The sequence below is a fragment of the Lytechinus variegatus genome, chromosome 2 (genome assembly GCF_018143015.1).
Source record: "Lytechinus variegatus isolate NC3 chromosome 2, Lvar_3.0, whole genome shotgun sequence".
Taxonomy (NCBI): domain Eukaryota; kingdom Metazoa; phylum Echinodermata; class Echinoidea; order Temnopleuroida; family Toxopneustidae; genus Lytechinus; species Lytechinus variegatus.
The window spans coordinates 75,878,866-76,000,761 of record NC_054741.1 but is presented as its reverse complement, the minus strand read 5'-3'; the positions used below and the strand labels follow the sequence as shown (position 1 = coordinate 76,000,761).

The following is a 121,896-nucleotide window of genomic DNA, read 5'->3' as shown; positions in this document are numbered from 1 at the left end:
TTCTATTTTTTCAATAAAATTTTTGTCAGGGTGAACTTCCTCTTTATTAGGCTGCACATTCAGACCCTTAATGCGAAGTGTATGGTTTGCACAGCACACTACTTACTCCCCCCCCCCTCGCTGTCTACCCCTCTCATGCTTCCCTCCCTCGCTCTTTCATCTGCAAACTTTCTTCCTCACTCTCTTTCACCATCTCGTTCGTCTCTATATTCCATTCTCTCGAAGCCCCACCCCTCTACCCCACCATGTAAATAATTTGCCAAAAGGGTCATGTGAACAACATAGCCCATGTGTCAAAAATAATACTAAAGGGCAAATCCACCCAAACAAAAATTAGATTTGAATAAGTAAAAGCATATTTTTATGCTGAAAATTTTGTCAAAATCGGGCGTGAAATAATAAAGTTCTGATATTAACGAAATTCGCTCATTTTTCACAAAAATGTTACACACGGCGATATGCAAATGAGAATAGATATTACTAATTCTTTTGTATTTTGTTGTTTAATTATACAAAATATTATTTTTGCAGACTTGACAATATAACAACTCTTCATCAAAATCACAAAATTTGTAACACTACATGGCAATTCAACACTTCCAGGGAGGAATCAACTTCAGCTCACATTAATTTACAGAGAATTGAATTTTTCATATTCATATAGTAAAACACAAAGGAAATGGTGAGTGAGTGATGACGTCATTAATTCTCTATTTACATATCGGCGAGGATGTGCAGACAAATGTTTTGTAAAATTAGGTGACTTTCAATTTATTTGAATCTGGTTTTGATAAAAATTTCAGCTTTGTGTTTGTTGGATTTTTCTACATTTATTCAAATCAATATTTTATTGGGGTGCACAACTCACTTTTCCTTTAAAAGTTGCAAGTGAAATTTTGAATTCATTCAAATGATTTTTGAAATGGATTTTGGCATAGCAATGACAAGATATTACATTTCATCCCTTTTAATCCCCCTTCTGTTTCCTTTTCTTAGGGGGTAATTATTACCCCTATTTAAATGCCTTGTCTTTTCTACCTCTTTCTGCCACTTTTAATCCTCCCCTTCCCCTTGATTTTTATTTCATTTAAATTTTTTTTTTTTAAATACCAACTTACCAAAAAATACTACAATTAAAACCTGCATTCCTTATTGATGTCAAGTTTTACAAGCCAAATGAAAGCTCTTCAGTATCATAACGGCTCGTTTTCTCTCTCCAACCTTCTCCCCCCCCCTCAACCCAAAAGCAGTCACCATCTTAAATATGTCACTCTAAATTCATAGCCATAAGTTAAGTGTCAGTTTGTTATGGCTGGGCAACAAGATAGCATGAACTGTTCATCATTGCCAACAAAATTTACTTTCTCCCCAATTAACATGAACATAGGCGATCAGAAGTGTCACAACTAAACTGTTATCATTCACTTCTTGATTTTCATCTCCTCTCTCTTAGAATGTCTCTCAGAAGCACTTTCTATGATGGTGTTAAATCATTATTTGGTAAGCAAAATGATTAACTGTCATCATTTACAAAAGATAGATCACTTTAATTATACGAAAATATATAAAATCATATACTACATCTTCATTATAATACTCCTAAATGGTTCATGAAAACTATTTGTCTTTTTTTAGAGCATGTACACAATATTTTCTGATACATTGAGTGCACAGATGAAGTCATTTTCAATTTTAAGAAAAAATAACATTCATGGACTTTGTCACATGATATACATGTATGATGGAGCCGCTAGCATATATCACAAAGTTAATCTTTAAAATCCATAAATCTGACATTTTTTTCACATAACTCTTAGTGAAAGCGCTTCAAAAACATTTGTTAACGTACAAGTGATTTTAACATGAGACTCCTTATATCATCAAACACTCAAGGTTACAGAAGTGTAGTGACTGTTGATAATTTATATAAATGTGAATTTAACAAATGAGAATGTCTAGCATCCTTTTTTTCGTATAGTATTTCTTTTTGTTCATTACAAAAAGGCACATTTAACACTAACATGTTTCTTACCAATTTATTGATTGCACATCAGAACTTACAATTACATCACGTACTAGTAATTTTCAGCTAATTTCATGCTTGAAAAGTGGTTTTAATATAAGATCTCAAAAGATAAAGAAAATACATTTTTAGAAATCAGTTTCTGTTTTGATAAAATGTCAGTAATTATTTCTTAAATAAAGACAACTACTAAAAAAAATCAATATTCAATACATTTCCTAGCGATAGAGATAGCTGCAATGATTTAACAGTTGACAAACAATTTAAGCACATGTTATCTCTAACTATCTTCATATTCAAGATACAAATTCCATTAAAATTGTATTGTATAAGACAACTATGTCTGTTTTTTGCAGTCCTAGCAGTGTAGCTTAAACACAAGAAATATAAAAGATGTCAAATTTTTCAAGATTATATGGAGTTAAATAAAGTAAAGATGAGTTAAAAAATAAAACCAAACTGACTCTGAAACATTAATATTAAAACCTTACCCATTTTAATTTTGCATTATTCTCACTGGTATAATTGACAATAATTGGAGGATGGGGGTAGAGGAGTGTTCTCTTAGGCAGAGTTCTGCCATCAAATGTGAAAATGGAACTTTATGAATCTTCCTGGGTACATGGAGAGACATGTAAATGCAACAAAGAAATTCCAATGCAGGAAGTAATTTTGTACCATAGATTAGTTATAATCAATTTACATGGAATATTATCGATTTGAATATTATCAGTTGTGTACCACAAATAAAGTGATAAAGCTGTTTATTTTTGTGATATAATTTCATACATCATGTATGAACAACAAAACTGTTATTATGCAGGACCTAATCCGATGTAAAAATGAAATATTTAAAAGGCTTATAGATGTCTAATGGTCAAATATCACAGATTTGAAATATACTATAAACATTACAATACATTTCCATGCATTACTGACAATTTACATATTTAGAGAGTCAAAAGGGGCCTAAGCTTTCGATCCTAGCAGAATCTTCTTTGGAGGCAAAATGACATATTTAATACATAATGCAAGTAAATACATTGATTGGTAAATCGCTCTGATAGAAAAAGAATGATAGACTACATTAATAAATTAATAATCAAATATGTAAATTTAAATCACAAAAAATAAGCAAATCAATACGTAAATGCATAGAAAAATAAAATAATAGAATGAAACAAATTAATGAATTATTGACTCTTTGATTTGATAAAAAATAAGTTTGGCTAAGAATGATGTTATTTGAGGGTCATGATGCGTACATGCTGTCTCATCCATGTCAGCCCTTGGTCTTTGAAACGCTGGTTCAAGTGATCGTTGTCTGCTAAAAGCTCGATGGAAAATTTCTCTCCTTGAATAATGAGATGGGAGCAAAAGATGCCAAGTACAGGGTCAGAAAAATATTCAAAAATAAAAAATAAAAAACACAACATTAACAAGCAAATACATAACTCACTATAAAAATGATTTCAGGCATACTCAGAACATCAGAGGGCTAATAATTAAAGCACATAAAGTACACAGTTACACTAAATGGGAGGTTTCATAGCTCCTAGCAGCTTCAATACTGTATTTCTTTTGCTTAGGCAATAGGTCATTGTTGGCTAACAACTTCTCTCCTGAAAAGATTAGGGGAAGGGATAACTTTTGAATATCAATAGGTGAAAAGATATAGATGCAATCAAATGTGCAAATAGATAACACAAAAAGGTTATTACTTAATTATAAGGAGATACATTAAACTCATTAAACACATAGAACTTATCAAAATCTTAAAAATATTGATTGAACACATTATAGAACTTGTCAAAATCTTAAAAATATTGATGAACAAACTTACAAAGGATAAAACAGGAAGATATCTCATTTCCAAACTGTCACCAAATCGATTACAATTTCATTCTTTTACTTCATGGCTTTTAATAGTGCTTGAATATATGGAGGTACCTACTTACAACTACCTCTTTATTAATTGAAAATCTCTTTTTTTTTTACTCTTTCTTTATATTCATTTATTGATAATTAGACACAACCAGGGACAGATAAAGGATTTTTGAATGGGGGGCAAATTTTCTCCTGAGGAAAAATTTTAGAAAAAAAGTGTTTTTACCAAAAATTAAGGGTATTTCATTCAAAGCAAAAAAAAAAAAGTCTTCACTTTCAAAAGGGGGAAGTGGGGAACAGGCCGGCTGTGCCCTGAGCCAATGTTATTTTGTTAGCACATTGTACTGGTAATTGGTCTCAGCCATGTCATGTGACGGACAGAGCTTGGTATAACACAAGAAAGTAAGTGACGAGAATAGTACGATCACTACAATAGCAAAAAAAAAGAAAAGATAATATAAAGAGGTTTTCAAGATTAACAAAGGGACATATTTACAGGTTTATCAACAGTTCAAACAAAAATACAAATGCCGTTAGGCCCTATATATTTTACAATACCTTCCAATTTTTTTTTATACATACTATACACTTACAACAGAGTTAGTACAAGAAATCGTGGATGAAAAAAAGGCACAAATTAAGTTAAAGGTGAGTGCACTGCACAAGTTGACTGAAATGAAATTAGAAAAATGAGAGAAGCATTTACTAGATTCAAACATTCATCAAAGCCAAATTATAAATTTGAAAGATCTAATATTATGTCACATGCGAGTACTATCCCAATATGTCATGCAATATAAAATAAAATGAATTACTATTTTCAAATAAGCAACACAATTGAAAACTTAAATTATTCTTACCATATAACTTTTGTATAACTTCATCAGGCACTGTATTGGGAGTACCTGAAAGAACAATAAAAATCAATTACCATACACATACCCCAAAACAGGTCTCACAATGATATCTATCATTCACCAGGTAGAATTAATGTTACAAATACCAGCAATATGAGCTTGAAAATGCTAGAAAAAATGATGGTACAGAATTAAATGTGAGATTTTGAGGTTTGCACGGCAGTAAGACTGAATGGAGAGTTCTGAGTTACACCATGTAGGTTAGTCCTGAAAAGGACTGTTGGTTATCTTTCTGATAGTAACTCTGAAAAGAACTTCCATTCTTGATATTTTGAGCACATATATTCCTGAAGAGCAAAGCTTATGTGCTTGAAACATCGGGAATAAAAGTTCTTTTAAGAGCTACAATCAGAAGATAACCAAGAGTCCTTCTCAGGACTAACCTACATGGTGTTACCGCAAAACTCTCAATTAACTTTATATATCATAATATTTGAATTAACTTTTGATCAAAAGAGACACCTGCATTGTACTGCTAATCATCATTTTAAATTTGAACTATATAAAACAAAAATACATAACAAGTGGAGCGCCTCTGGCAGTCTTGCCTGCATTACGCAATTCAATATAGCAGCAGAGCGGACTTTGAAAACGACTATACAATAATCATTCACAAAAGACACCTATCATATGATGAAAAAATTCTATATTCACTGACCCTAAATGACATTTGACCTTGATCATATGACCAAAGACTTGTGCAAGACGATCAGTGATAGATCTATAAACTTTCAAAATTATGGTGGCAATTCAACAAATACCCCCAACACGGCCAAAGTTCATTGACCTTGGTCATGTGACCTGAAACTCACGCAGTATGTTCACTGATGCTTGATTATTCTTATGTTCAAGTTTCATGAACTAGATGCATATACTTTCAGTTATGATATTTAAACAAGTGGAACAGCTCTGGCAGTCTCACCTGCATCATGCGATCATTTGCGATTCAATATAGCAGCAGTGCTGACTTTGAAAACTACTATAAAATGATTATTCACAAAAAACACCATATGATACAATAATATGTTCATTGACAAAAAATTAAATTTGACCTAGATACTTGATTACCCCTATATCCATAATTTATTAACTATATTTATAAACTTTGAAAGTTATGATAGCAATCTAATAATTACCTCCAAAATGGCCAAAGTTCATTGACCTTACATGACCTTTGACTTCTGTCATGTGATATGAAACTCAACAGGATCTTGATTACTTTTATGTCCAAGTTTCATGAATCAGATCCATAAACTTTCAAAGTTATGATGGTAATTCAACAGATACCCCCAATTTGGCAAAAGTTCATTGACCCTAAATGACCTTTGATCTTGGTCATGTGACTTGAAAGTCCAGGGGACGTTGCATAAATATTTTTACCTGAGAAAATTCAGGTTGTTTTTACCAAAATTTTTGCCCTGTGTTAAAGTCAATTGCAGAAATCAGACTTGCTGTTGCCACCGCCGTTGGAAAAGCAGCGCCTATGCAGGCGAGACAAAACTTAACATTGGTTAAGATTTCATTTTTAATCCCCCAACATAATCTAAGTTCATTAACCCAAAATGACCTTTGACCTTTTTTATGTGACATGAAACTCAGACAGGATGTTCAGTAATACTTGATTATTCTAATGTCCAAGATTCATTAAACCAGATCCATAAGCTTTCAAAGTTATGTTGGAAATTAACAAATACCCTTAACATGGCCAAAGTTCATTGACCCTAAATGACCTTGGTCATGTGACAATAAAATCTGGCAGGATGTTCAGTAATACTTGATTACCATTATATCCAAGTTTCATGAACTAAGCCCTAATGCTTTCTAAGTTATGATGACATTTCAAAGACTTGATGTTGATGACGCCACTGCTGCCCCCCCCCTTCAGAAATGTGGCACCTATAGTCTCGCTCTGCTATGGAGATGGGACAAAATTGATTATAAATAAAGTAAATTATCAGGAAAGAAATAATTTCAATGTACACAACAAAATTTGTAACAATAATATTAATATTGGACACAGATAATAAATTAATTGTGTGGAGTAGGAAATAAGAATATGACTGGACTCAATATTTTACATGACACAAAACAATCACATTAGAATTATTATATATTTTTTTTAATTACCTGTTGGTTTTTCCTCTAGGCTGTACTCATACACCTCATTCAGAATGCGCCCTCCTGGGGATAGTACTGAGAGAAGGACGTCTGTATATCTAACAATGGGTGAGATTGCAGGAAATCACAAGTCTTTCATGAAATATAAAATATATACAGTGCGTCCCAGAAAAAACGAAACCGAGATTTAGCGATCATTTATCATTACTTAATCATAAATAAAATAGACAAATGACCTACTAATTTAAAGCTTAGAATCTCCTCTTTCATCTGATATTACTTAGATTATTTCTCATTCACGCATGAGTGAGCAAATACAATTTGAAGAAAGTATACCAAAATCTCATTTGGCGGGGGGTATCTGGGTTTCAAAAGGAAAACCACATTTGTGAAAAGTTCAATATTTCTTCTTTAATTTGATACCTAAATTACAGAAAATGGTCGAGAAATAACAAAGTTATGGTCATTTGAAATAAGGCTTGAATTTCAATAATTTCATAAAATGAAGAGGTTCTCCAGGCTGGCTTTCAAACTCACTCGACACTTCGTTTTGTTGACGATCAGCCATGCATTAAATCTATTGTTCACCATGCGAAAGCTTCTGTGGGAAACCGGTGAAAACACATTTATCTCATGAAATTATGGAAATACAAGCCTTATTTTAAATGACCAGAACTTTTTTATTTCTTGACCATTTTCTGTAATTGAGGTACCAAATTAAAGAGCAGATATTGAACTTTTCAAAAATGTGGTTTTCTTTTTGAAACCCAGATACCCCCCTCCAAATGAGTTTTTGGTATCCTTTCTTCAAATTGTTTTTGCTCACTCATGCGTGAATAAGAAATAATCTAAGTAATATCAGATGAAAGAGGAGATTCTCAGCTTTAAATTGGTAGGTCATTTGTCTATTGTTTTTGTGATTAAGTTATGATAAATGATCGCTAAATCTCGGTTTCGTTTATTCTGGGACGCACTGTACATATACAATACAAGTCTTATGCAGCTATGGTACACACTTAAACCAGTATTAATGTGTCAAATCAAGTCATTTTGTCATATTTTGGGAATGACTTTCATAGAGTGAGGTAATTATGGTTCCAAGGACGGTGAAACACAACAAGCCTGAATTTGAAGCCAGATATTTCTAGCTATTCTCAAGTAAAATACTCTGCTGGTGAAACGTATAAACCTTTTTTTAGTGTTATGTAGTTTGTAAGCTTTTGGTTCGTATAACATTTGCAATTTCACTTGTGTCTGGCTGAGGTCTTTAAATGCACAAATCATAAAAAAAATTATATCGAATAATGAATAAATTATATGTTCAAATTAAATAACGATGATAAATGATGGCGACAGCAATGATAAAAATAACAATGTTGATAATGATGACAATTTTGGTGTTGATAATGATATTAACTCCTGACTTACTGCTGTCGTGATGAGGGATCAACAGCAACAAGAGAACCTCGGTCCCAAATAGCATCAAACTGACCTGCAAAATCTCTGTATTTCCAAAGAGGGTGCAACTGAGAAACTGTAATTCCTCACATCAATATCTCTATTCTACATACCCACTGTAATCTATATATCTATCATTAACCTGTTAGAATCAAGAAAACAATATGACCGTGTGCAGTTTGATCTTGGCCTTCCAACACAAAAGACTTTGTATTGCAAATATGATAGAACACTTTAAAAAGTTTCTGGTCAATGTTTCAAAGTACACATGTAATAATGATTATGATTGGCTATCACCATTTTGTAATTGATTTCAAACATTTGTGTAATGGGTTTCCATCTAGATAAGGATACAGCTAACATATATGTACAATAATTATCTTTATTATACCACCAACAAATAAATCACATATTCCACAAAAATGTACTTACTTGGAGAATTTAAAGAAGTCACACAGGTATATTTTTATCTTCTTATCTTCATTCTGTAGGAATAAGTGAATTGTAACAATGGCATGTTAAATAAGAGAATGTTAAATAGTTCATATGTATGGAAGAACTAAAAACAGTTGACATTATTTAATCAGGGTATACTTCCATTTGCTCATGAACAAAAAGCTAAGCAGGCATTGTACAATAACTTTTAAATGTTATCATCGCTGAGTGATCAACGTGTATATAGTGGGGCATATTATGAATGAAGTGCTTTGTAATATTAGGAAAAGAAACTAATCAATAAATTCGATTGAAACAAAGAGTACTTAACCCTAATGATTTTCATTTCATTTTGAGAATTTTTTTTAGATACCTAGAATGATTTCTTGGTCATTTTTTTTTTTACTTCCCTTGAAAGGTGGACTGTTCAACAGGTATTTTATAAATTTTAGTGATTGGATAATAGAAAGCATTGGACAAATATTATATCGTGACATTTTCAGCCTTTTCCATACTACTTGTGAAGTGCTTCAATATCAAAAAAGAGAAAACATCCTCTTGTGAGCATGCTGGTATTGGCAGTTTCACAAAGAATGGAAGCTTTTACAAACCAAACACCCATTAAAGAAACAGGAGAGGATGTATCCCACTGCTGCCACCAAATGTTTCATGGGTCACTATGACATGCCAACAAAATCACCACATCTTACTGCTCTACATGTAAGTTAATTGGACATTATATCTCACTTTTTACTTGTTTTGTGACTTCAATGAAACCAAATACCCCCATCTAAAGTCTTCATACTAAAGCACACATCACACTTGTTGTGATGTACATCATCAAAGCCCCCCCCCCTCTGTAATACCCCGGGGTAAAAAAACCCCACCCTTACCTCAAATAGTTTGCCATCTTTTATCCCAGGGATGTCACTTTCTTTGTAGGATAGATCTTGTTCTTGAAAGAATTCCATGACAGCTTGGAGAACACCTTCTACTCCAACAACCTCATGACCTTCTTCAGCAAGCCTGAATCACCAAGTAAATAAATTGTTATAAAAAATTGCTAGATGTCAAGCAACTGTCCTCTTTGTACACTGAAAATAAACCGTAAATCTTATCTTTTTGCTCATTCTAAAGAAAACTCTTTGTCCATGAAATATTTTAAGAAACGTCCTCCCATATATGTACAAGAGTGATTTCAAATAATGTAGGTTTCATTGCCAACAGGAGGTCCACATCAGATATCTCAACATTAAAATGCTAATAACTTTCAAGAGTACTATTTCTCCAATTTCCCTTCAACTTTCATTTTATTGTTTCTTTGATTTTTTTGTTATCACACGAGCTTGCGTTTCCAGGGTTTTATTATCGTTCAATACATATATAACAAAAAATATGTAATGACATATCAACCGCACTATACCGTTAACATCAGGATACCGATAAAAAGAACCGATAATGAACAAATAATTAAAAGATAATCATTGGTATCACCTACCATCTCATATCCAATGTTTTCCCACATAGTGGCACAAGCACGCGACTAGGCTTCTTCACCAGGAGCTTGCTCTGAAACTCTAGCAATGACCTGAAAGTAAGACATTCATTTCATCAATTATCAATCTATAAAAATCAAATTGATAGAGCCCAAATATTTCAAATTAAAGGATTTTCCTCAAATCTTCACCAAAATTTTGTTTTTTATTATTCTTATATTTTACAACAAACTTTTCTTCAGGATTAACTTCCCCTTAAAGGGAAAAAACACTACACCCCAACTTTTTTTTCAAACCCATGCCATTTCTTTTGTGTTATAAATCAAAACAAAATACACACATGTATAGCATGTTTGCATTTTGAATTGACATTATGATCATATCATTTAATACATATGATTAGGGGATTTAAAAACGAAATTATATCAACTGTTTAAATATACACATGCTAAAAAAAGAGATTCTTCCTTTTCATGAAAACAATGATAGGCCCAACTAGTAGGATGGAAGGGGGGGTCCTCTATTAATAAATGGGAGGAATCAAGTATTACTTGTGAACATATGTCCGGTGGAACGATGTTCTGCCCTTCGTCCATCCTTCTGACCAATATTCTAGTTTAGGCATCTCACCTGCTGTAGAATGTTAGAAATACATATTATTAAAGAAGTAACCAATGCATTGATGCATAATTTCTCTGTTATATAAATTATCACAATCAGGTTTTTTTTCCCTGCACATTATGTAGAGCTCCATATTCTAGATTTAATATCATTCGAAGTATGGATCTGCAGCTGGTTATTTGGTATGCAGAGTCCAAGGACAATAAAGGCATGCGGTAGGGACCAATATTACATGTTGTATGGCCATAATCTTTCATGTTTATTAGTTCTAGGGCATATTCTCTTTTGCAAGATTTTAAGAGCGTTCCAGGACACTCCACTTTCATAATATTTAATGCGCAGTATCGGCCGTTCCGAGTAGACAGGAATAACCGTCGTTTCTGGGGATTTATTCAACAATTTCTGACATTTTACTATGGTGAGTGGAGCCAACGTAGTTCAGCGGAACAACCAAAAATACAAAGACCGAAGCTTTTGGTCTAGTTCCGAGGAAACTTTAAGCTGTGGGGGTGGGGGCCGGGGGGCCCCGCAGACTGCCCCCTCCCCCGCTGTGTACATCATATGGCCCATGCATGGGCACATGTCATAGGCCTAACGTACAGGGTCTACAACTACAAACCACACATTGGGTCGAGTGCATCCCCTCCCCCGCTGTTTCAGAGTTTTTTTAAAACCTTTTTTTTTTAGTCCTTGAGCCTCGACCTAAAATGGCCTTAGTCTAGACGTCGAACAGAGAAGATGCCGCGGAGTCAGACGAAGTCTCAGCTGAGGGTGTGCATACCGTACCGTAGACCAAAAGCTTCAGTCTCTGTTATTTTGTGGTTGTTCAGCTGAACTCCGTCGGCTTCACTGAAATAAAAAAAAAAAATGTTAAAAAACTCCTCGAAACAGATATGGCTGCCAGCTGTCTAACCGTACCGTAGACAGGAATAACCGTCGTTTCTGGGGATTTATTCAACAATTTCTGACATTTTACTATAATCCCCATTGTTCATGTATTGGTGAGTGAGCCAACGCAGTTCAGCGGAACAACCAAAATACAGAGACTGAAGCTTTTGGTCTAACCGTACTAATACCGTACCGCCTACCGGGGCAAGACTTTGATGTCCCCTCCACTAAAATTGAAAAAAAAAATATGGATGAGTACCGGTAATTTAGATTATTTAGTTAGGACTAGGAGTGGAAAACTAACGAGTAACGTTGATATACCAACCATACCAAGCTGATGTTGGTCATCGAAACTAGACTAGATCCACTCATCCCGATCATTTTGATTAAAAATACTCACGAAAATTGGTCTCCGTCTCTAGTGCTTGGGTACTACACTAATTGCACACAGATTTGCGCTCGCGCTCTGCGCTGCATGCTTCCCCGGCCGGCCCCATAAATCATGAGCTCGTGCCTGGACGGACGTCCCGCGCCGCAGGGCCTTTGTCGAATATATATTTGGTTTTCCTTTTCTCATCTTTTCTTTTAATCGTTTTCCCCTTCTTTTCTTATTTTTTTTGGTCTCATATTTTCCATTTTGATCCCCCCTTGGTCCACCAGCAATTCCCCTTTTTCTTACTTTATAATTGATTTCCTTAATACATTTTCAGCATGTGACTTATCTGGCTTAGTATGCATTGGGGGGGGGGGGGGGCCGGGGGGCGGAACCCCTAAAATTTGTTTTGATAAACTTTCTTTTTGGCTTGTCAATTTTTTTCCTACGCCCCCTCCCCATTTTCTTTTTTTATTATTTTTTTTTGCTTGTCGATCCAATTACCAGGTATAGTGCATGTCCTTCCCAAAATTGCAGGTTGACCCCCTTAAATCTTTTGGCCCCCGCCGCCAATGTTAGTATTCCACTGCAGAGAAAACAGAAGAGAATTGGATTTGGGGCCTGAATAATCGAGATTGTGGGATTATGAGTCCACCCAAACCCTAAACATGCCGGATAAATACAAAACTATGCATTGTTAGTATAGTATAATGACATATATAAGTTCAGTTTTCGAAGGATATTCTCTTTTAATGTAATTAATGGGCAGTCTACAGGCCATGGGCCAAAATAAAGTTATAAACTCCTTTATACACCTCCCCCATCTCTCCCTCGCTGTCTTTGCCATCCCAACACTCTCCCTAAACCCTTTGCGCCTGCCAGAGCTCCTCACTTCATTATCCTTGTCTTATCTTTTCTTTTCATTAGAGGGATGGTCTAGGCTGGAAATATTTATATCTTAATAAATAGAGTAAGATTAAGAGAGCAAAATGCTGAAAATTTGATAAAAATCGAATAACAAAGTTAATGAATTATACAGAATTGCATTATTCCGGTGAAACAGTTCTAGGCATGTCTCATGAATATTCATTAGTCGGGCTGATGATTTCATACCCCACTTGTTCTTTCGTATTTTATTATATGAAATTATAGGTTTATTCAAAAATTTCTACCAATTAAGAAAACAACTGAATTGACAACTAATTAAGTGCATTAGTTATTTATTGCCGCAAGAACTTATTTCATCGTAATACACATCAAGTACACATGTTTGGATAAATGAAACATTTTATGATTTCATGTAATAACATAAGAAAAGGGAAAGTGGGGATGTGATCAGCCCACCTAGTGAAATGAATATTCATGACGATGTGCATATAACTGTTTTCACAAAATATTGATAAACTTCAAAATTCAATAACTTCGTAATTTGTTGTCCTATTTTGATGAATTTTCAGCATTTTACTCTGTGAATTTTTACTCTATCTATTTAGACATAAATATTTTCAGCCTGGGCCATCCCTTATATATAAATATGATTGTGTACTCACTCTTTCATTTTTTTTGCTAATTTAGATGTGTAGTCTTATTCAATATATTTAATATTATGTATACACTTAGCCTATCCCGGACATTGGGGACCTTGTCTTGACAAGCCTAGATTTTTAAGGTCTCCTCTTTCTTTCAAAATGAAAGAGAAAAATGAAAAGTAAATGATATGAGTAACAAACTCAATATTTTTATGTTTAGCGTACGCATATACAATCTAATTTTCATCTGATTTTTTGACTATCAGGTATGATTTTTTTTGTGAAAGGATAAGAAATAAATGAACTATGAATAATTTGCCACTTTTTCCATCCCCTTTCCCTTAATGGGACCATTTTATGAAGTTGTTATAAAAATGAGATAAACCTAAAAAAAGCCCCCGAACAAACAAAACAAGTGGAGCGCCTCTCTGGCAATCTCGCCTGCATTACGTGATTCATTTAGCAGCAGTGCGGACTTTGAAAACGAAGTACGCTTTTAAAAGGTTTTGGCAAAAATGAAGGCCCAATTTTTACCATCACTGGGCAACATATACTGTCGATCCACACAACTATTAATTTGGTTAAAACCTGACCAAAATGAGTATAAAAAAATAAATTGGATAATAAATTTACTCAATTGGATATTGCCAAGAATAAACATTGTATTTATAAAAACATACATTACCCAACACAGTGGAAACATTTTAAGTGTGTGTATAGGATAGGCCTAATCATTCACAAAAAACATGATAAAATCGATGTGACCCTAAATGACATTTAGCCCTGATCGTGTGACCGAAGACCTGTGCGACGATCAGTGATGCTTGATAGACGATCAGAAGTGTCACCACCGAACTGTAAATAATTCATTTGGTAATCGTCTCTCTCTTAGGACTTCTCTCAGAAGCATTTTTTATACATTAAAGGACAAGAACACCCCCAAAATTAATTCATTCACATGAAAAGAGAAAAAAATCCAACACTAATTTTTTTTATCAAAATTTGTTATAAAATTCAAAAGTTGTGACATTTTAAAGTTTTGCTAAATTTCACAAAACAGTTATGCACATCCAGGTCGGTATGCAAATTAGGATGACATCATCCACTCACTTTATCTTTTGCATTTTATCATATGAATTATTTTCTCCTCATTGTCTAGTGAAACAATTCCTCCCCGAACCTGTGGAATTAGCATTGTTTGATAATATATGGTTCAGTCAAGTTGGTCCTTATTGTCAAATATGTACAAAATGAAATATTGTATATCTCAAACTATAAAAAAACACAAGAAATAATAAGTGAAGGACATTATCGACAGTCTCATTTCCATGTCACTGAATATTGTGCATATCATATTTTTTTGAAAAAAAACCCCGAAAATTTAAAATGTCACAACTTCCTTATTTCACATTCGATTTTTATGACTTTTTTTTAGCATTATGCTAGTTTGATTTTATTTATTCAAATCAGCATTTTTCTCTGGGGTGGACTTGACCTTTAAAGGTTTCAAATAATCAATTGGTAACAAAATGACTAATTGTCATCTTTTTTAAAGATAGATCACTTTAATCATAAGAAATATGTAGAACCCTATACTACATCTACAATATGATACACATTATTATGTACACAATATTCCTGATATACTGAGTGCATAGGTAAAATAATGTCCAATGACAATTCATGGAGTTTTGTCACTTGAATTATGATGGAGTTGCTGGCATATGATATCACAGAATTAAAACTTTTAAATCCATGAGCCTGACATTTTTTCACACAACTCTTCAGTGAAAGCGCTTTAAAAACATTTATCAACGTACAATGTGATTTTTACAAGAGACTCCTTATCATCAAACACTTTAAGGTTAATACAGAAGTCTAGTGACTGTTGATTTGTATAAATGTGAATTTTACAAATAAGATGTCTAGCATCCTTTCTTTCTTATGCTGTTTCTTCTTCATTATAAAATGGCACCGTACTAACATCATAGCAATTTATTAATCGCATATCAGAACTTTCAATCATATCACATACTACATGCGTATACAAAAACCGGGACAGATTAGAAGTCTATAAATTTTTGTTTCAAATCATGATGTCCATATTTTGGTGTTAATAGGTGCTCTGAAGACTTATCTTTCAAATGCCATTAAAAAAGAGTTTTGTTCATGCTTGAGTGAATACGGAGTGTTTTTGTCTGAGGTTAAAAAGGAGGCTTGAGCTAAAATGGCATAAAATGATATGATGATCGGACCTCTTGCTAATCAGTATTTCCTCTTAACCTTGTCATTAATATCTTTGCCATAATTTTCGAATTATGCGATCAAAATTCATTTTCAAATCTATTTATTTGCTTAAATTGTTCTGTTGTTTCTTTTTAACATGTTCTCTTTTAGCTTCCAATATTCCTTCTCTAAGCAAAAAAAAATCAATCGCAGTATGGGAGAGCGTGTATTTTTTTTCAAACCCTTTCATTGTGTGCTACAAAGGTTATGGTTCCTTTGAACAGTGGCATACAGATGGGTGGGGGCACGGGTGTTCCCCTAATAACAAATAAAAAAGATAGTAGAAAGGAAATAAAAGGAAAAATAGAAAGTGAAGTATGATTTATTTTCTAAATATTATGTCAATATCTATCACAAAATTTGATATTTTAATAAAAAATTGAAATGTTTGCTTTCTCGCTTGCAGCTTTTTAAATACATTTTATCCGATCTGTCATATCTAGCTCCTTCTTAATTGACTCAATACACCATTGCCATTGAAAGACATGGATCCTTACCTGTTTGTCCTGTCAAGCACGTAATTAATCTTGGTTAAGGAATCAATAAACCCTTGAAAATAGGATTCATGTTTTTAAAGGTACCATTACATAATTTGTTTCACATAATAAAATACGACTTGAATAATTTCAAGTTCTTCTAACTAATAATGCAAATCTTCTTGCTTGGTTGACAAAAAGTCTTCTGAAGGAAAATTCAAATGTTAAAGAAGTTTTCATGAAAAAACAAAATAATTTAAGTAAACAAATAAGTTTGCAAATGAAATATGACAGCATAATTCGAAAATCATGGCAAAGATAATGAAAAGGATAAGAGGAAGTCTGCCGATTAGCAAGAAGTCTGATCATCAAATTTCTCATTTCTGCCATTTTGGCGCAAGCCTCTTTTTGAACCTTTGACAAAAACGTGCCGTGTTCGCTCAAACATGAACAAATTTTTAAATGGCACTTCAAAGATAAGATTTCAGGGCATCTATTAACATCAAAATATAGATATCATAATTTGAAACAAATTTTATGTAGACTTTTCATAACTGTCCCTTTTTTGATACGCACTGTAGTGATTTTCAGCCAATTTCATGCTCGAAAGGTGGTTTTCATGTATCTCAAAGAAAAAGAAAATACATATTAGGAAGATCAGTTTCTGTTTCGATAAAATGTCAGTAATTATTTCTTACATAAAAGACAAACTACTCAAAAGTTCAATATATTTTCTTTGGATAAGAAGGGATAGTGACATCTGCAACGATATGAAAGTTGGCAAATAATATTAGCACACATGTTATCTCTATTAAACTATCTTCATATTCAAGATACAAAGTCCATTAGAATTGCATTGCATGTAGACAACTATGTATGTTTTAATTGCTGATGTGGTTTACGGTACACCATGTGGAGTGTTATAGAAGTAGTGGATAGAAGGAGAGAGGAAGTGGATAGGCGAGAAAGTGGAGATTTGAGAATAGAGTATTCTTTCTTGAGAATAGTCCTGAAAAGGACTGTAAACCAGAAGGAATGTTGAGTGAGAACAGCTTGAGTAGTAGAGCTGATGAGGAGATGCTGGCTTGCGTCGGCGAGTAGAGATGATGAGTAGTAGAGAGACTCGACGTTTCGGACAGGTTGACTGTCCGTCTTCAGGAGTGAGTGTTCGCTCGGCGTGCGGCGGTACTTATGGCGTGCGTGCGGACGTGGGGGAAAGCTCTAGGCCGGCGGTCACGGCGGGTTGACGTCGTAGGTGGCGCTCTGTGTGTGGGTCGGCGGTTTTGGCGGGAAACGAGTGGGCGTCGTATGCGGACGTGGTGAGTAGACGGCGGCGTGAGTTACGGCGGCGTGTGTGTGTGTCGGCGGTGTGTACATCAATGGTGGCGTTCTGTGCGTGTTGGTCGGCGGACTCGTCGGGTGAGCTTCGGCGGGAGTGAGTGGGTGGCCTGGTGTACGGATGATGCCTGGTTGTTTGCTCCTAAGAAGATCCCTTTCTCCGACATCGTACAGCAAGTCGAACCCAAGCTCCGCTTTCTCTCCAAAGAGGCCGCCAACGCAATTAGACTCAAGGTAACCAATGCCCTCTCCGACGCCAAGCCACCTAAACAGAACCTATCCAAAGACGAACGCTCTGCTATCCAGGACCTCCGACGTAACCAAGCCATTCACATCCTTCAGGCTGACAAGGGCAACGCCACCGTTATCATGGACCAAGACGCATACGATGACAAGATCGAAGAGATTCTCCAAGACAAAGACACCTACTCCAAACTCAACAGAGACCCAACTCAGGCCAACAAAAGGAAAATCAACCAACAACTGCTGACCCTACACCGATCCGATGCACTACCCAAGGCACTCTACTTCCAACTCAGATCGTCTTCAGCCAAGTCACCTATCTTATTCGGACAACCCAAGATACACAAGCCTAACACTCCTCTCCGCCCTATCATCTCCACTCGTGGGTCACCCTGCTACAACACAGCACGCCATCTGGCCAACATCCTCCAACCACTCGTAGGCCAAACCCAGCACCATGTCACCAACTCCAAGCACTTCATAGACGTCGTCTCCAAAACCAAGATCCGGCCCTCCGACACACTCGTCAGCTTTGATGTCGTCTCCCTCTTCACCAGCGTACCTGTAGACCAAGCATGTGACATCATCAAGCAACGCCTGATCACCGACTCAGACCTAGCATCCAGAACCAATCTCACACCAGACCAGATCCACGACCTCCTCCTCACCTGTCTCAACTCCAACTCCTTCAAATGGCGCAACAACTACTACAAACAACTACAAGGAGCAGCCATGGGGTCACCTCTCTCACCAATCATCGCTAACATCTTCATGGAACACTTTGAGCACCAAGCACTCAAGACTGCGGACAAACCTCCTTCACTCTGGCTCCGCTACGTCGACGACACCTTTGTCATCTGGCCGCACAGCACACCCGACCTTCACCAGTTTCTCAACCACCTCAACAACCAGCACCCCAGCATCAAGTTCACCATGGAAACCCAACGCGACAACTCAATTCCATTTCTAGACGTTCTCATCACTAAGACACCGTCTGGATTCCCGTCTCACCAGGTGTACCGGAAACCTACCCACACAGACCGCTACCTCAACTTTCGCTCACACCACCACCCGTCCATCCACCAATCAGTCGCCAACACTCTCATCAGACGAGCCCACCAACTCAGCGACAAGGCACACTTACATCAAGAACTCAAGCACGTGACCAATGCACTCACCACCATCAACCACTACCCCAGAAGAAGGATCAAGACTCAACCACCCAACCATCAACCCAGCACCGACAGCACCGAAAACCCATCCGAAACCAAGCCCGTCGCCACCATAGTACTACCCTACATCGGCAAGACTTCACACCGACTACAACGCATCCTTCACTCTGCCAACATCCTCGTCAGACACCAATCCTCTCGAAAACTACACTCCATCCTTCACTCTCATAAGGACAAGCACCCATCCAACAAACAACCAGGCGTCTACAAGATCCCCTGCCACTGCGGTAAAGTGTACATTGGGGAAACCGGCCGAGACTTCGACACCAGACTCAAAGAACACAAGACCCTCCACCGACGCACGCACGCCATAAGTACCGCCGCACGCCGAGCGAACACTCACTCCTGAAGACGGACAGTCAACCTGTCCGAAACGTCGAGTCTCTCTACTACTCATCATCTCTACTCGCCGACGCAAGCCAGCATCTCCTCATCAGCTCTACTACTCAAGCTGTTCTCACTCAACATTCCTTCTGGTTTACAGTCCTTTTCAGGACTATTCTCAAGAAAGAATACTCTATTCTCAAATCTCCACTTTCTCGCCTATCCACTTCCTCTCTCCTTCTATCCACTACTTCTATAACACTCCACATGGTGTACCGTAAACCACATCAGCAATTGTACATGCCACCATGCAAACCTTCAAACAACATATGTATGTTTTGTGCAGTCCTGGCAGTGTAGCTTAAACATAATAAGATGTACAATTTGTTAAGATATTATATGGAGCTAAATAAATGACAAAAATAAGATGAGATATGAAATAAAACTCAACCGACTCTGAAACATTACTTTTAATACCCTACCCCTTATTAATTTTGCATTATTCTCACTGGTATAATTTGACAATAATTGGAGGATTGTGGTAGAGGCGTGTTCTCTTAGGCTGAGTTCTGCCATCAGATGTGAAAATGGAACTTTATGAATCCGATACATTGAGCAATTAAATAAATGAAAATCAATTCTAATTTAAAAAGTAATTTCGGTCCACTCAATTAGTTATAATGAATTTTATATGAGAACTTTTGGGTCTCAAGTGAGAAAACTTTCTTTTTTGTGCTATTAAGACCTAATCCTATGTACAAAAAAATGTTTAAAAAGCTTATGTCTAGTGATAAAACTTTACATGATTTTAAAATGTAATACATACATTATAATACATTCCCATGCATTACTGATCATTTATACATTTGATATAATAATGTAAGGTTAAATTACTCAATTCATCTGATCAAATAAATGAAATTAATCATGACAAAAATGAGCAAAATCAATCAATGCATAAATGCGCAGAAAAATATATTATAGAATTAAACAAATTAATGAATTAATATGTGCCTTTATCAATGAATAAGTCAGTATTGACTCTTTGATTTGATAAAAAATAACTTCAATGACAGAGTTTGGCTTAGAATGAAGTTATTTGAGGGTCATGATGCGTATATGCTGTCTCATCCATGTCAGCCCTTGGTCTTTGAAATGCTGGTTCATGTGATTGTTGTCTGCTAAAAGCTCGATGGAAAATTTCTCTCCTTAAATGTTGAGATGGGAGCACAGAAGGCAAGATGCAAAGTACAGGGGAGGAAAAATAATCAAAGAAAACTAAAATAAACCACAAATCCTAACATTAACAAGCAAATATGTAAGATTCATTATAAAAAATAAAGACGTACTAGTATAATAATTTATCAAGTTCAGGCAGACTCACAACATCAGAGTCAGAGAGGTAACAAATTAAACAAAATAAAGCGCATAAAGTTAACAGTTATACTCAAAATGTTAGTTTAATTCCTTGCCTCTTAAATACTATATTTCATTCGCTTTAGGCAAGTAGTCATTGTTGGCATATCTCCTGAAAAGATTAGGGTAAGGGGTAACTTTTGAATACCAAAAAAAAAAGGAAAGATGCAATCAACCGTGACAAGAAATATCACTAAATTTGATGAATACCATGCTTAACTGATTATGAAGTTCAAACCACAAGTTTTTAACATAACGCTCTCCACAATATACCATTACAATGGCAACATAATTTTGACACGTGAAAAATGTGCCTTCCACATCTTTACGTCAAGACCAATGTCAAGACCAAATTTTATGAGAATTTGTGAAAACTGAAGAAGTAGTTCGAACCCCGAGATTTTAACCTAATTTTCGCCATATGATATGTTATCATGGCTGATAAAAGCAAAAAAATGTTTCTTGCACATTTTTACCTCAAGACCAACATGTGTGCCAAATTTCATGAGAATCGATTGAAAACTGATGAAGTAGTTTGACCCACGATTTTTATCTAATTTTTGCCATCAAATGCAAAAAATGTGTCTTGCACATCTTAACCCTAAAACAAATGTGTGTTCCAACTATTATGGGAATTGGTAAAAAAAAATTGATTGGGTAGTTCGAAGCACAAGATTGGCAACGGGACCAACCAGCTGCCCGATTGTATGCTGATTCCTAGATACTCCCTTCAAACTTCAGTAAGTAGGGGCATATAACTAGATGAACACAAAAAGGTTACTAATTTTATTAGATACATTGCACACATAACAGAACTTTCCACAATCTTGAAAATTAATGATGAACAAAGATGGATAAAACAGGAAGATATCTTATTTCCAAACTGACAACAAGTTAATTACTATTTCATTATTTTATTTCTTGGCTATCAATAGCATGATTTGAACATATGACATTCTTGTGATTTAAATGGCTAAACTTCCACGGACATACCCACTAACTTCTGAGTATCTATTTATTAATTGAAAGTATTTTTTTATATTACATCTTTATAACTGTTTATTGATAATTAGACACAACCCTTTTATCAAACACAACAGTTCATTTTGTAGCAAATTGTACATTATATCCCTCATATTAATAATCTGAACAGGTGATTGGTCTAAACTCTGTCATGTGACCAAAGATTGGTGAGGCTTAAATCAAACACATGATCATTACATTATTTGATAACAATGCACATACATGCAGTTGACTATCAAATTTATAAAATCTCACTCAAAGACCAGGATTTTGTATTGTTTTCTGATTGGCAGTAAGGTATTGGAATGATCCAAGGCTTTGCTCTGAAGTTATCTCCAAAGACTATGAGGGAAGCATATGAGGACAATAATGAAAATTATTTGTCTCATCCATGTCAATCCTGCCTTCATAAATTGATCATTATTTGCATGCTTGTGATCAGTGTTGGCTTGTTATCTATGGTGAACTTCTCACCTGAAACAAATATAAGGATTATTTAAAGGAAACAGACAGAGCTTGTTATAACAGGTATTGGAATGATCCAAGGCTTTGCTCTGAAGTTATCTCCAAAGACTATGAGGGAAGCATATGAGGACAATAATGAAAATTATTTGTCTCATCCATGTCAATCCTGCCTTCATAAATTGATCATTATTTGCATGCTTGTGATCAGTGTTGGCTTGTTATCTATGGTGAACTTCTCACCTGAAACAAATATAAGGATTATTTAAAGGAAACAGACAGAGCTTGTTATAACACAAGAAAGTAAGTGATGAGAATGGAACCTTGTACAATCACTACAATGGCATAATAAAAATAATTTAAGATAATATAAAGAGGTTTTTAAGATTAACAATGGGAAATATTTACAGGTTCATCAACGTTCAAACAAAAATACAAATGCCTGAAGGCTCTATACATTTTTTTTTCTAAAAATACATTCCAATTTTTTTTTAGATACATCATACACGTACAACAGAGATAGTACAAGACATTGTGGATGAAAAAAGGATCAAATTAAGTTAAAGATGAGTCCACTGCACAAGTTGACTTAAATGAAAACAGAAAAGTAAGAGAAGCATTCAGTATTTCAGTAAGATTTGTTCAAACATTCATCAAAGAATAGCCGAGTTATTCATTTTAAAAGATCTAATATTATGTCACATGCGAGTACTATCCAAATATATCATGCAATATAAAAGAAATAAATATTTTCAAATAAACAACACAATTGAAAACATAGATTATTCTTACCATATAACTTTTGTATAACTTCATCAGGCAGTGAATTGGGAGGACCTGAAAGAACAAAAAAAAATCAATTACCATACACATACCCCAAAACAGGTCTCACAATGATATCTATCATTCACCAGGTAGAATTAATGTTTACAAATACCAGCAATATGAGCTTGAAAATGCTAGAAAAAATACTAGTACAGAACTAAATTCATATAAGGTATATTTCAATTGAAATATCAATGACTGATCAAAAGACATCTGAATTGTACTGCTAGTAAACTTTTTAAATGAGAACGATTACATGAAACAAAAAGATAGAAAACATAAAAATCAAAATACTTTATCAGCTAATATTTATTTCAATGTACACAACAAAATGTGAATCAATTATACCATCATTGAACACATAATAAATCAATTGCGTCGAAGGAAATAAGTTTATAATCATAGTTAAATTTATATTGTGCTTATTTCACTTTGATTCTAAGCACTTCACATTGAAATTTATGACTGGATTCAACAAAAAATATTTCAAAATTACCTTTTGGTTTTTCCTCTAGGCTGTACTCAAACACCTCATTCAGAATGCGCCCTCCTGGGGAAAGTACTGAGAGAAGGACGTCTGTATATCTAACAATGGTTAAGATTGCAGGAAATCACAAATAATATACTGATTTTCCAAGTCTTTCATGCATAAAAAAAAGTATTACAAGTTTTATGCAGCTAATATGGTACACACCTAAACCAGTACCAATGTGTCACTTGTCATATTTGGGAATGACTTTAATATAGCGAGGTAATTATGGTTCCAAGGACGGTGGAACACAGCAAAGCCTATTTTTGAAGCCAGATAATTCAAGCGTTTCTCATACAAAATACTCAGATGGCAAGGGATGAAAATGTATTAACTTTTTATATGTGTTATGTAGTTTATGAGCTTTTGGTTTGTATATGATTTGCAATTTTACTTTTGGGTCAGGTATGGGTCGTTAAATGTAAAAATCTTTTTTACTCAAAAAAACTTGCCACTAAACCGAATAATAACTAACTTATATGTGCAAATAAATCAAATGAAATAATGAAAATGGATGATGATTGTGACGGCGATGATAACAATGATGATATTGATGGTGATAATGATAATAACTACCAATGAATTAGAGAATGTTACTCTGACTCACTGCTGTTGTGATGAGGGATCGACAGCAACAAGAGAACCTCGGTCCCAAATAGCATCAAACTGACCTGCAAAATCTCTGTATTTCCAAGGATCAAGTAACACCAAAAAAATATTAAAAGAAAAATAGTACTGAAATTCCTTTAAACCACCACTGTATATCTTTTAACCTCTCAGAATGAACACAAAATGATGTGACCAAATCCAGTAAGATCTTGGCACAGCAACACAAAGACTCAAGCTGGATTACATATATGATAGAACATTTTAGAATGGTTCCTGGTCGATGTTTCGAACAAAGTACACATGTAACAATGATTATGATTGGCTATCACCATTTAGTAATTGATTTCAAACATTTGTGTAAAGGGTTTCCATCTTGATAAGGATATAGCTAACATACATGAACAATAATTATCTTTATTATACCACCAACAAATAAATCACATATTCCACAAAAATGTACTTACTTGGAGAATTTAAAGAAGTCACACAGGTATATTTTTATCTTTTTGTCTTCATTCTGTAGGAATAAGTGAATTGCAACAATGGCATGTTAAATTAGAGAATGTTAAATAGTTCATAATTATGGAAGAACTAAAATGGCTAACATTATTTATCAGGGTAATACTTTGTAATGATACACCAACCTTCCTAAAAAATGTCCTGGGACCAGTTCAACAAGCTCTTGAAGGCCCTTTTTTTCGTGAATAATAACAATGAGTCTCTGAAAAGATTAATTCTAGATAGATGGCGCTATATAAATGCATATCATATCAATATTAGTAGTACTGTAGTATTATTTGTGAATGAGAGCTATTTTTATAAACTGGTAACTTTTGAAATGTTATCACCATTGAGTGATCAATGCGTATATAGTGGGGCATATTGCGAAGTGCTTTGTAACGTTACAATATAAAAACTATCACATTAAAACAAGGAATACTTAACTCTAAAAATATTTATTCATTTTTTTAGAAAATTAGAAATTGTATTTTTTTAGCACCCTTTCTTGGATTTTTTTAAATTTTCCTTTACAGAAAAAATAACAAATTGAGAGATTGGATATCTGAAAACTTTAGACAAATATGCATGATAATTTTCAGCCTTTCAATGTTTGAGAATTGCTTCAATATAAAAAGAAAACATCTTCTTGTGAGCATGATCACTATTGGCAGTTTCCCAAATTGGAAGCTTTTATAAACCAACCAGTACAGTATGCAGATAATGACAGATTTACAAACAATGGAACGTAAAGAAACAGGAGAGGATTTATCCCACCGCTGCCACCAAATGTGTAATGGGTCACTATGACATGCCAACAAAATCACCACATCTTACTGCTCTACATGTAAGTAATACCATGGTCACATTTGTTCTAAGGCGGCCGTACGGCGAGTCGAAAACAGCCGTTTTAACAATTTTGATTCAAACCACCTTTATTTAGTTGGACAAAAAATGTTAAAATGGCTGTTTTCGACTCGCCGTACGGCCGCCGTAGAACAAATGTGACCATGGCATTAATGGGACATTATATCTCACTTTTTACTTGTTTTGTGACTTCAATGAAACCTAATACCCCCATCTAAAGTCTTCTTACTAAAGCACACATCACATGTGTTATGTGATGTACATCATCAAAGCCCCCCCCCCCCCCCTCTACAATAACCCTGGGTCAAGAACCCCCACCATTACCTCAAATAGTTTGCCATCTTTTATCCCAGGGATATCACTTTCTTTGTAGGAGAGATCTTGTTCTTGGAAGAATTCCATGACAGCTTGGAGAACACCTTCTACTCCAACAACCTCATGACCTTCTTCAGCAAGCCTGAATAATCAAGAAAAAAATTATTCCCTTTACAGAAAAAACACTTCATCAGTGCCTAACAAAAATTACTAGTTGTCAAATAAGTACACCCCTCCTCTTCGTACACTGAAAATATACCAAAACCTCTCTTTTGCTCATTAAGAAAAATCTTTGTCCATGATATACTTAATGAAATCTCTATCAAACGTCCTCCCATGTACAAGTATGATTTCAATAATGTAGGTTGCATTGCCATCAAGAAGTCCACATCACTAGCGATGTCAACATTCAAATGCTAATAACTTTATTTCTCCAATTTTCCTACAACTTTCATTGAATTGTTTCTTTGATTTTGTTGTTATGAGCTAAATTGTTTCCATGGTTTTATTCTCTTTTAATACCTTTATAACAAAAAATATGTGATGAGATATCAACTGGACTATACTGATAACATCTGGATATTCATAAAAAGAAACTATTGTTTGAACAAAATGAAAAGATAATCACCTACCATCTCATATCCAATGTTTTCCCACATAGTGGAACAAGCACCCGACTAGGCTTCTTCACTAGAAATTTGCTCTGAAACTCTAGCAATGACCTGAAAGTAAAACAATCATTTCATCAATTACCAATCTGTGAAAATTGAATTGACGATATATCGGAGCATAAACAAGCACAAAAAGCCCCAAAGTTTCCAATTAAAGATGAAGTTCACCCTGACAAACACTTTGTTGAAAAATACCATAAAAATAATTAAAACCATTAATAAAGTTTGAGGAAAATCCATCAAAAGATTATTAAAGAAAGCTATTAGAAATTTAATTGTTATGATTTGTACAACATGAACCAGAAAAAATTAAATTCATGCATTATATTATATTACATAAAATATGGGGCAGCTGCTCATATAAATTATGACATCACAAATCGAAAACTTAAAAGTCTAATCATTTTATTCTTACATATGTATGCAACAAACTTTTGTTCAGGGTGAACTTCCCTTTAAAGAAAACAAACATCATCAGTGCCATATTCTTTTGCCAACCATCCAGTGCCATTTTTAGTGTGATAAATTATAACAAAATACATAATACATGTGTATATATAGAGAGAGAGAGAGAGCTTTAGGATTTTTTTAAATCATATCAACTTTTAAATGTACACATGCCAAATAGATAATTCTTCCTTTTCATGAAAACACTGATAGGCCAAACTAATACAAAGTTACAGGAATAATAAACATTCTGCACAAACATAATTGGATTACTAATAAATGCGCTTCTTGACACAAACAGTAAGTGGGAGGAATCAAGTATTACTTGTGAACGAATGTCCGGTGGAACGATGTTCTGCCCTTTGACCACCCTTCTGACCATTCCTCTAGTTTAGGCATCTCACAAGCTGTAGAAAGTTGGAAACAAATATAAAAAGTTACCATTGCATTCTTTCTTTCTAAATTATCACCATTGGTCTTTTCTTTTTCTGCACATATAAGATGTAGAGCTCTGTACCTACCAATACAACATATTGTCCCAAAGAACCCGGGAAAATAAGTCAAACATTGCCAACCTTATTTCCCCACACAGAGAGTCTGAACAGAGAACAAAGATGTTCATTGAATGAGTGGAACAATTAAGGTTATGATATTGGTTTCCATTAGTGTTAGGACTCCCTGTGAGGGGAAATAAGGTTAGCACTTTTTCTTGTTTTGGGGGACAACCGCTTGATTTTTCTACACAGTCTGAAGTAAATTGAATTCTTTTTCATAAATTCAAAAAAGATTATTGACCACTGAACTTGTTGACTGACAATTTCTTTCAAATACACTTTCCACCAATAAAGGGCCTATAGTATACAAAAAATAGGCTTAAAACTACATTTTTAGCACTCTTGTGAACAAAAAAGATCCCCAATAATGAAAAATAAAGAGCAACTATATGGAGATTAGTATTTTTGGTTACAAAACTGATATTATTAAGAATTTTTAAAATACAGTACGTGAGATCAGAAGTTTACATACACCAAGGAAATTCAAAGAAAAGTTGACACTTGCCAAACATAAAATTTACTGTATCTTTTAAATATTTATGCTACCTTGACAAATTTTATATCCAACAGAAATTAATGAGTATGACATGCTCCTTCATCACATTGCTTTGTCATCAGGAGCTGGAAAATATTTAGGTGTCATTCCTCCCCCCCCCCCCCCCTATCTTCATTATCATATTTTAGACATGCAGGCAAGCAAGTTAGATCGAAATTGTTACAAACATCGTCAACGGTGGCCGTGGCAGTGCTAGTGAGGTGCAGTCCACTCACACGTATTGCGATGTTAGTGACCAAAGTCAAAACTCGGAACTCGAGTCGACTAGTTCGTTCCAAACTAGCAGATTTTACTAGTTTCTACACCGTACTCCATCCCCATCATTATGATAAAAAATACTACTCACAAATATACGTCGTAATAGTACTCGTAAACCAGTTGTCCAGCAGAGTGAGAGAGTTCACTCGCGAGTGGTGAATGGGGCGCCAAGTGTCCGCCAGTATATTCTGTGCAATTCAAGCAATTCCGTACACAAAATGTGTTTTTATTCAGACGAAAATCTTTTCGTCATGACGCTGTTTTATTTCGTACACGAAATTTATTTTGTGTCACCCAAAATTAATTTTGTCTCAACGAAAAAAATTTCGTCTAGACGAAATGTAATTGCGTCCACAAAATTTTTTTGGCGTGCCATACTCCGTCCAATTCACGCCATTCCGTACACAAAAGTTTTTTTGTTCATATGAAAATGATTTCGTCATGATGCAATTTTATTTCGTATACGAAATTATTCTTGTCACACAAAATAAATTTTCGTCGAGACAAAATGTAATTTCGTCCACAAAATTTATTTCGTACAGACGAAATGAATTTTGATCTAACGAAATGGCACCCCAAGTGTTCAAAGGAAAATTCTGTAGGAAAATTTGTGTTTCACTCCAACGAAATTCATTTCGTCATGATGCAGTGTGATTTCGTATACTTATAATCAATTTCGTCGAGACGAAATAAAATTGCGTCCTCAAAATTCATTTCGTTGCGATGCGAATATCTATTCCGTCGATGAAATGATTTTGTGTCACATCACAAAAAATTCCGTCGACGAAATGATTTTGTGTCACATCACAAAAAATTCCGTCCATGTAAAATAATTCTGTCCATGTAAAATAATTCTGTCTCCTCTTTCTTGCAGGGTATATGAGATCGTCGCTGATTGGCTGCACCTTGCTCAAGCCGATCTTCGATCGATCGATATCCGGCCGCGGGACGGTCACACTCACAGGTCGGCATGTTGGTGAACCTTTCCTGTTTAGCTTAGATTTCACGTTATCATGGTTATTCATGCCAACAAGAGCTGCAAACAACTTCTCTAATTAGTAGAATGTGGACGGACATTGCATTCGTAAGTTCAGCTATGTTTGAATTACGTTGAAAACAAAATGGGAAATCGTAGTGGTTGCCATACCTGCTACTTTCATTTGCAAGAAGCTGTGTACCGTACTGTAAAAATTATAGTCCCATGTATTCAAGTTTGTGTACTGTAGTCAGACAAAGGGGGGGGGGGGGATTGGTCTTTTCTGCACACCTAAAATGGTGAGGAATTATACAGGCTGAAGATATTTTGGCCTAGAACTTAGCAAATAATGTAAAATTCATACAGAGCAAAATGCTGAAAATTTCATTGAAATCAGATGACAAATAAAAAAATATTTTTTTTAAATTTGAAATAACAAATTTATTCAACAGTTTGGGCATGTTGGGCGGGCTTGGCCGCAACTTGGCGCAAGTTTACCCAGCCTCACTAACCTCGTACCCCGGGGCCGGGGCACTTGAACAAAAAAGTGGTGGGGGTGTGCCGCAGGAGAGACAAAAACGGGGGCCTTGGGCTTGGAGCGGGAGTATTGTAAAAAGGAGGGTCCTCGGAACGGGGTTTGGAACTAAAATTTTGTGAAATGGGGGTCCTTGGAAGTTGGAACGGATCGATCGCCAGCGTGTGAGTATGTGCGTATGCATCCCTATGGAACGGGCATCTGTGATGCAGCTAGCGCAGCCTCCGCCGGGTGCGCTCGCTCAGAGACGATGGTCGGACAGCGCTCTGTGGCCGCTTTTCACCAAAATTGCAGCAGATCAATGCGACCGGAATGGCGTAACGAAAAATATGCGAAGCTTTGGAGCGAATTTCTTCTTTTTTCTAGATAAGAACAAAATGCTTTGCCTTGGAGCAGCTTTCTTTGTTTTTTTCTCAATAAGACAAAAATGCTATGCCTTGGCTTGGAACGGAAATTTGGGTGTAAAAATGGGGGTCCCCTCCGCGGCACATACCCACTATGCATTATATACTGAGTGCCCCCTCCCCCCGGGCCTCGTACTAGTGTGAGTGCCCTAGCCTAGGCTACTCCACTTACACGTATTGCGATGTTTCAGTCTTGATTCAGGCCCTCTTCAAATTCAGCTCCTCTGTAATTATGCTCTCGCAGACAAAGTCCGGAGGGGGCATTAAGCGTTCCACCTGTCCATTGATTTGCCTGCCTCCCCCCCATCCCCACTTGGTTTCAGTGCAATAAATTGAAATATATTTGATTGTTTTTTTTTAAATTTAGGTGTGTTGGTAGATGACACTCTAGGCACCGTGCCTATTAATTCCTGTGTTAAAAAAGTGAGTGCACGCGAATTAAAAGTTGGACTTAAATTACTAGATTTTAACATGGAACTCCATTAAGAAAACTGTTTTTAATTAGTCCCTAGATACTACTTCTTTTCTTGGGGTATTGAAGCCTATTCGTCCAGAACTTGCTCAACTTTTGCGACTAGCCTTGTCGCCATAGGGTTGTACACATCCTCGTTTAATACTGATTGTCACGTGACACGGCAATGTGTGTGTGTGTGTGTGTCGTTAGGCTGTTTGGCCTGTATTCAAGGTGTTCTATCCGTTATGATTTTATATTGAAGCAGAATACATCAGGTATAGGCCCATGTCAAGTCAAATCGATACAGGGATCGAGGAGGGGGGAGGGGTAGAGCAAAAAATTCCCAGTCACATGGTATGAAAATGATATTTTTTAATGATTGTTCATGCATTAGGGCAAACCCCTGTGTGGCAGGAGCATGATGAGTAAAAAAAATGAAATAGTAGAAAGAAAGAGGCCGAAACATATGGCACGTGGGAATAAAGTTGCTTTATATGTTCCAAGCGAATGAAGCAAGCGAGAAAAAACCTTTCGTGCAAATCTAAATTTGAGACAGATATCTTACCTTACACTTTTCCTAATTTTGGTTTCTTTAATTCCCTTCATTTTTTTATATCTTGGTTGTACGTAGAACATTCGGGGGGCATGCACTGGGCATAACCCTGGCTTGTGTACCCCAGTGCTAAATCAGCAGGTGGGTTTTGATATCTCTGGATCTTTAGCAATTTTAAAACTTTTTATAGAATGGATGAGAAAATCCTTGCAATCTGATTGGTTGAGAGCAATGCAAAAATTTTACTGGGCTGCATGAACGATATCCCGATAATCAAAACGCAACGATATCACTGTAAACAAGCAATCGCCCGAAAAGGTCATTGTGATGTCATCGCGCATGTACTGTTACCGTCACTTGTTTACGTCAAAATTTGAATTTCGATCAAAGCAGAATGAATCAAAGGATGCAAAATGATCTGTAAGTACAAATACGGTACCGTAATTGTCATTGGGATTAAAACTGCCCACATACTCGTTAGTTGAGAAGTCCAGACATACATGTACGATCTAACGTTAGATCTATCATGTCTATACTGCCCTGGGCTGGCTGTGCACAGCGAAATATCCACTGCAGGCCCAGGCAGGCGCTGGCCCCCGGCGCGGCCCGCATACACACACACAGCTACATGTATTGGAGGTCGGAGGCTGCCTCAACTGCTCAAGATATAGTCAATGCAAAGCTGTATCTGGCATTTTGGGTATAACAATATCTTTGTGGCAACATTATCCAGTTAAGCCCATATTTATGTTGTCCAGGGTTATCAAAGTGTCTGCGCTCTGCATTAGATTTTGGAATTTTCATGCATCGATCCGGTAAATAAATCATGCGTCCAGTAAATCATGCGTCCGGTAAAAAAAATCATGTGTCCGGTAAATTAAATTTACCGGACGCATGAAATTATCATGCATCCAGTAAATCATTAATTTTTGTGGTTTATTAAAAAAAAAATTCCATTCTATAAAACAGATGATGCATGGGTTTCTTTCGTGGGTCAGTGGAACTGTGTGCATGTGGTTACCTTGTACACAGAGTTCCTACTGACCCACTCTAACGCATCATTTGTATATAGATGGCTACTATTTTTTATTAAATCGCGAGTGTAGACCTAAATGTAATTATAGAAAAACATTTCGTTAAGGTTTTTATTTTTTTGACCCCCCCCCCCCATAAAAGAAGGAAAAACAATTATAAACGAAGTTATAATATACACCCCTTTAATGATTTCGCTTTTTCTTCTCTCTTTTCCCCTCCTTTTTTTTGGGGGGGGACCTTTTCGTTTATTTCCCAGTCTTCCCTTTCTCCCCCCCTCTCTCTTTCTTTCTTTCTTTCCTTTTCTCTCATCTGGATTTTTTTTCCGGTGAAATCCACTAGGGATCAAGGGCCAGCCTGCATGCCCCTGCAGCGGTTTACGCCTCTGCCGTGGTATACGCATGATCTTAACCCTAAAAAGACTGAATCAGCCCCCCCCTCGACATTTTTCGTGATAAATCCGCCGCGCAAATCTTTTTGACCGCGTTGCTCGCTGACTTTTTACTTTCAAGTCTCGCACAACTTTTGAGACCAAAATTGTGACCCCCGGGTACACAGTTTCGAAATTACGCAACATTTCGTTCGTGCATGCAGACCCAAAATTACTCAAAAACGTGAATTTGTGTACAAATCCAATACAAATAGTGTTTTTAGCCAAAATTCATAAATGTATTATTATTTTTCCTTTTACTGCTTAAAATCAATTTATTTTATCTTTTTCATGGTCAAAATAAAGTCCCTGACAATTTCCATTGAAAAAACAATGAAAAACAAAGTCGAAAAACAATGAAATACATAAGAAATTTAGAAAACAATAGAATACATAAGAAAATAAACATGATGTTGAAATTTTTTAAAAATAAATTTGATCAGATGCCTATCTAGAGTAGGTGAAACAAAAATTAGCATTTCAGGGGCATTATTTTATTAATTAGAGCAAACTAATGATTTTACGCAAAAATTAGCATAATTAATGAAACATGAGATTTTTTGCATAATTTGATGTGATAATTTGGTAGATTATGCCATGGGTAATGTGTGCCAATTTTCGTCGCGATCGCGCAATCGACGTCCGAGATCATAAGGGGGCGCTGAATCAGCCCCCCTCCCCAGTCTTCTTAGGCATCGAAATAGCCCAGTCTATTTAGGGTTAATCATGATTAAAACTAGAGGTAAATCCAAGATTTTCCAAAGTAGGGGGGGGGGGGTGGGGTGAATTTTCTCAAGTACAATTAGACAACTCCCAAAAAAGGTTCTCACTTAAAAAAAACCGGTCATTTTGTCTCACGTAAAGTGATGGTCACTAAAAATGAAAGTCATTTCGTTCGCGTGATATTCGGCAAGCTCCCCCCAAAAAAATAAATAAGAAAAGGGAAAGTCATTTTGTCCATGTTATATTTGGCAACCCCCCCAAAAAAAAAATTAAAAAAAAGGTTTTAACTGTAATAATGATCGAAGGTAATTTTGTCTTGCGTAAAATTTGACAAATGAAAAATAAGATTGTCACTAAAAAAATGAATGTAATTTTGACCCACATAAAATTTGGCAAGCCCCCCCCCAAAAAAAATGAAAAGGTTTTAACAAGCAAAAAAAAGGCTAAAAAGAGAAAGAAGAGACAAGAATATGAACGAAATATATCCCCATTACAAATAATGCTGTGATCATCATGAGGGAGGGGTCGCATAACTAATATAATTCCAAAATATTTACTATAAATCTCAATAGGGGGATCGTGTAGAAATGCTCACCAACAGTGAGCATTAATATAATCCATTTTAATTTCAACTAATTTTATAAAGTATTAAATGTCTTCCCACCAAATGAAAGTCATATCGCATAACTCCAATTTGTATTAAGGCGTACATTTACCAAAGTCTTGGGTTTGAAATCAGATTCAGAACAGCATTGTCCAACCGGCAACCCATATTTTGGGTAATGTCGCCTATGAGGTCCAAACATTAACATTAATCATTGGTACTAGGAGTGTGTGTGTGTATTTTGAGTTTTTGACAGACGTATATCAATCAGGTTTGATTATTTACGTCTGGGACCGACCTTTAATGTCACAATCCGAAAGACGTGATCAGGGCTCGAACCTCTGCATCAATGTGTAACTTCCCCACAGCTTGGAGTGGGTGACACCATAGGAGTGGATGACACCATAGTAATAATAATAATAATATTCCACATATTTATATAGCGCTTAATGCATCGGAACGACGTCTCTAAGAGACTAAGCGCTTTCCAGACTCAGTATTACCACGGTCATCAGAACCTTGTATGCCTGCGTACAATGTATGCACCTTCTCCACTCCCTGGGGAGCACTCCAACAAGAGTTCCAAGACTCAATTGCTAGGCATACTACATTATACATAGGCTTTCACATCCTACCAGGTACCCATTTAACACCTGGTGGAGAGTGGCAAAGTGGATTAACGCCTTGCCAAAGGACGCTAGTCCATGGCGGGATTCGAACACACGACCCTCTGATAGTACAGGCCAAGTTTGAATTTGGAGTCGGCAGGTCAAAACACATTAAATATGCAATTTAGTTTCCGCATGATAATGTCTTTTTTATGAGTTATGAAATATTCTACTTATTTGAACAAATTTGGGTGTGTAGGTAGATGATACCAATACAGGCTAAGTTCGAATTCGGAATATGCTGGTCAAAGATCACAGCTCATTAAATATGCGAGTTGGATTCCTCACGATATCTTATCAAAAGTCATCAGATTTTTTAAAATTTGGGTGTGTTGGTAGATGATGATGCACAGCATTTATATAGTGCCATATATCTGTTAAAGACATTCCAAGGCGTATTGGAGGAGCCAGCCAATCTGGGTCGCCTACAAGGGTGCGCACACAGAACTGTGACCCGCAGGTATCTCCTCCCAATTACTGGTTGGGGGTATCCGGGTGGACCACTACACTGGGTCATTAAATATGCGAGTTGGTTTCTTATAAAATAACATCAATATGAAATAATCACGTAGGCCTTATATAAAAAGTGCAAAGGCAAGCAATTTTTTTTCTTACTTTTTTTGGAACTTTTATATATGTATTTAGGATGTATTTTGTCCTGAAAATTTAACATTCTAGGCACCGTTTGTGATCCTGAACAAGATGTGTGTGTTCTAGATAATTACTGAGAATGCCAAGCACGAACATAATTTTTAATAAGTGTTCTAGCATGATCCTGTTAAGGACTGTTTAACCATGAGGATGGTACATATTTCAATAATGGGAATGCGAAGCACGAGCTGAAAATTGTTGACATTCCGACCTAAAAAAAATGGTCATTTGTTCTATGCACTAGATCATAAAATGATAGGTACGTAACTAAATAATTGATGCGAGTGCAAATTGGGAATTTGAGTGTGGCAAACTGATTCTGTTTGGTTCTGCTTGCGTAGACTGGGGCCCGTTTCTCAACACCGTTAAGTCTTCTAACTTCTTAACTAAATTGGAAATAGTTAGCTACCTGTTAGCGAACTGTTTCACGAATCCCTCTTTGCCAAGATCGGGGACAACTTGACCAAATAGTTATGACATCTCCAAACCTGTCATAACTTACTTTCTTAAGGGTCAAGTCCACCTCAGAAAAAATGTTGATTTGAATCAATGGAGAAAGACCAGACAAGCACAATGCTGAAAATTTCATCAAAATCGGATGTAAAATAATAAATTAATGACATTTCAAAGTTTCGCTTATTTTGAACAAAATAGTTATATTAACGAGCCAGTTACATTCAAATGAGAGAGTCGATGATGTCACTCACTATTTCTTTTGTTTTTTTATTGTTTGAATTATACAATATTTCATTTTTTACAAATTTGACAATTAGGACCTCCTTGCCTGAAGCACAAAATGTTAAAATAATGTAATTCCACGTGTTCAGGGAGGAATGACACTTCATTTCACATGACAATGACGAGAAATAAAAATAATTCATATTTCATATAATAGATTACAAAAGAAATAGTGAGTGATGTCATCAGTTTCTCATTTGCATATCGACCGAGATGTGCATAACTGTTTTGTGAAATGAAGCGAAACTTTAGAATGCCATAACTTTCTTATTTTACATGCAATTTTGATGAAATTTTCAGTGTTATGGTTGTTGAATTTTTCTCTTTTTATTCAAATAAAGTTTTTGTTGGAGTGGACTTGTCCTTTATGTAGTGATATCATGTGGATAGACTGTGACATTCAAATGAGCCTCGAAATTTGAAAATTTTATTACGTAATAATTTAAAGAAAAATGAATTATATAGCAAACAAGTGGGATAAATCATTCAATAGTAATTGTAATGCACAGAAATTATAACAAGTGTTAATTTAAGGTAGTAAAATAATTGAATTGACAAAGATTCTACCACTTCAGGTCATCCATAATTGGACTCGTTTTCAGACCCTTATCAAAATTTTAATAAATTCTTCCTCTAATATACGCATAGCATTCATAAAATTGTGCGTTTAGGTATCTAAAGAGTTTAACAATCCATGATAATATATTTTGATGATGTTTGGAATCCTGAAAATCTGTTTGATTATCATCATGTTAAAGGCAAAAAGAAGCTGCTGAAAACTGCTTATCTGGAGTAAATTAGAGAGTCAAAAGGGGGCCTAAGCTTTCGATCCTAGCAGAATCTTCGTCGGAGGCAAAATGACAAACATATAAAGTGGAACAACCATGATATAGACCACAAACATCCAACAGCAACACTAGAAACCATCATGTTAGGAAGAAAGCCTTATGGTTTACTTACGTAAACTATTCAAATTTTATATCTTGGGATAAATATCTCAATGTCCACTTACATGTGATTTTTTTTATCATGATATGAATTAGTGTTAATTTCATTTCCTCAGAAATTTAATGCCCATGTCTGCATGTTTAAGTACTTTTTAAGCATATTTTGCCTCTATTTTTTGCAACTTTTGGAAAATTTGCTATTTTGTGACTAAGGCTACGTCTGGTATGTACTTTCCACCAATAGTATCAATATGATATTAATGGATTCTAGTTAATCCTTTTGGGTAATTTTGGAACTAATTCTGTGTTTGGTAGATAAATAGGACTAACTTGTCCAGGTGTTGAGAAACGGGCCCCTGCTGATGAGTAGGCCTAGAGTTTTTATGCCCCTGCAGATGAAGCCCGGAGGGGGCATTAAGTGTTGCCCCTGTCAGCCCCCCCCCCTTGGTTTCCGCGCAATAACTTGAAAAACATTCAATGGATTTAAAAAAATTTGGTGTGTAGGTAGATGTCACCAAAATACAGGCTAAGTTCACAGCTCATTATGCAAGTTGGTTCAAAATTTATTTTTTTGATTATATTTATATGCGTATTGATTTCTGCATGATATTAAGTTCAATCATATTGAATGGATTTCTGATCGCGTTAACTGGGGCCCGGGTTGGCACGTTTTAACCAGTGTGTTTTAAAACACATTTTTTTTACTTGTGTGTTATAAATAAATCCTCTTTCTCTTCCCCCCTTTACTCTTTCTTGATTGCTTTGTCATGTTCCTCTTCTCCCTGTTCAATCTTGCACAGCAATCAATATTAAGAATATCATTTTAACAAACAAATCTATGTGATTAGCTCACTTTTATCTACAATAAATTCGTAAACATGGCAGGGCCACACAACATTCAAGACTATTTTTGGAATGCATGCATGGTTACGCAGTTATGATATACACAAGTGCATATTATCAGATCCCGAATTGCTTAAAAACTTGATTTCATGTACAACTCAATGTGAGTCATTGCCAAAATTTGTATCTGTATCATTATTTTCAGAAATTGCTGAAAATTTCTATTAGTAATAAATTTGAAAATCTGTACATAAGAAAAATGAAAAAGTAAAAAAAAAAACATTACCAGTAACCTACATAGACTGGGCTATTTCATTTCCTAAGAAGACTGGGGGGGGGGGCTTTATGATCTGGGCAGTCAATCATGGGATCACAGCGATGATTGGCAAACGCATTACCCATGGTATATTCTAAAAAACTATAATCAAATTTTGCCTAAATCTCATTGCTAATTTACGCGTAAAATCAAAAGTTTGCTCTAATTAACTAAATAATGCCCCTGAAATGATCACTTTTGGTTCACAGACTCAATATATTTCAACATCACACTTATTTTCTTATGTGTTTATTGTTGTTTCAATGGAAATAGTCGGGGACCATATTTGACCGTAAAAAAGTTGAAATTAATTGATTTTAATCAGTAAAAGGAAATATAATGGCACATTTATGAATTATGGCTAAAAACACTATTTCCATAGATTTGTACGCAAATTCACATTTTTCCAGCAACTTTTGGTCTGCATGCACTTCCAAAATGTTGTGTAATTTCGAAAGCACATACCAGGGGGTCGCAATTTTGGTCTCAAAAGTTGCGCGAGACTCGAAAAAGTGAGTGAGTGATGCTGTAAGTCTGTGAGTGATGCGGTAAAAAAAATTGTGCAGTGGATTTATTGCAAAATATGACAAGGGGGTAAATCAGCCCCCAGTCTCATAAGGGTTAAAAACATTATATAGGCCTACTGATTGTTTTTAATATACATTTGATCAGAATTCCTGAATTAAAAAAATAAGTAGTTCAAGGGCTATATTTATAGGTTTGAATTGAATTTGTATTTTATGCCCTAAAATTGGTATAATTGATTCAAATGAAATAAAGCATATTGATTTACCCGAAATGAAATTAAGCTTTGAAACCCAATGTATATCAATTTTTCCATTGTGCAAATTCTCCTCGCCCCCCCCCCTCGATTGACAAGACTCAGGACACCTAGGGACAACACGTATATAATCATGTATTAGGAATGAAATGTCATATTACTTATAAAGTGTTTTTTTTTGTAGGCATTCAATTTCCATGATTTAGTAATTTGGGGGGAAATATCAACTTTTCTGTTCAAAATTCATAAACAAAATTGTGGTAATCTCTTATTAAAACATCAAGAACTGAAATCTTATTTTATTTAGTGTATAGTTTAATTGATTTACAGAAAATTGCATCATAAAACAATAAAAAAACATTTTGTACTACAATTCTGCGGGGGCATCTGTTTCCTTTGGACACGTCAAACTTTCTTAATTATGTGTAATTGATTCTATGACATGTGTTTACATTTGCTGCAGATTCCCATTCAGCCATTGGACTGAACCGGTACCAAGACCGGAACTGTAACACAGTAAGGATGGTCAATATGAAGCGAGCTTCATTGAATTCCTCCAAGAGCTCTGTACTCTGTTCTGATCATTTTGAAGATGCTTGCTTTGACCTGGGCAGACGATACGTCTTAAACAGGATGCTGTCCCAACCATATTTGATTTCCCGCCTCGTCTTCAGAAGGTACAGTGGATCTATATCATACATGCGTTCTAAAGAAATATATATTCTGTTTTATCTACCTTTGTTTTGATAGAACATTGCTTTAATTATTCAATTTTCAGTAGCAAAATAGAGATGAAAATTATCCTAATCAGGAGGATAACCATGGACCGGGGCCTATACTGTGTATTTACAGTAAACTACTAAATAAATATATTTTTTAAAATTTGGTTTAACTCATAATCCTGGGCTACTTTGAGATTGCATAGCCCAGGGAGGGGGAGGTGGGCTTTTTTGGTCCCCCTCTTCAGATCTTGCCTCTGATCAAAACGAAAACCAATGCACACATCAACATCAATGTAATCTGCAAGCATGGAACTAAAGGTTACAGAATTCATTAAAATTTATTGTTAATAAATTATTTATTGTTAATAAATTAGTAATGCTAATTTATGCGTAATAGAGAATTCTTTGTTTTAAAGGTTAATCTCTAAAGAATTCCCGAAATTCTATGATTTCTAACAAAGTTGCTCAAAAATAAATGGTAAATGACATTTCTAATCTTATGTATTTTATTGTTTCTATAATTCCATATGTATTTCTTTGTTTTGGGGCCTTATGTATTTTATAGTTTTTTTAATGGGATCTGTTCATGGCACTATTCTGATTATAAAAAGCAAAGATTTGATTATTTTCAACCAATAAGTGCAAGAATAATGATAAATTTGTCAATTATGACTGAAAATAGAATTTCCATTGGATTAAATGTGTATACAAAATAATATTTTTGAGCAATTTTTGGTCCGACATAAACTCATAAAATGTTGCGTAACTGAATATCCGGGTGTCTCAAAAGCTCTGCAGAATTGACCAAAAAGTAATCATGGTACCTCATTTCTCATTGTGGACTTATCATGAAAAATGTGGATGGGGAGGGGAGCTTATTAAGCCCCCCCCCCCCCCCGGGCTAGATAGGGTTTATATATCATCATGTATATTTTAAAAAAATTATCTTGTTGCAAGTCACTGCAAAAGGTTTGATTTCTAAACGAATATTGTTCTTCATGGATAATCGAATATTTGATTGAAAAATTATCTTTGAATAGTTATCTTTTCATTCTTGTATCTGTTTTTGTTCAATATTCTTTTTTCTTATTTTTTTATTAATTCGTCTCCTACAGAATTCACCCAAACCAAGGTATTTCCCAAAAGACTTTTCGATTCAGCAAACAACCTCCCAGATACTGCAAAGACACCAGTGCCAAAGTCTTCAGCACCTTAATTTCTCGAAGACCACTCCTACTGAATACCAGAAAGTCCAAGAGGGGTAAAGTGGAAGTCAACAACAATAATGGACTGTATTAAAACTTGGAGAAGAGGCTGAAAACCACACAGAAGTCCTACCTTATACATTACTTGCTTTTAAGTTTGGACAAACATTGATTTGCACAACTTTACAACAAAAAATTTACGCTGTGTGGATTCTGATTATTTAAAATAGCTCAATGAAAACGTTTATCACTGGGCATGTAACAAAAATGAATTCATTGAATTTGAAGATGTCTTACAGTATATTCATTCTGATTTGAATGTCAGAAGAGAAAAAAGTTTGTGAAAAGTAGGAATGACGGCAAGCTGACAGAAGAATAGAATACATGTAGGATAGAACAAGGCCACAGTTATAAATGAGCTGTTGGATAGAGACAAAAAGATGAATTAAGAATGGGGGTGATAGAGAAATAGAGACAGGAATTGGGGAGCCTGTGATGAATGCCTGAGAAAGTAAAAATTACCATATTTTATTTTTTTAAGGATTTGAACAGTCAGGAAGAATGTGGTCTTTTTTCTGTTATTTCTCAAAATACTGGTATGTTTTGTGTACAGAAAGGGGTATAATCCTTTGCAATAATCACTCTCACAGAAAATATTAACTAATCAAAAGAAAAGTCAAATATTTCACTGATTTACAATTGTTCGGTCACTCTCATATCTAAAGTTACCCCCCCCCCCCATCATTTCAAGGTATTGGAGAGAGAGGTTGGGCAGGACATGGCTGTCAGCAGAAAAAAAATGCAGGGTGGGGCAAAACAATTTTGGGATATGTGCGAGGGAGCGAATGCGACAGAGCAGAATTTTGTGGGGGGGGATATATGCGAGAGAGCAAAATGACAGAAGGAAAATGCAGGGGCCAAGAGATTTGAGGAATATGTAAGAGGGAGCGAAGTGACCAAGCAGAAGAAATGTAGAGGACAACAAATTGTTGGGTATGTGAGGGAGCAAAGCAACCAATTAAAAAAGGAGGTTAGTCAAAACGTTCTTGAATATGAGTAAGGAAGCAACTTGTTCACTTCCGAGCAGTAGGACTCGTTTTAAAATAGCTTAGGAAATATGTGTTTCCTAAGCATGGTAAACACATATTGTAGGCCTATAGTACAATTTAGGTGCTCTAAGAGTTAAATTCTGAATGAGCTGCATTTGCTGGTAAATCATGCGCAGAGGATCTTTGTCTTTTATCCATTTCTACACTTTTCTTTAGATTTCAGTTTTAAGGCGGGAAGGATCCCACCCTCCTGTGGATGCTAATATTTTGACTGACCCTGGGTAAATAGAATAATTACAAAAACAAAAATGATGTTTTAATATGAGATTTTTTAATGCCCCTTGAAAGTCCACCATCTTTCTCACTCTCTCCATCTTTGTTTTTATTCATTTTAACTTTCCAATTCTTTCTCTCTTGATATCTATAAAGTTCAGGTTCACCCTTTTAACTTGCACTATTCCAAGCCCCCAACCAATTGGCATCCACAGGAATGGGGGAGTGGGGCTTCCCCCTAGAAAATAAAGTCAAACAAAAGAAAAATGTGGAAAATAGAAATGGATAAAGACAAATAATCCTCTACGCATGTCTTACCTACCAATACAGTTCATTCACAATTTAATTCTTGCAACACCTAAATTCTACTATGAGTTTACCATACTTAGAAAATGCATATTTCCTATGCCATTTTTAAACAAGTCCCTATCGCTGGGAGTGAACGTGTTGCTCACCAGCACGAATTCGAAAATATTTTGATTGACCTGGGGCCCGTTTCATAAAACATTTGCCGCAGCGGCAACTCCCATTTTCTGCGGCAAATCTCAAAACAGCGGCAAATGACAATTTCTGCGGCAATATTTGATGCAGCTATTTGAGCTGCGTCAAATATTTGCCGCAGATACTTTCAGGGGCAAATGACAATTTCTGCGACAATATTTGATCTATTTGAGTTGCGTCAAATATTGCAGCAGAAACGGCTTTTTCATCAAAATATCAACAATTTGGAGGGCCTAACAACCATATTGCTAAAGTTTTTGATGATATTGAATTGATAAATTGCTTTTTGTCATTCTAAATAGAAAATACAGGTATTTTCACTCATTGACAAATAAAAGTAGATATTTATTGAATCACTAAATTTATTGAATTGAATTTACTGAATTTATTAAAGTCAAATTTATTTCATTAAATAGATACATAGGAACATCCATTGTGTTCCTGCAAATTTACACTTTAAAAAAGTATTTCTTTATCCTGTAAAAGAATGAATAATTGTCTCAGTTTGTCAAAGATGTTGCGTCATTGGCTTTTGAGTTTCAATTAGATTCATTTCATTATTCATAAGTGTTTTTTTTGCTGCTGTTGGTTTTTTTCTGATGTGTTTGTTGAAACTCCAGCTGAAGCTGTGGTTGCTGTTAACGTTCCCGGAGTGCTTGTTGGACACCTTGATGTTGTTGAGGTTGCCAGTGTGGTTTTTGCATCTCCTGCAGAAATTGTTGATGCTGCTGTAGTTGTTGCTGTTGGTCAATGTAGTGTTACATCTCCTGTGTGTTTGCTGCTGTTTTTGCTCCTACTGTGCATGTGATTGAAGTACCTGAAATAGTAATTAATTTATAATGCATATGAGCAAGATACTCCCGGGGGGGGGCACTCGACCAAAAATGTGGTGGGGGTGTGCCGCGGGCGAGACAAAAAACGGGGGCCTTGGAGCGGGCTTATTGTAAAAAGGAGGGTCCTCGGAACGGGCTTCGGAACGACAAATGTTTGTGAAAACGGGGGTCCTTGGAACGGATCGCCAGCGTGTGAGTGCGTATGCATCCCCACGGAACGGTCATGCGTGCATGATGCAGCTAGCGCGGCCTCCGCCGGGGGAGCTCTGCGGCCGCTTTTCACCAAAATTCGACTCGTTCAATGCGATCGGAGCGGCGTAACGAAAAATATGCTAGCTTTGGAGCGGATTTCCCTCTTCTTTTTTCTCGATAAGAAGAAAATGCTATGCCTTGGAGCGGCTTTCTTTGTTCTTTTTATCAACAAGGCAAAAATGCTATGCCTTGGAACGGAAATTTGAGTGTGAAAATGGGGGTCCCCTCCGCGGCACATACCCACTATGCATTATATACTGAGTGCCCCCCCCCCCCCCGGGAAGATACTAAACTTATTCCTAATTTCAATTTCATTGTTAACCCTTAATAGAGTGGGGGGGGGGGTGGAGGCACCTCTTGGTACTTTGCAAGATTTATCCAAATGGACAAGATCCTCAGGCACTCCCGGGATGACCTACCAGAATAGCCTCACAGTAAGGTGTATTAACAGGATTTTGTACTCATAACATTCAGTTGATTTTGCATGAACTCAATTCATCAAATGAATGTAAAGGGTCTACCAGTAAAAAAAATTCTGTGAGCTTTTTCGGGTAATCTTTCTGAGTCCTTTTACTCCTTTAATGAAATATTAATAATTAAATACATGATGAAGTGAGTTTGACAGTTATTTGACATGTTGCATCTTATGTGCTAGTGGTGGGGTCAATCATTATAGAAATGCAGAATATACATGTACATGTACCAATTTGGCAAGAGAAAGCAAGTCACATTATCGACCAATGATTGATATTGGTTTGTTACTTTTGCAGCTGAAAAAAAAATCATCAACACCTCAAACTAAGAGTTTAATTCTAAAATTTGGATTCCTGACAAAGAGCAAATCAAGAAGACAAAAATAATTCAAATTGTTATTATGACTTACTTTCTATGCCAAAATGAATCAGAATTATAAATAAGTTTAACTTACCTTTAAATCACATTTCTCGGCTCTTTATCTGGCTCTTCAAACCCTTCAGTTGTTGATTCTGGCATGACTTTCTGATACTATTTTGTGTCCTTCTGGAACTGTGGACAAAACCTCACCTGAAGGAATAAATTAAAATTTTCAAAAAATGTTTGGCACTATAATTTTTTTTCTCACATGAATACATTACATGTATATCAAAAGAAAAGAAAAGGAAACTTCATTTGACTATTAGGTTTTTGTCAGGGGGGGGGGGGTAAAGGGGTCAAGATGGGTCAATATGATGAACAAAAATGCAATAGTAAATAATATATAAGGATCAATCTCTGGTTGAAAAACGTCACTTCATGCAATTATTCCTCATAATTCATCTTGCACACACATATACACATAGTGAGGATGGGTGAGAGAGAGCGAGCATCGTCATCGTACATGCAAAAAGTATTAAATCCATCACTGATGTATAGATGGGGGCCATGCCCCCCAGTCAGACTGCAGGTCCCAAGAGAGTGGCTTCTTTCATCCAAATGATATTCATGACTTGAGATGTTTTGTATATTTAATGAGCTTGACGCGGACCATAACACCTTTTCATTCGGTCATTGCTGCTCTAACTGTGCATCGAATTTCATGAATTTGGTACCATTGTAAAGAAGAAGAATCATTCTTTCATGTCATATGTTTGGATTTATTCAAAGATTTTGTAATATAGGTTCAAAGTTTGATCTAAAATATGCTATAAAATAAATATTTTCACCAGACAAAAGTTGCTATTTTCACACTTTATTTGTGTTTGAGCCCAAATGATTTTTATATCATGATAAAGCTGAATATGTATGCTTTGAAACGATATAGGTTTCAAAATAAGAATTGGTTTAATCGGGTCAAGATCACACTTTTCATTTGCCAAGTACATAAAGCAGTTTGAAAACAAGAATACTGCATTCTGATTGGTCAAATAGACCACCCAGTGGCAAATTCCAACGGTTCCAGTGCCAGGGTTCGTAGGAAGGTCACACTTCCCATGTGGTAATCTCCTCAAATACCCTGTGCCTGTTGTTCTGTGAACCTTATCCAGCCAATCAGAACTCTGGATTTCATGCAAGTACAAAATTACAGAAATCTCGTATTGTACCTTAGTGGGAAAAGTGTGATCTTGACCCGATTAAAAGGTGCCGCATATCAAGAGTGGCATTGTGAGAAAGAAAAGAAGTTCAGCTTTATGGTGATATGGATATCATTGAGGCTCAAAATAAAAAGTTTGCACAATGTGCAAAAGAAAATGGAAGAAGAAAATTAAGTTTTGAGGCACACTTTCAGGCCAGAAATTTACTTATTTAACAAAATATTGTATACAAAATAAATGACCAATATGAAAGAGTAACTTTTACTCTATCTGATAGTGCAATAATATTTAATTTAACTTGAGGTTAAAAAGAAATGCCAGTAGTTGCAGTAAACACTGATTTCATGAGAAAGTCTGGCTTAATTGTCAGTATATCATCGAGGATCTAGATTTGGTAAAGTTACATAAACTGAACTTTGTGAAATCTTGAAATCTACGCTGAAAAATGTTCACACTGAAGATCACCAACACAGATAGGCACACGTGGGACAGTGTATTATTATTGCTGGAATATGAGCTTATTTTGCTTATTTCTCAGCAATTACACAATTTCTTCCAGAATCCTTTGGCACATATTTTTTATTCATACAAACAGACACTTGGGTGGTCATTATATTAGATTCTGTAAAAAGTCATTTTGAGATCGTTACCAATACTGGAATTTCTCTTTAAAACAGGTAAATTCTTAGACTCGAGAAAGAAAATCTCATGAATCACAAGATTTTGCAAGGATTCAGCCACGAGATGATTTGGATGTATCTGGACTTTTTGCTCATTAGCATAGGGACCTGCGGTCTGACTGCCCCCCCCCCCCAATGTTTAACGACCAAGAAAGAAAAGGAGAAAAAGAAAGAAAGCGAACGAGAAAGGGTGAAATAGAGAGTATTTACTGGATATTATTACGTCAAAATCTTTCCAAATTTTGATTTCTGTATTAAAAAGTTCTAAAATTTTGCACACTCCCTTCGCTCTCTTTGGAGAACTTTTGTTCCATTCGCCATATTTAGCCCTCTCAAAATATTTGGCTCATTACGCCACTGAATTCAATTGTAAGAATTTTATGTTTGCTTAATGTAGACTTAATCTAACCCTAATAAGACTGCCAGGGTATTTTGGAGGCAGGAAAGATGGGCGGAAGGGGAGTGGGGGCCCTCAAGATTGACCGTTAATTGCGCAATTGTGAAGAAATGCAAAATGCCTGCCACAGATGAAAAAATTGTATATTTGATCATTCTAAAATTATTTAGAATTATATGTTTTACTAAATCATGCATGAAATTAGAATTTGGCTGGAAATCTATAAACACAGACCTTGAAGTTTTTGTTCAGACACATAAAAATTAATTGATATCACATACCTTTCATATGTATTTTTTTCCTTTCTTAAGTATTTCTTTGTTTTTTTTTACTTTTTTTATATTGTTGACAAAATTTTCTGATCATAAGCACAATGAAATTAATAGATTTTAATCAGTAAAAATAAACATTAACCGGTACGATACAATTATGAATTCTGGCTAGAAACAGATTTTGCATTGGATTTGTCCATGAAATCACATTTTAGTGCAATTCTGACATGTGTACTTACACAATGCACAATGTTGCATAATTGCAGAACCGGGTACCCAGGTGTCACAAATTTTGTCTGAAAACTCATAAACTTTTTTTAAAAAAGGCTTTATAATGACGCGGCACAATCTTTCACGTTGTGGATTTATCGTGAAAATTTTTGGGCTCCCACGGCCTTTTTAGGGTTAAATCAGATAGCACATCATGATGGGTTTTACTGATATTCATTCTGCAACCCATATTTCAAAGACTATCCATCATATCTGACATTGATTTTTACCTGTGGCAGTATGTTAGTCTCTGCATTTCTACAACTGTGGCCAAATATTCTACTACTAGTTCATTAGATGGGCCCATGGCATTTTTCTTATTGTAGGAGACTGGCAAGCCCTGGCTTTGAAGTTCCTGGTATATCCTTCTCCAGCTGCAATATCTGGTCAGTTGAGGACTTGGGGGCTTTGTGTCAGGAGTGGTCTTGGTAATGGCGGTGGCAATGGTGATGGCAGTGACAGAAGCAGACTTGGTGGTGGTGACTGCAATTGCAGCATTGTTGATGGTGGTATATGCCTCATCACGACCAACATTAGCTCCTGCTGCCATGCTGCTGGTCTCCATCTATTATGTTTTAAATAGAATAAAACATTAAAACAATTGATTATTAACACATCAACTTCAGAACACTAGCATATTGATAATAAAACTTGTAGATTAGCAGTCAAAGCATAAAATGAACTTCCACAGAAGAGTACATGTACCTTCTAATAGAATTTCAGACCACCTTGAGGATGTTATGCTCAAAGCAAGGTTTTTATTTGACAACATTGGTCAGAGGGACATGGATTTAAATGTCAGAATACAACTGGTATCATTGGTTGATCAATCATACTGTACAATACCCCATTTAGATATATGTTGCTGTTATCTTCCACTTTACCCCTCTTAGATTTTTGGCATTGAGTAGTAGTCCCAGGGAAGGTGCTGAAGACTTTGGTACAGGTGTCTTTGCAGTATCTGGGAGGTTGCTTGCTGAATCTAAATGACTTTCTTTCGAGGGTTTCCCTGGTTTGTGTGCATTCTGTACGAGAAGAGTGAATAAAAAAAAAAACATTAAAAAAAGAAGAAAAATTGAATAAACCGAGATGCAAGAATGAAAAAATGACTTTAAATTTGTCAAATTAATATTCAATAGTACATTTAGAATAATATTTGTTTAGAAATGAATCCTTTTCAATGGACTTGCAGCAAAATAAACATGTTTAAATATTCATGATGATTTATTAACCCTATCTGGCCCCAAAGGAGGAAGGGGGGGTCTTAAAGGGATGGTCCAGGCTGAAAATATTTATATCTTAATACATAGAGTAGAATCCACTGAGCAAAATGCTGAAAATGTCATCAAAATCGGATAACAAATAATAAAGTTATTGAAGTTTAAAGTTTAGCAATATTTTGAGAAAATAGTCATATCATGAATATTCATTAGGTGGGATGATGTCACATCCCCACTTTCTGTTTGGTTCATAAAATCATAATTTTTTCATTATTTCATACATGTGTAAATGATGTGTCTCCATTATGATGAAATAAGTTTCAGCAATTAATATCTAATGTACTAAATCAGTTGTCAATCCAATTTTTCTAGTTCTTGGAGGATAAAATTTAATAAACATAATTTCATATAATAAAATTCAAAAGAACAATTTGAGATGTGACATCATCAGCCCACCTAATGAATATTCATGACGACCGTTTTCACAAACTACTGTTATAAACTATCAAATTCAATAACTTGATTATTTGTCATCTGATTTTGATGAAATTTTCGGCATTTTGCTCAGTGACTTCTACTCTATTTATTAAGCTACATGTATAAATATTTTCAGCCTGGACCATCACTTTAATAAGCCCCCCTCCACATGTTTTGCAATAATTCCACAGTTAGAAACATGTCCTCATATTTTTTTTGTTGGTCAAGTCTCGCAGAAGTTTAGGGACCAAGTTTGCGGCATCCGGATACGCAGTAATGCAACAATGTATGAGTTCATGTCGGACCTAGAATTGCTCAAAAACATTATTTTTCTTACAAATCTAATCCAATGGAAATTCTATTTTAAATCATAAATGACAAATGCATCATTATTCTTGCACTTATTGGTTGAAATTATAAAATCTTTGCTTTGTCTCAAAATATTATATCTATATTTTGATATTAATAGATGCTCTAAGATCTTATCTTTGAAATGGCATTTAAAAAATAAATTCATGCTTGAGCGAACACGGGACGTTTTATACTTTTAGACTTTTGGCTAATCAGCAGACTTATAATATATTCATTATCTTTGCCATAATTTTCGAAAAATGCTGTCAAATTTCACTAATAAATTTATTCATTTACCTGAATTACATTGGTTTTAATTTGAACTTCTTTTACCTTTGAATTTTCCTTCATAAGTAAGAAGAGACTTTCTTGTCAACCCAAGTGAGAAGATTTGCATTTTTAATTGGGAGAATTTGTAATCATTCAAATCCTTTTTATTATGTGAAACAAATTATGTTATGGTACCTTTGATAATAATTATGTGAAACAATTTATGTAATGGTACCTATAAAAGACATGAATCCTATTTTCAAGGGGTCATTGAATCCTTCACCAAGTTTAATTATGTGCTTGACAGGACAAACAAGAAAATATTCATGTCTTTCAATGGCAATGGTGTATTGAGTCAATTTTGAAGGAGGAAGATATGGCAGATCAGGTAAAATGCATTAAAAAGTTGTGAAGCGAGCAAGCAAAAATTTCCAGTTTTTACTAAAATATCCAATTTTGTGATTTTGACATAATATTCAGAATAATATCATATTTCACTTTCTATGTTTTCTGTTATTTTTCTTTCCACTTTTTTCCTTGGTCATAATTTTGTATTGGGAGGGGGGGAGCACCCCGAGCCCCCACCCCTCAGTATGCCACTGTTCAAAGGCATCATAACCTTTGCAGAACACAATGAAAGGATTCGAAAAAAAACACGCTCTACCATAATTTGGTTTAAAAAAATGTTCTTGCCTAAGGAAGGAATATTCAAAACTAAAAGAGAACATATTAAAAAGGAACAACACCACAACTATCCAAATAAATAAGTAGATTTGGAAATGAATTTTGACTGCATAATTCGAAAATTATGGCAAAGATAATGAAAAGGTTAAGAGGAATTCTGCTGATAGCAAGAAGTCCGACCATCATATTATGCCATTTTGGCGCAAGCTTCCTTTTTTACCCCAGACAAAACAAAAATTTGTGTTTGCGTAAGCACGAACAAAACCAAATTATTTTAATAGCATTTGAAGGATAAGACTCCATAGCATGTATTGACACCAAAATATTGAGATCATAATTTGAAACAAAAATTTTATAGACTTTTCAAATCTATCCCATTTTTTCATACGCACTGTAGAACTTGGGAACTTATTTAGAGATTTACTTAACTGTACAGCAGAGAATTCTCTATTTATGCATAAAATAATTTATCAAAAATGAATTTTAATAAATTATGAAAAATCAGCAATACACCCTTAGCTTTGCAATTTCAAAGAAGCTCATGCTAATTATGTAGGGCTAAACCAAATTTTTAATTTGTTTGATCATTTAGTAAGCGTTAACTTAAAATACACAGTCCCCTGGTACACAGTATAGGCCGAGGTCCATGGTGACCCTCCCGAATAGGATAATTTTCATTTCTCTTTGGCTACTGAGAATGGAATATTCAAAACATTGTTCTGTCAAACCAAAGGTAGATAGATAATACAGAGATTATATTTCTTTAAAACACGTATGATATAGATCTACTGTACCTTCTGATGACGAGGCGGCAAATTAAATGTGGTTGGGACAGCATCCTGTCTTAGACGAATCGTTTGCCCAGTCCTGTCAAAGCAAGCATCTTCAAAATGATCAGAACAGAGTTCAGAGCTCTTGGAGGAATTCGATGAAGCTTGCTTCATATTGACCATCCATACTGTGTTACAGTACCAGTTCAGTCCAACGGCTGAATGGGAATCTGCAGCAAATGTAAACACATGTCATGAAATCAATTATATATAATTAAGAAAACTCTAGGCCTACTCAGCAGCGGCCCGTTTATCAACACCTGGACAAGTGAGTCATATTTATCTACTAACCACAGAGTTAGTTCCTATCTTTAGGATTTTTTACAAGAAATAATCCATTAATAACGTTATATTGAGACTATCGGTAGAAAGTACAAGAGATGTAGCCTTAATCACATAATAGCATAATTTTCAAAAAGTTAAATCATGATAAAACTTGCAATTATTGTGATAAATCAGGAAATACATCCAATCAAAAAAATAGCAGAGCCAAAACTAGAACAAAAGCTTCAATCTCTGTTAAAGGGGAATCCAACCCAAATAAAAACTTGTTCTTAGGGGAATAAGAAAAATCAGTCAAGTTGATAGGTGAAAGTTTGAACACTATCTGACAAATAATAAGAAAGTTATTTTTTTAAAGTTGTGAATATTGGTAATCCCTAGATCCACGAGACTGCAAATTGGCCACATATGTGATGTCACAGTGATGTAAGGCAAGGACTACTCTTCCATGTACTCCAATACATAAAATGGCTAATATGTCATTTTTTCAAATGTTTTACTTCAAATTTTTATTTTTCTTTCACATGAGGACATAAAACAATATACTACCAGGGTTATATTTAGATTACTGCCCCAGGGGAAGGGCAGTTAGGAGAAAAACACAAATCCCTGATAATTAAGTACATGGCCTATGGGAAAGTTGTCCTTGCCTCTTGTCATAATTTACTTACCCAGTTGCCACTTTGAAATCTACATAATCATAGGGATTTCAATTTTAAAGCAGCCATAACTTTCTTATTGTTGGTCCGATTTCTTTCAAACTTTCACCATTCTGTTTTATCTAATTTTCTCCTTTCCAACACTATATTTTATGACCAAGGCTGGATTCCCCTTAAGTGTAAAGGCATCCGGCCGAGCGTTGTTGGAGCGGTCGTGGAGCGGAGAGAAAAAAAAATCATCACTGCTCGCTACCGTTTACCATTTTCAAGTTCGATTTTAGTTTTTTTTGTTTTCGATTTTTTCCCCCATTTTGAGAGAAAAATTCTACCCTCTTTCCCTACCGCTCCAACAACGCTCGGCCGGTGTGACCATGCCTTTATGTTGGTTGTTCAGCTGAATTTCGTTGGCTTCACTCACCAAATACAGAAAAAGATATAAAAATACTCCTCGAGACAGAGGGCTGCCAGCTGTCTACTAAAGGCAAAACATGCATCAAACATAATTAAACCATGCAGACTTGGGGATTAAAATGCCGAGAAAAATGAAATCATCACTAATTCATTTTGAACATGACTAAAAAACAAGGCAAAAGCAATTTTTGTCTCGCCCACTTATGAAAATAACCAGAAATATTGTGATTTGCGAGGGCACGCAAGAATTATATCGAAACTTCATTGTGAAATTACTGGGATGGAATAACACTTGTCATACCAGCCTTGCACGTAAACTTTAATATTGACCTGAAAATGACCTTTGACCTTACCATGTGACATCCGACTGCAGCATAAGTCTGCAAGTTTGGTTGAAAAGTGACTTACGGTTGCGGAGTTAGGTGTCATAAGAGAGTCTTGCATGTAAACTTTAACCTGTAGATGACCTTTGACCTTTCCATGTGACCTCTGACTGCAGCATAACATGCAGGTCCCCCAAGTCCATCTACCATCCAAGTTTGGTTGAAAAGTGACTTACGGTTGCGGAGTTAGGTGTCATAAGAGAGTCTTGCATGTAAACTTTAACCTGTAAATGACCTTTGACCTTTCCATGTGACCTCCGACTGCAGCATAACATGCACGTCCCCCAAGTCTATCCAACATCCAAGTTTGGTTGAAAAGTGACTTACGGTTGCGGAGTTAGTTTTCATAAGAGAGTCTTGCATGTAAACTTTGACGTTGACCTGAAAATGACCTTTGAACTTATCATGTGACCTCCCACTTCAGCGTAACATGTGCAGGTCCCCCAAGTCCATCTACTGTCCATGTTAGGTTGAAAAGCGACTTACATTTGCGAAGTTAGGTGTCCTGCATGTAAACTTTAACGTTGACCTGAAAATGACCTTCGACCTTACCATGTGACCTCTGACTGTAGCATAACATGCAGGTCCCCCAAGTCCATCGACCATCCATGTTTGATTGAAAAGTGACTTATGGTTGCGGAGTTAGGTGTCATAAGAGTCTTGCATGTAAACTTTAACCTGTAAATGATATTTTACCTTACCATGTGACCTCTGACTGCAGCATAACATGCACGTCCCCCAAGTCTATCCAACATCCAAGTTTGGTTGAAAAGTGACTTACGGTTGCGGAGTTAGGTGTCATAAGAGTCTTGCATGTGAACTGTAACGTTGACCTGAAAATGACCTTTGACCTTACCATATGACCTCAGACTGCAGCATAACATGCAGGTCCCCCAAGTCCATCTACCATCCAAGTTTGGTTGAAAAGCGACTTACGGTTGTGGAGTTAGGTGTCATAAAAGTGTTGCATGTAAACTTTAACGTTGACCTGAAAATGACCTTTGACCTTACCATGTGACCTCTGACTGCAGCTCAACATGCAGGTCACCCAGGTCCATCTACCATCCATGTTTGGTTTAAAAGCGACTTACGGTTGTGGAGTTATGTGTCATTACAGGTTTGTGACGGACGGACAGACGACATTTGGATCCCTTAGTCTCGCCTTCACCTCTGGTGGGCAGGACAAATATGTCATACGGACGTTGAGATATGCCGCGAGAGCTTTTCTCGAAAGGGTGGGTTGAGGAGGAAAGTCAAACAAAACACACCTTTTCGGGACAACCGGGGGAACTTTCCATGAAAGGCTGCATGTGTTTAATATTTTTTCTGAACCAATCGTTTCTATGAAAATTAGTCTTGAAATAACAATATAACAGTAATATAGACACTAGACAGAGGTGCATAGATGGGGGGAGGCTTGGGATGCTCTCCCCCCCCCCCAAAAAAAAAAGGGAAAGAAAAATGAAATATAACATTTTCTGAATATTTTTATGTCAAGCTACAAAATGTGATTTTTTTTAATGAAAAGCTTGCTCGCTCACAACTTCTATTGAATTTTGCCTGATATGACACATCTGACTCCCTCAAAATCTTGGGCTCATTTTGTCTCTGATTATTAGGAGAAAAAGAGAGCTTGCAGTTTTTGTGATTCTGAATAAAATTTCATATTAATGAAGTAATTCTGGACACAAAATAATTACACAAAGCCATATGGAATTATGAGAAATAGTAAACAAATATATCAGGCTTTGAGAAAGTATAGTTGAATTATTTATCCGAGGTTGGTCTGACAATTACTTCCTGAGGGGCGAAGCCCCGAGGGAAATATAGTAGTTTTGCCAGTCCAACCGAGGATTAATAATTCCCACTATGCTTTCGAATGAAACGCCTGATATATTTGTTTTTTATCCAACTTTTTATAATTTATAACCAAAATCTATGTGATGAGCTTGCAAAGTCCGGTTACTTGAGTTGAATTACCTACTTTTCTCTGAGCCATCGTGCTCAGCAGAACGCAGATCAGTGCCTGTGCCGACACATCGCTGGACTTGCCCGGGAGAGAGAGCGCGCTGGCCGGTGTGCCTGAGAGTTTAGCTAGATCCAGTTTTGTGAAATAATGATGTCAGACCTCGATATACTAGTATCCAAAAATATATCGAGGTATGACGTCAGAGTTGAAATATATTCGGTCACATGATGCTACTTGAACCAATAGTACTATACATGATTTACTCTATGTAGGATATAATGTATTCTATTCTATAGGCGTAAGTATTTGCATAGAAGTGTGATGAAACAAATCAGTGGCGAAGTGAGCCAAAGTTTTGAAGGGGCTAGATATGAATAATTGGGCAGATCTTTTTTTTGTGAGCGAGCAAAAAAAATAAAAATATTTAACTTTATAAATATCCAATGAAAGCATAATATTCAGAAAAAATATATTTCACCATTTTCTTTTCTACTTTCTTGGTCATAATTTATTTTTGTAGGAGAGGAGAGGGGGCAAGCGCCCGAAGACCCCCTCGCCTCATCTGTGCACTGAAGAAATTACTTTGAAACTGACTTTCCTTTGCAAGCTGCTGGATAATCTTTATATAATAGTTACCATGCAAGGACGGCTGCACTGCCGAGACTATTGAAAATAAATACATGAAAATGCACAAAATTTGTGTTTTCCCTTCTTTCCTTCCGTTTTGTTTCACCTGCATAGGAGAGTAAAATTATATTATAGGCGCTGTTTTTCTGACGGTGGCGGCATCAACACCAAATCTTAACAAAAGGTTGTGTTTTTTAAATGAAAACTTAGAAACCTAGTTCATGAAATTTGGGCATAAGGTTAATCAAGTATTGCTAAACGTCCTGCCTGAGTTTCAGGTCACTCAGTTGTTGTGTGTCCGTACAGGTTGTGTGTCCACACGATCAATGTTAGAAAGTCATTTGAAAAAAGTTAGAAGCGAAGTTTCATCAAATTTTAGTACAAAATGTTGGGAAATATAAAGAACAAAATAGAAGATGATAACAAGTATTGAATTCATATTTTTAGTGTAATCCAAAGACAAAAAGGAAGGCTTCAAAAAGATTGTTTACATTCATAATTCCGAAGCTTCGTTATTCCGAAGGTTTGGATATTCCGGAGGTTCGTTAATCTGAAAGCGAAATAAGGTTCGTTGTTCCGAAGGTCCGACAATCCAAAAATTGAAATGACGTTCGTTGTTCCAAAGGTTCGTTAATCCGAAAAGGAATAATGAGAGTCATAATTCCGAAGGTTCGTTAGTCCGAAAAAAAATGAGGTTCGTTGTTCATTTAGTTTTTTCGGATTAACGAACCTCATTTCGTTTTCGGATTAACGAACCTCATTTCGTTTTCGGACTAACGAACCTTCGGAATTATCACTCATTATTCCTTTTCGGATTAACGAACCTTCGGAATTACGCCACAAATGTTCGGATTAACGAACCCTTTTTCGATTTAACGAACATTGTGGTTCAGGCAATAATGAATTCACGTGTTTTGGAATTACGAACCTTCTGAATTACGAAGTGTAACCAAAAGATAACATGTCCGGACACTGGACCCCCTCCTATATTAGTTTTGTTTTTAAAGATCGTGATGTTCCATGAGTTTTATATTTCCCCATAAAATCCCACCTTTGTCACTCGGAATATCAGATCGACTTAACGGACACGATGTTCAGCCAGATGGAGCGTATAGTAGTGGTGGTGAAGTGGAGCCGGCACAAACATCGCTCGAAGTAACTAAACTTGTACTAGTAATGAGTGGGGCTAGGACCTAGGCCAAACATACTTAGGCTACCACAACAGGCGATAGGCTTTCTTACCCCTCCAAAGATAACTTCTTAAATTGGAGATAAAATTTTACCTTCTAGGGTGACCTTTTCTTGGACTTGCCCTATACCCTGTACCATGAACCGTTTTGGCAGTGGATATCTAAGTCAGTGGGTCGCGCATGGGATCTCATTCTTACTTCTGGTGTCCATACCACATGATTTTTCTGTGCGCGGTGGCGCATCTTTGGGCCCGAGCCGAGATAGGCCTCGACTCTAACATTAGAGTCTACGGACAAGCCCAACTCATAGTCAAGGGTTCATTACATGCAGAAACAGATCTAGAGGGGGGGTTGCAACCCCCCCCCAAAAAAAAAAAAAATCTGGGGACCATTTTTTTTAAATCTTATCTTTTTTAAAAAACTTGTAATTTTATTTTATTCTATTTCTATGTATTCATTTATTATTATTATTTATTTGGGGGGAGGGTTGGGCGAACAAATGTCACATAGTCCTTTTTGCCCCCCATCAGCTTTTTTGAGGACACGGGCCACCGCGGAAGTGACAATCTAGGCCAGGGTTGCCGATTCTCATCCCCAAACAAAAATCCCCCCATTAAAAAAAAAAAAATGGGGGATTGCAACTTAATTTTACAAATTTTCATGGGGGTTAATTTGGCAACGACCTCTATATCAAAAATAGTGGTGTTTTAGATGCAAGGAAACGCCATTTTCACACACAGATTTTCAAAAATTTTCCCTACGTGGGAGGGGGGACACCCCCCCAAACACCCTCGCTTGCTCCGCTCGCTTGGACTCGGTCGCTACGCTCCCTCACATACCACCCCAACCCCCCCTTTATAAAAGCTGGATCCGCCCCTGACATGCCACAGCGCACAGAAAAACCAAGCCATTACTTAGAAGTGGTGTGTTTAATGCCTTATGGACGTGGACATCACTTGCAGAAGTGGGATCGCAGCAAGCCAGCATGCGCGACCCACTAACTCATTAACTGTCAATTCGAAATCCACTGCCAAACATGGTTCAATGGTTTAATTTACCAGTATTAATACTAACCTCGCAATGCGTGTGGGTGCCCAAGCTAAAGCTGTTTTTAATAATCTAAAAATAAAATCACGTCAATCACTGACTCAGTCTCAGACAGTCAATAATTATATATAAAATTTGTCATCCAATGAAGTTTCCAATTTCAACATGCATTTTGCTCTGAGTCAGTCTGAGTATGAATTTTACACCATTTATCAAAATCTAGGCCTAAATATCAGCCTGTATAATTCATTACCATTTTAGGTGTGCACAAAAGACCAATCCCCCTGGCCTGGCATGGGCATGGTCGACTACAGTAGGACCCTACACAAACTTGAATACACGGGACTATAAATTGCACAGCTTCTTGCAAATGCAAGTTTGGCAACGACTAACGAATTCCCATTTTGTTTTCAACGTAATTTTGAAGTCGAAAACATAGCTAAACTTACGAATGCAATGTCCGTCCACATTCTACCAATTAGAGAAGTTGTTTGCAGCTCTCGTTGACATGAATAACGTGAAATCTAAGCTAAACAAGAAAGGTTCACCAACATGCCGACCTGTGAGTGTGACCGTCCCGCGCCCGGATATCGATCGAGCGAAGATATCGGCTTGAGCAAGGTGCAGCCAATCAGCGACGATCTCATATTCCCTGCCAGAAAGAGGAGACAGAATTATTTTACATGGACGGAATTTTTTGTGATGTGACACAAAATCATTTCGTCGACGGAATTTTTTGTGATGTGACACAAAATCATTTCGTTGACGGAATAAATATTTGCATCGCAACGAAATGAATTTCGAGGACGCAATTTTATTTCGTCTCGAGGAAATTGATTATAAGTGTGACACAAAATAAATTTCGTATACGAAATCAAACTGCATCATGACGAAATGAATTTCGTTGGAGTGAAACACATATTTTCCTACAGAATTTTCCTTTGGACAATTGGGGTGCTATTTCGTTAGATCAAAATTCATTTCGTGTGTACGAAATAAATTTTGTGGACCAAATTACATTTCGTCTCGACGAAAATTTATTTTGTGTGACAAGAATAATTTCGTATACGAAATAAAACTGCGTCATGACGAAATCATTTTCATACGAACAAAAAAACTTTTGTGTACGGAATGACGTGAATTGGACGGAATTTACCATCGGACATTTGGTGCGCCATTTTGTATGGCACGCCAAATGAAGTTTGTGGACGCAATTACATTTTGTCTAAACGAAATTTATTTTGTGCATTTCGTCGAGACGAAAATGATTTTGTGTGACACAAAATAAATTTCGTGTACGAAATTAGAAAAGCGTCATGACAAAAAGATTTTCGTCTGAATAAAAACACATTTTGTGTACGGAATTGCTTGAATTGCACAGAATATACTGGCGTACACTTGGCACGCCATACGCGAGTGGTGAATCGGGGGACGTGAATGAACATACTGATACGCGGAGAGAGGAATTTTCAGTCGAGGCCATAGAGTCTATGGTCGAGGCCCTCATTACGTAATAAGGAGAGTCTAGTCTGCGCACTCAAAACATCTTGACCAAACATTTAATTCGAACCGGTCACTAAGCGAGTAAACTACGTTGACAAAGCTTACATTTTGAAGTAATTATTACTGTATTAATAAAATGATAGAGTGGTGACATACGAAATCCCCAATCGACACAGTTAACTGTTCTATAAAACTTTACTGAAGTCTTCTTACATAATTTGCTTCACAGGGTCTGTGCTCTCGGTAAACTAGTAAGAGAGTTTTCACAACGCAGAACTAGTCTGCAGGCACAGACCCTCATTGGAACATTGATCAACAAGTGTGCCTCCACGCAAAGACTAGCACATACAATACTTGCTGTTCCAATACAGGCGAGAGAGCCTTCAGTACACAAGGCATAAGTAGGCTGCACAATCAGACCCTTATTTCCAGTGAAGGGTTTGCCCAGCAGACTAACGCAGAACGGGGAGCGGAAAGCAGTTTATCAGTTTATAAAATAAGTTTCGGAGTTATTTCGATCTTCTTTCCTCGGATTGATGGCAACCAGACACTATTTTCGCCACAGCTTGTAGAACTTGGCCTCTTTTACATATTTTAATAACATTTTTTTCTATTCTTGTTTTACTTTTCTTTTAAAGTTTCTTTGTTTTCTTTTCCTGTCTCTCAATTTAGTTTTCTTTTTCCCTCTTCTTTTGAATTTTTTAAAAATGTACTTTTGTTTTGCTTTTTAGGGGCATTTTCTGTAATTTCCGACTGTTGCTGTACGCCACAGCGAATAAAAACAAAAGAAAACTGGATCTTGGGCCCTGAATAATCTAGTATTTTGGATTTAAAAAAAAAACATCCAAAATAATGGGATGAAAAGTGCAGAAAAAAATCATTGTTAAAGGTCAAGTCCACCTCAGAAAAATATTGATTTGAATCAATAGAGAAAAATCAGACGAGTACAATGCTGAAAATTTCATCTAAATCGGATGTAAAATAAGAAAGTTATGACATTTCAAAGTTTCGCTTATTTTTAACAAAAAGTTATATAAACGAGTCAGTTACATCCAAATGAGAGAGTCGATGATGTCACTCACTCACTTTTTCTTTTTTATTGTTTGAATTATACAATATTTCAATTTTTACGAATTTGACAATTAGGACCTTAGAGCCTTGCCTGAAGCTCAAAATGTTAAAATAATGGAATTCCACGTGTTCAGGGAGGAATGAAACCTCATTTCACATGACAATGACGAGAAAATCAAAATATTTCATAATTCAAATAAAAATCAAAAGAAATAGTGAGTGAGTGACATCATCGACTCTCTCATTTGGATGTAACTGGCTCGTTCATACAACTATTTTGTTAAAAATAAGCGAAACTTTGAGCGAAATGGAAGAAAGGAGAAGGGAAAGAAAAAAGGTAAAGGAGAACGGAAAGAAAGGAAAGGGAAAAGGAGAGAGAAAGAGAAGGGAGAAAATAGGAATGGTGAGAGAGGTGAAAAGATAACGAAAGGAATGAAATGGAGAGGGAAGGGAAGAGAATGTATGGTACAGGACTGGTGTCGATCAGTGTTCATGATTGGGGATGACTTTGTCTCCACCTATTTTACATCATAAACCGGAATAAAGGAAACTAACAAAATGAAGTGACATTCACAATGAATAACGGAGCAGTACCCCATGCGCACGGTTGAGGGAAGGGCAAATTAAAAAAAAATAGGGTCATGTGACTCATGTATTTAAAAAAATGAATGTTATTCTCTTTTATACTGGCTTTGCTTTCTCAAACCTTTCGTTTCAAACAATTTCCGGAAAAGGGGAATGATTTCATTCAATACCACGTTAATTAGTTTAACGCTTATTTAACCAATCACAAAGACAAAGAAAGACACCCTCGGTATAATAGTTCCAGAAAGCTCATCTCACCTTACCCATAATCATAGGTATGCCCAAAGAAAATATCCGATGTACCGGATGCTTTCCTTTCACTCCTCTTTGACCCCCCTCTCTCAAAATCACTTTCCCTCTCGTCTGCCTCTTTCCTCCTAACTTACCTATCACCCCTTCTCTTTCTCTACCAATCCTCTCTACTCTACATAGTAATCTTGTACCTAAAAGAGTATTAACAAAAATACACGCTGGCTTCTTTGTAAAAATTGCACACTGGAAATTTATTTCAGCTAATAATCACAATCATTGTTTATCAAAATGATTAAAATGCAAATATTAAAAATGTAATGAATAGGCCCCAATCTTAATGATTATGTATAGCATAAAGCAATGATACTGTCCTATAGAAATACTGAACAATTATTGGCTTAACATGCGCGGTATATTTTCAGATCATATAATTATGTACAATTATTATTATTGTAATATATTAGAAAAATTAATATGTATATTTTCTTCACAATTCTGGAATCAATGAAATGTACACCATCGTTTTCATATAAAATTAACTAAAATGCTAAGTGTTATTCCAGCGATCAGGAATGAAAAAAAAAACACACATAATAATAATACAATGTAGTACTGCATGCATCATATTTTGTTCACCCATCAACTTGTCGATGTCGTCTGAAAAGGTGTAAGACTTGACAACTTCCTTGCTTTGACCACGGACCCTTCTTAGTAGGGTCCATGGTCCAACTATTCTGTCGGTCAGTAACGCAATGTGCAAAAACTTTGAGAATAAGAGCATGGTGTATGGGATGATGTAGCGACAGACCCCCAAAACTGATTTTGCAGTTCTGGAGTTATATTCACTTCAATTCAAATGAATTTAAGAAAAAGTCATCATAGAATTGTTAATTTTCTTGTTAAGGGCTTTTAATATAGGCAATAAGAGGTGTTCCATTTACCATTAATAGAATATTAGAATACCATATAAAGAGTTTAGAAAACCCAGACTCAATGGACTACTCATCAAATCACCTTTTTACTCTCAAAATGACAAATTGATGACATGCCTAATATTTCATAAAGTAAAGCAGACGACATATAATGATGCTCAAACTTAAGGTTCAACTTTCTACTAATAAACCTTTCTAGAAAACATATTTATACTAATTTATTTCTGTTAGTCTGGGTGACATAATGATTAAGAAAGGCATACAGCTTATACTACGAATAAGTTTGTGAAAACCCCATTGGCCAAATTCTCAATGATGGTTTCAATGCAGATCCGTGTATTATCACTCTTGATTCAGACATGAATTTATCTGGCTTTGTCAAAAGCATGCTTACTCGACTATTCCAGTGAATGCAATCAAATGCAATGATAAATTATAATTAGGTACAGAAAGTCTGCAATAAAGTTACAATTTTGTAACATAGTACAATTTAAACCATCTTTGTGAATTTGGCCTCTTTTATATTGCTGAAAATCAAACTATTACTAAGAGCATCTTATCAGGCATCAATATCCCATAATATAAAGTAGTGCAAACTATATGTAGTGTCCTATACTAGTAGTGTACTTCCACTGTAAATCAACTTTCACACGGAATCATTAAAATACGACCTTGATGACTTTTTTTGATAATATTTGGCTTGAAACTTGCTGATAAAGCACAATCAAGTAACTCCTGACTGCATTCTTGTATCAGAAAATTTCAAATTTTTTAACATTCCCAACAGTTTAAAATTATGTTTATTTCAATAGGAGATTTTCAAGGATTCCTGGGAAATTTGCAACCATAAACTGAAGTGTTAGTGAATCTGCTCAGTAGGTCCATGATCTGCCTGATATCAAAATCTCTTAGGACCCAATAGAGGTGAAATCTGACCTGGAAGACATACTGTACGTCTAAAGGAAGTGTCCCCAGTTCCACATAGCCAATTATTTGACCTATATTTGAAGGGCAATTTTATTGGTGCAGTACTTTACTGCACTCTAAAACACCATTCACTACTATAATTTCTCCATTGCAATACGCATACGAGTCAATATTGTGTTTTGGGCTTCCTTGGCACTTGCTTCTGTGAATGATTTTGTCACCCAGGGAGATGAGATGCGTGCATGGTAACTGAGATAAGCTCCTGGCCCACGATGCCCTGACCTGGGCTCCACACCCCATGTCACATGACCCACTACAGTGCCATACCAGACTGAGTAATGGAAATTAAGAATGCTGTCAGGTCTGCGCAGAAAGAAAATAATTTTTCAAATGAACTTAAGGCAGCAAAATCTAGGTAGAAAACGTCCACCACATTAAATTTTTTCCTTCGCACAAAAGTGTTTTATGAATACGAAATGTCGACAAAAATTAAGGAACAAAATGATGTAAAATTTCTAAAATGTCAGGTCAACATAATATCGGGGGAAAATGGGATGTTATGCTGGTCTACCAGGTATTCAAAGACTAAAATTGCTGAATTGCTGGAAAATTGAAATTAAATTAATAATTTTTAAAAGTTTCAATAGCAATGTTCCATCTTGGACCAAAAGGGGTGACATGAATACTATTAGAACTTAGAAGGTAGGAAAACTGAGTTCATCTTACTTTGTAAATTCCATTTTGGTATCAAAGATCACTGGGAGAGTGAAGTTGAAGACTGTGGGAACATGCTCTTCTATTGTGTGGAACTCTGTGATTATACCATCTGCAGACTTCTCACTGCCTATCTTTTTAGTTGATACTCTACAAAACAAGCAGAGAATAGTTTTGAAAATATGTGAATTTTATTCTTAATTATTGAAGTGGTTTTATTGAAAAAAATCCTATCTATGAAACCAATATATGTAATGTAAGTGTGGAAGACTGAAGCCTAAGTGAGAAACAACACGTCTATGCAATATCTACTAAACAGCAAAGTGAATGGTTTCAAGTTAAGTATCTCCCCACCCTACAAAAATTATATCATATTGAAAATTTTCTACTATGAACCAAAAATTTTGAGGGGACATCACATTGCATATGTGGGAAAAGGCCTTTTAAAATGAATTTCTACTTTTGTGATAGATTTTGACATAATATTCAAAAAATAAAATATTTCACCCTTTTCTCTTTCATCATATATATTTGTGACAAATTTATCCTTTTTTGTGTTGATGGGGGTGGGGGCTGAGCCCCCATATAAATAAATTTATATTGTATATATGTGTGTGTGTGTGTGTCTACAAAGTCAAACACATAATTGATGTTAGATCTGATTCTATATCAACAAAAATATTAATTATGTTTTTGTTAAGCCCATTAAATTGCTAGAGCCTATAAACTCTGACTTAATCATCATCACTGATCTGATTAGGATCGGATTATACTACTACTACTACTAGATTATACTACAGTACTTGATCTACTTGTAAAGAAGGCCGAGATCCATTTCGGATTATTGATTAGATTGTTACATGCCCTCTTCAATTTCAGGATAAGTAGCGTTAAAATTTTTCAAAATGTTCTCAGTCTCATGACTAATTCATCTGGAATCTTTTCGAGGTAATTAATGACAAACTTGTCATTAGTTAATGATTAACATCGCTTCGTTTGATCATGGCTTGCGCTTCGAAATTGTACGGCCGGTGTGTAAGATCTACGGGGAAGTTCGGGCGGACAAGAGTGTCAATGAACCGTTAGTCGCATTATACTTACACATACGGCTGGAATCTCTCGATGATATCCATGCTAGATATCGCCTTATACACAGTGGATGGCTTCTGATAAATGAAAATCCCAGACTCTATCTCGAATGAAGATTTGGTGAGCATAATATACACAAATATAGCTAAAAGCGCAACAAACACAAAGTTGTTCATTTTGCCTACAAATCGAATGCACCGCTCCAGATACCAGTACCAGCGACTAGAACATCACCTGCAGGTAGCACAGCGCCGGATCGATCAGAAAGAAACTTTTGTAGTCTTCGCATGCAGGCTAGTATTAGGGGTATATAGGCAGCCAGGCACAAACGGGGGCACTGATACCGATTGTTTGATCAACAAATAGGGTGGAAATTTTTTATATATTTTTTTGCATAATAGTTCAAAGCATCAAGAATGTAAACAAAGCTGAACTAAATACCAAAGCTAGAACTACAAATATTAAGGAAACCAAATGTCAAATTGACAGTCCTATATAGTACAATAATAATATTAGATGAGTGTATAGGCATAATACTCGCCAGAATCTCTATGCGCTTTTAAATTAAGTCTCATACAAGTGGGGGGGGGGGGCTGTTAAAATACTTAGAATAAAAACAACATAAATAGGGCTTACTAAATTTTTGACTTGCCAAATTTTATCGTGACCGACATGAACTTCATTTTGTAGTTACCCCCCCTTTTTTTGGGGGGGGGGGGGGCTTGTTGAATTTAAAACAGCACCCCTGTTAAAAATCGTTCCCATGCAGCTAGGGCCTTGAAAAATATTAGAGAAAACAAAATATAAAAGAAAAAAGGGGAAGAAAAATCAGACATTAAGAATATTTTTCATACTTATCAAGAGAGGAGTAAAACTTTCTTGTATAATTATGATCAGTTCCGTTACTCCCGGGGCGGGTCCAGCTTTCGCCAATAGGGGGTCAGAAAAAAAATCGACAATTTCCCTGATGATCGGCCACTAAAATAAGTAGTGCGAGACAAGCACAAATATTTTGGTATTTAACTTATTTAGACATTAAAAGTGTTCATTAACATGATGTTTAATTGCGCCTAAATAATAATAATAATGAGACTCGAATCACGATTAGATCATGTAGATTCTACAATAATATTGATATTTAAAATTGATTTAAAAAACGGGATCTTTGAAACTCCTTGCTTGATTCATTCACCCTTCTTATTTTTATTCATTGCTTCCTCATTTCCCTTTTCCCCCTTTTCCACGAAGGATTCCATAGCTCAGGTCGCGGAGTATATATTATAGAACAGTATACAGCACTTATTTTGTTTGCTTGTTTTACTTTCATTTTTGCGTTCACAATACATTGTCAAAAATAGTTTACAATGTTTGAAATAGACAAAAAATCCATATTGTATACAACACAAACATAATACATAATTCGAAAAAATGGCGTGAGCATATAATTCACATTTTAATTGTAAATAAAAAAACATTAACAAATGAATACAGGAGACAGCCATCGTATAAAAACAAAAAATACAAAACGGATGGATAGACCATATTCAGTTTTGTCAACATGACAATACTGTTCTTCCATATAGGGTCTATATACAATGAAAAGTAAACACAAATGAAAGAAACGTAACATCGGTGCCCCGTAAGATTAGCGATCAATCGCTAAATAAACTGACCAATCAATATGTTACACGCGCATTATGTTTAAATTACTGACCAGGGACCAATCAGTGCGGTTCTTTCATATTTGCAATTCATCGCAAACCTTTGTGTTACGGAGCCCTGGAGTAAAGAATCAAACAAAATAACAAAAGTGATATAATATCACCTGTCACTAAAAGGAAAAGATTATAAAATTCAATAGTTTGCCAAGAATTTCCACGAAATAGTTTATAAAATGAATTGGGCTGCTATATTGAAATAATTTTCACAAGGAGCAAAAGACTGCTATATGTTAAACGAATAAACATTTATTGTAAACTGTTATATAACACAAGATTGTATGCCAATGATACGGGGTTTTTTATACATCTCCATCACTTTAAAAATGCATTTAAAGGGTTGGTCCAGGCTGGAGATATTTCAGTAAAATTAAAAAAAGCAAAATGCTGAAAATTTGATCAAAGTCGGATAACAAATAACAAAGTTATTGAATTTTAAAGATTTGCATTATTCCGGTGAAACAGTTATAGGCATGCATGTCTTTATGAATACCCATTAGATGGGATGATGTTGTCATATCTCCACTTGTCCGTTAGTATTTTATTACATGAAATTAGGTTTATTAAAAAATTTTCTACTAAGAACTAATACAATTGGATTGAAAGCTGATTAAACTGCATTAGTTATATATTGCCGCAACTTATTTCATCATTATGGAGACATATCATTTACACATGTATGAAAAAATGAAACATTTATGATTTCATGTAATAACATTAGAAAAGGGAAAGTGGAGATGTGACATCATCAGCCAACCTAATGAATATTCATGACGATGTGCATATAACTGTTTTCACAAAATATTGATAAACTTTAAAATTCAATAACGTCAGTGTCAAATAAATTATATGGATCGGGATCGCTTCGTATAAAAATGACCAAGCTTTCAACTTCGAATAGCCCTGTTTCGAAACCTTTAATAAAAGTCAGAATGTTGTAGCAAGACAACTTGCTGCATCGCAAACTTGCATTTTCAAGCAGCTGTTAATATTCATATAATCCATATTCTAATCACTTTTTAATTTTAATTTATAGTCGTTATTGACGATTCAGTGAAAAACATATACATAACCCTTATACATTCGAAAGATATACATACAATGATAGAATATTTACAAAAATTAATTACAATTGAGCAAAAGCATACTAAGAGTCACAAAAGGAATATAATTAAGTTCAAAGAATTTGAAAACAGTATAACTAGTCTAAGAGAATATAACATAAAAATGGCTTTGCAGCTAAGTAATGAATATGATAACTATCTATAAATTCCGAAAATAATATTTTTCTCTTTTGTATGTAGTTGTGCCTTTGTATTTTTATTTTTACATTAGATGGAAGTTTATACGTTTTTTTATTTTTTATCATTTTTTTTAATAATAATTCCTTTCTAAATCCTTATACTCTGCCATAACTCTCTCTGTCAACCTAGCAAAAATACTAGAATTTATAAATGTAACAGACAATTTAAGCTCGATTTTCTGCAATGATAAGTTTACCCCCGGGAGTTTACCACTTTCCAACTTTTTTCGAAATATGACATAGGTCTACATAATATCAACGAGTACACATTTTATAACATTAATGTTATGGGGTTTTTGTGTAAAGCAGAAGGATGCTTTCCCAATGTAACAAACGTACAAATCAAGCTTGATTGGGTACGTGGTCATATTATTCTTGAGATATCTATTTCTCGATATCTGAGACCATGAGGTGATGCCCTCCATCAATACCGATCGTTTCTCCAGTGGTAAAAGATGAGTCCGAAGATGCCAGAAATGCGATGAAACGAGCTACTTCATCTGGATTACCGGTTCTCCGCATCGGGTGAGAGCGGCTATAACTCTCAAAGAACTATAATGTATCAAAAAAATATGACATCACTTTTTTTCATTATTCGTTCATGATTATGACAAAGATTATGTTAGATGAGAGTAAAATGATTATTGACCCGTTAATTCTGTTTTGCTAAATAGAGTAATGTCGGGACTGCTCCTCTGCATGACAATGATGATGATCGAAGCCGGATCGAAGCAGAAAACTGAAGCAGAAAAATCAAGTTGCCATTTATCATAAGTTGCCTAAGGGAAATGTTTATACCCTCTAATTGCACCTTATTCGAAACAAGAGTAGATAAAGCAATCTATAAAATATGCCTATAAATTATAGCACCTCGCATGCAGGTCCAGGGGAGTTACCGCCCCCCGAGGAAATTTATGATTTTCGTTTCTAAAAAGGAAAAATAGAAATAAGACGGTGTAACAAATTGTCTAGGGGGGAAATAGAAAATGTTGGCACCTATGACCACTAATAAAGAGAAAATGTCGGTCTATGTGCATGGACATAATATAATACATAAATTACGTGATTTATTATCATAATGATCATTATGATCAATGGTATAAATCATTTCTATAATCAAAATTTTATGAATTAAAATGAAACTTCTTATAACTTTCGTAGCGTAAGTTTTAAAGAAAGGTAAAAAAAAACAATTATCATACCTGTGTTACTTGTTCATCTGTAATTCCCAATTCTCGCTTGAACAACGGAGTCTCAATAACACCAGGGCTGCATGGCAATGTATAAATATACATAAAAAAATACACTTTGAAAAAGCCCTGGGAATTAAAAAAATATACGATGTGTGGGTAATTTTTGTTCACTATAATCTTGGGTTCGGGTCTCATCTATCCAATGAAAGTAAATGATCTGATTTTGACAGAATGTTACACTTGAGTGAGCACTGTCCATTTTTGTAAAGCTCGCAGAAATCTGTTTGCACAGAAATGCCCGTTTTCACGCTGATTCAAGAGGAAAGGGCGAAATCAAACTTACCCTACGAAGCATTTGTCATGCATTTCCCTAGCAATTTTGGTCAACTGAAATAAACCGATAGATTCAAGCATTTCTTAACGATTTTGCCACTCAAGTAAGCACAACCTCTACCCTGTCTGTGCCAGCTGGATCTGAAGACATAGCTGAATCCGAACAAAATTAATGTTTATATCAGACATCTCCAGCATTTTCACTAAGTTTTTATCATTTAAAAGTGCATGGGTTTATATTTTTTCATTTAATACTTTTTTCTTCGCACTTTTCTCAATCTTGACAATGATAAACAAAATGAAAATAGAGCCTAAGCCATTTCATGTAAATCACAGCTCAGTGTAAAGCAATTATCATCACGATGGCCTCGGTGTGTGGGGGAGTGGGGTGGGGCGCAATGCACCCTTTGAAGTGTTTTGAGCAAGGAAACAAATTAAAAAAGGTAAAAGATATCTTCAAATCAATTTCAGACTAGCTAAATTACACGTGTTCGTCATGATCAAGATCCACTTTTATTCGCATAACTATTACAAAGTTCTGCGCGCAAATCATTTTTCACTAACTTTTCAAAAGCAAGTGGTGCTCACTCAAGCGGAAATATTTTCGACAGTTATATCGTCATTTGCTTAAATGGATTTGTATACCACAGTTAAAATGTGAAAAATCTTCAGGATATTACAAATGTATAATTTTACTGGATTTTTTTTCCAAGTGTAAACTTTTTGTGATAAGCACTCTATAATAATCGCTTAGGACTTATTGTGTTTATCATTCCTTGTGCTCGCATTGTCTACTTAATGAGATAAATAACCCGGTTGTAGTAACACCTCCCATTTTCAAGTCAATATACACCAAATACATTTCCTTGCAATTCTAGTTATTATTAATTGTTTTATGTAGTGACATACTACTTAAATGGCCCCCTTTTTAGATATCAAAACATTTCCAGTCCGTGCATACGCTAACATTAGTGGATTGGTGAGATATGTCTGCAATTCATGAATTCCTTAATGATTCCTAAAAATGTCACTTTTTTCTGGTTTGAACATCAACAATTTTCAGCTTGCGCTTTGCGCTCTCATTTGGTTTGTGAAATACGTATGGTCTTAGTGAATTCATACAAAAAGCCTTAAAATGCTCCTCTTCAGGTCTGAATTTCAAAAATTTTCAGCTCGCGCTTCGCCCTCGCAATATTTTAATATAGTGAGATACGAATCATGTTTATGATTACAATGACTACAAAAAGTGTTCATGTGTTTAGATGTAACTCTAACAAAATCAGTAAGTGCTTGGCACTCGTATATATATGCCCTTCATGAATTCTTTAAAAATGTCTCTGTTTGGGGTCAATAGGCCTATATACAAAAATTTCAGCTCGGTGAACAACGGTACGCCACTGCCTATATTCGTTACTATTTACTCCATCATTACGGTACTACTCACTTTACTGCGTTGACTCGAACTCCATGAGGTGCCAATTCTACCAAAAAAATCATGCAAAATGACAAAGTGATGATTTCCCCTGAAGGGAATCTCTTGTGGGAAACAAGTTATAGCATAAGCATCAGTCCTAGACTTTGAAATCCCTACCAAAATTAGAAATTGTACATCTTCTGCATGCATATCATGGAAATATGCATTGTCAATCGTGTAGACCGTGTGCGTATATCCTAAAGGCGATGAACAATGAGGACAGGAATAAAGGGCCAACGACAGGGCCATGTCAGATTTCCACATCATCGATTGATGAGATGATAATAATAATAACGGTTATTTATATGCGTTATGCACAAAAAGTATCACAGCGCTTACAATTGTCAGAAATAAAATATAGATATAAATGTTAAGCATAGGCGGCGGAAGCGGGGGGGACGGGGGGGGGACGTGTCCCCCCCTAAATTTTAGGTGGGGGGACGGTCCCCCCCTAAATTTTGTTTTGATAACCTTTTTTTTTTTTTTTTTTTGCTTGTCAATTTTTTTTCCTGCGTCCCCCCTAAATTCACGTGGACCCCCTTGACACGTGTGTTGTCCCCCCCTAAAATTTAGGTTGATGACCTTTTTTTTTTTTTTTTTTTTTTTTTGCTTCTCAAAAATTTTTGGGGCGCTTGTCCTATTTTTGTCCATCCAAAAATTTCAGGTGGACACCCCCTAAATTTATTGGCTTCCGCCGCCAATGATGTTAAGTAACAGTATAGAACTATTGGTGTTCTCAACTGCGCCATCAGATGAGGCATGGTGGCCCCTTGCTGCTTCGTTCACCAACAGTTTAAGGGACAAACCCATGCAGTCAGCACAATAGAAGCTCTAGTATAGCGCACTTGAGGCCACCGGGCCCCAGATGGGTTAGCCAATTTATACCCCTTTCACCCGGGGGGGCCACTTCCATTCACGAGTGGATACCATGCGCGACCATGGGGTCTCGATCGAAAAGCACCCTAAACACGTAATTTCCATATTCTGAAAATGCACCCCTTAACAAGTATTGGCGTGTGAAACCCTACCCTTAACAAGTATTGGAAACAAAACGATACTCTTGGCAAATATTCCCTGAAATGAACCCCTAAACAAGTACAGGAATGTTTTATTGTTACGGGTCCTTCGGTCGTCGATCGGCTTTACCTTACTTTGGTTTAGTGCGACCCCACCTTCTACACCTCGCGCAAATAGGACTCTAAACACGTAGTGTTGGGGCAAAAAGGACATCCTTAATAAAACATTTTAATTTTGTTTTATCATCCCCGCAAATTTGACCCTAAACACGTAATTTTCCTAGCGAAATAGATACCCTTTTTTCATTATTTTTGTGTTTTTGACACCCTTATCACGTTACGTACGTAACGTGCCCTATCGTGAAAAGGACATCCTTTTTACGTGTTTTTTTGGTCGCGCATGGTATCCACTCGTCAATATAAGTGCCCCCCCCCGGGCCCTTTCAGTAACTCGCTGGCCCGGGCCAGGCCCGGGCGCGGGGCTAAGTCGTAAAATTTTGAGTTTATGAATGGCGCGGGCCAAAATAGCCCGCGCCAAGCCCAGGCTATTTTGGTGCTGCTTTTATCAGCACCAGACCAGCGCCAGGCCCGCACCAGGCGCCGACCAAAGAGTTTATGAACGGATAGCAGCACCAGGCCCCGGTCAAAATTCCTCACACGGTCAAAGGTCACACAATTCTGGCCGTGCCTCCGCATCGCGTGTACATCAATTTACCGCGCGAATATTCAGCGAATACGGAGCACTTCCGCTCTGTATATGGCGTGTTCAGTTACCATGACAGTTTGCCCTTACGTGCCCGAGTTTTTGAATGGGTGATCGTAAAAGTGGCGCGGCTCTGCTATAGTTACTGAAAGCATTTTTTATCGCTTGGTGCGGACTATTTTAGCGCGGGCCTGGTACGGACCAAAAAATCATGAGTTACTGAAAACGGTATAAGTCAAACCAAACAGTGATAGAAAAATTCATCCAAAAAAAAAAAACAAAACATATTAAATGAATGAAAATAGAAATATAGATAACATGATATGACTTGAGTTGTCGTTTGAAAGATGATATCTTAGAGACCGATTGAAAACGAAGCAAAAAACTAAACTCAATCAATATAGAATCTTTGTTTAAGACGACGAAGTAAGATTGTTTGAAAAGTGGAAAAGTCATAAAGTGCCAATAAAATTTTTCTTTTATTTTCTCATCAAGAATGAAAATATAATTTTTTTGACCACCCTTTTATTTTAATTAAATGAGAATCTAAAAACATGACGCTAGGGTTTTTTCTAGTTTGCTTTTCTAGCTGGTCATAAAGATGAAGAATCATGTACCTTCAGCTGTACACCTTGTCATGTGATCTAAGGCAGTTTTTGACATCCCATAAATCAATGAGTTGACTATCTGTAACCGAATTTAAAAAAAAGAAGAAAGCAATATTTTAATCATGCACTACTGTTTAATGATATACAGTACACAAAACGCATACATGACATAGTGGATTTGTACACTTTTAAAATGTTGTCACTCTTCGCCCTTTGTCATGTTTGTTTAAAGAGTGATATACTTACTTGCTTTATGCTTTCATTGTTTTAAGTGTATTCCGAACCCAAAGACCATGAAGACAGAAGGAAAAAGATAAATATCGGTAGATTTCAAGTATAAGAAAAAAAAAACGCAGACAGAAAGATAGGTAGGTAGATAGAAAGAAAGAAAGATAGATATATAGATTGATTGATAAATAGCTATAGATAGATAGACTTCTATATACCACTTTATAGGATGGAAATAGCTTAGGTTTAGGGGGATCAAATTAAGCTAATAAGAAATAAAGTCTGTGTTCTGTTACTCACTGATCGCCTTCCCATGACACTGGATATGTTCACAACATTTCCTACAAAAAGGAATGAATTGAAGAAAGTTACAATGTATTCTGGTTTTATAATCGTTTTATCGAAACCAAATCCGGGATCCAGGGTTTTTTTTAGCAAAGTTATCCAGAATATTCAATTTTTTAAATCAAGTATAATGATCATGTATTTGCCGCCATTTCTCTAAAACATTCAATGAAAATAATGCATACTAGGCCTTTACCACTGCATAATCCCTTAGATATATTATTTATGACATTTTTGCTATTGTAACCCTCCCTTTTCAGAGTTAGATGGATACAATACGACTTACTTAACATAACGATTAAGATTTTGTTTAAAGAAGCGGTTTCGCATATTCAGAAAATAAGTTTGGTATAAACAGTATTTAACTGATTACGTGCTATACAAGCATCAGTTTACTATTATCATTATTATCATTATATTTTTTATTGTTATCATCATTATTATTATTAAAATCAAACATATTAGGAATGCCTTTGCGATGAGTGGTTGGTTACCTTTTGATTTGATGAGATATGGTGTAAGGAGTTGGGTGAGTTCAAGTGGTGCTCTAACATTCACTCTGAAGGTGAGATCAAAATCATCCAAGGTCATGCTTTCTACGGTGTTCGGTGCATAAACTCCAGCATTATTCACCTGAGATTTTCACAAATGTGATCACATTCATATTGAAATAAACATGTTGAACTTTTCACTTGAAATCAACAAATTTGATTGGGGTACAATTATTTTCACAACTTATATTTACGCAAATAATATGGTAACATTCATATTAAAATGAAAATTTGTATAATTTTTTTTCACTCAAAATAGTTTACGTCTATACCTGGTAGTAGTTAGAATTCGGGGGGGGTATGTAAGATGTTTGGGATGAAATGAACAGGGGAGAACAGCGACTGAATGTTTTTTTTTAGATTATTGGAGATCGATATGACGGTATCATATTCCGTCCGGCTCCGTATACGGACTTTATTCATTGACCTGAGTCTTGTTTCCTCTATCGAAACTTTTTATTTATCTATATTATTAATTTGGTTAATGTACATTTTTTAATCGACTTTTTTATGTAGATCTTACCAAAATATCAACCTGGTTGAATCGCAAGATGGTTTGTTCAACGGTTTTCTTTACGGCGTCTCTTTCCCCATAGTCGGCTTGAATTTGTAAAACCTTTACAACATAATGAGACAGATACTCATTCAATAATTCGATTTGATGTATTCCTGGTGAATAACCGAATATTACTATTAGTAAACTTACGAATTAAAACTTGCTATACGAGCTATGAAGTTTCACATTAACGAACAAATTTCGTTTTGCATTTTCTTAACGTAGCCTATACTGTAATGATAACTTGTAAAAATGTTTTATCTAATTTAATTAACTAAACTCTATCTTTTTTAGTTCCTTGTGTTTTATTGTTGGAGATTTGAGATTCTTACATTATCATAATTGGCATCATTTACTATATTAATACAATTTTACATCCACACAAGAACGTACCCCTTGGATAAAAAAAAACATACTCTGCCAATCTGACAATGGGAAGACTTTGGAAAATCTAAAATTCAATTATGTTACATCGAACCGCAATTACCTGATCGCTGCCAAGCCCTCTGGCTAAACCTATATTAGATATTTAAAAAGAAATAATTCAAATAATTCAACATAATTATAGGACATTCAAGGCAACTGTAAGGTATAAACACTCAACAGAGCTGCGAAATAGTACTGTTTTAAGTAAGTATTACTGAAAAATGAGAAAGAATACTGGTGGTTTCATGCAAATTACTGATGTCTAATTTATCTAATGTGTTGTCCTATAACATTTCTGTCGAAATACTGATTTTCAGTCTTCAAAATACTGAAGTGTTCTTGATCAGGTGGGCATTTCTGTCTTCTTTAATTGAACATATACACCTGTATATAACTTACATGCAGAGAGTTTTCGTACTCGACCGTCTCAATGTTCCATTCCAAAGAATAAAGGGAAATAAGCGGAAGCGGAGATAAGACTTGCAAAGTGTTCCCAGGCAACATTACAATATATCAAGTAAGGTAGAACAATAATATTTTATATTGTTATCAGTATCATTTCAGGTAAAATTGATTTTAACCTAAAAACTGCGGTGTTAAAACTGACACCAATTGGGTGTTAATAGAGGACCACACCCTGAGATGTTAAAATTACAATCTAGAGATTAAACATTACACCAAAGAGTGTAAATGTAACAACAAAAGGTGTTGTAATAACACCTATAGGTGTAAAACTAACACCACCAACACCGGTGTAAAATAACCGATGTGGTCCTCTATGTACACCGGTTAACACCACAGTTTTTGCTGTGTGCCTATATAGTGGTGTAGGATTTCTCTTTCCTTTTCCTTCCAATCTTATTTTCAAATCCTATTTTTCTTTGATTCCTTTGGTTCTATAAGTTTATCGTAATTGAAATTTGAGTCTTGAAAATTAAACTAAGGAGTATTATGAATACAGATACATAATAAATGCTACAACGAACAAAAAATTAAAGAGTGTTTAATGATACTTATAAATATCATTTTCTTTGAGAGAAACTGTATGAAAAATCATCTACATTCATTGGTGACTTGTTGAAGTGTTTCCATGTTACGTCCTGTCAGGGCCAGTTGACATCCCAGCGAAGCGAAATGTCGGGCAATTTCAGCTCCTATACCCGAGCTTGCTCCTATAATGTGAATGAGAGAGCGGGAGAGAGGAAATTATGTAAATCGAATGTTATATTTTGAATTACAAGTACGTGTTTCAAAGATAAGTTTACTGTTCTATTTTGTATCAAAATAAAACAAAAATAACATGCACATATTCTGGTGAATGGTAATAAAGAACTAGACATTGTCTTCAACGAATTGAGAAGGAAATACCAAATGCTGTCCCTATATGCACGGCGTTTACGGAATTTTTATCATTTCGATTTGGTAAACAGATTCTAACTAAAGAGAAAACCATTTTATCCTCAAGAATTGAAAATAATATATTTTGAAAAAAATCAATTTACCTGGTTTATCAATTAAATTCAATTTTCAAAAAGGATTTTAGAGTACTTTGAATAATGAACTGAATTCAATATAATTACTGAATATGACTTAACTTTATTTTACAGTGAATGTATATAAGATCCACTATCTACAACTTCGTTAAATAGCTGTATACATTTATAATGTAGAGATTATTGCATCAATGCATTATTTGAACATGATGTCAGTCTCCCATATATCTTATTGTAACCTGTAATATTTATGATGTAAAAAACTTTCTTTCCTACAGTAATTGGGATATCTGTATTTTGACTTCATATTGACAGATATTATTATAGATAAAGAAAGAAGAAATGGATGAGTTACTAACTAATTTTTTTTATCATTTTTTCTGATAGAAATGATAATTTCTGGAGAGGGAACGAGAATGGCCCAAAATTGCAATCACACCTTCTATACAGTACTGATAATAAAATAATTCTGAATTTTTGAATTCAAATAGAATATTACGGAATATTACCCGTTATGACGGCAACTTTTCCTTTCAATGAAGCACCGAGTAATTCTGGACTCATGGGTGACGTCATTATGCCCAGTTTAGATGTTTATCTAACTTGATAAAGAAAATTAGAAAGTACTAGTAATTCGTAATGAAATAAAAGCAAATATGGCTTTTGTTAAACTTTTAAATACTTAATAACTGAATTGTATATCATTGCGCCTTTGAGCGAAAATTATACTGAAAAGAAAAGTAGAAACAGCGTAAGTAGGTATATTTTATCCTACAGTAAGAGGAAAACTTGTTAAAGGTATCTAAATCTGTGTGGTCGATACAACATCTCATTAGAAAGAATTCACAGAGGGGGTCTAACTCTCTTGAAAAAAATGATAAGCCCTCCCCCTTAAAAAAGGAAATGAGAAAGTGAAAACCAACGCCTTTGCGATTTTCCCCTTTGTTTTGTTATATATATTCATCTCTCTATATTTTAGTAAATTTTAATTTGCATTTGGGAAGGGATTTGTCTCTCCTCAGTCTCCTGGATCTGTCACTGTATTTATGTACATTTGGGCATGATTGCAGCACATTTAGTCTAGCAAACTGAGCACAATTGGCAAAATTAATATGAAAACAAATGGGTTAATAGACCACTCGTCGCCAAATAGTTAAGTGAAGATAGGAAATATTTTTTACCAAATAATCCCACTTCTGTCTTTTTTTCTCCTTTTTATTTTTTGTTTGGTCTGCAATGGAGGAGCAGTAGCTCCTCACCCCTACCAGTTGTAAAGCAGTGCTCATTCAATCCATTCATCTGTAGATAGTATTAGCAGGATTAGGAAAACAGATTTAACAGATCAGTGATCCAGTCTGAGAAAATAATAGCGGTCATCCCTTACTTTTTACAAACAAATGTATAAGCAAAAAAGTATATCAGCATAAATAAACAGTGTTTTAGGAGTAATATATATCTTGACTGCATGTATACCCATTAAATCATGCAGGTATTACGAAGAAAATATACTATCAGATAAAAAGAATCTACATAATCACCGGGGATTATCAATGACTGATAACTTACATTATATAAAGACATTGAAGTATGATGAAATAAACTTCTTACCTCCTTCTAGAAAATTATCTGTAATATTCCTGTACACGCATTAAATTCCATACACAGAGTGCTAACCGATTATAGTCTAAAATCTTTGTCGGTAGGTATAGGTTTGCATACATCAAAATTGTTGAGTCATTAGTGTGGCATTATAATAAAAACATGATGGTACAAAGTACAACCTACACAAGTTCAATGTTTACATAATTTGTATTCAAACGTTTTCATGAGAATTTTATATCCATGTACATCCATCAGACAAGTAAAGGATGAAATCTGATTTCATTTCACGATAATTGGGGCAAGTATTAAAGGGATGGTCCGGGCTGAAAATGTTTATATCTTAATACATAGAGTAGAATTAACTAAGCAAAATGCCGAAAATTTTATTAAAATCGGATAACAAATAATCAAGTTATTGAAGTTTAAAGTTTAGCAATATTTTGTGAAAATAGTCGTCATGAATATTCATTAGGTGGGCTGATGATGTCACATCCCCATTTTCCGTTTTCTTATGTTATTACATAAAATCATATTTTTGTTCATACTTGTCTGAATGATATGTCTCCCTTATAATGAGATAAGTTGCAGCAATAAATCTAATGCACTAAATCAGTTGTCAATCCAATTTTCTAGTTCTTGGAGGAGAAAATTTAAATAAACCTAATTTCATATAATAAAATACAAAAGACCAAATGGAGATGTGACATCATCAGCCCACCTAATGATTATTCATGACGACTGTTTCACAAAATATTGCTAAACTTAAAAATTCAATAACTTTATTATTTGTTATCCGATTTTGATGAAATTTTTGGCATTTTGCTCAGTGAATTCTACTGTATTTATTAAGCTACAAACACTTGTGTAGGGGCTTGTGTTCTATCAGGGAGTTGTAGGGACTCTCTGCTCTCTCCATGTGATTCATTTATACGGGAGTGAACCAAGTTCCATCACAACTCCCTGAAGTGAACTTGCGAAAGATCCCTACTTGCAAAAGGGATTATATTTCAAATTTTAGTGACCTATGAACAAAATGATTAGAATGGCAGGTGCAAACCAAACACTACGCGCGCGAAGCGTTAGCTAAAACTTTGTAATATTTTCACCTGAAAACTTGACATTGAAAGCACTTTTTATACCAATGATTAGGAGGTAATCTGAAATCTACAGTTTACATGAAGATATCCATGAATATTCGGATAAACAGGAGACGATGGATACAATATTCTCGAAGCATAAGATTAAGATTCTGAAGTAAAATTAATACTAAATCAATGTCTACCCAGTGAAGTCAGTCTATATGGATGAGTGTGGGTTCTAGTCTCTCTATATCTAGTAATCAAGAAGTCTTATATCATTAATTTTGTAGTGTAACAATTTAAGATGGGGTGATATTGACTTACAGATAACGGTCTACCAAACGTTCTCTGGAATAAGGGGTGCTATCCGGGGGTGCTATGCACTTAATAGGCTGGAAGTGTGAGTCCTACATCTTAGAACTTTGTTCCTTGAAGTTAATTGGCTGATGTCACTGATGGTTGGACTTCTCTAGTCAGGGTTTAAATGGTAATGGGGGGTTGGGGATTCTGAGATGACATTGTGGGAAATTGTCAAGAATTAAGTGAAGGTGAATGACCGAAAGGATAACAGGAAGTTAACAACATATTACATAACAATAGCCCAAATCAATACACTGGAGACGAATTATTTTTGTTAACAAGGGGTGTTGGTTTCAATTTGAAAAGCAAAAAAAAAAAGAAAAAGAAAAAGAAGGCTTTCACTACAAAACGAAGGTGAATTATTTTAAAAATATCTGCTATTTAGATACCAGATTTTCAGGGGGTGCTGCCTACATGGTAAATAACAGACGCAGCACCCCCGCTTCCCAGGGCCTTGGCATAAATCCATTTAATCTAATATAAATTTGGTTTACATCAATCATGGTAAAGCGTATCAGGACAAACATCCCCCGAGGACAACCCCCCCTAGGTCCGCTCCCCAGCAGGTTCAGATATATATCGATAGGACGGCTCCCCCGTAGCATCTTCCCCGAGGAGCGTCTACCGGAGGACATTGTGCCCCCCCCCCCTCACCGTCGGCGCCTCCTGGTGCAAAAAATCTGCCGAAGGATAACTGTACCCTGAGGTCTGAGGAAATTTTCCAACGAAGTAAACACCCACGGAGAAAATTCCTCTTTAGGACAACTCATGCATCTGCAGAGCCCCCCCCAAAAAAAAAACAACTCACGAAGGATAAATGGCGCAGGTCGCGGATTATAGTATAGTATTTATTTTCCGTATAAAAAATACGAAACAGATGGATAGCCCATATCAGTTTTGTCAACATGACAATACTGTTCTTCCAGGGGTCCATATATAATAAAATAAACAAATGTGAAAGAAGCATAACGATATACAGTAAATAAAAAAAAGTAAAAAGAGTGACTTGTATCACCTGCTACTAATAGGAAAAGATTATTAAAATTCATTTTGGCAAGAATTTCCACGAAAGTGATGAGAGATAATCAGCTCGGCGATCCAGGGGGGGGGGGGGGGTCACAGTGCCCCCAAGAGTGCCCTTTTTACGCTAGAAAAATGCCCCTCACGAACGTGTAGTGTGTCCTTTTCACTTGAGGAGGAACCGTTTTAGGTGTAGTAGGGTCCATGGTTTTACAAAGTGCCCTTTCTCGTATAAGTGCCATTTTTTAAATAGAAAAATGCCCCCTCTCGAACGTGTTCTGTGCTCCTTTCACCTGTGAAGGACCCGCTTTATGTGTGAGCAAGTGCCCCTTGCCTTCTTGTAAGTGCCCTTTCTCGAATCAGTGCCCCTTTTTACCAATGAAAAGTGCCCCTCAAAAACGTGGTTTGTGCCCCTTGAGAAGGACCCGTTTTATGTGTGAGCAAGTGCCCCCTTGCCTTCTTGTAAGCGCCCTATCTCTTTCCAGTTCCCCCTCTTTAACTAAGAAAAGTGCCCCACACAAACGTGTTCTGTGCCCATTTCACCTGATAAGGGCCCATTTTACGATGTTAACGAGTGCCCCTTTGAAACAAGAAAACAATATTCTAATTTTCATATGTTACTACAAAACTTGTAAGGATATTCCTACGTGCCTTAAGATTCATGAGTCATGTGAGATAAGCAGTGGTGTACAGTTTGGGGGCTCTTGCCCACCCCCAAACTTTTCACCACCAAAAAAAGAGAGAAAAGGAAAGAGAGCATGGTGAAAGATGATATCACAAAATTGGATTTTATAAAAATGTCAAAATTTTTGCCCGCTCTCTTCGCTCGCGGGTCTTTTAAATTTACGTGATGCGACATATCTAGTCCCACTTAACATTTTTGCCCCAATAAGTCACTGTGGATAAGTCATTATTTCTTTGTTTTAAAAGAAAGAAAAGGTACCCTTTTCCCCCTGTGCCCCCCACTTTCAACTTCGTTCCGCCGCCCCTGGAGAAAATATCTAGACATCTTTCACCACTCATGAAGTTAATTTCGGAATTAAGAAAGAAATTTGTCTTTATTATTATATTAAAGAATATTGTAACAGCACAAATCTAAATGTATGATAAAAAAATGAAATAATATTATTTCGCCGACAAGAATCATTTACATTTTATTGTAAGTCAATATCGAAAAATTAATCATTTTTATATCCATACCTGCCATTTACATCTGCTTTTGTTACCTCTGTAATTCATTAACCCGCATCCATATACCTATTATACAACTACTTTATAACAGCAAATAGTAGGTGAGAATTGTTATTATTATTATTAACATTTTTATTTAATCATTCGGTCATAAAAACACACAAATCGTTCATTGCAAAATAAAAAGGACCAGTTGAATGACTGAATCTAGGTAAAAATACACGAATATGGACACGGACAGAGCATTGACCTAAGTTAGACGGCAGTGTCAAATGAATTATATGGATCGCTTCCGGATAAAATGGTCAAGCTAGCTTTCAAATTTTGACATATACCCGGCAGAATAGACATGTTTCGAAACCTTTAATAAAAGTCAAAATGATGTAGCAAAATAACTTGCTGCATCGCAAACTTACAATTCTCCAACAGCAAATGCAGCTGTTAATATTAAAAATCAACTTAACCAATGAGTAACTCCTTGCTATAACCGCAAACCTGCGCGTTACTAATACTACGCACATCCCTATATTCTAATAATACTTTAAATTCAATTTTTAGTAAAGTCGTTGTCGACTACTCAGAGAAAAACATATAAATAACTTTGTACATACGAAACATATCCATAATTGATAGAATATTTACAAAAGCCCAACACATTAATTACAATTGAACAAAAGCATACTATGAGTCACAACAATTATAGAATTAAATTCAAAGTATTTGAAAATGAGTATAACTAGTCTAAGAGAATATAACATAAAAATGAGTTTGCAGCTATGTAATCGAATGTGATAAAAATGAATGAGGATGATAACATTCTATGCATCTCGATAGAATATTTATCTTTTTTGCATGTAGTTGTGCCTTTGTATTTTTTTAGAAAACAGTAAAAATTTCTTTATAAATCTTTATACTCAGCCAGAACTCTCTTTGCCAACATATAGAATTTATAGATGTAACCGTCAGACTATCTAAGCTTGATTTTCTGCAATGATTGATTCACCGCTTTCCAACATTTTCGAAATATAACATGTATAGACCCATAAGGCTTGAGTAGCGATGGTTTGAGTATAGTAGCCGGATAGTAGCAGAATGAACCATCGCTACTCAAGCCAAGTTCAGCTCATCTCATCTATAGTCATTTTCAGGACTTCACTCACTTTCAAGAAAGAATTCTATAATTTCCTCTTATCATCCTATCCCGTCTTTCAATTTCAATCTTTCTGCCTGTATTTCCTTCCCTTCTTCATATTACTCATGGTGAACCGTAAACCTTCTCCACGTTATAAACTCCACCATGCAAACCTACAATTATCATTTTGTCTTATATTTTCTTGATCATGTATGTATGAATTTTATTTGAATGAATAATAAAGATTACAACAAACAAAATACATGTTGCGCAGAATCGCAATGGTTGTGAGCAGTCGCTCCACCAATTGTGAAAGGGGTTCAACGAAAGTGCAAATCAAGCTTGATTGGGTACGTAGTCATCGTAATTAAAATACATCACAAATACATTCTTAAGATCTCTAATTCTCGATATCTGAGACCATGAGGTGATGCCCTCCATCAATACCGATTGTTTCTCCAGTGGTAAAAGACGAGTCCGAAGATGCCAGAAATGTGATGAATCGAGCTACATCATCAGGTTTACCGGTTCTACGCATCGGGTGAGAGCGGCTGTAACTCTCAAAGTACTAGAATATATAATATATATAAAAATATGATATTTATTATTCGTTATTATGACCATGATGATATGTTAGATAAAAGTAAAATGATGATTGACCAACGATTCCGTTCTGCTAAATATAAGTTATAGTGATTGTTCCTGTGACAATTCGAAATAGAAAACTAAAACAGAAAAATCAAGGTACCATCATTTTAGGTTCGTAATCTCTTGCACCCTATTCCAAACAAAAGTAGAGGAAACACCCTATTAATCATGTTAATAGGCATATTAACTAGCACCCTGCAGGTCCAAGGGTGTTACCGCCCCCCCCAAAAAAAAAAAAATATATAATTTTTATTTCTAGAAAAAGAAAATATAAAAATGTGTAGCAAATTGTCCACTCCAGCTCGGGGAAAATAGAAAATGTGGTTACTTTTGACCTCGTACATAAACTAACGACTTAAGATTAAAGATGAATGACGAACTGAAGATATTTAAATTTTATTTTGGGCAGTACAAAGTCGAACACTACTTAAATCAATTCCATTGCTTAATCGATTCACATTTACATCTCTCCTTTACGGGACAGGAGTCATCTGCATGTATTTGTCATCTAAAAGTCAATACTTTGTGGCTATCATGAATTCAATGTCACAAAACATCAATTCCCTCGAGCTCTCATCAGCTATGCTATACAAAACCAGAGGATGCATATATATTTATTTCTTTATTTGTATACATCAGAATTACATCATTATGATCAATATTGTAATTCATTCCAATAATTATAATTTTATGAAATGAAATTGAACCCCCCAAAAAAGGTCAAAAATATTTATCATAGTACCTGTGTTACTTGTTCATCTGTTATGCCCAATTCTCGCTTGAACAGCGGAGTCTCAATAACACCAGGGCTGCATGGTGATATGATATATACATGTATATATGTGTGTGTGTGTGTATATATATATGTATATATACTGTTTAATGTTTGAAATTAAAAAAAAATCAAATCGAACTTAATTCTTCAAGCATCCATTAGGCGGTTCCTCAGATAATTTTCAGCCTTTTAGATTTGAAGAGAAAAGATGAACTCGCTAAAAATGTAATTGGTATTCGTTCCTTTTCAAGAGAAATACAAATGAAATCTAAAACATACTACTTGTGATACCATGGATCCTACTTTATAGATCCATGGTTATATCCTTCTATTTAGAATCCATGGTTAGACTAACATACATGTGCAACAATAATGAAATGAAACAAAAGTATATAATTAGCGCATAATAGGGGTGGATATGAAAAATTTGTACATCAATATACTATGCCTCACATTATTTTCATTAGATTATATTTTCACGTATTGAGAATCGGATGATATTTTGTTCGATCCAAAAACGTATCTATATACGGTAACTTTATTATAAATACATTTCATTACCTTGGATAATACCTTGGATGTAGGCATATAAAGATAACTTATTTGCCTCTCGGTGACTTCTCATGAAGAATTCCAAACACTTTTAACGGCGCTGTACAGCATTTGAACATGGACAGGCAAAACTTTCATGATTTTCTTTGAATTTTTTCTTCTCATATTATGTTGTTCATAATAGGAGCAGTGACAGCGTCAATAGGAGGACGAAGCGATACTTATAAATATCTAACTAGATTTTACATGCAATTAAAAAAAATCTCTCATTATTTATTGAATATGTATCTTTATGACGTGCACTTAATAATTGCATGTTACTTTGGTTTGTTTTTATTTAGAAGAAAGATGTGTGTGGTAGATATGCAATGTCTGACTGATGGATCAGTTTGTACTTTTAAAGCTTTCATGGTATACCGTCTATTCGATCGCGGTCCCTATATTCACCCCATCATTACGGTACTACTCACTTTACTGCGTTGACTCGAACTCCATGAGATGCCAATTCTATACCAAGAAAATCATGAACAATGACAAAGTGATGACTTATTCCCCCAATAGGGAATCGTTACATGGACATCTTGTAAACATGTTAGCATAAACTTTGATCATAGACTTTAAAAATTATACATCATATGATATGAGTATCATGAAATTACCTCTATCGTGTAGATCGTGTTATCCTGAAGGCGATAAACAATGTGAACAGGAAAGGACAAACGACAGAGTTAAGTCAGACTCCACATCATCGGTTATAATTTGATGACATTATATCTTCCAAAGGCAAAGATTGAAAAGGAAGTAGATCTATCAAACCCTAACATTATAGGTGGAATCTTCGCTTTAAGGCGAAGTAAGATCGATTGTGTGAAACACGGAAATTATTATAGTGCCAACACAAGATTTCCCTTTTATTTTCTCATCAAGAAGCCTCACAAAAGATATATTTTTTGACCACCCTGTCAATGAGCTTTGATTAAAAATTAATGAGAATCTGACAAAAGACGTCAAGGGTTTTTCAAGTGTGCTTCTCTATATATGTGATCATGAAAAATTATATACCTTCAGCTGTACACCTTGTCATGTGATCTAAGGCAGTTTTTGACATCCCATAAATCAATTCGTTGACTATCTGTGTAACCAAATTAAAAAAACAAAAACAAAAGAAAACAATAGTTTAATGCACTATTGTCAAATGATATGCAGTACACAGAACGCAATAAAGTGGATGTATACACTCTAAACACACTGTCACTCTTTGCCCTTTAAACGGTGATTTACTTAGAAACTTAACTTTCATGTTTTAAAGCCAATATAGGCATACCGACCAAAGACAGAAGGAATAAGATACATATTAGTAGATATCAAGTATAAGAAAGAAAGAACTTAAAATAAAGAAAAAAAGAAAGAATGAAAGCAAAGAAAGGGAAGGAAAGAAAGAAAGAAAGAAAGAAAAAAAAAAGAAAGAAAGAAAAAAAAAAAAAAAAGAAAGAAAGAAAGAAAGAAGGAGAGACAAAAAGATAGATAAATAGATAGACTTCTAGAATAAAGGATGGAAATGGCTTATGTTGGGGGGGGGGTCAAATTAAGCCGATGGGAAATTTGTGCTCTGTCACTTACTGATCGGCGTCCTATGACACTGGATATGTTCACAACAGTTCCTGCAAGAAAGGAATGAATTGAAAAAGTAAAAAAAAAGTCAAAATATTTCCTGGTTCTATAACTGTTAATTCATCGGATCCAGTGGGTTTTTTTTGTAATGATAGCAAACAAAGGTACCCAGAATACTGAAATTTTGAAATCGAGTAAAACAGAAATGGCCATGCATTTGCCTCCATTCCTCTAAAATATTCAATAAAAGATAATGCAAATACGCCTGCACCACTGCATAATCGCTATACGTAGGTATATTTTTGACATTTTTTCCTAATATGACTCTCTTTTGTTTTCAGAGCTAGATGGATAAAATACGACTAACTAAACATTACAAAGGTAAGTGAATGAGATTTTTTTTGAAAGAGCGGTTTGTAAATTCGCATATCCAGGAAATAGGTTTTTTATAATCAGTATTAAACTTATGTGTGCTATACACGCACCAGTTTATCATTATTATTGTTATTATTACTATTTTTGTTATTATTATTATTATCATCATATTATTATTAGCCCACGTTGGGGGAAAGTGTGGGGGCTAGGACCCCCGCACATTTTTTTTCTCATGTCATTAATTTAACCTATTTCAATGTAAGTATTGCCATGATGGCACTCGGGGAATGACTCGTCAAGACCTTTAATTTGGTCTTTTATAGTGTTCTAAATTTCAATTTGTATTTATGTATATTTGCTTTGCTACTCGTTATGTATTCCTCTGATATTGTATCTTATTATTGTTATCATTATTATTAAAATCAAAACCATTAGGAGTGCCTTTGCGATGAGCAGTGGCGTACCGTGGGTCATGGCATTGGGGGGGGGGCACCATCAAAAAATTTGAGTCACTTAGGGAGCGCGCGAAGTGCGCTCAGTTGTCAGGTATACTGACCTAATAGAGATATTTTATGGACATGCAGTGCCATTAAACGGATATGTATCTCACTGATTAAATAATGCGAGCGCGAAGCGCGAGCTGAAAATTTTTGATATTCAGAGCTAAAAGGGGACATTATAAGCAATTTTGTTTTAATCATGACACGTAACTGTCTCGCTAAACAAACGATGCGAGCGCGAAGCGCGAGCTAATTTTTTTTTGGTATGTATTGACCCTAACCAGGGAAATTTTAAGGACTATATTTCAGAATCCATTAGGAGTATAAATATCTCACCATAGTCATCTAATGCTAGTGCCATCATTTGCTGATTTTATTAGAATTACATCTAAATACAGTCATAAAGCACCTTTTGTAGTCATTGTAATCATGATTATCAAACGCATCTTACTAATCAAATACTGCAAGCGCGAAGCGCTAGCTGAAACTGGGCGTTGTGGCGTGCGCCTGTAATCCAAGCTGTGGGGAAGTTACAAATTGATGCAGAGGTTCGAGCCCTGGTCACGTCTTTCGGATGGTGACGTTAAAGGTCGGTCCCAGACGTAAATAATCATATCTGATTGATACACGTCTGACAAAACTAAAATACACACACGCTAGCTGAAAATTTAGGAAATTCAGACATGAAGAGAGGCATTCTAGGATGGTTTGTAGGAATTCCCTAAGACCGTGCATATTTCAATAACCAAATGATGCGAGCGCGAAGCGCGAGCTAAAATTTTTGTATATATTGACCCCAAACATGGATATTTTAAGGACTATGTTTTATAGGAATTCATTAAGAGTATACATAATTATCTAACCATAGTTATCTAATGCGAGTGCCAAGCGCTTGCTGATTTTGTTAGAATTACATCTAAACACATGAAGTACTTTTTGAAGTAATTGTAATCATGATTATCATACGCATCTCACTAATCAAATACTGCGAGAGCGAAGCGCGAGCTGAAAATTATGTAGGAAATTCAGACCTGAAGAGGGGCATTCTAAGGCTTCTTTGTAGAAATTCACTAAGACCCTACGTATTTCACTAACCAAGTGATGCGAGCGCGAGCTGAACATTTTTGATATTCAGATCAGAAAAAATTGACGTTTTAAGGACTGATTTAAGTTCATGAAGAGCAGAAATCCCACCAATCTACTTATGCGAACGTTAGCACGGACAGGAAATGTTTTATATTAAGACCTTAAAATAGGGCAATCACTTTAAGTAGTCATGAAAAAGAAGAATATGTGAATAAATAAAACAATAATAACTCGAATTGCGAGGAAATATATTTGTTGTATATTGATTGAAAACGGGAGGTTTTAGTACAACAGGATTATATATATAGTTAAACAGTCTATGCGAGCACCAGGAACAACATGAACAATGAAGACACAATGAAGCAAATAATGTTTTATAAAGTTATGAAAAAATGCTTCTTATGTAACGTAACATATCACATAACATAATATAACATTATAATGAACAATAATTTCTTCCCTTTTCCCTCTTTTTCTCCTTTTCCCCGTTTTTTTTTTGCCAGCCGATTGGGGGGGGCACGTGCCCCCCATGCCCCCCCGTAGTTACGCCACTGGCGATGAGAGGTTACCTTTCGATTTGATGAGATATGGTGTAAGAAGTTGAGTGAGTTCAAGGGGTACTCTAACATTCACTCTGAAAGTAAGATCAAAATTATCCAAGGTCATGTTTTCTATCGTGTTCGTTGCATAAACCGCAGCATTATTCACCTGAAATAAGAAAACAAAAATGATAATTTAGGTAACCTTGAAGATTTTCACAAAATATGTAATCAAATTCATATTGAACATGTTCAATTTTTCATTTTTTTTGTCTTGAAATCAACAAATTTGATTGGGGTACAATTTAAAATTTTCACGCAATTATATGGTCAAATTCGTATTCAAATGAAAAAATTGACAACCCCCAAAAAAGAAGGTTCACTACAAAAGTCAGGTCGTATCCGTTCGTAAAAGTATGGACAACAAGAAAAAACAAAGCTCCAGCACAAAAGTTGGACTTTTTTCATACATTCCTCCAAGTTTACACACCTACCAGCATTGGCGGCAGAAGCCAAAATTTTTAGGAGGGGACAACCAAAAAAAATTTGACAAGCAAAAAAAAAAAAAGCAAAAAAAAAAAGTTCTCAACTCAAAATTTGTTGGGAGGACGTAGGAAAATAAATTGACAAGCAAAAAAAAAAGAAAAAAAAGGTCATCAACAACAAATTTAAAGGGGGACACGTCCCCCCGCCCCCCCCCCCCCCGCTTCCGCCGCCTATGCCTACCAGAATTCCAGGGGGTGTTTCCTATGGAAAATAACACACGCAACATCCCTTGGGCAAAAGCACCCCCAGCACCCACGCTTCCCAGGACAATGGATGTTTGGATGAAATAAGCAGGGGAGAGAGTTTTTAGATTCTTGGACAGCTTTCGCAATTAGGAGGGGGGGATTTTTTCAGCGATATTTTCACCGAGCGGCCGCAGGAAGTTGATTTTTGTTTGCTTCTTTGAAGGGGTAGTCCTAATAATCACTTTATTCTTATGAATCAACATAAATAACTAATAGTCTCATAATCCTTGTTTAAATATCGCGAGCGCGAAGCGCAAGCTAATTGTTTTTGAAATTTTATGCATTTTGTCCTAAAATTTGAACATTCTGGGCAGTGTTTGTAATCTTGAACAAGTTGTGTATGCAACTAATATTTACTGCCAGCAGAAATTACGTTTTGAACTGATCGAAAAGGTACATGTTAAGTTAAGGACTGCTTGCAGTTAGCCATGAAGACATGACATATTTCAACAATCAAATAATGCGAGCGCGAAGAGTGAGCTGAAAATCTTTGATATTTCTACCTAAAGAATGGAAATTCAAAGCACTTTTTGTAATCGTGAACAGGAAAGGTACATAACAAAACAATAATGCGAGCGCGAAGTGCGAGCGGAAAAATTCGAGATCTAGACCTTAAAATGGGACACTCTATTAGTGTTTTGTAAATCATGCAAATGATGAGCAATTGGGGATCTTCCTACATTAATAATGTGAGTGCAAAGCGCGAGCAGAAATCATTTATATTCTGATGAATTGAATAGGGATATTTTGAGAAATTTATGTAATATGCGAATATAATAGGTACCTGACAAATCAAATTTTGCAAGCGCGAAGCGCGAGCAGCAAATGCTCATATTCAGACCATAAAACTGACATTTTTACAGAGCACTTCTAAAAAAAATCAATCTGTAAATCAAATAAAATAATGAAAGTTCGATTTCCGAGCTGAAGTATGTTTTGTATATTGACTTCCAAATTTGATATCTAAAGCTCCATATTGAGCAAGATATGTAAATCACCTAAAAGGCTATTCGAGCGCGAAGCGCGAGCGAAAATTTCATATCGTGACATGAAAGATTTTTTAAATTTTCCAAGTCTTCCCCTCATCTTATCTTATACACTCGTCTTCATCCTCTTTCCTTTCTCCTTTCTCCATTCTTTTCCCTGTCTTCTTTTCTTTCTTTCCCCCTCTTTTTCCCCTTTTTGCTCCGCCAATGGGGGGGGGGGGGGTCTCGGCACCCTGGATATTGGAGATCGATGAACCCTATCTATCACCCTTCCCGCTCCGTGTAGGACTTACTTCTTTGACCTGAGTCTTGTTTCCTCTATCGAAACTGTTTCTTCATCATGATTGTTAATGTACATTTTTTATCGACTTAATTGTTATACATGTAGATCTTACCAAAATATCAACCTGGTTGAATTTCTGGATGATTTGTTCAACGGTTTTCTTTACGGCGTTTCCTTTCCCATAGTCGGCTTGAATTTGTAAAACCTTTAGAACATTATGAAACAGAAATTCATTAAATAATTAGATGTCTTCATAGTGAATAACCGAATATTTCTACTCGTACACTCTTAAAACAAATCAGTCACTAGTAGTCAGCTGGGAGCAACTGATATGGCAATCACTGATATTCACATTTCTGACATATATTCTAGTCAGAAATAACTCTGTTCTAGTAAAATTTGACTAGAAAATAGTCAAATATGACTAGAATAACGCACCCAGCTGACCCTATTAACTAGTCATTTTTGACTGATTTGTTTTTAGAGTGTAAACTTAAAAATTAAAGCTTGCTACGAGCTTCGAAGTTTCACTTTAACGAACAAAATTCATTTCGCATTTTCTTAACGTAGCCTATACTATGTAATGATAACTTAAAAAAATATGTTATCTAATTTAATTCACTATCTCCTTCAGCTCCTTGTGTTTTCTGTTTGGAGATGTGAGATTCTTACATTATCATTGACATCATTACAGCCACACAAGAACGTACTCCTTTATGAAAACAAAATCGACATTATTTTAGGCCACATAATAAATCCTTAAAAAAACACTCTGCCAATGGGAAGAATGATTAAAAAAACCCCTAAATTTCAATTATTTTACGTCGAACCACAGTTACCTGATCGCTGCCAAGACCTCTGGCTAAACCTATATTCAGATATTTAAAAAGAAATCATTGAAATAATTCAACATATAGTTCATTTCAAGGCAACTGTGAGTTATAAACATTCAACAGAGCTACCAAGTAGTACTGTTTTCAGTAATTATCACTGAATAAATGAGAAAGAATACTGGTGGTTTCATGCAAATTACTTATGTCTATTTTTCAGTGTATATGTTGTCCTATGGCATTTCTGTAAAATATTGATTTTCACCCTTTAAAATACTGAGGTGTTCTTGATCAGGTGGGCATTTCTGTCGTCTCTAATTGAACATTATACACCCGCATAAAATAATTTGCAAGCAAAAAGTTTTTGTACTCGACCGTCTCAATGTTCCATTCTAAAGAATAAAGGGAAATAAGCGGAATTCTTTTCTATTGTTGAAGATATGACCAGATCTGACAGAGTCACTTCGCCAATGTCGGGAGTTGCAAAAGTAGAATTTATGCCTTGCAAAAATATAAGGTCTGATGTGTAGGCCTAAAAATTTTCAAGTATATTTATTCATCTTAAAACCAAAACATATCACACTGTAATCAAAATTAATATTCATACAATGCAAATGAGTATATAAACATGGTAGAATATTTTTTTGATTTTAGGACCCTTTTAAAAACAAGGCTTGTGAGCGGGGCCCGAGATAACTTAACATGATTAATAACAAAAAAGAGGATATACTAATCTACAAAATAAAAAAAAGAGAGAAAAGGTTTGTATAATAAGGTCCTAAACTAGAATGGAAAACTGTTTACAAACACACACACATCCACTCATTATGCACATTTCTTTGCATGGTTTTATATTTATCGTAATTAAAAGTTGAGTCTTCAAAATTAAAATAAGGGTATATACATAAATGCTACAACGTAGAAATCCTTTTAAAGAGTGTTTAATGATACTTATAAATATCATTTTCTTTGAGAGAAACTTTATGAAAAATCATCTACATTCATTGGTGACTTGTTGAAGTGTTTCCATGTTACGTCCTGTCAGGGCCAGTTGACATCCCAGCGAAGCGAAATGTCGGGCAATTTCTGCTCCTATACCCGAGCTCGCTCCTATAATGTGAAAGAGAGAGAGAGGATTCAAATTACGTAAATCGAAATTTATCTATTAATTGATTTACATGTATATTCGTGTTTCATATGGCCTTTTCACACGTGAATCTTGAATCATCATTGTAATGATCATTGCTATTGTAATCTTGACTGTGATTAGCGTTCGTGATTCTAATCATGTTCTAGTTTTGTTTCACACGTGCTAAAATTCGTCATTTTTTCACTGGAATCATCTTTCAAATTAAGATTTTTTCATCGTGTGAAAGGGCGGATAGATAAGTTTACTGTTCTATTTTGTATTATAATCAAACAAAAAGGGTTAAAATGCACATAATCTGTTAAATGGTAATAGCTGCATGGTACCCTTTCATACGTTAAAAAATCGTAATTTGATTGATGATTCCAGTGAAAAATAGGGCTAATGACGAATATTTAGCACGTGTGAAACCAAACTAGGACATGAATAGACTCACGAACGCCAATCACAGTCACGGTTACAATAGAAATCATCATTGCAATGATGACTCAATTAGATGGGGGGGGGGTGGGGCATAACAAATAGAAGATTCTTATATGCCTGTAACGCAATGTAAAATGTAGTACAGTGTACATGTATTGAGGGAACTTTTACCCACAAAGCCTTAAAGGCCTTTCTTTAAGTTCTCTTATTTCATTTCATATTTTCATGTATTTGTATAATTATTGGCATATTATGTGATAATCGTGTATGTTATACTTTGTAAATGTCTTTTTATCGAAATGAAATAAATGGATTCAATCAATCAAAAAAAGATTCACGTGTGAAAAGGTCCATAGAGAACTAGACTTTGTCTTCACCGAATTGAGGGGGAAATACCTAATGTTGCGCCTATACCATGTATACTGCTATTATGTACGCCGTTTTGGGAATTTGTATTATTTCGATTTGGTAAACAGGAGCTACCTAAATTAAAAATGTATATATTTTATCCTTAAAAAATAAACATTGAAGAATCAATTTATCTGGTTTATTAATTAAATTCAATTTTCAATAAGGAATTTAGAGTACTTTGAATAATGAACAGAATTCAATATAATTACATGTATTGAATTAGGACTTTAATTTATTTTACAGTGAATGTATTAATAAGATCTACTCTCTAGAACTTCATTAGATATAGCTGTATGAATTCATTATTCAGAGATTTTTACATGAATTATTGGTAAATAATTTTAGTCTCCAATATTTCTTATTTTAATCTGTAATATTTATGATATCAACAACTTTTTTCCCTACAGTAATTGGGATATCTGTATTTTGACTTCATATCGATAGATATTATTATAGATATAGAAAGAGGAAATGAATGAGTTACTAGCTAAATTTTTTTCAGTTGTCTTTTTTTCTGATAGGAAAGATAGAAAATAATGGAGAGGGAACGAGAATTTCACAAATAGGAAATTGAAATCACACCTTCTATGTAGTACTGATAATAAAATAATTCTGATTTTTTTTAATTCAAATAAAATATTACCCGTTATGACGGCAACTTTTCCTTTCAGTGAAGCACCGAGTAATTCTGGACTCATGGGTGACGTCATAATGCCCAGATTAGATGTTTATCTAACGTGTTAAAACAAATTAGAAAGTACTATAGTAACTGGCAATAAAATAAAAGCAAATATGGTTTTTGTTAAACTTTCAAATATATCATTGCGCCTTTAAGCAAAAATTATATGAAAAGAAAAGTAGAAACAGCGTAAGTAGGTATATTTTGTCATATGGTAAGAGGTGAAGTTGTAACAGGTATCTTTCATTAGAAATCTGTGTGGTCGATACAACATCTCATTAGAAAGTATTCACAGATGCATGTAGAATGGCGGTCTTGGCGGATGAGGGGGTCTAACTCTCTTTAAAAAAATGATAAGCCCCTCTCCCCCTTTAAAAAAGAAAATGAGAAAGAGAAAAACAACACATTTGCGATTTTCCCTTTGTTTTGTTATATCTGTTCATCTATCAATATTTTAGTAAATGTTAATTTGTATTTGGGAAGGAATGTGACTCTTTTGGATCTGACACAGTAAGTTTGCATATATTTTGGGCATGATATCTCTTTGAGCAAATTTAGTCTCGCAAACTGAGAACAATTGGCAAAATGAATATGAAAACAAATAAAAATAAATAGATTAATAATAAATAAAGATAAGTAGATTAATAGACCACTCATCGCAAAATTGTTTAATGAAGTTAGGAAATATCTTTTTTACGAGATAATCCCATTTCTGTGTTCCCCCTTTTTTAAATATTTTTTTGTCTGCAATGGAGGAGCAGTACGAAGCTCCTCACCCCTACCAATTGTAAAACAATGCTCATTCAATTACGTTAATATGAAACATATTTTACAGATTAGTTATCCAATCTGAGAAAATAATAGCAGTCATGCCTAACTATTTACAAACAAATGTATAAGCAAAAAAGCATATCAGCATAAATAAACAATGTTTTATGAGTTGCATACCACGTGTGCCTATTAAATCATGCATGTGTCAGGAAGAAAATATACTATCAGATAAAACGAATCTTCATAAAATACAGATAGATAATCACCGGGGATTATCAGTGATTTATAACTTATCAAAAGAAATTTGAGGTACGATGAAATGGACTTCTTACCTCCTTATAGAAAGTTATCTGTAATAACGTGGATGCATTAAATTCCATACACTGAGTGCTAACCGAATATAGAGTTGGAGTCTATAATCTTTGTTGGTAGGCTTATAGGTTTGCATACATCAAAATCGTTGAGTTACAAATGTGGCATTATAATACAAACATGATGGTACAAAGTACAACCTACACAAGTTCAATGTCTATATAATTTGTGTTCAAACGTTTTCATGAAAATGTTATATCCATGTACATCCATCAGACAATGATATACGTTTAAAGGATGGCATTTGATTTCATTTCACGACAAAGGGGGCAAGAATTAAGAAGGGGCTTGTGTTCTATCAGGGAGTTGTATAGACTCTCTGCTCTCTCCAGGCGATTCGTTTATTTATACGGGAGTGAACCAAGTCCCCTCACAACTCCCTGTAGTGAACTTTCGAAAAATTCCCACTTGCAAGAGGGATTATATTTCAAATCTTAGTGACCTACATGAACATATATAATGATTAGAATGGAAAGCGCAAAAAATTTCGATGTGAAACCTAGCACTTGAACTTCCTAATTAAATGTACATCTACAACATCTTTAGATTTCAACATGCACATAGGCTACAAAAGAATACGACCTCGGGATCGAATCCCTGTATAATATACCACGGGTGTAAATCCGGGGGGGGGGGTATAATCTCCCACTTTTCGGAAGGGGGGGGGGTGGTATGTACAATCATCCTCCCAATATTTTAATCGTCAAATGGTTAATATTACTGTCAATGTGTGGATCCATCTTTAAATGCAGTCAAAGTGCTTAAATTGGCATAATTTTGCAATCTAAAATTGCAAAATTTCTCGTGCGGTCGCGGATATTCTAACAAGAATTTGGCCGTGACAAATCCCTACGTTTAGCTTGTTGCGAAGGTTATATCCACTGCATCATGGGAGTTTAATTATAAGTCCATTAATGAATATGTGATTCCAATGACTTTCAAATATGAGTATAACTCTTATTATAAACGAATTGAAACATCCTTTAAACACATTTTCGTGAGTATGGGAGGGGACATTTGTGGAAACGGGGATTTTGTAAGAATCTTCAAAAATATACGATGAGTTACTGATGACATTCATCAAATCAATGCTGTTCATGAAACATTCATCTTTATAGTTTCATCCATATAGGGGACTTGAAGTCACATTAATCATGTTAATTAACACAACAACGAAATAAATATTTCATTAATGAATTTCTCTCCAAATTTGGAATTTTGGATCATCTCCCAATATAATCTTAATGATTATTTGAAATCTTTAATTTTCGTTCACACTATAAAACAAAGAGAGATAACATACAATAAAAAATAAGTCCAGGTTATTCGTTTTCTTAGAATGAAGTACAGGACTAATGGTAAAAAAAGAATGTATAAAATTATCAATTTTCGGCTCTTTTTATGTGCAAAGTCGATATCACAATAAATATAAAATTTGGATATTCACCCATCCAAGGATCCACCACACCCCTGACGCTATACGTATTTGTTTAAAATAACTTAAGCTTCGGTCAGAGATAATATAGCGACCGAGCCATTTGCTCAACAAGAAAACCGTCACGCCCTACAGTAATAATTACAATATTTCAGAGTGCTTTCGTCAAAATAATACACAAATTTAGAGTTAGAATTTCAATCTCACGGCAACAGTATTGTTGTATTTTGGTGGGTGAAGAAGGGAGGTCAATTAAAAAAAAGTTGAAAGGCAGTCTATTTTATTGCACCGGGGATCGTTGACTTCAACAATTTTCTAATTTGACATATAGGAAAACTTTGAGTTTAGAACACTGGGAGTAGGGCTTGGGCGATGGGGGGGGGGGGTGGAGGGATTGGGGGCTTGAGCCCCAAAAGCAAATTCCTAGAACCATGCCTGCATATTATGCTAATGGTTTTATCAGTGGCGTAACTACGGGGGGGGGCATGGGGGGCACGTGCCCCCCCAATCGGCTGGCCAAAAAAAAAAAAAAAAAAAAAAAACGGGGAAAAGGAGAAAAAGAGGAAAAAAAGGAAGAAAAACGTATTGGGGGGAGAAGAAATTGTTGTTTATCATAGTGTTATATTATATTATGTTATATAACATAAGCATTTTTTCACAACTTTATGAAACATTATTTGCTGAATTGTGTCTTCATTATTCCTGTTTTAACTAGTGATATATTCTTCTTTTTCATGACTACTGAAAGTTATTGCCCTATTTTAAGGTTTTAATATAAAACATTTCCTGTCCGTGCTAACGTTCGCATTAGTGGATTGGTGAGATGTCTGCTCTTCATGAACTCCTAAAATCAGTCCTTATAAAATGTCAATTTTTCTGATCTGAATATCAAAAAATTTTAGCTCGCGCTTCGCGCTCGCATCATTTGGTTAGTGAAATAGGTGGGGTCTTAGTGAATACCTACAAACAAGCCTTGGAATGCCCCTCTTCATGTCTGAATTTCCTAGATTTTCAGCTCGCGCTTCGCGCTCGCAATATTTCATTAGTGAGATGCGTATGATAATCATGATTACAATGACTTCAAAAAGGTGTTTAGATGTAGTTCTAACAAAATCAGCAAGCGCTTGGCACTCGCATTAGATGACTATGGTGAGATATGTATACTCTGACTTAATGGATTCGTAACTATAGTCCTTAAAATATCCATGTTTGGGGTCAATATATACTAAAATTTCAGCTCGCGCTTCGCGCTCGCATCATTTGGTTAGTAAAATACGTAGGGTCTTAGAGAATTCCTACAAACAACCCTTAGAATGCCCTCTTCAGGTCTATATTTCCTAAATTTTCAGCTCGCGCTTTTGCGCTTGCAGTATTTGATTAGTAAGATATGTATGATAATCATGATTACATGACTACAAAGGTGCTTCATGACTGTGTTAAGATGTAATACTAACAAAATCAGCAAAGGATGGCAATAGCATTAGATGACTATGGCGAGATATTTATGCTCTTAATGGATTCTAAAATATAATCCTTAAAATTTCCTTGTTTAGGGTCAGTATATACAAAAAATTTAGCTCGCGCTTCGCGCTCGCATTATTTGTTTAGCGAGACAGTTAAGTATCATGATTACAAAACAATTTGCTTATAATGTCAATTTTTAGCCCTCAATATAAAAAATTTCAGCTCGCGCTTCGCGCTCGCATTATTTAATCAGTGATATACATATCCCTTTGATGGCACTGCATGTCCTTAAACTATCTCTATTAGGTCAGTGTACCTGACAACTGAGCGCACTTCGCGTGACCCGAAATTTTTGCTGGTGCCCCCCCCCCCCCAATGCCGTGACCCACGGTACGCCACTGGGTTTTATAGTTCTTGGGTAACATCTACGTTACTAATACCACAATAAGAAATCTAGATTTAAAAGAAACATGACAAAACACGTTATTATTAGAATAGATTTAGTTTAGCGTGCAAATTGATACGTGGACTCGCTCTTGTGGATACAGTATAGGCTATTAATGACGAAGTCCACCTCCAACAAAATTAATAGATTTATGAATAAATGAAACAAGAAAGTGATATCATAATTGGATATAGTTTAACTTGATTCCACAAAACGGTGACATAGGTAGTATGCATATTTTGGGGGAATCAATGACGTCACACAGAGGCATCAGGAGTGAGTGTATAAACAAAAATTAAGAAATCTTGTAAACAAAAATAATCTCAGGTGGATCGGTGTGAAATTGTCAATGCTTAGCTGCAACCTTTTGTGATTCAAAGTAGAACGAACTTGTCATAGATTACCTGCAAACATGGGGCCCGTTTCTCAACACCGTCATAAATCTAACTTCTTGACTAAATCGGAGAAGGTGCACTACTTGTCCGCTAACCGTTTCACGAAGCCCTCTTTACCAAGATCGGGTACAACATTCACACTAAATATTTATGACACCTCCGAACCTGTCATAACTTCTTTCTTGATGACGTAGTGGCATCACGTGGGTAGACTATGACATGCAAAAGTGCCGAGAAATTTGAAAATTATAATCTTACGTAATCAACCATAGAGGTTGAAATTACATCCCAAAACAAGTGGGATAATGCATGCAATGATCATTGTAATACATAGTAACTATGAAAACTGTTGGTAAAACGCCACAAAACTTTTCATTTTGAAATAGTAAAATAATTTAATCGATACAAATTCTACCACGTCAGGCCATCCATAACTGGACATGTATTTGTCGTTTTCAGACCCTATTGATATTTGGATAAATTCTAATCTCTAATTTATGCATAGAATATGTCAAATCGTAAGATCGGTATCAAAGATTTATAAAATAAAATGTTAAACTATATTTCGATGATATTTAGAATCGTAAAACATTGAATAATTATCATAACTTTACAAATAAAACCATTATGGTTTACTTTCGTAAGCTATTAAAATTTGATATAAAGGGGGTACCCATCTCAACGTCCACATGTGATTTTATTTAGTCATGAAATAAATTATTCATAATTCAATTTTTCAGCAATTGAATGCCCCAGTCTTCATGGTCTAAGTATGTATGATGCATAATTTACCTGTGCTATTGTTTTTAAAAGATGTAATTCCCAATTCATCACAATATTTGTAATTTTGTCATAATTTTTCTTTTTGAAAATTATGCTATTTTGAGACTAAGGCTACGTCTCGTCTGCTCTTTTTACCGATAGTATCACGGTATTTTCAGTTAGGAAGCCTTTCGTGAAACAGGTTTAATAAAATTGAAACTAACTCCGTGGTTTGTGGATAAAGATATGACTAACTTGTCCAGGTGTTGAGAAACGGGCCCATGGATTCTTTTAAATTTATAATTCAGGGGCCGCGCGGAACGAATTTAAGAGGGGGAGGCGCTATATACACTGAAACCGGACACCATGATAGCTAGCAGACGACGCACAATTCACAGACGTAGCTCGACTTAGACCATCATGCTTTGCGTCTTGGCTACGACCGGAAGTTTGTGTTGACAGGAATGGATTGGAATCTGGCTCAAAAATAATTCGCTTTTTTTATTTAATCTTTTGAAAGTGTTAAATAATTTCCCCCCGTGTAATTTCATACTTGAAAAGACTGCTTGGCTTAGTGAAATGCCTGGAGAAATAACCAAAATACCGCAGGTAAGGCCTAAATTCTATCGTATTTTATCAACTCTCCAGTGTAAGTGGCTGTCCAGATACGTATTCCCACCTGTAGGAAATGGTGTTGTGTGATCATTATTCTTCGCGCGACTCCGTTTTGGCGTTAGAATTTAGATCTAAATGATCCCAAATCATGGCATTACACTTATTTAATGAACAAGGCTATGAAAAATATATGGTAGGGGTACTAAAGCTACGCACCACTCATCGTGCATGCAAATTAATAGACCAAAAGCTTCACTTCAGTGTGAGTGTCGTGTCTGACTATGTATAGCTATGTGCTAATAGTAATACGGGGCATCGCGAGCGCTGGTTTTGGTGGCACGGTTTTCGCGCGGGTTTTGCTGCGAGTGGCATCGCCTCTGTCTGGGCGGCTCATTGAAAATGGGGTTTAATGCGCATGCGCACATAGTAGGTGCAATCTCGTGCCTTTTAACAGACAGCTGAAGTCAAGATGTGCTCTTTCTGTACATATAAGTTTCAATGTGGATACTCGCCTGTAAAGTGTGGATATCGGAGCTTGAAAGTTCATCAAATTTTTGGACGCGTAAATGTTCGAAATTTTTTTATGGTAAGTAAAACAAGAATCTGATTAGGTATACAATTTGACTGGAAATATATTTGAATTATCAAAAAATCCAAACTTACGCGATTCTGACGTTGCGCAGTCCAGATATAAGAGATGCCAGCTACCCTTGTCACAGCCGGTCTCTCGGCAGTCGAGCTGCCCGATGCGCCTGCGGTTGGCAGGGTGATGCTACCCTTGTCACAGCCGGTCTCTCGGCAGTCGAGCTGCCCGATGCGCCTGCGGTTGGCAGGGTGATGGGAGCGGTCGATAGTGAGTCGTTCATGCTGGATTGAACTAGATCGTAAATTGCTTACTTGATGATTATGTTGTGCCTTTTTTGGGAAATCTCTGTCAAAAATACCGTAGATAATGATTCTGATATTGATTTTAATACATGCATTTGTCACAGAAAGATTTTATCATCCCAAGGTTATGTGACTCAAGTCAAGGTGGTTGATTATCGTTTCATTTGGAAACTGGATTTGCTTTTGACAGTGGAATATCAATGTTGACTTTTCTAAAATTAAATTCATGGGTGGAAATCCCAGGGGGACACGTCCCCCTACCCAAAATAATAGGGGGACATGTAACAATAATACATTTTTTTTTTCTTTCTTTTTTTCTTTTTTGGTCAAACTTTTTGGGGTTAAAATGACCTTACAACAGTTTGGGGATAAACTTTTTTTTTTAACTTGTCACTGAGTTGCCAGAATCCATAGGCGGCGAAAGCTGGGGGAGTGTACCCCCCCCCCCGCCCTTAATTTGAGGTGGGGGACGATCCCCCCCCACCTCATTTTTTTTTTTTTTATAACCTTTTTTTTTCTTTTCTTTTTTTTTTGCTTGTCAAATTTAGTTTTCTGCGTCCCCCTATAATTTTTGGTTGATAACCTTTGGTGTATTTTTTTGATTATCAAAATAATTTGGTGGTCCCCCCTAAAATTGTTGGCTTTCGCCGCCGATGCCAGCGTCCCCCTACCTTTGGGGCCAATTTCCGCCCATGATTAAAATGCAAAAAATTTGTTGTTTAATTTTTCACTCTCAGAGGAAATATTTCACTTCCACATGGCTCTATTGTCTATTTTTTTCTATGTTATTCATTTTTTTTCTATTTTATTATAATTATTATTATTTTTTTTCAAGAAGGGTGCAGGGGGGGGGGTTGTGTTCATAAGTTGAAATGGGGATGGGATTTGTATAAGTTTTTGTGTCACTTTTGTTCTCTTGTTTTGAGTGTTGGAGCTTTGATGCCTGTTTTTGTTGCTGTTCAGAGCTTTATTTATGTGCAGTGATTTCACGCTAGAATATGAACTTATTTTTCATTAAAAAAGGAGTGCTCGAACATGGCCTTTGTTGTAATCATACATATCTAAGAAATGCATATATTAAAGCTTAATTTTTATGTTTCCTTCTTGATACTTGAATTACATGCAATGCTACATCTTTACACCCTCAGACTCTGCTGCTCATCCTTCCTAAAAAAAATTGTAATCGAATGCCCACGGTCTCCAAAATGAAAGCTACATTATCCATCTATAAACAAATTGTTGAAACAATAAAATACATAAAGAATTGGTGAAACAATCAAATACATCAGAAAAGCACACTTGTATTTTTATACCATACCAAGTACATGTACAAAAGGAATGATATTTTTCATTTGTAAAAAAAAAGACCCCATACATACATGTACACAATACTAAAGTTGAAAAAGAGCTAATTGTAATTTATATCAGAAAAACAAAGAAATACATTAGAAATTACAAAAACAATACTTTAAACAAATTCATTTAGGAAATTATCTACATGATGCTGTTTTGATGCAAACTAAATTATATACAAATTATCTCTCATTATCACCTTCATTTGGCAAAAAAAAGAGGCGAGTAATTGTAATTTGCATAATTAATTAGAATTAATTAAAAGAAATTATTTTACACATAATAAGAAGAAAAATTACCAAGTGAAATGATTACACATCAATTGAGTTTTCTTTCACCTTTCCATTGATACCTAAATTACTTCAAAGGGCTCAAAAACAAAGAAGTTAGAGCCCGTTGAAGACTTGGGTTCAAAATGGTCACAAAATGGTCACAAAAATCGGTTATGCACTCCATTGACTTTACATTAAAACAATGACCACAAATTTGGATAAATATGCGCGACTTAAACTGGAATAACTTTATAATTTCTTGATGAAAATTTGAGTTCTTGGTATTATTTGAAAGGTCTTTTTAAGGGCTTTCAAATGATACCAAATTCATTGAGATTTGAGGATTTTCATTTTTTTTGTCACATACCTACTATGTATTTTGACTTGTTCCGTTGAACTGCGTTGGCTCACTCACCAAATACTATAAATCTAGATCTAGGCCTACATAGACTGAAGAGCTGGAGGCCCGTAGGTATAGACAACGTATTTTAGCGAAATGTAACTGAGAACAAGGTTATATCATATTCATAACCTTGTTCATTGAATGAGTGATGTTGCATGAATTTTATATTTCCCCTCCATAAAATTCCACCTTTGGCTTTGGCCTTTGTTACTCGGAATATGAGATCGAGTTCACAGTCCCGAAGTTTGGGTAGGTGGAGCGTAGTGTAGCGGAAGTGGAGTGGAGCCTGCACGAACTTCGCTTAAGGTATCTTTGCCTTAGCTTAGGGCTAGGCTTGGCTTTGGCCGTTTGGGACAAAATGTTTGATTTTTGGACACTGCCAGATTGTCGATTGAATAAGTGCCCCAAAATAATATTGACTGTGTTTCCATGTATTTTAATTATTGACATTGTTATTTGATTCAAATTTATGCTACAGAGCTGTTAAATTTGGTCTTGATTTGCACTGCACTAGTTTCTTTGTGATTCATGAGAATATTACAATTTAATAATAAGCTGAGATTAATTTTTTCTTTCAATTATTATTTTCCTAGCCAAAAGAACACAAGGCTAAGATCTGCCTGTGGTAAGTACATGTAGTAGTAGGCCTATGTGTAAATTTGAGTGGTATTTATTAGTCATTCGCAAAATCCATATCTTTTTCGCAACTATTCTTTACTGTTTATCCTCTATCAAATATTATACATGTGTATTAACTTTTTTAAATAATAATATTGATGACTACATGTACATATATATGTCAAGTTCCCCCAAGTCTGCACATACATGTATCTGCGCGATTCTAGTAAAAAAAGATACACAATGAGCCAAACTTACGCATCATCATTCATTATCATTTGTATGGGAGTGTAGGTAGTCCTGTAAATCTCCCGGTCGTAAACACTTGATGTAGGATTAAAGGTCTGTATACAGTGCGGGCCTGGATGTCAGACAATTTTGAAATGTTTGCTTGACCAAAAAGAATCTACCAGTAATCCATGTTTAAATGAGTTGATGCTGGAGGACATTACTAGTGTTGCAGGCAAACTATTCTAAGATTGGATCACTCTTTTACTGAAATGATACAATACATAAACAGATATTCACTAAAAATTTGACTCTGTTAAGATTACAGATTTGAATTGTTCATACCTTTTTTTTAATGTAGGCTGTATGTTTTGATTTTTTTAACGTTAAAAAAGTGTTTTCAGAGGTTATGTCTTTTTATGACGTAAATGAATCTATACAGATAACAAAATTGTTACAATACAATTATGTGTTCCTTTAAATTAATTTTGTTTGTTGATTGATTGTTCATTACATTATTTTCAATAAAATGTTGTATGTCTATTTGCAATTTTTTTGCAGGGCTGATTTAGATGTTCATAAGTCTGAGGAACTCAAGGGAGCAGCAAGTATGGAAGAAGTAAAGAGGTAAAGTAAATTTTGTAAGTCTTCAAACAGTGTAACTGGTCTTTCCATGAAGCATTTTTTGTTTGTTTTTATTATTCATGAAAAACCATCAAAACTTCGAGTTTCTGTACAAGTTGAAGGAGGACATCCTTTCATGTTTATGTTCTTATTGTTTGACTCATTTTAGAAATGTAATCATCTTTCTCATGTAATGAATTATATTTAATTGTAATTATTTCTCATTTTCTTTGTGTTTATGAATATTGAATGTTTCTTAAATTCTTTGAATAAAATCTAGTGTTACTTGAAAAGCTAAGATTTGAGAAGAGCAATATGCCACCATATATGACTTGATATTTTTAAATAGAAGAAGTCTCACCTGCGAAGCAGAGTGAGACTATAGGCGCCGCTTTTCCGACGGCGGCGGCGGCGACGGCGGCGGCGGCGTCAACATCAAATCTTAACCTGAGGTTAAGTTTTTGAAATGACATCATAACTTAGAAAGTATATGGACCTAGTTCATGAAACTTGGCCATAAGGTTAATCAAGTATTACTGAACATGCTATTAAAGTTTTATGTCACATGACCAAGGTCAAAGGTCATTTAGGGTCAATGAACTTAGACCATGTTGGAGGAATCAACATTGAAATCTTAACCTGAGGTTAAGTTTTTGAAATGTCATCATAACTTAGAAAATATATGGACCTAGTTCATGAAACTTGGACATAAGGTTAATCAAGTATCACTGAACATCCTGCATGAGTTTCACGTCACATGACCAAGGTCAAAGGTCATTTAGGGTCAATGAACTTTGGCCGAATTGGGGATATCTGTTGAATTCCCATCATAACTTTGAAAGTTTATGGATCTGATTCATGAAACTTGAACATAATAGTAATCAAGCATCACTGAATATTTTGTGCAAGTTTCAGGTCTCATGATGAAGGTCAAAGGTCATTTAGGGTCAATGAACTTTGGCCAAATCGGGGGTATCTGTTGAATTACCATCATAACTTTGAAAGTTTATTAGTCTAGTTCATTAAACTTGGACATATGAGTAATCAAATATCACTGAACATCCTGTGCGCGTTTCAGGTCACATGACCAAGGTCAAAGGTCGATGAACTTTGGCCGAAGTGGGTGTATCAGTTGAATTACCATCAAAACTTTGAAAGTATATGGATCTGATTCATGAAACTTGTACATAAGAGTAATCAAGTATCACTGAACATCCTGTGCGAGTTTCAGGTCACATGATCAAGGTCAAAGGTCATGTAAGGTCAATGAACTTTGGCCATGTTGGGGTGTTTTTGTTGAATAACCATCATATCTCTGTAAGTTTATTGGTCTAGTTCATAAAAAGTGGACATAAGAGTAACCATGTATCACTGAACATCTTGTGCGAGTTAGAGTAGTATTCAAAGTCAGCACTGCTGCTATATTGAACCGCGTGATGCAGGTGAGACGGCCAGAGGCATTCAACTTGTTAAATACAAGACTGTATTATTCACCAGACATTTGATTATCACTGAATATTAATATACAGATATTTTTTCACTTATTGAGTTATAGGAGTTCACTGATTGTACATACAGATTTTTTCCAATGCAGTCTAAAATACTTAAGAAAATCATATTTCTAAACAGGATATTAGCTGATCACTTTACACTGACTGACTACAAAGAGAACCCTAGATCTGCTGCTCTTCTAGATTTGTACTTCTATGCCACACAATTTGCATTGAACCATAATTTTACCAAGGAACAGCTTTCTGTATTCTTTTCCATTGTAAAGAAGACTCATATGGTTTGTGTTGGTGAGTATGATGCATGTTTACTATACACATTTATGCAATGATTAAAACATTGAATTGTGTAAGTTATTTTTACTCATGACCCCCTATATCTTTATGATCTAGGTTGTTTTAAGCTATGTTCAATGAACCATATTTACTTCAAAAGTAGTTGTACTCAAAAGATCAACTGAAACTGACTCTCTGAGGTCAAACCAGTAGTCAATTTTATCCATTGTTTGGTTTTTGCTGCAGGTGAAGCAAAAGTATTTGATCAAAAAGGTTAAAGTGATCATTATTATGTCACATTACAGTTGTCACATTTCCAAAGATATTTATTTTAAAAAAATATGCTTTTTAGTTAATACTTTGAAAATCTTGCCACATTCAAGAAAATTATCACTTTGGTTTTGAATTCTGAAAATTGATAATACATATTGCATTTGAATATGTCTAAAAAATTTAAGTAACAATAAGTCCCATATGTTACTTATTAATAATACAAATATTACAGGAGTTGCCCAAGCTTTAAAGAGATCTATTTGAAAAGCTCCGCTTACAGGATTAATGCCAGATCGATTATTTACCTCTTTTTATCGTGTTATGGATATTTTTTCCTTGTTTTTAAAAACCTTAAGTACTAAAACCTTTAAAAAAAGTATTGTCAGAAAGAAAATGAGGGTTATCATGTGTGTATGTCACCAGTCCATCGTAGGCGGGTTCCATAGCCCCCCCTTTTTTTTTTTACTTATGGGATAGTCGGTCTGTAAACTATATATTCATCAAAGCAGGAACGTAATAATAAAAGCAAGATATTTTTAAATTCAAAGAGTTTTGATGTGCTATATTAAGGGGTAATAAAATTGATAAATCCCTGTTTATTGCAAACTTAAAAAAATAAATGAATTGCTTTCTTATTGCTTGACTGTTAAGAAATATCTTGTTCTATTTCTTCATAAAATATTCAAATCAATAATAATACATGTAGTATTATTTTTGTAAAGTGCAAAGATTATCCAATAATACTGTATGTGTGTATATTTCATTCCAGAAACTCCATTTGGAAATGTTGAACAGTGTTACGACTACTTCAAAGAACTTGTTCTCTGTCATGCAGTTTTGGTATGTTCGAATCTCATATTTTCCTTTTTTAATTTCTTTATTTGAGAGACCCCTACCAAACCGTAAGCTGAACTTGACAAATCATATACCAATTGGAAGCTTACAAACCACACATGCACATAAACACAGCCATGCAAGGTTTATGACTTTTCACTGCTCGTAACCCAAGTACTTTACTAAATAGATCTTATCATGAGGCTATGATAACAGTTTTGTATATAGAAAAACAATGATTTTTGTCAGATTATGTATTTGATTTTCTTTACTTCATTCATATGGAAATATCATAGGTATATTTTGCTGCATGCTTAATTGATGAAACATGTTGTTTTGCCATGTTTTATTACCTGCCTATTTCATGTACTATTGGTATTTATATCACATGTTACAGTTTTTACCTAACATGGGGAAATAAGAAAGCACTAAAACCAAGTCAATAGTGGCAGGTCTCCATCCATTTGAGAACTAAACAATTGTATAATTGTCATTTTCCTTTGCAAATTAAAAAGAAAAAGAAATTGATTTCATAGTCTGTAAATAAAAATATACAATCTTTTCTGTGTACAAACCTATGCAATCACAACCTGACACAGTATGATGAAATGCAATCCAGCCCATGAAGAAGCACAATAAAGCCCGTTTGAAACCTGATAATTTGAATTTTTCTTAGGAAAAATACTCGGCTAAAACCATTTAATTTTGATTTTTGTCTCACCTGCATAGCAGAGTGAGACTATAGGCGCCGCTTTTCCGACGGCGGCGGCGTCAACATAAAATCTTAACCTGAGGTTAAGTTTTTGAAATGACATAACTTAGAAAGTATATGGACCTAGTTCATGAAACTTGGCCATAAGGTTAATCAGGTATTACTGAACATCCTATTACAGTTTCATGTCACATGACCAAGGTCAAAGGTCATTTAGGGTCAATGAACTTAACCTGAGGTTAAGTTTTTGAAATGTCATCATAACTTAGAAAATATATGGACCTAGTTCATGAAACTTGGACATAAGGTTAATCAAGTATCACTGAATATTCTGCATGAGTTTCACGTCACATGACCAAGGTCAAAGGTCATTTAGGGTCAATGAACTTTGGCCGAATTAGGGATATCTGTTGAATTCCCATCATAACTTTGAAAGTTTATGGATCTGATTCATGAAACTTGGACATAATAGTAACCAAGCATCACCAAATATTCTGCATGAGTTTCACGTCACATTACCAAGGTCAAAGGTCATTTAGGGTCAATGAACTTTGGCCGAATTAGGGATATCTGTTGAATTCCCATCATAACTTTGAAAGTTTATGGATCTGATTCATGAAACTTGTACATAAGAGTAATCAAGTATCACTGAACATCCTGTGCGAGTTTCAGGTCACATGATCAAGGTCAAAGGTCATGTAAGGTCAATGAACTTTGGCCATGTTGGGGTGTTTTTGTTGAATAACCATCATATCTCTGTAAGTTCATTGGTCTAGTTCATAAAAAGTGGACATAAGAGTAACCATGTATCACTAAACATCTTGTGTGAGTTAGAGTAGTTTTCAATTCAGCACTGCTGCTATATTGAACCGCGTGATACAGGTGAGACGGCCAGAGGCATTCCACTTGTTATGTATAAAATTAACCTTGTTGTGCTTTGTAGCTTATAGAGTTTCAATTTGCCGATTTCACGTTTAGCTCTGGTCTGGGTCGTTGAATTGTACAATTTTTGTCTCACCTGCATAGCAGAGTGAGACTATAGGCGCCGCTTTTCCGACGGCGGCGGCGTCAACATCAAATCTTAACCTGAGGTTAAGTTTTTGAAATGACATCATAACTTAGAAAGTATATGGACCTAGTTCATGAAACTTGGCCATAAGGTTAATCAAGTATTACTGAACATCCTATTAGAGTTTCATGTCACATGACCAAGGTCAAATGTCATTTAGGGTCAATGAACTTAGGCCATGTTGGGGGAATCAACATCAAAATCTTAACCTGAGGTTAAGTTTTTGAAATGTCATCATAACTTAGAAAATATATGGACTTAGTTCATGAAACTTGGACATAAGGTTAATCAAGTATCACCAAACATTCTGCATGAGTTTCACGTCACATGACCAAGGTCAAAGGTCATTTAGGGTCAATGAACTTTGGCCGATTGGGGGTATCTGTTGAATTACAATCAAAATTTTAAAAGTTTTTGGATCTGATTCATGAAACTTGGACATAATAGTAATCAAGTATCACTGAAAATTCTGTGCAAGTTTCAGGTCACATGATCAAGGTCAAAGGTCATTTAGGGTCAATGAACTTTGGCCGAATGGGGGTATTTGTTGAATTACCATCATAACTTTGAAAGTATGTTAGTCTAGTTCATAAAACTTGGACATAAGAGTAATCAAGTATCACTGAATATCCTGTGCGTATTTTAGGTCACATGACCAGGGTCAAAGGTCAATGAACTTTGGCCATAATGGGGGCACCTGTTGAATTACTATCATAACTTTGCAAGTTTATTGATCTGACTTTTGAAACTTGGACCTAAGAGTAATCAAGTATCACTGAATATCCTGTGCAAGTTTCAGGTCACATGATCAAGGTCAAAGGTCATGTGAGATCAATGAAATTTGGCCGCATTGGGGGTATTTGTTGAATTACCATCCTATCTCTGTAAGTGTATTGGTCTAATTCATAAAACGTGGAAATAGAGTAACCAAGTATCACTGAACATCTTGTGTGAGTTAAGTAGTTTTCAAAGTGAGCACTGCTGCTATGTTGAATCGCGTGATGCAGGTGAGACGGCCAGAGGCATTCCACTTGTTAACATATCCTACATCCATTGTTAGTTTATGAAATTTTATAATACATGTATTTTAGACCCATTTCACTAAGTAATGGATGCAAGAACATTTTACTGGAATTCTAAAGGAAATTGGACCCACCCCACTCCTCACATAAAATGTTGAATAGCTTGCTTATGAAAAAATTTCACTTGAAATTTGAAAACTATTTTTACCTGTTTGTTTTATTCCGTTACAGAGACCACCATGGAGTGTCAACTTGTTTAGTCATGAGCATGTCCGTCTGGTCATCGACTATGTGGTGAATACATACTTCAGACACTTCAAGCTTTACAAGTATGTCTTCACCCCACTTGTCAAGTTAGACCTCTCTATATCATATGCTGGGATGCCAGAAGAGGAAGAACCACAAACTGAAGGTAAAAATCAATCCACCCCAAAAATACTAATAAATAAATTGTTAATACAAACATACTAAAGAATATGAAATAGGAGAAACAGACTGGGGGATAGTAACTACTTCTATGTTTTTTTGCCCCTTGTTGATTCTATTTTTAATCACCAGATGCAGCAAAGCAAATAATTGTGCTCTAGAATCTCTTGTAAGCAGTTTGATCAGCTCTTAATTCTCCATTTTGTGTTTTTATTTTGATTTTATCTGACAGAGGAAGAATTGAAAGCTATCGAGGAGGAAGAAGATGGGCCTATGAAGGAAGACCAGGACCAGGTTACACCCGAAGGACAAGAATTAGAAAAACCAACCAGTCCAGAAGGTGAATTTGTCATACATGTAGAATAATGATGATGTTTCTCTGGAGTCTCAAAATTAAAGTACTCAAATTTTAAAGAGATTTTTTTTATTCTTAAAACTGTTTCATGAAGCTGTTTGTCTGTGACTGTAAACAGGTCAACCAATCAGATGCAAGAATATCACTAGTTTATAACATTTTTGTCTCATCTGAAAGAAGTTCGGCAGAGACTGAGTGATCACTTTATCCTGTTGGTCTGTTACAAAAATATGAAAATTAAACGAGAACTTACCGTTTGAAGTTTAATTGATATTTTATTATTAATAAGAGTCCTGAGGAGATTACGTGTATGAGAGCCCGTTACTGCGCATGCGTCAATTTTCGTAGAGTAGAAGGCGACTGTGTATAAATTTTTCGAGAACTGAATTAGCGTTTGAAGTACATGGGAGGGTGAGGAGGGACGTAATCTCCTCCTCTTATTACTAATAAAATATCAATTAAACTTCAAACGGTAAGTTCTCGTTTAATTTTCATATTTTACTACGTAATATCGTAAGAGATTACGTGTATGAGATTTTAAAGCGACACTGTCGCCTTCTAGTAAAACAGGAGTCATATTCATGACACATACCACTTAAGGAATAAAGCAGGACTATCTTGTAGACTACTGGCTTAGGATGGCCTGAGAGAAAGTCCTTCCAGTAACCACTGGTTTATCATAGAAAGTCTTGAAAGTCCTTTCATTTGACCAGCCTGCTTGGCTTAGTATAGCTGATACTGGCAAGTCATTGTTCTTTGCTGCCGACGTTGAAGCCGCTCTAGTAGAGTGGGCCTTGTACTTGACTGTATCAATGCCTGCTGAACTCAGTACATATTTTAACCATCTGGAAATTGTCTGAGCTGAGACCCTTTTGTGTGGCTTCTTAAAACTGATGAACAATCTCTGTTCATTTTTTCTGATTGGTCTAGTCAGCTTCAAGTAGTACTTTAAGTATCTTACAACACAAAGTCTCTTATCTTGGGGATAAGCTTCCAGAGTTACAGATGTATCTAGATTACCTGGTTTCGACTGTTTGAACAGTTCCTCAAAGTGGAAAGAGACTGCGCTGTTAGACAAACTCATTTTGTCCAGTTTCATGAGGTGGAGTGTTTGAACACGTTGCGCAGAGGTCAGCGCAATAATCATACACAGTTTCAGCGTTAACATTTTAAGAGTCAATGAGCTCGCTGGTGAAAGAGAACGTAGGTAATTAAGGACATGGCTGACATCCCAAATCTCTTTATATCTTGCTGTGGGAGGACGAAGATGAAACACACCTCTCATGAAACGCTTGATGAGCGGGTGAGTTCCAACTGAATAAGGGGTGTCCAGTAAATTAAGAAAGGAAGATAGAGCACTCCGTGCACAGTTCAAAACATTATATCCAGCATTGTCCTTGTAATAAAGTTTGCTCAAGAAGTCTAACACAACAGTCACGTCTGCATTCAAATGATCCGAGCTTAATGTTTCACAGAAACTTTTCCACTTCTTCACGTATATTGCATACTGTTTCTTTGTTGACTTGCGCCATGAAGAAATAATAATCTTTACAGTTCCAGGTTTTAGGCCTTTATTTTCAAAGGGTTTGGTGATAACCTGCAACAGACAAGATCAAGGCGAGAATGTAAAGGGTGAGGTTCATTAGTAATAGGTTGTGTAAGTAGTGATTCACTTCTTGAGAGGAACATGGGTTTCCCAATTATCATTTTCTTGAAGAGGGGGAACCATGCTTGAGTGGGCCAATTTGGGACTACTAAAATGCCCGATGCATTATCCTCATTTATTTTTTGGAGGCATTTAGCAACAAGACAAAAGGGTGGAAAAGCATAGAAATCCAGCCCCTTCCAATTGAGGGTGAAAGCATCTACTGCTACAGCTTCTGGGTCAGGCAACCATGAAACATAATTCTCTAACTGTTTGTTGAGTCTAGAAGCAAACAGATCAATTTTGGGCAAACCAAAATGATGCACAATTTGAAGGAATTTATCTCTATTTAGCATCCATTCTGTTCTGTCATTAAAGGATCTTGACATTTTATCAGCTTGGGTATTGAGTTTTCCAGGGAGGTAGGCTGCCGTGACCCAGATATCCCTTTCTCTGCACCACATCCACAAATCTTTTGCGGCCTTATTACACTCATTTGATTTAGTGCCACCCATGGAATTTATATAGGACACTGCTGTGACATTGTCTACACGCACCAATATATGAGTATCGCATAATTCTGAGCACAGAGATTTCAGCCCCAGCAGAGCTGCCCTAGTCTCAAGATAGTTTATTCTATTATTCTGGGCATATAAAAGTTCGATGCTGTTCCATCTGCCACCAGTATTAGATTTTAGATCTGTGGCCCCCCAACCGATACCACTGGCATCGGTACGAATTTCATGTTGTGGTGTGGACCGTCTCAAAGGTGAGAAGGTTAATTGCACATTGTCTATCCACCACCACAATTCTTTCTTGGCTTCTGGTGACAAAGTCATCTTTCTATCAAAATGACCTCTATTCATTTTTAATGAGACAATCTTGTCATTCTCTAGTGCCCTGTAAAATAGTGGACCATATCTTGTGGCAGGTAGAGCAGCAACGATTTTCCCAATAACTTTGGCTACGTGTCTTATGGAAGGATTGGGAGTATGTAGCAATTCAAAGCACAAGCTAATAATGTCTTGGGCCTTTTCCTCTGGCAAGGTCATTATCATTTTCTCTGTGTTGAGAACGAAGCCTAAGAAAGTGATTTCTGTCACCGGAGTGAATACAGACTTTTCTGGATTGATTAAGAAACCAAGTTTTGAGAAACTTTCAACAACAGCCTCTAGGGCTTTCTCATTATCCTGCTTTGAGTCAGCAATAATGAGAAGATCATCTAGGTAGCTCACAACCACATGTCCTTGTTTCCTCAAAACAGCCAACAATGGTTTGAGTAATTTTGTGAACAATCTAGGGGCTGAACATAGCCCGTTTGGCAAAGCTTTGAATTGCCAAAATTGGCCTTGCCAGAGGAATTTTAGGTACTTCCTATGATCTTTATGAATAGGGACTGAATAATAGGCGTCTTGGAGGTCGACTGAAGAAAGAAAAGAATTTTGCGTGATAAGTTGCACCGCAGTATAAATATTTTCCATCTTAAAATGCTGGTAAGGTAGATACTTGTTAAGATCTGATAGGTCTAGAATAAGACGAAGACCACCATTCTTTTTTGGCCTAGAGAAGATATTTGATACATATTCCCCTTTCTCACTTTGACAGGGTTCAATAACATCTTTCTCCTGAAGCTTTTGTATCTCATTTGACAAAGCTTTTTCTTCCTCTCCACTACACTTGAAAGTGAAAGGGGGATAACTTCGTGAAGGTGGTGGTTTCGCAAATTCAATTTTATATCCTTGCGCAGCATTTAGAATGGAAGGATCTGAGGTGATTTCACGCCAATTTTCATGAAATTTTTTCAGTCGGCCTCCAACAGTGGGCCTAAAGGTAGATCTAAGGTAAGCAAATGTGTAATTTCTCACCTCGTCAGGAATTACTTGGTTCTGTGACCTTGTTTGTGGTGTGCACGTGGCACTTGGGCAGGCTGTTTCTGCTTCCTCTGAGGGTTGTCGTGAGGTGGGGACTGTCGGTCCTTCCACCTGGTTCGTTGGTCTAAAAAATGCAGATCTTCACTATCTGGTGGTGGACGAGTTGCAGTGGCTGGTGCTGCACTTCTTTTCCATCCAGCCTTAGCATACTGTGAGTGTGCACCCCGTCCTGAACCCCGACTATAGGGGTGATAGTTATGCTGATGGGATTGGGGTTTGCGATTGGGGCCCTTAATAACCCCTGCAGTAACCTTCTGTTCCTCGTTGAGCTCTCTAACTTGTTTGCTCAAGTTTCCAAACAGCAAGTCAGTGACTGGTGTGGTAGGCTTACAAAGGTGCCTAAAGCGAGGGTTCATGGCAGGTTTTATCAACTCCTTCCTCATGCAATTTATTTCAAAGTTGGCATTGCACAAAAGTGCTAACGCATCTTGCTGGCTTTCAGTAATGTCAGTAGAGGAAAGCGTGTGTACAAAGGCATTTAGCCCTCGTGTCAGTGATTTCTGAATTTTTTGAAGTCTCAAGTCATTAGACTTAGAGTAAGTTGGAAGGTTATCCCAGATAGCTGGGTTTACTTTGGGTGCATCCAGTAATCTGCAGTTGTTGGGAGTAGGGTACCTGGTAGCTGTGTCAATAAGCACTTTTTGCTCTAGCTGGTGGCTAAGCAGGTATGTAGTTGACTCCGCTATACCATCATCGACTGGTTCCCCAATGTCTGTAGAAAGGGCAAATTTTGCCGCTATAGGCGGGACAAAAGTTTCATCCGCCAGGCCTGCTCCTCTATCATGATCGACATCAATCTGACCAGACTCTAATTCGTCTGGACTTAAGTCCGGTGAGTCATATAAAATTGGGAGGTCTGGTTGAGCACCGATCCCAGTGGGACCCGTAGGTGCAACGTCAACACGTGGTTGAGATGAGCTTGACTTTGAAGCTGATTCTCGCCCGTGGCGATTAGATCTAGCCCTGACTCCAACGTGGGAATCGTCCACCGGTGGTGGTAGAGCTTGTAGGACTTTAGACATCATGTCCTCAAGTTTATTCATCCTCGAAAGGACCTCGGGAGAGTCTGTGGTATTTGCCGATTTTTGCTTAGCTTTGTTGACGGACCCATTCGAACGGGCCTGCTTCGGCTTGGTAGACTTCCCGCTCCGCTCCCCCGCAGGGGTAGCAGGCTGCGACGCTGTCTGTCCCCCGCCCGTGGCGGCCTGGGAAGCGGTCGAGGTACCACTCGTGGTGGTTTTGTCGTTAGCAGATTTAAGCGAAGATTTTTCCATGATGAAAAGACCTTCTGTCCACAAAAGTGTGTTTGACAGAGGCTACTTCGAAACTAGTTGAATAAACAAAAGAGAAATCGTTGAAAACGATGAGGATTCCGCCGATAAAGGAGGAAAATTCCAAGAAAAAATGGGGCTCAGCAAGCCGCCATTTGCATGCAGTAACGAATTGACGCATGCGCAGTAACGGGCTCTCTCATACACGTAATCTCTTACGATATTACGTAGTAAAATATTTGAGTTTGTGTTCAATTTGCTCTCATTTTTTATTTCTACATCAATTACGTTCATACTTGGTACATATGATACTTGGATAAAACGACATGTGAGCACATGAGAATGATGGAGTCAAAGGTCATCTTGGGGTTGAAAGGTCATATGATATTAGGTCATGTCCATCCTTTTATGTAGTTATTGTGCATCTTGCTCTTATCTCTTTATTTCTCCATCGATTGTTATCACACTTGGTTCAAATGAACCTTGGCTAATACCACATTGTGTTATTGAGGATGAAGGGTCAAAGATCATCTTAAGGTGAAGTTTTTGTTCAAATTGCTCTCATTTCTTTATTTCTCCAAACACCGCGCTGGAAACCGCAACATCTCTCTCTCCCTCTGCCTGGCCGTATGAAGGTCACTTCTCCTTGGGGGGAAGGTGGATTATCTGGGAGAGTGTGTGGTTGTTTACTTAAGGATTACCATTCCTGCTGATATCGGGGATGGGGGGGGGGGCAGTGAGAGAAGCTTGGAATTTGAAATTGGGGTGTCAGAGGAGATCTGTTTTTAAACACAAATTTTCGTAATGAGGAATGCTCCAAGGAGGCCTAGAAAATCCCAATTCACTGCAATTTTAGAGCTTGTCCAATGTAGCAGATTTAGGCAGTAGGTTGTGCAAAGCAGCTTCGGAAAAAAAAAAATTCTTGTCTGAATGAAACATTCTACTAAGCAGTTAGAACAGATGAGCAATGATTTACTGGACCTTCATTATTGCATCTTATTACATTTTGTTAAGTGTAATATATTCTAAAGTGGTAAGTCTTTCAAATCAGGAATATATAAGAGAATGTATAATAATTCTCTTTTTTTCTTCATTTACCTTTGAAAATTATTACACCTTAATTTATTATCTTTCATTCTCAGAAGAGGAATCGGAAACCACAAAGGAATTGCGTAAGCTGATCACCACGCAGCTCAACGATGAACTATCTAAACTGCGCATCAGCCTCTCTGACCAGATCCAACAGAATAATGACTCATTGCAGAAGAAACTTTCTTTGGTTGACGATCCAGGAAATGGCAAGGTGGGACGTGCTTCCAGTAAGAGCAAGAAGAAATAGCATCATTTATTCACCATGTCAGAAGTTGTGGACTGCTATCTGCTATAGGTGGACTGTTATAATCTGATGGGTATTTCTGATAAGAGGAATGTATGTTGTTTTGAAGTCAGGAAGTTCAATGATAAAGTCTTTGTATTCTGGAGGAACACTGTTGGAGGATTTGGAAAGAGTGCATGAGATAGCTCCTTCCGCTTTTATTCAGTTTCTAGATCTTGTGAAAGCATGGTACAACATAAGATTGCAAACAAAAATAAATACAAAAGGGGTTTGGTAATGATTGTGATTTGTTCAAGTGTAAATTGATTCAAAGTGTAGAGCATGTTTTAGGGATCCAAATGGCGTCCGTCTGTGCTTTTATAGAAAGTGAATAGTCTATGTCAGGACAGGTTCCTGCGGGTGTTTTACGAAGATTTAAATGTGACATAAAGTTATGCTTAGTGTCAACGTGCACATATTGGGTTAGATGCATAACATAGCAATTGCTTTTGCTTGATTCCGGATACATAAAAATGAGTATCAGGAATTAAAGTAAATGATTTTGCAAGTGAGTTCAAGTAATGGCTAACAGACTGCTAGCATTTCCTTGACTATTAAGCTATTGCTAAAAAGCATATCCGTAAAGCGAACATTGTGCTTAAGCACTTGCTTATGTTTTTTTCAAGCTTCTTCAGAGCAGCTTGTTTGCTTGATCAGGGTGTTTGCAGTTTTTAGTAATGTTATGCACCTGAGAGATTTCCCCAAGGTGAACCGTAGCATACACATACATGTACCTGTTTTCGCCCCAATAAGTGCAAACCAAATACCAAATATGTAAATTTATCAAAAAGAAACAAGTTAGTTTGACACCTCGTCTGAGGAAAAGATGTTATAGGAAAGAAACTGTAATTGCACTTCCGCACCTTTTCAAGTCCTGCCTTTTCTTTGAGTTGTGTTTGCAACAGCATGACGTCGCTATTGTTCAAACCGCTAGCAATTGCTTTCTGAAGGCAAGAAAAGAGTTCAAGCACTAGCAAGGGGTTATGCATATGAAATAAAGCAATTGCTTGGCTAGCTATTGCTTGTGCTTGAAGCAATTGCTTTCCTGCAATTGTTACTTTATGCATCTGACCCAATATCAATATAAATATGTGCACGTCCTGTGAGCATCATTTGTCCAATGCAGCAATTGTTTTATAGCAAACGCATCTTGCAATTTAAGTTTGACATAAGGTCACACTTAAATCTTTGTGATAAATCCCCCTGGTCTGTTGTCATAAGGAGCGAGAAATCCTTTTGAAAATGTCAATCAATTTCCAACTTGAATGGAATTTCTCTTTCATCACAATTCTACATGGTAGTTATCTTTTCAGTACTGGGGAGTGTTTCATCAACATTTTTGTCCGACAAGTTGTCAGATCTGACATCTTTCTCTGACTCTGATTGGCTGTGAGGCACTGTTACTATGGTAACTGTCGGATAAAATGTGACTTGTCGGATAAAACGTCCGACAAGTCCTTTCATGAAACGCTCCCCCAATCTTAAACAATCATATTTGTATTGCATCTGTCATAATTATAATCAGGGGGCCGTTTCATAAAGCTGTTCATAAGTTAAGAGTGACTTTAAGAACGACTGGTGAACCTTTCTTACCCGCTAAACCATCACCAATGGTGTATACCTTTTACCAAAAGAAAGGATCACCGGTCGTTCATAAAGTTGCTCTTATCTTACGAACAGCTTTACGAAACACCCACCTGAACAGGTAATTGGTCTAAAGCCTGACATGTGACCAGATTGTTCCAACCAACATCACGAAATTCGGCAAAAATGCCATGAATCCTGACATCCGTCACAAGCCGGAAATAGTGCCCTAAGCCAAAAATAGTACAGTAACTATCTACAGCTTGAATCATGGACCTGTACTTTGTATTTGCAGCAGTGCAGTCATCGATCACATTGATTTATAATTTCTCACTCAAAGGCCAGGATCCTTATTGTGTTGTATTTAATACCAATGACAGATATAAACCAAATACATATGGCACTCGTTCAAAGGTTTGGTGAACGTATTCTAGCGTCACTTCGGGAACGTAGGCAATTGTACATATTTATTCACTATCCAGCCTCAGCCCAAGTTATTCAATTATTCTTCTCACCCTCAGAATTCCTGCACATCTAGACATTTTTCTCCCCCTCTTTACTCTTACTCTTTCCCTCCATTCATTATCTCTTATCCCTGCTCTTTCTTTTTTTTATTTCTCTTCTTCCTTCTACCTTCATCCCCTTCCCTATCTTTTCTATCACCTTCCTCACTCTCTCATCATCGTTCTACCTTTTGTATTATAATGCACATGTTACATATTTCTAGCAACTGAAAGAGAAATATATCGAGTTACTTATTCTTATTCCAATTGAATTAATTTATTTTGTTTTTATAACAAAATGTATTATATGTGTTAAACTATATTCTGATTAAAGATCTATTTCAAATTTACATTTGGTAATGCATGTTCTTCTCATTAGTCTCACCATCGTTTATTTTCTTTGCATTGATATTCTGAAAAAGATGCTTTCACTATTTGTATCAGAGAGTATTTGCTAATTGCCATGAGAATAAAATACAGAAAAAAATTGTAACTATAAAATCATTGGTCATTGGTTAGGAATCACACAAAGCCATTGTCACCACAAAACTGTTATAAAATGCAACACGGTCAATCAATAATTCAAAACATAGAGAAAGTTCCATAGGAATGTACTCTTAAAAGTGCAAACTCTATCCTGGAACATCAAAAGACCTTAGAAAAATAGACAACATTGTGCTATTTTCTATTTGACTGCAGATGAGAAAACATGAATAACTTGGGACCATTTCATGAAATAAATGCTTTCCACTGACAATTTTCCTCTAAGCGAATCACATTCAAGGATAACAGTAGCTTAAAGAAAATAATGAAAATCACTATTCTTTTCATGAAATGCTACGTTTGTATAATGCAAGTTGTGACATATTCAAATCAATTCTAACTATGGAAAGCCAGCCATGTGATAGGTAGTCATCATCAAGAAAGCATGCACTATCCTTCTGTAAGCAAAATGGTAGCTTTGATTGGTTGAGAAAAATGCTTTTCAGATTATAATTTACATTGTGGGCATTCAATAGTTGAGATGTACATACATATAAACTACTGAAAATCACAATTTCATTGGCAAAATGGCACAAAATATGAATACCCCAGGATAAAATTTTTTTTGGAATAAGTGCTATCTGTTCTCGTGCTAAAATTTACTTCTATAGACCTCTGTAATCCAAAGTGATATCTCAAATACCTAACAG

At 35.7% G+C, this 121,896-nt stretch overlaps 10 protein-coding genes across 17 annotated transcripts in view; 3 read left to right on the top strand and 7 right to left on the bottom strand.

Annotated features, from left to right (window-relative positions):
• Positions 1-939: 939 nt before the first annotated feature.
• Positions 940-12,256, bottom strand: LOC121409058 (probable thiopurine S-methyltransferase). 3 transcript variants are annotated; one of them, XM_041600851.1, is made up of 9 exons: positions 12,174-12,256; positions 10,886-10,967; positions 10,337-10,426; positions 9,732-9,864; positions 8,836-8,888; positions 8,374-8,448; positions 6,955-7,043; positions 4,771-4,815; positions 940-3,377 (listed from the first exon to the last, which is right to left on the bottom strand). In XM_041600851.1, the coding sequence occupies exons 2-9, from the start codon at positions 10,957-10,959 to the stop codon at positions 3,265-3,267; spliced, it is 672 nt and encodes a 223-aa protein (XP_041456785.1). In that variant the 5' UTR covers positions 10,960-10,967; positions 12,174-12,256; the 3' UTR covers positions 940-3,264. The 3 variants fall into 3 exon arrangements, with proteins under 3 accessions (XP_041456785.1, XP_041456786.1, XP_041456787.1); XM_041600852.1 differs by having other exon boundaries at positions 12,169-12,187; XM_041600853.1 differs by lacking the exon at positions 8,374-8,448.
• A 4,928-nt stretch (positions 12,257-17,184) lies between these two features.
• LOC121406962 lies at positions 17,185-19,669 on the top strand. Its single transcript, XM_041597836.1, has 2 exons — positions 17,185-17,190; positions 18,020-19,669. Exons 1-2 carry the CDS (start codon positions 17,185-17,187, stop codon positions 19,667-19,669), a joined length of 1,656 nt encoding a protein of 551 aa, XP_041453770.1.
• Positions 19,670-20,033: 364 nt separating this feature from the next.
• LOC121409059 (probable thiopurine S-methyltransferase) lies at positions 20,034-28,833 on the bottom strand. Its single transcript, XM_041600855.1, has 9 exons — positions 28,763-28,833; positions 27,632-27,713; positions 26,821-26,910; positions 26,198-26,330; positions 24,973-25,025; positions 24,507-24,581; positions 23,867-23,955; positions 23,338-23,382; positions 20,034-20,852 (listed from the first exon to the last, which is right to left on the bottom strand). Exons 2-9 carry the CDS (start codon positions 27,703-27,705, stop codon positions 20,740-20,742), a joined length of 672 nt encoding a protein of 223 aa, XP_041456789.1. The 5' UTR covers positions 27,706-27,713; positions 28,763-28,833; the 3' UTR covers positions 20,034-20,739.
• A 742-nt stretch (positions 28,834-29,575) lies between these two features.
• LOC121409057 lies at positions 29,576-41,810 on the top strand. Of its 2 annotated transcripts, none has more exons than XR_005969113.1 (3): positions 29,576-29,758; positions 39,793-40,006; positions 41,167-41,810. XR_005969113.1 is itself a non-coding variant. In XM_041600850.1 (3 exons), exons 1-3 carry the CDS (start codon positions 32,010-32,012, stop codon positions 41,348-41,350), a joined length of 405 nt encoding a protein of 134 aa, XP_041456784.1. In that variant the 5' UTR covers positions 31,896-32,009; the 3' UTR covers positions 41,351-41,810. The 2 variants fall into 2 exon arrangements, 1 of the variants encoding a protein (XP_041456784.1); XM_041600850.1 differs by lacking the exon at positions 29,576-29,758 and adding an exon at positions 31,896-32,016.
• A 22-nt stretch (positions 41,811-41,832) lies between these two features.
• On the bottom strand, positions 41,833-58,892 carry LOC121409055 (THAP domain-containing protein 5-like). 4 transcript variants are annotated; one of them, XM_041600847.1, is made up of 6 exons: positions 58,684-58,892; positions 51,631-51,836; positions 48,719-48,859; positions 48,065-48,399; positions 45,093-45,208; positions 41,833-43,896 (listed from the first exon to the last, which is right to left on the bottom strand). In XM_041600847.1, exons 2-5 carry the CDS (start codon positions 51,787-51,789, stop codon positions 45,205-45,207), a joined length of 639 nt encoding a protein of 212 aa, XP_041456781.1. In that variant the 5' UTR covers positions 51,790-51,836; positions 58,684-58,892; the 3' UTR covers positions 41,833-43,896; positions 45,093-45,204. The 4 variants fall into 4 exon arrangements, with proteins under 4 accessions (XP_041456781.1, XP_041456780.1, XP_041456782.1 ...); XM_041600846.1 differs by lacking the exon at positions 58,684-58,892 and adding an exon at positions 57,281-57,533; XM_041600848.1 differs by lacking the exon at positions 58,684-58,892 and adding an exon at positions 55,386-55,768.
• Positions 58,893-61,868: 2,976 nt separating this feature from the next.
• LOC121409054 lies at positions 61,869-65,558 on the bottom strand. The gene is made up of 3 exons (XM_041600845.1): positions 65,320-65,558; positions 64,231-64,368; positions 61,869-63,867 (listed from the first exon to the last, which is right to left on the bottom strand). The coding sequence occupies exons 1-3, from the start codon at positions 65,481-65,483 to the stop codon at positions 63,639-63,641; spliced, it is 531 nt and encodes a 176-aa protein (XP_041456779.1). The 5' UTR covers positions 65,484-65,558; the 3' UTR covers positions 61,869-63,638.
• A 2,220-nt stretch (positions 65,559-67,778) lies between these two features.
• LOC121409053 (3-oxoacyl-[acyl-carrier-protein] reductase FabG-like) lies at positions 67,779-78,984 on the bottom strand. The gene is made up of 11 exons (XM_041600844.1): positions 78,863-78,984; positions 77,764-77,852; positions 76,823-76,933; positions 75,823-75,851; positions 75,303-75,395; positions 74,723-74,861; positions 74,184-74,224; positions 73,665-73,734; positions 71,299-71,335; positions 69,531-69,597; positions 67,779-68,880 (listed from the first exon to the last, which is right to left on the bottom strand). The coding sequence occupies exons 2-11, from the start codon at positions 77,828-77,830 to the stop codon at positions 68,713-68,715; spliced, it is 822 nt and encodes a 273-aa protein (XP_041456778.1). The 5' UTR covers positions 77,831-77,852; positions 78,863-78,984; the 3' UTR covers positions 67,779-68,712.
• A 4,849-nt stretch (positions 78,985-83,833) lies between these two features.
• LOC121409638 (3-oxoacyl-[acyl-carrier-protein] reductase FabG-like) lies at positions 83,834-100,206 on the bottom strand. Of its 2 annotated transcripts, none has more exons than XM_041601547.1 (11): positions 100,166-100,206; positions 95,239-95,327; positions 93,614-93,724; positions 92,624-92,652; positions 91,897-91,989; positions 89,755-89,893; positions 87,234-87,274; positions 86,676-86,745; positions 86,084-86,120; positions 85,029-85,095; positions 83,834-84,206 (listed from the first exon to the last, which is right to left on the bottom strand). In XM_041601547.1, exons 2-11 carry the CDS (start codon positions 95,303-95,305, stop codon positions 84,039-84,041), a joined length of 822 nt encoding a protein of 273 aa, XP_041457481.1. In that variant the 5' UTR covers positions 95,306-95,327; positions 100,166-100,206; the 3' UTR covers positions 83,834-84,038. The 2 variants fall into 2 exon arrangements, with proteins under 2 accessions (XP_041457481.1, XP_041457480.1); XM_041601546.1 differs by lacking the exon at positions 100,166-100,206 and adding an exon at positions 96,378-96,462.
• Positions 100,207-101,346: 1,140 nt separating this feature from the next.
• LOC121409052 (coiled-coil domain-containing protein 189-like) lies at positions 101,347-119,387 on the top strand. Its single transcript, XM_041600843.1, has 8 exons — positions 101,347-101,527; positions 105,043-105,074; positions 105,857-105,922; positions 107,549-107,718; positions 108,746-108,816; positions 111,845-112,025; positions 112,272-112,379; positions 118,384-119,387. Exons 1-8 carry the CDS (start codon positions 101,498-101,500, stop codon positions 118,578-118,580), a joined length of 855 nt encoding a protein of 284 aa, XP_041456777.1. The 5' UTR covers positions 101,347-101,497; the 3' UTR covers positions 118,581-119,387.
• A 1,439-nt stretch (positions 119,388-120,826) lies between these two features.
• Positions 120,827-121,896, bottom strand: part of LOC121409050 (DNA repair protein RAD51 homolog 3-like) — an 11,400-nt gene continuing 10,330 nt past the window's right edge. Inside the window, exon 9 of the mRNA XM_041600839.1 lies at positions 120,827-121,896. This exon is cut by the window's right edge and continues 207 nt beyond it. The gene's annotated coding sequence lies outside the window, so the exon portion shown is untranslated.

Coding starts and splice junctions, on each gene's coding strand:
- LOC121409053 (XM_041600844.1), bottom strand. CDS start 77,830: ATGACGTCACCCATGAGTCCAGAATTACTCGGTGCTTCATTGAAAGGA. Junction 76,934..77,763: donor AAAAGTTGCCGTCATAACGG/GTAATATTCCGT, acceptor TTCACATTATAG/GAGCAAGCTCGGGTATAGGA. Junction 74,225..74,722: donor ATATCTCATCAAATCAAAAG/GTAACCAACCAC, acceptor TCCTTTTTGTAG/GAAATGTTGTGAACATATCC.
- LOC121409058 (XM_041600851.1), bottom strand. CDS start 10,959: ATGCCTAAACTAGAATATTGGTCAGAAGGATGGACGAAGGGCAGAACA. Junction 9,865..10,336: donor AAAACATTGGATATGAGATG/GTAGGTGATACC, acceptor TTGGTGATTCAG/GCTTGCTGAAGAAGGTCATG. Junction 4,816..6,954: donor CCTAGAGGAAAAACCAACAG/GTAATTAAAAAA, acceptor TTGTTCTTTCAG/GTACTCCCAATACAGTGCCT.
- LOC121409057 (XM_041600850.1), top strand. Junction 40,007..41,166: donor TCCCGCCTCGTCTTCAGAAG/GTACAGTGGATC, acceptor CGTCTCCTACAG/AATTCACCCAAACCAAGGTA.
- LOC121409059 (XM_041600855.1), bottom strand. CDS start 27,705: ATGCCTAAACTAGAGGAATGGTCAGAAGGGTGGTCAAAGGGCAGAACA. Junction 26,331..26,820: donor AAAACATTGGATATGAGATG/GTAGGTGATTAT, acceptor TTGATTATTCAG/GCTTGCTGAAGAAGGTCATG. Junction 20,853..23,337: donor AGTTATACAAAAGTTATATG/GTAAGAATAATC, acceptor TCAACATTTAAG/GAGAGAAATTTTCCATCGAG.
- LOC121409638 (XM_041601547.1), bottom strand. CDS start 95,305: ATGACGTCACCCATGAGTCCAGAATTACTCGGTGCTTCACTGAAAGGA. Junction 86,121..86,675: donor GACAAGGTGTACAGCTGAAG/GTATATAATTTT, acceptor TTCTTGGTATAG/AATTGGCATCTCATGGAGTT. Junction 85,096..86,083: donor GTTCGAGTCAACGCAGTAAA/GTGAGTAGTACC, acceptor ATCACCATGCAG/CCCTGGTGTTATTGAGACTC.
- LOC121409055 (XM_041600846.1), bottom strand. CDS start 57,326: ATGGTACAGGGTATAGGGCAAGTCCAAGAAAAGGTCACCCTAGAAG. Junction 51,837..57,280: donor AGAAAAGGTCACCCTAGAAG/GTAAAATTTTAT, acceptor CATTTGCTGCAG/ATTCCCATTCAGCCGTTGGA. Junction 48,860..51,630: donor TGCCGCCTCGTCATCAGAAG/GTACAGTAGATC, acceptor CTTCTCGTACAG/AATGCACACAAACCAGGGAA.
- LOC121409054 (XM_041600845.1), bottom strand. CDS start 65,483: ATGAACAACTTTGTGTTTGTTGCGCTTTTAGCTATATTTGTGTATATT. Junction 64,369..65,319: donor GAGAGATTCCAGCCGTATGT/GTAAGTATAATG, acceptor CTTGTTTTGTAG/AGTATCAACTAAAAAGATAG. Junction 63,868..64,230: donor ACCAAAATGGAATTTACAAA/GTAAGATGAACT, acceptor CTTTCTGCGCAG/ACCTGACAGCATTCTTAATT.
- LOC121409052 (XM_041600843.1), top strand. CDS start 101,498: ATGCCTGGAGAAATAACCAAAATACCGCAG. Junction 112,026..112,271: donor GGAAGAACCACAAACTGAAG/GTAAAAATCAAT, acceptor TTTATCTGACAG/AGGAAGAATTGAAAGCTATC. Junction 112,380..118,383: donor AAAACCAACCAGTCCAGAAG/GTGAATTTGTCA, acceptor TTTCATTCTCAG/AAGAGGAATCGGAAACCACA.